The sequence below is a fragment of the Saimiri boliviensis genome, chromosome Y, assembly GCF_048565385.1.
Source record: "Saimiri boliviensis isolate mSaiBol1 chromosome Y, mSaiBol1.pri, whole genome shotgun sequence".
In the NCBI taxonomy this organism is placed as follows: Eukaryota; Metazoa; Chordata; class Mammalia; order Primates; family Cebidae; genus Saimiri; species Saimiri boliviensis.
The window spans coordinates 18764728-18908906 of NC_133471.1; the positions used below are offsets into that span (position 1 = coordinate 18764728).

Below are 144179 nucleotides of genomic sequence, written 5' to 3' on the forward strand. Positions count from 1 at the left end.
ATGGAGAATGAGTTTGATGAATTTACATAAGCAGGCTTCAGAAGGTGGATAATAATAAACTTCTCTGAGCTAAAGGAACATGTTCTAACCCAATGAAATGAAACAAGAACCTTGAATAAAGGTGAAAATGCTATTTAGAAAAACCAACTTAGAGAAGCACCCAAATGACTTGATTGAGCTGAAAAATACAGCATGAGAACTTCACAAAGCAAACACAAGTTTCAATAGCTGAATCGGATCACCAGAAGAAAGGATATCAAAGATTGAAAAGCAACTCAATGAAATAAAAGGAGAAGGCAAGATTAGAGAAAAAGGAGTAAAAAGAAATGAACAAAGTCTCCAAAAACTATGGGATTATGTGAAAAGATCTAATCTACATTTGATCAGTGTACTGAATGTGACAGAGAGAATAAATCCAAGTTGGAAAACACTTTTCAGCCTATTATCCAGGAGAATGTCCTGAACCTAGTAAGGCAGACCAACATTCAAATCCAGGAAATACAGAGAACACCAAAAAGATATTCCACAAGAAGATCAACTGAAAAGCACATAATCATCAGATACACCAGGGATGAAATGTAGGAAAAAATGCCCAATGCAGCCAGAGACAAAGGTCCAGTTACCCACAAAGGGAAGCCCATCAGACTTACAGCAGATCTTTAGGCAGAAACCCCACAAGTCAGAAAAGATTGGGGGCCAATACTTAACATCCTTAAAGAAAATAACTTTCAACCCAGAATTTCATAACCAGGCAAACTCAGGTTTATAAATGAAGGAGAAATAAAATCCTTTAAGGACAAGCAATTGCTAATTGATTTTGTCACCACCAGGCCTGCCCTACAAGAGCTTGTAAAGGAAGCACTAAACATGGAAAGGAACAACCAACAGCAGCCAGTGCAAAAGCAGACCAAACAGTAAAGACCATTGACACAATGGAGAACCTGCATCAACTAATGGCCGAAACCACCCACTAGTATCAAAATGGCAGGATCAAATTCACATATAACAGTATTAACCTAACAGGCTAAATGCCCAAATCAAAAGACACAAAGTGGCAATTTGACTAAAGAGTCAAGACCAATTGCTGGGCTGTATTCAGAAGACTTATCTCATGTGCAAAGACACACATAGACTCAAAATAAAGGGATGGAGGAAGATTTACCATGCAAAGAAGAGCAAAAGAAAAAAAAAAAAAAAGGATCCCGTTACCATTACATAATGCCCTTTGTCTCTTTTCATCTTTGTTGGTTTAAAGTCTGTTTTATCAGAGAGTAGTAAACATAAAAAATCAACACCCTCATGTCACAATTAAAAGAACTAGAGAAGAAATAGCAAACAAATTCAAAAGCTAGAATAAAACCAGAAATAACAAATCAATGAATCCAGGAGATGATTTTATAGAAAACAAAAACAAAAACAAAATAAGAGACAGCTAGCCAGACTAATAAAGAATAAAAGAGAGAAGAATCAAATACATTCGATACAAAATATCACCACTGATCACACAGAAATACGAACTACATCAGAGAATACTACAAACACCTTTACACACATAAACCAGTAAATATGGATGAAATGGATACATTTCTGGACACTTAAAGCCTCCTAAGAATAAACTAGGAAACACTCAGTCCCTGAATAGTCTAAGGAGAAGGTCTAAAATTCAGGCAGCAATAACCTACCGGACAAAAAAAGTCCAGCATCAGATGGATTCACAGCTGAATCTGTACCATAAGTACAAAGAAAAGCTGATATCATTTCTTCTACAACTATTGCAAACAATAGAAAAAAAGAAAAACCTCCCTAGCTGATTTTATGGGACCAACATCAACCTGATACTCAAACCTGGCAGAGACACAACAACAACAACAAAATTCAAGTCAATAGCCATGATAAACATTGATGCAACATGCTCAATAAAATACTGGCAAACAGAATCAAACAGCACATCAAAAAGCTTATCCATCATGGTCAAGTCGACTTAATCCCTAGGATGCAAGGCTGGTTCAACATACACAAATCTATAAACTTAATTTTTCCGTCACATAAACAACAAAAGACAAAAACCACAATTATCTCAATAGATGCAGAGAAAGCCTTCGACAAAATGCAACAGACTTTTTGCTAAAAACTTGCAATAAACTAAGTATTTATAGAATACATATCAAAATAGTAAAGAGCTATTTATGACAAACTCACAGACAGTATCATACAGAATGGACAAAAACTGGAAGCATTCCCTTTGAAATCTGCCACTAGACAAGAATGCCCTCTCTCACCACACCACTTCATCATAATATTTAAAGTCTGGCAAGGCAATCAGGAAAGAGAAAGAAATAAAGGGTATTAGGAAAAGAGTAAGTCAAATTGTCTCTATTTGCAGACGACATGATTATGTATTTAGAAGACTCCATCATCTCAGCCCACATTCTCCTTAAGATGATATGCAACTTTAGCAAAGTCTCAGGACACAAAATCAATGGGCAAAAATTACAAGCATTCCTATACACCAGTAATGTACAAACAGAATGTCAAATCATGAGTGAACTCCCATTCACAATTGCTAGAAAGAGTATTAAATATCTGCAAATGCAACTAACAAGGAATGTGAAGGATCTCTTCAGGGAGAACTACAAACTACTTCTGAAGAAAATAAGAGAGGACACAAATAGATAAACATTCCATTTTTCATGGTTAGGAAGAATCAATATCGTTGAGATCACCATAGTGCTCAAAGTAATTCATAGATTCAATGCCATCTCCATCAAGCTACCATTCACTTACTTCATAGAATTGATAAAACAAAACAAAACAAAACAAAACAAACAAAACAAAACAAAACAAAACAAAACAAACTTAAAACTTCACATGAAACCAAAAAGAGACCACAGAGCCAAGATAATCCTAAGCAAAAGCAACATGAAACAAAACAGAAAGAAAAAAGCAAAGCTGGAGGTATTGTGCTCCCTAACTTCAGATGATACTACAAGACTAGAGTAATCAAAACTGCATGGTATTGGTACCAAAACAGAGATATAGACTGATGGGGCAGAACAGAGTCTTCAGATATAATATCCCACATCTACAACCATCTGATATTTGACAAACCTGACAAAAACAAGCAGTGGGGAAAGGATTCCCTTTTTAATAAATGGTGATGAGAAAACCAGCTAGCCATATGCAGAAAGCTGAAATTGAACCCCGTCCTTACACCTTATCCAACATTAACTCCAGATGGATTGAAGATTTAAACATAAGACCAAACACCATAAAAACCCTAGAAGAAAAGCTAGGTAATACCATTCAGGAAATAGGCATGGGCAAGGACTTCATGACTAAAACACCAAAAGCAATGGCAACAAAAGCCAAAATGGACAAATGAGATCTAATTGTACTAAAGAGCTTCTGAACAGAAACTATCATTTGAGAGAACCAGCAACCAGAATTAAAAAAAAAAAAAAAAAAAAAAAAAAAAAAAAAAAAATTGGCAATCTACCCAACTAACAAAGGGCTAATATCCAGAATTTACAAAGAAGTTAAATAAATTTACAATAAACAATCTCATCACATGTGGGTGAAGGATATGAACAGACACTTCTCAAAAGAAGACATTTATGTAGCCAACAGACATGAAAAGAAGCTCATCATCAGTTGATATCAGAGAAATGCAAATCAAAACCACATTGAGATACCACCTTACACCAGTTACAATGACAATCACTAAAAAACCAGGAGACAAAAATGCTGGAGAGGATGTGAAGAAACTGGAATGCTTTTACACTGTTGGCAGGAGTGTAAATTAGTTCAACCAGTGTGGAAGACAGTGTGATGATTCCTCAAGGACCTAGAAACAGAAATATTATTTGACCCAACAATGCAATTTCTGGGTATATACCCAAAGGACTATAATGATTCTATTATAAAGACATATGCACAAGTATGTTTGCTGTGGTATTGTTTACAATATCAAAGACCTGGAACCAACCCAAATGGCCAGCAATAACAGACTGGATAAAGAAAATGTGGCACATATATACCATGGAATATTATGTAGCCATAAAAAAGGACGAATTCAGGTCCTTTGCAGGAACATGAATGAAGCTGAAACCCATCATTCTCAGCAAAATGACAGAAGAACAGGAAAAGAACACTGCATTCTCTCACTCATAAGAGGGTGTTGAACAGCAAGAACAACATGGACACAGGGAGTGGAACATCACACACCAGGGCCTGAAAGGGGGTAGGGGTTAGGGGAAAGATAGTAGGGTGTGGGGACATAGGGGAGGGATAGCATTAGGGGAAATACCTGATGTAGATGACAAGGTGATGGATGCAGCAAACCACCATGAGATGTGTATACCTATGCAAAAAACCTGAATATTTTGCACATGTACTCCAGAATTTAAAATAAAATATGAAAAAAATTAAAAATTAAAAAAGGAAAATGCGTCAGAAGTAAAAGTAAATAAATAGGATGTAATACAACTAAAAAACTTTGTAAAGCAAAAGAAATATTTATGAGGACAAGCAACCTACAGAATAGGAGAAAGTGTCTGCAAATCATACATCTGACAAAGAACAAATATCCAGAATCAACATGGAACTCGAGTCAGCCAGAAAGGAAAAATGATTTCATTAAGATCGTTAAAACATGAGTGAATGCATGAGTAGCTACTTCTGAAGGAAAGACACACAACAAACAACTACCAACAAACACATTTTAAAATGCACAGTATCATTCGTCATCAGGCAAATTAAAACAACAGTGGGATACCATCCTATCTCAGCCAGAATGAAAATTATTAAAAAATTTAAAAAAAAGGATAGAGTTATCATGGATATGGTAGAAAAGGAATATATATTATAGACTACTGGTGGGAATATAAGTACAAACTTTATAGAAAATTCTATGAAGATTTCTCAAATAATAAAAAGTACATCTTCCATTTGATTCAGCAAATGGCATGCTATATATCCAAGAGAGAAGTTGCTCTGTCAGAAAGACAGCAGTATTTACATGTTCATTACAGCACAATTCACAATTGCATAGACACAGAATCGCTAAAATGCCGAAAGAAAATGTGGTGTGTGCATGTGCATGTCTCTGTTTTTCTCTCTCTCTCTCTCTCTCTCTCTCTCTGTGTGTGTGTGTGTGACAAAAAACCATGTGTACCCTTATATTAGTCCATTTTCATGCTGCTGATAAAGACATTCTTGAGACTGGGTAATTTATAAAGAAAATAAGTTTATTTGACTCACAATTCCACATGGCTGGAGAGGGCTCACAATTATTGCAGAAGGCAAAAAGGAGTAAGTCACATCTTTCATGGTGTCAGAGAAAACAGTACTTGTGCAGAGGAACCCTGCTTTATAAAACCATCAGATTTTATGAGACTTATGCACTATTACAAAAACAGCATAAAAAGTCCTCCCATGATTCGACTACCTCCCACTGGGTGGATCTGTTCCCCACACACATGGAAATTATGGAAGCTATAATTCAAGATGAATTTAAGGTAGGTACACAGGCAAACCATATCAACCTACAACTATTGAAATAAAAAAAAAATAGATTAGTTTACAAACATAGAGAAAGATATGATTTCCCAGGTACATGAAGGTCAATGAACACAAACTATAATGAACACAAACTACTTCATACACTGAGGTATGTGAAGGTCAAAGACCACAAATTATTTAACTTCCATAAGACTACCTCCAAGTTTAATCAATTCTGAAAGGTAAAGAATGAAGGCAAGTTTTTAAAAATAGCAAAACAGAGTTGTGAGAAAAATGATGGATAGGAGACAAGACTAACATAAAAATTTTGCACAGATGGCGCAGCAACTGGAGACTCACTTTGTGAACTTTTTGTTCCAGAACCTCTTGCAGAAACATACTAGAAAAACTAAAAATATCACAGATCCTCTGAAAGAAATGGCTTGCCACTGCAAATGCCATTAAGGCAGTCAAAACAAAACAAACAAACAAACAAAAAACACCAAACCTATGAGTTGCTAAAGTGTGAGGGGGTAAAAGAAAGCTGGGGAAACCAAAAATGCAGAACTCAAAAGAATTTAACCTTACACAGGGCAAAAACAAATTTAGAGAGCCAAGAAAAATACATAAGGAGGTAGCCAGAAGAGCGGTGCAGGCACTACAGTTCCCATGTGAAGCCCAAAGAAGCTATTTCTAACTGAGATCCTCGGGGTAGGGAAGGCAGTAAAATTTGGGAGGGGGCACAGGATGAAGAAAGTTCTTAGCTGAGCATTGTAATAATTTTGACTCAGCATAAACTTTCTGAGCAGAATCTGCATGGGGGAAGAGGAGATAAGAAAGAAGTGTGGAGCCGGACGCGGTGGCTCAAGCCTGTAATCCCAGCACTTTGGGAGGCTGAGGCGGGTGGATCACGAGGTCAAGAGATGGAGACCATCCTGGTCAACATGGTGAAATCCCGTCTCTACTAAAAATACAAAAAATTAGCTGGGCATGGTGGCGCGTGCCTATAATCCCAGCTACTCAGGAGGCTGAGGCAGGAGAATTGCCTGAACTCTGGAGGCAGAGGTTGCAGTGAACCGAGGTCGCGCCATTGCACTCCAGCCTGGGTAACAAGGGCGAAACTCCGTCTCAAAAGAACAACAACAACAACAACAACAACAACAACAACAACAACAACAAAAGTGTAGAAACAAATGCAGAAGTCAGGCAATGATGGTGCTAGCAGGTGGGTGAGGCCAGACATCCCTGCTTGCTTTCTGAGTGGGGAAGCTTGTCGCCTGGAGCAGGATCGCAGCCCTGTTCATGGGTTGTCTAAATACAAACAATGTAGCTACGGGGCAATGGTGTAAGTGAGATTGACCTTGATGGCTGCATAAAAGCTAGGTGACGCCTATCACTGCTGGCTTTTTCACAGTTCCCTTGTGCCTGTATAATGCAGCATAGGCTGCCATAATACCCTTGGGAACAGAATTCTATTGACCTGAGAACCACTCTCCCATTCCCGCTTCCCACAGTAGCCATAGCAAAATCAGCCCAAGGAGAATCTGAGCTCAAACCTGCCTAACCCTGCTCTCCGTGATGATTTTCTCTCCCAGCCCTGGTAGCTGAAGACAAAAGACATAATCTCTTAGGAATCTACCCACCACCTTAGAAACCCCAGCACTCAACAGGGCAAATGTAGGGTAAGAAAATGCCCCTTCTCCTACTGCAGCTGATGCTGTCTTTGAAGTGTCCCAGGTGGAAACCAACCACCTGAAGCCATTACAGCAACTAAGAACAGAATAACCCTGTTTTTAAAAAGAGGAAAAGCACAGTTAATGCCACTGCCAGCAAAGCCCTGGCTAACAACCCAAGTCCTGAGTCTGTCCCTGTCACAGCTTCATTGCTATCATAATCGGAATTCAAAAAAAACAGTGCACTAAAAAATCTACTACGAAGGACTCCTCTCCCACCTTCACCAGAGCAGGTACTGCTAGCTATAGCTGGGAGACCTGAATACAAATCACATTTTAGGACTCTGCAGACATTCCCCAGCACCCGAGTAGAGTTGGAGACCATCATTCTAAGTGAAACAAATCAGGAATGAAAAACCAAACATCTTATGTTCTCATTTACAAGTGGAAGCTAAACTATAAAGACAGAAAAGCATAAGAATAATGCAATGGTCTCAGGGGATGGGGGGAAGTGCGGAGGAGTGAGGAATGAAAGACTACACAATGATTTGAGAAGACACTGTTCAGGTGACTAGTGCATCAGAATATCAGAAATTACCACTAAATAACTTATTCAAGTACCTAAACGTCAGCTGTTCCCCAAAAGTGACTGAATTGATTAAAAAAAAAATTCAACTACATGGAGTATTATCTTACTCCACATTAACGGGGAGTATACTGACATCTAATCAAATACAGTAGTGATATATTTAAATTTTATGAAATGGATGATGTTATATTCATGATAGTTTATCTTATAACATAGTACATCTCAGAATAAAGATTTAAAAGAAGTAGTTCTTAACTCAAGGTCAAAGTAGTAGAAGTATGTCCACAAATCATATTTCTCTCATTAATTTTTATCTGTGTCTTTCACATAAGTCTCATATATGTGAACACCAAGTAACTCAAATATTCTAATTAAACCAGATATTATACCCTAGAAGTAGAAGTATGTCCACAAATCATATTTCTCTCATTAATTTTTATCTGTGTCTTTCACATAAGTCTCATATATGTGAACACCAAGTAACTCAAATATTCTAATTAAACCAGATATTATACCCTAGAGATTTGCTATATTATGATATTATAAATACAAATTATCCTAACTCTGGAAAATGTAAAAGTAGAGACATGGTATGAGCCAAATTTATTTGTTTATTTATTTGAGATGGGGTCTCACCCTGCCTCCAGGCTGGAGTGCAGAGGCTCAATCTCAGGCCACCAGAACCTCTGATTCCCTGATTCAACCGATTTCCCCTAACTCAGCCTCCTGAGCAGCTAGGATTACAGGAAGGCACTACCACATCCACCTAATTTTTATATTTTTAGTAGAAACAGGGTTTCACCATGTCGGCCAGAATAGTTTCCATCTCCTGACCTTATGATCTGCCCGCCTTGGCCTCACAAAGTGCTGTGATGGGCATGAGCCACTGCGCCAGCCAATTTTTATTTTTATTTTTAAGAAAAACATAGCAAAACAAAACAAAAATTCAAATAACATAAAATAACTCTCATACATTTGACGAGAATTTGAAAACTTTAGCCAAAAAAGTGCAGGATGACACATTCAAAGTGGTAAAGAAACAAACGCTTCCAGCACAGAGCATTTTATCAAACGTTCTTTGAACATGAAAGAGAAATAAACTTTTCCTGGACAAACAAAAGCTAAAGAATGCCACAAACAGAACTAGCATAAAAGAAATTTTAAAGGGCGTTCTTAAATCTAAAAGCAAACAAAGCAAATATTACCAACAAATATTGCACATGAGGATGACAAGAGTCAAATTGGCTGATGAAAAGAAGCCAGAAAGACTTCCTTCACCGAGATCATCAAAAAGATTGGTACACTATGAACAGATTTTCATAATAAAGACATTGGGATTCACCTGAGGAAGAATGCAGATGCTGGGCTGAAGGAGAAGGAAGATGGAAACCCTGCACAGGATTACTGAGCACCACTTCCTGGTCCTTAGTGCCTTCAGGAAAAGAGAGTAAAATAGGTCTGTAATGCCTGCTCTTACCATAGACCTGGGGAATTCTAGCTTTAGCAGATATCATAAGCCTCATAAATATTTGGATTGGTAGGGAAAACTGGTAGTAGAGTTGATACAGTCATAACTCCAGCGAGTTTAGCAAGTTGATGGCTGAAGCCACAGTCAGGAAGTCCATCCTCCAACATTTGCCACTCTCCTACAAAGGACTTCAGCCTTCGTTGACTGAAAGAACTAAACTGAGCAGGGCTGTCCTTAGGAATGGAACAAGGCTGGTCTATTTTTGCCCTCAGATTCCACTACACTGCTGATTCATACTTGCCCACACCCTTTTCCACCACCACTGTGCTGGTGCATTTGCATATGAATCTCACGTATGTGGGTGCATCCTTACTTCACATTATGCTGCCACTGCCAGGGGGCATGTTTATATGGACCCAGATGTGCCACCACCAAGACACCACTGTCACACATGTGCAAGCAGAGATTCCATGGCCACTGCCCTGATGAAGGACTTTGGCAGCATACCCATTGGAGAGGTGTCGTCAGCAGATCGGGAACACATTGGCCCCTATGGTTCAGGAGGGGCTCAGCATCAAAGGATGGGTTATTTTAGACAAAACAGTAAATTTGAAGTAAATTTAAAGTTAAATGAACAACGATCAAAAAGACAAAGAAAACATTACATAAGGAAATGATGATTTTAACAGAAAGTTTAATTATCCTAAATATAAATGTACCTGAATAACTGGATTAATAAAACAAGTTCTTAGACACACATAAGTATACTTCAAAACCACATTATTAATAGTCAAAGACTTTGGCTGAGCATAGTGGTTTATGCCTGTAAAATGCCAGTACTTTGAGAGGCTGAGGCAGGTAGATCACCTGAGATCAGAAGTTTAAGACCAGCCTGGCCAACACGGCAAAACCCTGCCTTTATTAAAAATACAAAATTAGCTGGACGTTGTGACAGGTGCCTGTAATCCGAGCTACTCAGGAGGCTGAGATAGGAGAATCGCTTAAACCTGGGAGACAGAGGTTGTAGTGAACTGAGGTGGCACCACTGCACTCTAGCCTGGGCAACAAGAGCAAAACTCCATACCCTACCCCATAAAAAAAGTAAAAGACTTCAACATGCAGATGATTGTATTAGAATGAGGCAGAAAACAGAAATACAATCAGAATCAAAACCTGCCACTTGACCAAACTGGCCTAACAGATACTGACAGAATACGTTACCAATCAACATCAGAATATGCATTCCTCTGATTTACACATGGCACATATTTAAAATCAACTATAAACTGAGCCATAAAGCAATTCCTTGAAAATTCAAAAGAATCAAAATGGGCAGGGCACAGTGGCTTATGCCTATAATCCCAGCACTCTGGGAGGCCAAGCACTCCGATTACCTGAGGTTGGGAGTTCGAGACCATCCTGACCAACATGGAGAAATCTGATCTCTCCTAAAAAACAGAAAACTAGCCAGGCATGGTGACACATGCCTGTAATCCCTGTTACTCGGTAGACTTAGGCAAGAGAATCACTTTAACCTGGAAGGCAGAGGTTGTGGTGAAGCTGAGATAGCACCATTGCACTCCAGAGTATGCAACAAGAGCGAAATTCCACCTCAAAAAAAATAAAAAAATAAATAAAATAAATAAAAAAAATTCAAAATGTAAACAGCCACATCTACAAAATGCAGTGCAATAAAAATAAAAATCATATGAAGAATATCTCCAAATTACACAGTTATATGAAAATTAAACAATTTGCTGCTGCTAAACTTTGGCTAAATAATAAAATTAAGGCAGAAATTTAAAAAGTTTATTACTAATTATGCACAGTCTGAATCATAAGGAATAGGCAAAACCTGGAAGCCTTCTCTTTGAGGATATTGGAATCAAAACCAAGCTGACCACTCTCATCACTCCTATTCAACACAGTGATGGAAGTCCTAGTCAGAGCAATCACTAAAGAAAATTAAACTGTATCCACATAGTAATGTGAAAAGGACCCAATGGGACTATAGACTATTCTTTTTTATACATAAAAATTGACCTTCTGGTCTTACAGCTTATTTGAGTCCATTCCTCAGGAAATGAGGTTCAGGTTGCTCAAGCAAGTATCAAATAACTGAAACTCAACAAATTACTAGAGCCCTCATTTACCATGATTTATTCCTTGTCTCTTCCTGGTTCTGGTTCTCTTACACATTGTTACATTTTCTCCCTCATTTTAGTAAGTCAGGCAGACGAACTTAAAACTGGGTTTCCTTCTCCTCACCTGCAGCATCTAATTAAAGCGCCTTCTTCCTTGGCAATACTTACTGTCTCTATGATTGGCTTTCTGTGCAGCAAGCAGTAGGACCTAGACCAAACCTCTTGTGCTTTGTTAAGAAATAAAGAAGGTTAAACTATCTCTCTTCACGGATTATATTTATTTTGTACTTAGAAAACCCCACAGGTGTCTCTGCCCACAGGTGACTAAAACTGATTTTTAAAACACAACTTCAGCAAAGTTTCAGGATGCAAAATCTATGTACAATGTCAATAGCATTTCTATTCCTAAGTAACATCCAATCTTAGAGCCAAATCAAGAACACAATTCCATTAAGTGGAAAACACTGCTAAAAAATCAGATATGACACAAATTAATAGAAAAAAACTCAATAATCTTGGATTAAAAAAATCAACACTATTAAAATAATTATACATCTAAAGCAATTTACACATTCAATGTTATTCCTATCAAATTGCCAATGATATTTTCATAGAATTAGAAACTAGAATTTTAAAATTTACTTGGAACAACAACAAAACCCCGACTAACCCAAACAATCCTAAGTAAAAACTTGAATCCAATGGTATACTACCTGATGTCAAACTCTACTAGAAGGCTACAACCACCGAAAAAGTATAGTTTGTACAAAAGAGACACATAAATAAACTGAATAAATTAGAAAATCCCAAAATAAAGCCACATGCTTTTAACCATCTGATCTTTGACAAAGTCAACAAGAACAAGTAATGAGGAAAAATCCCTATATTCAATACATAGTGCTAGGATAACTGGGTACTTACATGCAGAAGACTGAATTGAACCCCTTGCTTTTATCACATAGAAAAATTATCTAAAGATAAAGACTCAATGATAAGCCTGAAACGTTAAAAACCCTAGCAGAAAACCTAGAAAGTGTCATTCTGTACACAGGCCCTGGCAAATATTTCATGACAAACATTCCCCCTACAAATTGCAACAAACAGCAAACATTGACAAGTCAGACATAATTTAAGTGAAAACATTCTGTAGGGCAAAAACAAAAAGCAAAAAACTGAAAACAAAAAACTGCAAGCAGAGTAAAAGGACAACCCAGTCTAGGTGAAAATATATTTGCAAACTATGCAACTGACAAAGGTTTAATATCAAGCATCTATAAATTCAATTAACCTATAGAAAACAACAATCTGCTTAAAAATAAACAGAAGACATAAACACACAGTTCTAAAAAGAATATATACATGTAACCAATAAGCATATAAAGATGCTCAGTATCACTACTTATTAGAAAAATGCAAACCAAAACCACAAAGAGAGGCTATCTCACACAAGTGCTATAACTAAAATGCCAAAAAATATAGATATTGACAACGTATAGTGGGGAAAAAGGAATATTTATATACCATTATTGATTATGTAAATTAGTTCAGTCATTCCAGAAATTAGTTTGGCAATTTTCCAAATCACTTAAAACGTAACTATCTTTTGATCCAGCAATTCCACTGCTCAGTATATACTCGGTGGCTCATGCCTGTAATCCTAGTATTTTGGAAGGCTGAGGTGGCCAGATCACAAGGTCAAAAGCGTGACCATCCTGGCCAACATGGTGAAAACCCATCTCTAGCAAAAATACCAAAGTTAGCTGAGCATGGTGGCTCATGGCTCTAATCCAAGCTACTCAGGAGGCAGAGGCAAGACAATCACTTGAATCTGGGAGATGGAGATGGCAGTGAGCCGAGGTCACACCACTGCACTCCAGCCAGGCAACAGAGTGAGACTCGATCTATAAATAAATAAATAAATAAATAAATAAATAAATAAATAACATATAAAAACTGTAAAGTTTATTCTCTGTAGGTTTACTGCCCAGTTAAAAACAAGAAAACTGAGGCCAGCACAAGAAAATTAGATGCCAATTTATTCACCCCCCGGTGAAGTTCTGTGGTCCCGGGGAGAGGAGCCAAGGAAGTCGCGCCTGACTCCTCTGAGGAGTGGGGTTTTACAGGGAGTGAGGGCGTTCTATTGGATTTGGAGAAACAGGATGTGGATGGGGTGAGCTGCTACTGGGAGGTAGGTGGGATTTCCGGTGAGCGAGCTAAGTGCTGAGTGCAGAGGGTATTTTCAAGGGTGAGGTTAGGTGTCCAGTGCAGAGGGGATTTCCAAGGTGGGGCTAGATGATGGGCATATTCTGATAACGTAATTTTCAAGCAGGGAGGGGGATGGGTGTGTTGGAACTCCGGGCGAGGCAACCAGCCTTACAAAAACTACATATAAACCATGGAATATCGGCATAAAAAGAATAAAATTATGTCCCATGCAGCAACATAGATGCAGCTGGAAGCCATTATCTTAAATAAATTAATGCAGGAAGAGAGAACCAAATATTGCACATTCCTACTTTTACAGTGAGAGCTTAAAATTTAGTGCACATAGAAACAAAGAAGACAATAATGGACACCAGGCTCTACTTCAGGGTTGAGTGCCAGAAGAAACTGAGCAAAGAAAACTACCTATAAAATACTGTGGTCATTATCTGAGTAACAAAATAATCTGTGAATGAAACCTACACAACTTGCAGTTTATCCATGTAACAAACTTGCATATGCAGCCCCAGAACCTAAACCAAATGTTGGAAATTTAAAAAGTAAAAAATAGAAATGAACAAGTCCTCTGAAGTTATAAAATTCAATGTCAGTAGTAAATACACAAGTGAAAAATACTCTGTTGCAGTACCAGTCACATCTTTAGTAGAAAGACTAAGGAACCAATATGTTAAAAATGATGATTACATCATTTAAGAGACAAGTAATATATAAAAACAGAAGGCAATAAAAATACATAAAGTAGAGAAGACTACAATGTGGAGATTTTTAGTTTACTATGTTTTAAAATTTTGTGATTATCATTTTTGTTTATTTAAAACAATTGTTTATTACATGTTATTTGTAAGCCAAATAACCATATACCAAAAACCCATAATTGACACACAATACATTAAAAGAAAGAAATTAAACTCTAGAAGCAGGAAAAAAATCCCTTATATAAAAAGACAAGAAGACAAGTAAAAAAATGACTAATAAAAAAAACAAAACAAATAAATGTCAGTATTAAGTCCCTGCTCATCTATAATAATGAATGTAGGCTACGTGCAGAGGCTCACACCTGTAATACCAGCACTCTGCTGGTAGGGGAAGGAGGGGAAATCACAAGATCAGGAGATCAAGACAATCCTGGCCAATATGGTGAAACACTGTCTCTCCTAAAAATACAACAATTAGCTTGGTGTGGTGGAGGACACCTGTAGTCTCACCTGCTCGGGAGGCTAACGCAGGAGAATCCCTTGAACCAGGGAGTTGGAGCTTGCCGTGAGCTGAGATGGTGCCACTACACTCCAGCTTGACAACAGAGCCAGACTTTATCTCTAAATAAATAAATAAATAAATAAATAAATAAGAAAATGTAAATAAACTAAAATTTTTTTAACCAAAAATATAAAGTAGCTGAATAAATGAAAAAGGATGACAGCACAAATGTATGCCAACGGAAACCAAAACAGAGGCAGTAACTATACTTTTATCAGATAAAATAGATTTCATGACAAAAATGTGGCCATGAAATGATGATAAGGGTATCAATTCAGGCAAAAGATGTAACAATTTTAAATTTACCTGCACCCAATTCTATAGTATTAATATTTATAAAGCAAATATCACTAAGCTAATGAGAAAGACAGATGCGAATACAATAATAATTGTGGACTTCAAAACTCCATTTTTGGCACTGAATGGATCATTTAAACAAATAATTAAAAAACAACAATACAATCAACAGGAGGCCAAGTGATCATCCCCCAACACAGGGAAGTAGTGAGTGAATGTGCATCCTGGGGAATAATGCTTGATACTTGTCCTAAGGATCTGTGTATCATTCCAGTCAGGTAATCCCCTGATGATCCCACTTCACCAAGGCCTTGGGTTTCACACACAGAGCTGTGTGAAATCTTGGCAGAGTACCTGCTCAGGCATACATAAAATATCAGGAGATATTTTTCCACACGTTGGGCCAGGATCTCCCGCAAAGGTGAGTGCCCCTCAGGCAAGGTGAGAAATGAGATCTTTGTAAATAACCCTAGGAAGAGAGCTGAATCCAGGAAGCTGAGCAGCATCCTTCTATGGGCCCACTTTCATGGTACCTGACAGGATAAGACCCACCAGCTTAGCATTGCAGCCAGCACTTGGCAACAATGTTGTCCAAGCTTGGGTGGAACAGAGTTCTCACAGAAAGGAGCAGGTTGCCGTCTTGGTGTTTGGATGGCTCAGTTGTTCCAGACTATGAGTTTAGGAGAATCCAAACTAAAACTGACTGGGAGATGATGGGGACTCCTTGGCACACCACAGCTGCCCTACCAAAATTTGGCGAGACTGCTTCTTTAAGTGGGACCTTGATCTGCTTCTTTTCTCTTCAGAGGGGCCTCCTAACTTGGGTTTTGGCCACCCCCCACCTATATTCTCCAAGGTTTGATTTCTCCCTGGAATAAAATGACCAGGGGAAAGGGTGGCCACCATCTTTGCTATCTGGAAAACAGCCACTCCAGTGTGTAGGTTTAGGAGAGTTCAAACTATTAAGGATCAGACAGTATCCCAGCACAGCACCGTTGCTCTATGAAAGGATAACAAGAACTGTTTAAGGAAGTTCCTTGTTGTTCCTCCTTACTTGGTGGGAAGGCCCTCCAGTCACTCCCACTGATGTTCTCTTGCCAAGAAAGGTTTCAACACTTCCTGGGACAGACACCCCAGACAGAGGAGATATTGCCCATCTTTTTTTATTTTATTTTATTTTATTTTAATATCAACTTAGCAGTTCCAGCCCACAGGATACAAATAGCCCAAACTGACTGGTGGGAAGTTAAGGGGTAGAAATAGTAACTCAGCATAGCAGGGCTGCTCTGCAAAAGCAGAGCTATACTACTTCTTTAAGTGTGTCACTGGTCCCATTTCTACTTGCTGAATGACATCGGCCAACCAGTGTCCCCATACACCTTCTACAGGTGCATGCAGGCTAACAACAGGTCTGTACACCCCTGGGATGAAGCTCCTAGAAAAAGGAATAGGATGCAATCCTTGTTGTGTCATAGCCTTCACTGCTGACAGTTCCAGGTACTGGAAAATCTGAGATAACTAGGAACTGAAGCAAAAGCTCAGAAAACCTAGCAACTGTATGAAAAAGCAGTCAGACTGTTAAAAGCAAACCAACTATTCCAGTCAAAGATTAGCAACCTCAAAGATTGAAGGTGTAGATAAGTCCACAAAGATGAGAAAGAATCAACACAAGAATGGTGAGAATTTAAAAAGCCACAGTGCCATTATTATTCAGGAAATGAATAAAATCTCTTAGAAATACAAGATTATGTAGACATGGAATCTATGACTGATTGGTGTAACTGAAAGAGCCAAAATGAATTCGCAAAATGTAGAGATGGAATCTATGACTGATTGATGTAACTTCAAGAGCCAAAATGAATCTGCAAAATATATTTCAGGATATCATCCAGAACTTCCCCAACCTTACCAGATGTGCCAACATTCAAATTTTGGAAATGCAGAGAAGAAGAGTAAGATATTCCACAAGATTATCTCCAAGGTACATAATAATCAGATTCTCTCTTAAATGGGAAAAATGTCGCAATTGGAAGATACGGAGAAGCAAGCTAGATATAAACCCAAGAATCATTGTTATGTTGTCTTTGATAGACAGATCTCATATGCAAAGACACACATAGGCTCAACATAAAGATTTGGAGGACAATCTATCAAGCAAATAACAAGAAGAAAAAATGCGGTCCAAATTCTAGTTTCTGAATAAATGGATTTTACACCAACAAATATCAAATAAGACAAAGAAGGACAATACAATGATAAATGGTTCAATTAACCAAGAAGAGTTAATAATTCAAAGCACATGTGCACCCAACACAGAGTCACCCAGATTAATAAGACAAGTTTTTATAGACCTGCAAAGACACTTAGACCCCCCACACAATAAAACTGAGAGACTAAAACACCCCACTTACAATATTAGAAAGATTAATACAGAAAATTAACTATTGAAACAGAAAACTAATTACTGACACAGAATATTCTAATGACCTGAACTCAGTTCTTGATCAAATGGACCTGACAGACAACTAGAGAACTCTCCACCAAAACAAAACAGAATATACATTCTTATTGTCATATGGCACTTCATCTAAAAATGATAATGTAACTTGACATAAAACTCCTTAGAAAATTCAAAACAAAACAAATGAAAGCATAAAAAACAGTCTCTTAGACTACAGCACAATCAAATTAGAACTCGGCCAGGCGCGGTGGCTCAAGCCTGTAATCCCAGCACTTTGGGAGGCCGAGGCGGGTGGATCACAAGGTCGAGAGATCGAGACCAACCTGGTCAACATGGTGAAACCCCGTCTCTACTAAAAATACAAAAAATTAGCTGGGCATGGTGGTGTATGCCTGTAATCCCAGATACTCAGGAGGCTGAGGCAGGAGAATTGCCTGAACCCAGGAGGCGGAGGTTGCGGTGAGCCGAGATCACGCCATTGCACTCCAGCCTGGGTAACAAGAGCGAAACTCCATCTAAAAAAAAAAAAAAAACTCAAAACTAAAAGTTTTACTCAAACCCATACAAGTGGATAGACATCGAATAACTTGCTTCTACATGACTTTTGGGTAAATAATGAAATTAAGGCAGAAATTGGCCAGGTGCAGTGGCTCATGCCTGTAATCCCAGCACTTTGGGAGGTGGGGGGGATCACGAGGTCAGGAGTTTGAGACCAGCCAGACCAACATGGTAGAAATTCTGTCTGTATTAAAAATACAAAAATTAGCCGGGCATGGTGGTGCACACCTATAATCTCAGCTACTCAGGAGGTTGAGGCAGGAGAATCTCTTGCACCCAGGATGCAGAGGTTCAGTGAGCTTAGGTTGTGCCACTGCACCCTATCCTGGGCAACAGAGAAAGATTCAGCCTGAAAATAATAATAATGATAATAATGAAATTAAGGCATCAACAAAGAAGTAATTTGAAACTCATTAGAACAAAGATATCATATGACAGAATCTTCTTTGAGACACAGCAAAGGTAGTGTTAAGAGGAAAATTTATAGCAATAAACATCCGCATAAAAAAATAGAAGGATCTCAAGTTAACAACCTAACTTCATAACTAAAAGAACTAGATAACCAAGAGTCAACAAATCCCAAATCTAGTAGAAGACAAGAAATAACCAAAATTGAGCTAGACTAAAGGAAATACACATAAAAAAAACATTCAAAAGATCAATAAATAAAGAAGCTTTTTTAAAAATGATTACTGCTAGCTAGACTAATGAAGAAAAAAGAGAAGAATCAAATAAACATAGAAATAATAATGAACATATTATCATTGAACATACAGAAATATAAACAGGAGAGAATATTACAAACACGCCTATGAACATACACTAGAAAATCTAAAAGAAATAGACACATTCCTGGTCATACAAACCCTTCCACGACTGAACCAGAAGGAAACTGCAAACCTGAACACATCAATAATGAACTTTGAAACTGAGGCAGCAATACACAGGCTATCATCCCCTGCAAAAGTTCTCAGGATCACATTACTTCATATCTGAATTGTATCACAGATACAAAGAAGAGCTGGTGCCATTTCTACTGAAACTATTTTTTAAAATTGAAAAACGTATTTCCCTAACTCATTCTATGAGGCCAGCATCATCCAGATAATAAAATCAGGCAGAGACACAAAAACAACAACAACAAATTCCAGGCCAGTATCTTTGATGAACATTGAAGAAAAATCTTCAAGAAATGGAAAAACATTTCATGCTCATGGTTAGGAGGAATCAGTATCGTGAAAATAGCCATAATGCCCAAAGTAATTTACAGATTCAAGGTTATCCACATCAAGCTATCAATGACCTTCTTCACAGACCTTGAAAAATCCACCTTAAACTTCATATAGAACCAAAAGAGAGCACATATAGTCAAGACAATCCTAAGCAAAAAGAACAAAGCCAGAGGCATCATGCTACCTAATGCTAGAGTACAAGCTAGAGTAATCAAAACAGCATGATTCTGGTACCAAAACAGAGATACAAGACCAATAAAACAGAATAGAGGCCTTGGAAGAAATGCCACACATCTACAACCATCTGAGATCTTCGACAAACCTGACAAAAACAAGCAACAGGGAAAGAATTCCCTGTTTAATAAATGGTGTTGGGAAAACTAGCTAGCCATGTGCAGAAAGCAGAAACTGGACCCCTTCCTAACACCTTACACTAAAATAAACTCCAGATGGATTAAAGACTTAAACATAAGATCAAATACCATAAAAACCCTAGAAGAAAACCTGAGCAAAACCATTCAGGACATAGGCACAGGCAGACTTCATGACTATAACACCAGAAGTATTGGCAACAAAAGCCAAAATAGACAAATCGGACCTAATTAAATTCCAGAGCTTCTGTACAGCAAAAGAAACACTTACTAGGGTGTCGTGGACCGTCCGGGACGGGTAGGCACGTCTGCCCGGGGGTCTCTCGACCTGCAAGAGGGTCCCAATACTTGGAAGAGGGAGTGCGCCTGGGAAATTAATAAAGACAGAGAGAGAGAAAGTGAGGCGTCTGGAGGGCTGACAGGCTGTGCCTAAACAGCAAATTTTATTTTTCAAAGGCCAGGAATAAATGCACTTTCTTGGCTTTGGTTTATGTCATAGTAAGAGGAATGCAAATGTATGCCTAACATGGCCTATACAATAGAGAAGTCAGATATGCGATCAATGGTTGTAAAAAGTAACAAAATTGTCTACAATCACAAAGTTTGTTTGCATCCAAACATTATTCACAAAGCTTGCTTACATCCAAACATTATTCCTCCTGGCTGCAGGTATCTCTGGTTTGACCTTGTTTTAGAACTGAGATGTGAAAAGGTTTTTTGGTTTTGCTCATCAGAATATCTTTTAATCGGATTCTCCTTTGTCTACTCCTGACTCAACTTAACTCAACTTCCCCATTCAGGAATCTCTGAGTCAGGAATCAAAGCCATCCCTTATGGTGGCATTTTGCTTTGCAAATATCGACAGTTAAACCATTATCTAGGGTACAAGGCAGTTAGGTAAGTAAAGGTTAAAACTTATTCTTAAAGTCATAAAAAAGTTAAAAGCAGGAACTGGTTGCTGGTAGGGGGTTACCTGGTCTAGCAGCAACGCATAATTTTAGGACCAAAACGATATTGTGGTTGATATTAGAAACTGATCATTCATGTTTCAGTTCCTATATTTCTGGATAGCTCGACTGCCTCCAGTAGGAAACTGTGTTTGGGATCAAACTCACCGTATAGTGAGACTCACGCCTTTTAGGGGTCTCACACGGGAGTGTTCCCCACAATTCCCTCTTTTTTTGTTTTTAAATGCAGCTCAAAAAGTTTGAGCTGAAGGCGCTGGAGGGAGGAGAACACAAGGCGGAAGAGGAACGGCAAGAGAATGATGAGTACAAGGAGAAAACCTCCAATGCTAATTAAGGTAGAAAGGGAAGGTAAATGAAAACTACGAGTCCAAGAGGACGTGTCCAAAATGTCACAGGCAATAGTGGCATCCTGCGGCAGCTGTCTGCGAGAAAAGTCAATAGCATGGATTTGACGCTGTAAGCGAAAAATGTCCAAAGACAGATTGTTGTGACTCCAAATGCCTTGTAGATGGGCACGGACCAGAGGCCAGTCCCATTCTGAGTCATTATAAGGAGCACTAGTAACACAAATGGAATTATAATCAGCATGACAACGGAAACGGAGACGAGACTGAAGATTATGAACCTTGTCACCCAAAACAGTAACACTTTGTTCTAAAGCATTAAGTTTAGCCTCCAATTTAGAATCAATACCAATTTGAGTACCCAAAGAAACAGAAACATTGTGGGCTAGATGGTTAACAAATGTGGCAGCTTGAACACTGTGAGCTAAACTTACAGCTGTGTAGCAGACGTGGCCACAATACTAACAATAGTCAAAATACTAGCAATCAGAATACACAGAAAACGTTTGGGGTGGACAATTAGATCGTGGATGTCATGTAAGATTTGCAGGCTATATTCATCATACCAGGGGCCAGAAACATTAACAGGAAGCATAACATAAGGGGGTTGATGAACGACGAGAACAGTATGGGCAGGAAAAATAGAGGAATCAATGCAGTTGGTAAGGGGCAGGAAAAATAGAGGAATCAATGCAGTTGGTAAGAGTGCAAGAAGGGCAAGAAATACGGTAGTGACCAGAAGAGACAGAAATGTTAACATGACCATAAAGTAAGGCGTAAGGAGAAACAACAGGCTTGAACATAATGTTGGGAACGAGAGGGGCAAGAAACACTGCGGGTACTGGCCTTCCAATAACTAGGGGTAAGAGCAGTAAAAAGACGCCAGAGAGACGTATAGGTGTGGCCAGAGGAGGTAGAAAAAATAGGAGTGGCCCAGCCGCCAGGGGACTGGTACGGATCAAAGGAGGTGGAGAGCGGCGCAGGGAGAGACCAATCATAAAGAGTGAAACCAGTAGAAAGGGTATAGGTAGGGCAGTGCGGTGTTTAGGGTAGCAGAGTTTCCAGGGGGGAGAGGGGTCAAGAGAGGCATTAACAACATGGCAGCGGGAACAGAGAACAAGGAACAGACGGGAAATCAGGAGAGGAAGAATTCCATGATTCTTTGATACCAAGATAGGTGAGAAGCCAGTCCCTAGCATAGAAAGAGGTTTCGCCGTTAAGGAGGGCAGAAGAGCCTTCAAATGTGGTGAGATGCTTCATTCCTAATTCAAAGCAAAAGGGACCATTGGTAGAGGGGAGAATAGGTAAGAAGGGAATGCGATTACTGAGAGCAAGTTGGTCCCATATTTTCGACGCATAAAAACACATAGGGGGAGAAGCAGCTTGGGCAAAATAAGAGTAATTGGCAGTTTGAGGGGTAATATGAGTGGAGGAAGGGAAGCCAAAAAGAGAAGTATCATTCAAATAAACAGGAAAAGCAGGGTCAGTCCAGGTAACAGGACGGAGGATAGGAGGGTCAGGGACATAAGCCCAAAGGATTTGAGAAGAATCAGCAGAGTGAGCATGGGAGGGGGAAACCTGGCAGGACAATATGGCCATCATGGCGATAAACATGACTGCAGGGGAACAGGAGTGTCCTTGTTCAAGAACAAGCTGGGTCGCTTCGGCAGTCAGACGGCGAAGTTGGGACCAGGTCGGCAGGGCATTGCTGTGGAACGGTGTGCAGACTCGTTGTGTCCATCGCAGGTGGCGGCGTCTCCGGTGGGGTGGCGGTGTCAGTGTCAGGCGACGAAATCGAGGAATTAGGGTGTTTCTCTGCCATCGAACTGGTCCATGCTTGACAAGACGTTCAGGTACCCAAATTGGCGAGGCAGCAGACCTGGGAAAAACACAAACATGTCCTCGTCCCCAGATGAAGACTGGATCTGGTCCATGCCATTGGTTGGCTAAAGGATCTTTCCACAAGACCTCAGCCGTAGCCTTATCCTGAGGGTGCCAGAAATGGTCGGCTGTGGAGAAGCCACTGGCATCCAGAGTTAAGAAATTTAGGACATATAAGGCATGACGCAACCAGTTGTGGGGTGTCTTATGAATAAAGTGAAGGGTACTACCCTGTTCGAGTTTGTGTAGTAAAGTTTTGAGGACAGCGTGGGAGCGTTCCACAATGCCCTGACTCTGAGGATTAAAGGGAATGCCAGTGCGATGACAAATCTGAAACTGAGAACAAAAGTTAGCAAAACCTTTGCTGGTATAGGCGGGACCGTTATCAGTCTTTAAAATCTTGGGGGGTCCTATAATAGAGAAAACTTGTAAACAGTGAGAAATAACATCCTTCACAGCTTCACCTGTATGAGCAGAGGCCACAACAAAAAGAACAGGTGTCAATGGTAACATGCACATATTATAATTTACCAAAGGATGCAGAATGAGTGACATCCATTTGATAAATATGGCCTGCTTGCAAGCCCCGAGGATTAACCCCGTGATGTTGGGTAACAGGCAGGTGAGGCAAACAAGCTGTACAGGTTTTAACAATTTGTGGAGCCTGCTCTCTGGTTATCTTAAATTGCAAACGAAGGCTGCTCGCACTTTGGTGATGCAGGGCATGAGAAGCCTCGGCCTGTTGGATAGGAGATAAAACAGGGAAAACATGTTGAGTAAGTTGATCAGCAAACGAATTACCTTCAGTCAGGGGGCCAGGCAGGGTAGAGTGAGCCCTGATATGTCCTATAAAGAAAGGGTGAAAACATTTTCTCACCGCTTGCTGCAAGGGAAGGAGGAGATGAATTATTGGAGAGGAATCTGAAAAGGAAAGAGGAGCAGTTTCTAAATTTTGTATCAAATTAACCACATACTGACTGTCAGAATAGATATTTAAGGGCGTATCCCAATTTTCTAAAACATGTTGGACTGCCAGTAACTCCACACGCTGTGCCGAATGTTCATTTGTCTGGAAGGAAAACGGCTGTTTGTTGACCGTTCCAGATGCAATCCCAGAATAGGAACCATCAGTAAAGGCTAAAGAAGCAGAAGGCAAGGGCGATTTAACACAGGTTTGTGGAAAGATAAGAGAGCACTGTGAATAAAATTGTAGTAGTTTATCAGCAGGATAATGACACAAAATTTGTCCTGAAAAACCTGCAAAAGCAATTTGCCAAGAGTCAGAAAACTGCCACAGCCACTGCTGTTGGGCATTAGTATATGGGACAACAATTTTCAAAGGGTCAGTGCCAAACAAAGTTAAGGCACGTTGCCTGCCCTTGGCAACCAATGTAGCAACCAGGTCAAAGTAAGGGGAAAGAACTTTACCACGACTTGCTGGAAGATGGATCCATTCCAAAATCCCTTGTTGCCAAAAAACTCCAGTAGGGGTGTAAGCAGTGCGAAGAATGCAGTAACACCATGGCATATTGTCTTTAATTCTGGTCAATTTTTGTTGATGGAGGGCATCATGCACAAGTTGCAGAGCCTGTTTAGCAGGATCCGATAACGATCTAGGAGAGGTTGGTTTGGAAGGGCCCTTTAGCATATCAAAGAGGGGCTTAAGTTGACCCATGGTAAGTTTCAAACTAGGGCGAATCCAGTTAATATCACCCAAAAACTTTTGGAAATCATGTAAAGTCTTAAGATTACCTGTGAACAAAACTGGAGTTTTAAAGGAGACCTGGTTAGACTCAATGAGTCTTCCAAGATAATGGTAAGGAGTAACAGTTTGAACCTTGTCTGGAGCAATGATAAGATTAGCTCTATTAAGACAATATTTTAGGAGTTCATATGCCTGAAATAAAAGAGACTGCGAAGGGGCAGCCAGCAACAAATCATCCATATAATGCAATAGCAGAGCATCAGGAAAGTCCTGACGTGCTGGGTAAATGGCCTTGGCAACATAGGATTGACATAAAGTAGGACTATTTGCCATTCCCTGTGGGAGAATGACCCATTCATATCTATCATAAGGCCTCTCAAAATTGGTAGATGGAACGCTAAAGGCAAAACGTTTGCAATCAGCCGGAGCCAGAGGGATGGTGAAAAAGCAGTCTTTTAAATCAATAACTGGAAGATGCCACTCCTGCGGCCCAACAACAGGAGAGGGCAAGCCTGGTTGTAGCTGCCCCATGATTTCCATGGTTTCATTAACTTTCCTTAAGTCCTGTAATAGTCTCCATTTACCAGAACGTTTATTTATTTATTTTTTTAATGAGACGGAGTTTCGCTCTTGTTACCCAGGCTGGAGTGCAATGGCGCGATCTCGGCTCACTGCAACCTCTGCCTCCTGGGTTCAGGCAATTCTCCTGCCTCAGGCTCCTGAGTAGCTGGGATTACAGGCACGCGCCACCATGCCCAGCTAATTCTTTTAGTATTTTTAGTAGAGACGGAGTTTCACCATGTTGACCAGGATGGTCTCGATCTCTCGACCTCGTGATCCACCCGCCTCGGCCTCCCAAAGTGCTGGGATTACAGGCTTGAGCCACCGCTCCCGGCTTACCAGAACGTTTTTTAATGAAAAAATAGGAGAATTCCAGGGACTGTCGGTAAGCCGAACATGACCCACATCAAGCTGTTCCTGAACCAACTTGCGGGCGGCGGTAATTTTTTCACAAGACAGGGGCCATTGTTCTACCCATACTGGGGAATCAGATTTCCAGCAAATAGAATCAGCATAGGCATGGGGAGAATCAGTGGCCCTTAGGAAAAATACCCTAAACCTCGTTTGTCATGTTTTGGAGAAGGAGAAATAGGCTCCGGTACTCCCTGTAAATTTTTACCTAAGCCTTTTCCTTCTTGGTAATCTTGTCTTTTCATAATTTGCCAAGCAAAATTTCCAGTAGTAAGTTTTGCTTCCATTGCTTCTAAAACATCTCAACCCCACAAATTAAACAGGAGTCCTGGAAGGATATAAGGATGAAAATATCCCTCATGTCCCTCAGCATTAGTCCACTTTAATAAATTAGTAGATTGTTCAGGATTATTACTCATTCCAATTCCTTGTAAAGAAGTCATAGAAGGGGAGGAAGGCCACTGTAAAGGCCATTGATTAGATGAAATAACAGAAATATCAACTCTAGTATCTAGCAGACCCTTAAAAGTCTTGCTAGCAATCCATATAGTCAATTCAGGGCGAGAAGCAGTAATAGACTGCACCCAATAAGCGTGATTTGAGGATCCAAAAGCAGAGCAACCTTGAGTCCCAGTGGAAAGGGGTTTGCCTATAGAGGTATTCACAGGTATGACAAGAAGCTGCGCTATAGGCTTATCAGGAGTTAGCGTAAATATTCCACGAGGTGCCCAAACAATAACTTTAATTTTTTCTAAAAGACTAGATTTACTGAGGACTTGAACCAACAACCTTGCAGTTGCAGGCCTCACACTTTAATGAGCTAACAAGTCACTTGCTTTACAAAGAGTTAGAAAGCTTTTCTTAAATTGTATTTTGGATGCAAATTTGGCCACCTGAGGTGGTGTAGCTTGCCTGAGAGCTGAGCGGGTGGGGCTTGTAGTCAGCAGAGAAAGAAAAAAAAAAAAAAGTCAGTTTAAAACTGAGCTAGCAGTTTCTGGGCCTTTGGCCCCACTGCGAGTACCCCCGCCCCAATCATGCGGAGGCAAAGCTTCTGTGGTCAAATTTTCTAAGAGAGAAACAGAAGGACAAACACATTCGCGTAGTTTAGGCCAAACAGAAAGCAAAACTTCACATTGAGGCAAAGACTTATTGAGAAAACGAAATTGATCGATTTTCTCTCCTATGACGTTCCATGTGGCTTCATCAAGAAAGCCACCTTCAGGGACCCATGGACACATTTCCCTAACAATGTGCACAAATTCTTCAATAGTTTTTATCTTAATATCATAACCATGAGACTTAATCATTGACTGTAAAAGCTGTATGAACATATTACATTCCTTAGACTCTAAATGCCCCATGTTTTACTCCAGACTGAAAACTTGAAAATCAACACTTGTGTATACACAATTAAGAAAACAACTCAAAAACTTACTGCTGCAGCCTCACTCCTTAATTGATGTGCGTCACTGTAATCCCTCGTGTCCAGGCCCCGTGTCGTGGTCGCCAGATGTCGTGGACCGTCCAGGACGGGTAGGCACGTCTGCCCGGGGGTCTCTCGACCTGCAAGAGGGTCCCAATACATGGAAGAGGGAGTGCGCCTGGGAAATTAATAAAGACAGAGAGAGAGAAAGCGAGGTGTCTGGAGGGCTGATAGGCTGTGCCTAAACAGCAAATTTTATTTTTCAAAGGCCAGGAATAAATACACTTTCTTGGCTTTGGTTTACGTCATAGTAAGAGGAATGCAAATGTATGCCTCACATGGCCTATACAATAGAGAAGTCAGATATGCGATCAATGGTTGTAAAAAGTAACAAAATTGTCTACAATCACAAAGTTTGTTTGCATCCAAACATTATTCACAAAGCTTGCTTACATTCAAACATTATTCCTCCTGGCTGCAGGTATCTCTGGTTTGACCTTGTTTTAGAACTGAGATGTGAAAAGGCTTTTTGGTTTTGCTCATCAGAATATCTTTTAATCGGATTCTCCTTTGTCTACTCCTGACTCAACTTAACTCAACTTCCCCATTCAGGAATCTCTGAGTCAGGAATCAAAGCCATCCCTTATGGTGGCATTTTGCTTTGCAAATATCGACAGTTAAACCATTATCTAGGGTACAAGGCAGTTAGGTAAGTAAAGGTTAAAACTTATTCTTAAAGTCATAAAAAGGTTAAAAGCAGGAACCGGTTGCTGGTAGGGGGTTACTCAGTCTAGCAGCAACGCATAATTTTAGGCCCAAAACGATATTGTGGTTGATATTAGAAACTGATCATTCATCTTTCAGTTCCTATACTTCCGGATAGCTCGACTGCCTCCAGTAGGAAACTGTGTTTGGCATCAAACTCACCGTATAGTGAGACTCACACCTTTTAGGGGTCTCACACGGGAGTGTTCCCCACAATTGTGTGGAACACTCCCGTGTGAGACCCCTACTAGGGTGAACCGGCAACCAACAAAATGAGAAAAAAACATTTGCAACCTACCCATCTGACACAGGGCTAATATCCAGAATCTACAAGAACTAAAACAGATTTACAAGAAAACAAACAAACAAACAAACCTATCCAAAATTGGGCGAACAATATGAACAGTCACTTTTCAAAAGAAGGCATACATGAGGTCAAAAAACATGAAGAAATGCTCGTCATCACTGATTATTGGAGAAATGCAAATCAAAACCATATTGAGATACCATGCTAGTTAGAATGGTGATCATTAAAAGATCCAGAGACAGCAGATGCTAGACAGGATGTGAAGAAATAGGAATGCTTTTACACTGTTGGTGGGAGTGTAAACTAGTTCAACCATTGTAGAAGACAGTATGGCACTTCTTTAGGGACCTAGAAATAGAAATTCCATTTGACCTGGCTATCCCATTACTGGGTATATACCAAAAGGATTATAAATCATTCTATTATAAAGACACATGCACATATATGTTCATTGTGGCACTGTTTACAATAGCAAAGACCTGGAACCAACCCAAATGCCTATCGATGATAGACTGGACAAGGAAAATGTGGCACATATACATCCTGGAATACTATGCAGCCATAAAAAATGATGAGTTCCTGTCTTTTGTAGGGACATGTATGAATCTGGAAACCATTATTGTCAGCAAAATGACATAAGAACAAAAAATTGAACACCACATGTTCTCACTCATAGGCCAGTGCTGAACAATGAGAACACATGGGCCCAAGGAGGGGAGCTTCACACACTGGGGTCTACTGGTGGGGGACCAAGTTGTGGACAGCAGCGTGTGGGGAGGTCAGGTAGAGATAACATGGGGAGAAATGCCAGATGTAGGTTGACAGGGCAATAGAGGCAGCTAACTACATTGCCATGTGTGTACCTATGCTACAATCCTGCATGATCCATACATGTACCCGAGAACCTATAGTACAATTAAAAAAAAAAAGAAAGAAAAATCTTCAATAAAATACTGGCAAATCAAATTCATTAACATGTCAAAAAACTTATCCACCATGATTAAGCAGACTTCATGCCGAGGATGCAAGGCTGGTTCAATACACAGAAATCAATAAATGTGTTTCATTGCATAAACAGAACCAAAGATGAAAACATGACTATCTCAATATATTCAGAAAAGGCTTTTGATTAATTTCAGTCTCACTTCATGTTAAAAACTCGTAATAAACTAAGTATGGAAGGTATATTGTAGGAGTTATTAAGAAATTACTGCCAGGTGCTGTGGCTCATGCCAGAACTTTGGGAGTAATAGGCGGGTGGACCATCTGAGTTCAGGAGTTCAAGACCAGCCTTGCCAACATGGAGTAATATCATATACACTAAAAATACAAAAATTAACTGGTATAATGGCATCTGCCTGTAACCCCAGCTACTCAAGAGGCTGAGGCAGGGAAATCACTTGAACCTGAGTGGTGGAAGTTGCTGTGAGCTAATATCCACAACACACACTTCAACCTGGGTGGCAGAGCGAGACTCCATCTCAACAACAACAACAAAAAAAAAAAAAAAAAAAAAAAGAGAAAGAAATTAGGCAGGTAAGAAAAGGGGTCCTTCCGAGTTCTTCTTCTTCTTCTTCTTCCCTTCTTCTTTCCTCCTCCTCCTCTGAATTTTTTTTTCTTCCTCTTCTTCTTCCCTTCTTCCCCCTCCCCCTCCCCCTCCCTCTTCCTTTTTCCTTCTTCCTTCTTCTTCCTCTTCTTCTTTTTTTTTGAGATAAGTTTTGCTTTTCTTACCTACACTGGAGGCCAATGGCATGAGAAGTTTTTCTTTTTTTCTTTCTTTTTTTTTTTTTTTTGAGACACAGTTTTGCTCCTTTCACCTAGGAGTGCAATGGCATGATCTTGGCTCACCGTAACCACCATCTCCTGGATTCAAGTGATTCTCCTGCCTCCAACTCCCGAGTAGCTGGGACTATAGGCACCCACCACCATTCTTGGGTAATAACTGTATTTTTGATAGAGACAGGGTTTCACCATGTTGGTCATGCTGATACCGAACTCCTGACCTCAGGTGATCCAGCATCAGCCTCCAAAAGCGTTGGGATTACAGGCATGAGCCACCATACACAGCTGTTTTTGCTTCTTTCATAGCAACTCCAGAAATGTATCTTGTCTAACTGGAAAGCCCCTGGTGACAATCTTGATATGCAAAAGCTGAGCATTAGAAACTGGGTCCACACAAACATAACGATTCCTTCCCTCTTCTCCCTTGCCCCCACATGTGGCTGGCAACATGGCCACCCCTACCTAACCTACAAGTGTAGAATATGGCACTTGCATTTGCATATTAAAAAAACTAGGGCCGAAGGGCCAGTTTTTTTTCCAGGCTATATGAATGACATGCCTGGTCAAATCAATACAGACACTACTTCCTTCAGCCTCACCATAAAAGCAGCTACTTTTTTTTTTTTTTTTTTTGCCACACACAGGGTTTTCTCTGTGTTGGAATCCCTCTCTCTATCTCTGTATAGGGGAGCTACTTTCTTCTTCTAAGACTTTCTTGCATATTAAGCTCTCTGCTCCTTAAAACCACCCCAGGTGTCTGCATGTCATTTTATCCAATTAGGCACAAGACTAAAGATCCTAGTGCTACTTCACTCACCTAAGACATGTCAGGAACATCCCCCAGAATAATAAAAGTCATATATGACAAACCTACTGCCAATGTCATTTTTTTTAACTCTTCTTTTTTTAAAAAAAAAATATTTTATTTTATTGCATTTTAGGTTTTGGGGTACATGTGAAGAACATCCAAGATTGCTGCCTAGGTACACATGTGGCAATGTGATTTGCTGCCTTCCTCCCCATCACCTATATCTGGCATTTCTCCCCATTCTACCTCCCCCACCAACTCCCCACCCCCACTGTTTGTCCCCTATTTCCTCCCAACAGACCACAGTGTGTAGTGCTTCTCTCCTTGTGTCTATGTGTTCTCATTGTTCAACACCTGCTTATGAGTGAGAACATGCGGTGTTTGATTTTCTGTTCTTGTGTCAGCTTGCAGAGAATGATGGTTTCCAGGTTCCTTCATGTCCCTACAAAAAACACGAACTCATCCTCTTTGATGGCTGCATAATATTCGATGGTGTGTATGTGCCACATTTTCCTTGTCCAGTCTATCATCAATGGGCATTTGGGTTGGTTCCAGGTCTTTGCTATTGTAAACAGTGCTGCAATAAACATTTGTGTGCACGTGTCCTTATAGTAGAACTATTTATAATCCTTTGGATATATACCCAGTAATGGGATTGCTGGGTCAACTGGAATTTCTATTTCTAGGTCCTTGAGGAATTGCGACACTGTCTTTCACAATGGTTGAACTAATTTACACTCCCACTAATAGTGTGAAAGTGTTCCTATTTCTCCATATCTTCTCCAGCATCTGTTGTCTCCAGATTTTTTAATGATTGCCATTCTATCTGGCATGAGATGCTATCTCAGTGTAGTTTTGATTTGCATTTCTCTGAAGACCAGTGATGATGAGCATTTTTTCATATGTTTGCTGGCCTCATGTATGTCTTCTTTTGTAAAGTATCTGTTCATATCCTTTGCTCACTTTTGAATGGGCTTGTTTGATTTTTTCTTTTAGATCTGTTTTACTTCTTTGTAAATTCTGGATATCAGCCCTTTGTCAGATGAGTAAACTGCAAAAATTTTTTCCCATTCTGTTGGTTGCTGATTCACTCTAATGACTGTTTCTTTTGCCATGCAGAAGCTGTGGAGTTTGATTAAGTCCCATTTGTCTATTTTGGTTTTTGTTCCTAATGCTTTTGGTGTTTTGGTCATGAAGTCCCTGCCTACACCTAGGTCCTGAATGGTTTTGCCTAGATTTTATTCTAGTGTTTTCATGGTTAGGTCTTACATTTAAGTCTTTAATCCATCTGGAGTTAATGTTAGTATAATGTGTGAGGAAGGGGTCCAGTTTCTGCTTTCTGCACATGGTTAGCCAGTTTTCCCAACACAATTTATTAAACAGAGAATCTTTTTCCCATTGATTGTTTTTGTCAGGTTTGTCAAAGATCAGATGGTTGTAGATATGTTGTGTTGCCTCCAAGGCCTCTTTTCTATTCCATTGGTCTATATGTCTGTTTTGGTACCAGTACCATGCTGTTTAGATTACTGTAGCCTTGTAGTATAGTTTGAAGTCTGGTAGTGTGATGCCTCCCGCTTTGTTCTTTTTGCTTAGAATTGACTCGGCTATGCGGGCCCTCTTTTGGTTCCATATGAAGTTTAAGGTGTTTTTTCCAGTTCTGTGAAGAAGGTCATTGGTAGTTTGATGGGATAGCGTTGAATATGTAAATTACTTTGGGCAGTATGGTCATTTTCATGATATTGATTCTTCCTAAATGCGAACATGGAATGTTTCTCCATCTGTTTGTGTCCTCACTTATTTCGTTGAGCAGTGGTTTGTAGTTCTCCTTGAAGAGGTCCTTTACGTTCCTTGTTAGTTGGGTTCCTAGGTTTTTTATTCTCTTTTTGGCAATTGTGAATGACAGCTCATTCTTGATTTGGCTCTCTTTAAGTCTGTTATAGGTTTATAGGAATGCTTGTGATTTTTGCACATTGATTTTGTATCCTGAGACTTTGCTGAAGTTGTTTATCAGTTTCAGAAGATTTTGGGCTGAGATGATGGAGTCTTCTAGATATACAACCATGTCGTCTGCAAATAGAGCCAATTTGACTTCCTCCTTTCCTATATCAATACCCTTTATTTCTTTTTCTTGCCTAATTGTTCTGGGTAGAACTTCCAGTACTATACTGCATAGGAGTGGTGAGAGAGGGCATTCTTGTCTAGTGCCAGATTTCAAAGGGAATGCTTCCAGCTTTTGCCCATTCAGTTTAATATTGGCTGTTGGTTTGTTGTAAATAGCTTTTATTATTTTGAGATATGTTCTGTCAGTACCTAGTTTATTGAGGATTTTTAAAATAAAGAGCTGTTGAATTTTGTCAAAGGCCTACTCTGCATCAATGGAGGTAATCATGTGGTTTTTATCTTTGGTTCTGTTTATGCGGTGAATTACATTTATAGACTTGCGTATGTTGAACCAGCCTTGCATTCCGGGATGAAGCCTACTTCATCATGGTGGATAAGTTTTTGATGTGCTGTTGCAATCAGCTTGCAAGTATTTTATTGAAAATTTTTGCATCTTTGTTCATCATGGATATTGGCCTGAAGTTTTCTTTTCTTGTTGAGTCTCTGTCGGGTTTTGGTATCAGGATGATGTTTGTCTTATAAAATGATTTTGGAAGGATTCCCTCTTTTTGTATTATTTGGAATAGTTTCAGAAGGAATGGTACCAGCTCCTCTTTGTATGCCTGGTAGAATTCGGCTGTGAACCCATCTGGACCTGGGTTTTTTTGGGGTGGTAGGCTCTTAATTGCTGCCACAACTTCAGACCTTGTTATGGGTCTGTTTGAGGTTTTGGTTTCTTCCTTGTTTAGGCTTGGGAGGAGGGCCAATGTCATAATGAATAGGCAAAAGCTGGAATCATTTCCCTTGAAAACTGGCACAAGACAAAGATGTCCCCTGTCACCACTTGTATCCAATATAGTATTGAATGTTCTGGGCAATCAAGGAAGAGAAAGAACTAAAGGACATTGAAATAAAGGAAGACAAACTATCCCTATTTGCAAATAACATTATCCTATATGTAGAAAAATCCATCATCTGAGCTCCAAAGGCTTTTAAGCTGATAAGTTAAGCGAAGTCTCAGGATACACAATCAATGTGCAAAAGTCACTAGCACTCTTATTCACCATCAATAATAAAATCAAGAGCCAAGTCATAAACAAACTCTCATTCAAAATTATCACAAAAAGAATAAAACACCTAGAAGTACAGCTAACCAGGGAAGTGAAAGATCTGTATAGGAAGAACTATTAATACAAATCACTACTGAATAAATCAGAAATGATATAAACAAACAGAAAAAATTCCATGCTTATAGATGTGGAGAATAAATATCATAAAATGGCTACTCTGCCCAAACCAATTTATAGATCCACTGCTACTAAACCCATGAAACTACCACTGACACTCTTCACAGAACTACAAAAATCTATTTTATAATTCATGTGAAATGAAAACAGAGCCTGAATAGCCAAATTAATTCTAAGCCAAATAATCAAAACTAAATGCATCATGCGACCCACCTTCAAACTATATGACAGGGCTGCAATAACTGCAACACCATGTTCCCGGTAAAAACAGATATATAGACCAATGGAACAGAATAGAGAACTTAGAAATAAGACTGCATACTTATAATTATCTGATTTTCAACAAACCTAACAAAAGAAAGCAATGGTGAAAGGACTCCCTATTTAATAAATGGTAATGTGATAACTGGTTAGCCATTTGGGAAAAATGGAAACTGGACCTTTTTAATTACACAACGTAAAAAAAACTAACTGAAGATAGATTAAAGATGCAAATGTAAAACCCAAAACTATAAAAACCCTAGAAGGAAATCTAGGCAATACCATTCTGGACATAGGCAGAAGTAAAGATTTCATGACAAGATATGATAAGCAATTGTAACAAAAGAAAATGTTAACAAATGACATCTAATTAAGCTAAAGAGCTTCTTCAATAACAAAGTAAACTATCAAGCAATTTAAGAAACAACCAATAGAATGGGAAAAAAAACCCTGAAAACTATGCATCTCACAAAGGTCTAATATCAAGCACCTATAAGGAGCTTAAATAAATTTACAAGGAGAAATCAAAGAACCCCATTAAAAAGTGGAAAAAGAAGAAAAACACACAATTCACAAAAGAAGATATATATATATAATTTATACACACACATATGGGCAACAAACATTTAAAAAAAGCTCAACATCACCGATTATTGGAGAAACGTGCATCAAAACCACAATAAGATACTATCTCAAACCAGCCAGAATATTATTATTAAAAAGTGAAAATCAAAGAAATTCTGGTGAGGTTTTGAAAAAATAGGAATGTTTTATGCTGCTGGTAGCAGTGTAAATTAGTTCAACTATTATGGAAGACAATGTGGCAATTCCTCAGTGCCTAAAGACAGAATTATCATTCAACCCACCAATCTCATTACTGGACATACACCCAAAGGATTATAAATCACTCTGTTATAAAGATGCATGCACATGTATGTTCACTGCAGCTATTCACAATAACACATGTACATTCACCGCAGTTATTCCCAAGAGCAAATACATGGAATCAACTCAAATTTTCAACAATGATAGGGCGGATAAAGAAAATGTGGTAAATATACACCACAGAATACTAGGCGGCCAAAAAAAAGACAAGATCATGTCTTTGCAGGGACATAACTGGAGGCCATTACCCTTAGCAAACAAATGCCAGAACAGAAAAACAAATACTGCATGTTTTCATTTATAAGTGGGAGATAAATTGTGACAATACACAGACACAGAGTGGGCAATAATACATAGTTGGCTCTAATGGTGGGCAGAGCATAGAAAGAGGGAGAGAAGCAGGAAATATAATTAATGTATACAAAGTTTAATACCTGGGTGATGAAATAATCTATACAATCAACCCTATGACACAAGTTTACCAATATAACAAACCTTCACATCCTGTATCTCTGAACGTAAAAAGTTAAAAAAAAAAAAAACAAAAAAAAAACTACACATGTGTACCTCTGAATTTAAAAGTTAAAAAAATATTAAAATAAATGAGGTTAGCAAGGTGGTATGACACAAGTTCAGCACATAAAAATCAATCATATATCTGTGTATCACTAACAAACACTTCATAAGGGAAATTTCTTAAAAATACGATTCATAGTAGCAGAAAAAGAATAAAATAATCTCAAAGGAATTAAATTCAAATACAGAATACAACCTATACATACTAAATACTAACATATATATTAAAAACTATGAAAGTGTGTTGAAGAAAATCGAAGCAGACCTAAATAAATTAAAATACATGCTTTGTCCATGTACTCTGTAGGAAAATTAGATGGAAATATTTCCTAAATTTCCTAGATGGAAATATTTCCTAAGTTTGTCTGTGAATTCCATATTTCTGTCTCAATCCCAGCTTGCTTCTCTGTAGAAATCCCAGCTTTTTTTCTCTACAGAAATAGGAAAACTAATAAAAATACAAGAAACAAATAATAGCCAAAGCAGCTCTGAAAAAAAAAAAAAAAAAAAAAAAAAAAAAAAAAAAAACAAACAAGAACAAAGTTGGATTACTCAGTATTTCCAATTCAAAACCTTTCACAAGTTCTACAAATTACAGCAATAAAAACAATATGACATTAGAATGCACACATGCAGATATATTGAATGGAATTGAGAGTCCAAGAATAAACCCATATATCAATGGCAAACGGAATGCTATCAAGCCTGCCAAGAACAATTAATGAAGCAATAATAATGTTTCTAACAAATGTTGTGACAACTAGAAGACAACATGCAAAAATACTGACTTGTATTATTACTTCACAGTGTTTACAAAAGTTAACACAAAATGTATCTAAGTCTTTAACATAAAAGCTAACATTATAAAGTTCCTAGAGTAGAGTACATCTTTGCGACTCGGGTTAGACAAAATCCCTTGAGGCAACACTGAAAGTATCAGAGACAATAGAAAAAAATAAAATGTCTAGAGATCAAATTAAAAACTTTTCAATTTAAAGGTCACTATTAGGAGAGACAGAAGCCAGGACACAGAATTATTATCATTATTTTTTCAAATCAAACATCTGATAAGACAATCAGGTAAGAATAAATACAATTAAACCAAAAAAAGACAATGCAATGTGAAAATAGCCAAAAATCTTGAACAGACACTTCTCCAAAGAAGGCATATTAAGCACATTAGCAAGCCAACAAGCAAACCAAAAGATTCTAAACATTGTATCATTAGTCATTCTGGAAGTCGAAGTCAAAACTCAACGAGATCTCATACATTGTGATAGTAAAATCAGTTCAATGACGTAATTACAGTTTTAGTGAGGACATGCAGAAACTAGAACCGTCTTCCACTTTTGACGGAAATTAAATGATACAGATGGTTTAGAGAACAATCTGTCAGTTACTCGACAGTTTAAACCTAATGTTTCCGTGTAACTCACCAGTTCTACCTGTAAGTGTATACACACGAGAAATAAAACTAAGCCTGCACCCAAAAACCAGCACACAAATGTTTATAGCAACATTATTTATAATAGCTAAAAGTAGAAACTGAAATATCTATTTACTGATGAATTAATGAAACATAAAGCTGTTTCATAATAATTTTGAATCGTGAAAATGTTAGAAAAATTTGATAACCTGAAATAATAATACACACTAAACTATAACTGATTTTTATAGAGAAATGTAGACAAACACTGGTAAAATGAAAGCAGAAGATTAAGTAACATAACTTTTGACCCAGAAATATATATATATTGTAGCATAATAAACTAATGAAGCCGATAATCGACATGGAATGGATAAATTGTTCCAAAGGGGAAAAAAAAAAAGAAGAAACAATCATAGAATATAAAGCAATAATCAAAGCAAGCTTAAAGGATTTCTGGCAGTTGTTTTCAAAATGAGATCCACCAGTTAATTTTTAAAATTTACCTTTCGCATATTTTTTCAAAAATATATAGAGAATAAGATGCCAAATTAAATTGATTCTACAAAAATAGGATAGCAAAATAAGGTGATTTTTGCTTATCAACAGGGTGTAAAAATTATAAATAAAACTATAGGCAACAAAGTGTGACGTCTTGTTTTGTTTTGCAATTAAAAATAGCAATAAACTATCACTTCCCTTAAAAAGAGTTCAGATAATTCTACATTAAAAAATAGATTAGCAGCGTGTTTCTTTTAGTTAATTCATGGAACGTCTGTTCAGCAACGTTGAAGTTACCGCCGTTATCTGTGCAATATTTGTGATCAGTTTCAAATTTAGGGTACTACCAGGTAATTTTTAGGGATGTGCATCATGTGGTTTTTCCCTGTCATAAAGTCCAATGTAGAGTTGGTAAAAAGTGTAGCGACAAATGTGCCCACGTGGAGGGCACTGTTAATGCAAGAGGTTTACAAGAAAATAAACGTATCTTACCACAGGTCCTGGCTCCTAAACCAGTTGTGACAGGAAAGGTCTCGAGCTGAGAACCGAAGTGAGTCCTCAGAGAATGTTAGTAAAAACTTCCGTGAACACATATCGCGGGCGATTTGCACCAGCACGAAAGGAAAAAAAAAAAAAAAAAAAAAAACAGGCGGGGGGTGGGGTGCGCTTTTTGGCCAGTATTTCCGCAAGCCGCGAAGCTGAAATTTTCTCGGAGATACCCAGGCGTTCCATCACGTCAGATCCTTTTACGGTCCTTTCTCGTAACACGCAGGCGTAACTTGCGCATTGGTCTCATTTTAAAACAAGTTCCGGCCATACTATTTTTAGCTTGCTTTTTAGTACCGTCAGAGTGCCTTTGAGTATCAGTCCAGCCACTCTTTGTGGCTATTTTCTTCCGGTATAATTTCTCTTTGTTCTCAGCTTTTATCTGAGGTGTAGAGGGTCTCGCAGGTTTGGAAATAACGCCCCCCAAAAAAAATCGATCCGCGGAGTGAGACGGTAGGTACTACACCACAGATACTACACAGCAGAGCTCAGTGATCAAGATGGTCGTTGTAAGATTGGAAGCCCTGGTGATTGGTAAGTCGCTACGGGATTAAAGTAACTCTGGAATTTGCTGAGAAAATGAAATGTCGCTAGGCTTTTCAGTAGGAGAAATCCGCTTGCCATTAAAGAAAGTGTGATTCTTATTTTAAAGCTTACCATTAAGGACCGGCATGGAACCCGGATCTGACGAGTTCCTTCCCCCGCCGGAGTGCCCGGTGTTTGAGCCTAGCTGGGCTGAATTTCAGGACCCGCTAGGCTACATTGCGAAAATCAGGCCCATAGCAGAGAAGTCTGGCATCTGCAAAATCCGACCACCCGCAGTAAGTCTTTGAAAGAAAATTTGGAGTGGGTCGCCTTCTGTTGGAACATTGTGGCAGTTTACCACTTGAAGAGGCTTTATGTTTATGAACAGAAATATTTAGCCCGCTGTTCGTCACTTAACTTAGTTACTAGAACAAACTGGCATCAGAACATTTGTATTTGATCGCCACATTCTACGTGACTCTAAACATCTGACCTCTTTAGGAAGAAAAATATACGCTACAAACATTTTTACGTTGTGCCGTTATTAAACTTAAGTGTACTTCAGGCCTACACAAACTTACTCTTAACTGCAAAAAAATTACCCAGAATTACTTGATTTAACGCGTAACCAAGTTAAATAAACTTGTGTTCACCACGTGGACTGGTGTTTTCATTCCGTATTATAACTTGGTATGTATGTAACAAATAGCAAACAATGGGAGTGATGTGGCATCCTTTGCCACCAATTAAGTTTGTGTTATTAAACGTAGACCATCTTGGTTTGCTATACTCAAAACTACTAAATGGACCTCGTAGAAGTTTGACTGAATTAAGGATGCACACTTAAATGTTGTGCATCCTTAATTGTCGTTGTAAACAACTGACAGAATATTTATATAAATCAAAAAGTTTACGCAGAGCATGCAGCTTTTTTTTTTCTCATATATTGAACCAGGCTGCAACATTATTTTTATTTGGATCTTCACACTTGTCAGCATTCGCAGTTAAACTTTTGTTTCTTGTGCTATTTCCATACCTCCAGCACATTAGTAAAGGAATAGATAATGGCTTAGGTTCGAAAAAAATGAAACAATTTTTTACCTGTTTTACGTTTATCTTTAGTGAGGGCTCGTAACACAAGTAGCATAGTGTTTGTTCAGATGTGCATTGCACTTTTGAAGTTGCTTTCTAGGCTTGAGTTTGTGGTGGCTTTTATTTTGTTTCATTTTTTAGCCTGTTACGAATGAGACATATCAAGGTGAGTTTTGAATTTGCAGCATTTTGTCTTTTCTTCTTTTTTGTTCAGTTAATCTTGATTTTCAAAAAGGAATCTTTTGAGGCCCTTGTGTACAAAAATGGTCACCAGAAGGCTTTAGAAGGATGGAAACAAATGATTGTGGTTTTCACCATCTTTTTCTTTTAATTACCATTGATTTCCAGGTTCTTGTACTTTCTTCTAGGACTGGCAGCCTCCCTTTGCAGTAGAAGTTGACAATTTCAGATTTACTCCTCGCATCCAAAGGCTAAATGAACTGGAGGTAAGATTGGGAGCCATGCTTTTATTAAAGGTATCTGACGTCTAATCATGGTATTGTAGTTTCTTAACAATATGGAACCTAGATTTTGTAATTGAATGTATTAAATTTAAATTCACCATTTTCCAGAATGCTGGTCTTGGAGTTAAGTCTTCTATAAAGTATATAATTATTATTCACAGAAATGTCGGAACATAAAGACAGGTTTAAATTTCTGAGGATGAATGGTGCATTCTTTTGCTATACAACAGATTCAAGTTAAAACTATCAAAATGACGGTACCTTTCCTATTTGGTTTTCTCATATCCACATATTTGATCACCGATTTTTTTTTTTTTTTTTTTTTTTTTAAAGTCATCTCATCCTGTCTCCCAGGCTGGAGTGCAATGGGGTAATTCACCTCACTGCCACCTCTGCTGCTGGGTTCAAGGGATTCTCCTGCCACAGCCTCCCAAGTAGCTGGTATTACAGGTGCACACTACCAGGCCCAGCTGATTTTTTTGTATTTTTAGTAGAGATGAAGTTTCACCATATCGATCAGGCTAGTTTTCAACTCCTGACCTTAGGTTATCTGCCTGCATTGGCCTCCTAAAGTGCTGAGATTAGAGGTGTGAATCACTGTACTGGCTTGTTGAATTTTTTCTGGTTGGTTAACAGAAGCAGAGTTCAGAAAAAAAAAATGGGAACTTTTGAATATCTAGCAAAAGGCTGATGGCCTTACATACGTTCTGCTTTAATATAATATCAGAGGCAAAGCTGGCTTTTTAAAACAGTTCAGTCTTTACAACATAGGAAGTCTATGCATGATTTGTCATTTTCTTTCACTGTTGGGATTTTGACTATGATCAGTAACTAGGAGCTGCATATGAGTTAGGATAAGAAAGCAATGATTCAGAAACTGGTTTCATTTCTAAATTTTTGACATGGACTAGAAAAATATTTTAGTTCTTTAAAGTGTATCTCAGTACATTCTGAGTAGGTGATACTGAGTCTCAGTACTCTTGGAGTCTAAATAGTTTCGGTTAAGGCACTTTTTAAGTCAAAGAATTCTTTAAATTTAGATATGATTTTGATTTTAAGACAGCACATTCTTAGCCCCTCTTAAAGACTCAGCTTATTTGAGCTTTTTCTGGATACCACTGCTGAAATAGACAGTGAAGCTGGCACTCCAGCACATTAGTATAGAAGTGTAGATAGCATAGTGTAGATAGCATACTTGTTTATTTACTTCACGCTGGATGAAGTCAGTTTAAGGAGTATGCCAGTCTTATAAGGCTTTCTCTTTCCTAGGCTCAGACTAGAGTGAAACTGAACTATTTGGATCAGATTGCAAAATTCTGGGAAATTCAAGGTTCTTCCTTAAAGATTCCCAATGTGGAACGGAGGATCTTGGACCTCTACAGCCTTAGTAAGGTAAGATAGTCTACTTTCTAATGGAAAAATAAAAAGCCTTGGCTCAAGAGTCTCCTGTGGTAGAAAATAATGTTTCCAGGCAGGAAAGGAAAGAACACTAAGCCTAGCAGCATTTCTTTACCTAATCTTTGAATCTTGAAATGGTTGATGTTGGCCCCCCAGATTTAAGCCTCATTGCTGTTTTTAGTCCTTTCCAGTGTGTTCACAGTTCTTCCACAGCTTTTCTCTTTTTCTTTCTTTTTTTTACCATTATATATTCTTCCTTTATTTATTTATTTTATTACCATAGGATATAACTTTGTTAATTGTACTTTAGGTTCTGGGTACATGTGCAGATCATGCAGGATTGTTGCATAGGTACATATATGGGAATGTGGTTTGCTGCCTCCATCTTCCTGTCACCTATATCTGGCACTTCTCCCTATGTTATCCCTCCCAAGCCTCCCCACCCACTGTTATCTCTCCACTAGGTCCCCCAGAAGATCCCATTGTATGATGCTCCCCTCCCTGTGTCCATGTGTTCTCATTATTCAATAGCCACCTATGAATGAGAACATGCAGTGTTTGATTTTCAGTTCTTGTGTCAGTTTGCTGACAATGATGGTTTCCAGATTCATCCATGTCTCTGCAAAGAACACGAACGGACTCATCGTTTTTTATGGCTTCATAGTATTCCATGATGTATATGTGCCATGTTTTTCTTGTTCAGTCTATCATCAATGGGCATTTGGTTTTTGGTTCCAGGTCTTTGCTATTGTGAGCAGTGCAACAATGAGCATATGTGTGCATGTGTCTTTAGAATAGAACAATTTACAATCCTTTGTGTATATACCGAGCAATGGGATTGCTGAGTCAAATGGAATTACTATTTCTAGGTCTTTGAGGAATCGCCACACTGTCTTCTACAATGGTTGAACTAATTTACAATCCTACCAACAGTGTAAAAGTGTTCCTATTTCTCCACATCCCCTCCAGCATTTGTTGTCTCCAGACCTTTTAATGATCACCATTCTAACTGGCGTGAGATGACATCTCAATGTGGTTTTAATTTTCATTTCTCTAATGAGTAGTGATGATGAGCATTTTTTCATGTTTGTTGGCCTCATGTATGTCTTCCTTTTCTTCCTTTTGTAAAGTGTTTGTATCCTTTGCCAACTTTTGAATGGATTTTTTTTTTTTAATTTTCTTAAATCTGTTTTAGTTCTTTTTAGATTCTGGATATTAGCCCTTGGCAGATGGTAGATTGCAAAAAATTTTTCCCATTCTGTTGGTTGCTGGTTTGCTCTTATGATTGTTTCTTTTGCTCTACAGGAGCTCTACAGTTTAATAGATCCCACTTGTCTATTTTGTCTTTCGTTGCCATTGTTTTTTGTGTTTTAGTCATGAAGTCCTTACCTGTGCCTATGTCCTGAATGGTTTTCCCTAGGTTTCCTTTTAGGGTTTTTATGGTGTTAAGGTCTTAATATTTAAGTCTTTAATCCATCTGGAATTAATTTTGGTGTAAGGTCTCAGGAAAGAGTCCAGTTTATGCTTTCTGCACATGGCTAGCCAGTTTTCCCAACACCATTTATTAAACAGGAAATACTTTCCCCATTGTTTGTTTTTGTAAGGTTTGTCAGAGATCAGATTGTAGATATCTGGCAAATCCTCCAAGACCTCTGTTCTGTTCCATTGGTCTACATCTGTTTTAGTACCAGTACCATGCTGCTTTGATTACCCGTAGTATATTTTGAAGTCAGGTAGCATGATGCCTCTGGCCTTGTTCTTTTTGCTTAGAATTGTCATGCCTATGTGGGCTGTCTTATGGTTCTCTATGAAGTTTAAGGTGTTTTTTTCCAGTTCTGTCAAGAAGCTCATTGGTAGCATGATGGCGGTATCATTGAATCTGTAAATTACTTTAGGCAGTATAGCCATTTTCACAATATTAATTCTTTCTAACCATAAGCATGTAATGATTTTCCATCTGTTTGTGGCCTCTTTTATTTCGTTGAGCAGTGGTTTGTAGTTATCCTTGAAGAGGTCCTTTACATCCTTTGCTAGTTGTATTTCTAGATATTTTATTCTCTTTGTAGCAATTGTGAATGGGAGTTCCCTCTTGATTTGGCTCTCTGTTAGTCTGTTATATCTGAATAGGAATGCTTGTGATTTCTGCACATTTATTTTTGTATCCTGACACTTTGCTAAAGTTGCTTATTAGTTTAAGGAGATTTTGGGCTGAGACAGTGGGCTCTTCTAAATACGCAATAATGTCATCTGCAAATAGAGACAATTTGACTTCCTCTTTTCCTAACTGAATACCCTTTTTTCTTTTTCTTCCCTGATTGCTCTGGCTCGAACTTCCAATACTATATTGAATAGGAGTGGTGAGAGAAGGTATCCTTGTATAGCGCCAAATTTAAAAGGGAATGATTCCAGTGTTGCCCATTCAGTATGATATTGGCTGTGGGTTTGTCATACGTAGCTTTTATTATTTTAAGATACGTTTCATCGATACCTAGTTTACAAGAGTTTTTAGTGTAAATGGCTGTTGAATTTTGTCGAAGGCCTTCTCTGCATCTATTGAGATAAATGTGTTTTTTGTCTTTGGTTCTTGTTGTGTGGTGGGTTACATTTATAGACTTGCATATGTTAAAGCAGACTTGCATCCCCAGGATGAAGCCTGCTTGATCATGATGGATATGTTTTTTTTTTTTTTTTTTTTGGTGAGACGGAGTTTCACTCTTATTACCCAGGCTGGAGTGCAATGGCGCAATCTCAGCTCACTGCAACCTCCGCCTCCTGGGCTCAGGCAATTCTCCTGCCTCAGCCTCCTGAGTAGCTGGGATTACAGGCACGCGCCACCACGCCCAGCTAGTTTTTTTGCCTTTTTTAGTAGTGACGGGGTTTCACCATGTTGACCAGGATGGTCTCGATCTCTTGACCTCGTGATCCACCCGCCTCGGCCTCCCAAAGTGCTGGGATTACAGGCTTGAGCCACCACGCCTGGCAGATATGCTTTTTGATGTGCTGTTGCAATCGGTTTGCCAGTATTTTATTGAGGATTTTTTTCATCTACGTTCATCATGTTATTGACCTGAAGTTGTCTTTTTTTGTTGAGTCTCTGCTGGGTTTTGATACCAGGATGATGATGGTCTCAAAAAATGATCTGGGAAGGATTCCATCTTCATATTGTTTGAAATAGTTTCAGAAGGTGTGGTACACATCCTCTGTGTACATCTGGTACAATTTAGCTGTGAACACATCTGGACCTGGAATTTTTTTAGTTGGTAGGCTATTAATTGCTGCCTCAACTTCAGACCTTGTTATTGGTCTATTTAGGGTTTTTACTTCTTCCTGGTTTAGGCTTAGGAGGGTGCAAGTGTCCAGGAATTTATTCATTTCTTACAGGTTTACTGGTTTATGTGCATAGAGTTGTTTGTAGTAATCTCTGATGGTAGTTTGTATTTCTGTGGGATCGTTGGTAATATACTGTTTTATCATTTTTTATTGCATCTATTTGATTCTTCTCTTTTCTTTTTTGTTAATCTGGGTATCCATCAGTTTTGTTGATCTTTTCAATAAACCAGCTCCTGGATTTATTGATTTTTTTGAAAAGGTTGTTTTTGTCTCTGTCTCCTTTGTTTCTGCTTTGATATTAGTTACTTCTTGTCACCTGCTACCTTTTGAGTTTTTTTGGTCTTGCTCCTCTAGCTCTTTCAATTTTGATGATAGGTTGTTGATTTTAGATCTTTCTTGCTTTTCATCTGGGCATTTATTGCTACAAATTTTCCTCTAGGTGCTACTTTAAATATTTCCCAGAGATGCTGGTATGTTGTGTCTTCATTCTCATTGGTTTCAAATAACATCTTATTTTCTGCCTTCATTTCATTGTTTATCCAGTCGACATTCAGGAGGCAGTTTTTCTGTTTTCATAAAGTTGTGTGGTTCTGAGTTAGTTTCTTAATCCTGAGTTCTAATTTGATTGCACTGTCGTCTAAGAGACTGTTATGATTTCCATTCTTTTGCATATGCTGAAGAGTGATTTATTTCCAATTATGTGGTCAATTTTAGTTTAAATGCTGTGTGGCGCTGAGAAGAATGTATAATCTTTGGATTTTGTGTGGAGAGTTCTGTATATGTCTATTAGGTTTGCTTGGTCCAGATCTGAGTTCAAGTCTTGAATATCCTTGTTAATTTTTTGTCTCATTTATCTGTCTAATATTGGCAGTGGAGTGTTAAAGTCTCTCAGTTTGCCAGTCCTGTATCTTTTGATTGGGGCATTTAGCCCATTTACATTTAAAGTTAATATTGTTATGTGTGAATTTGATCCTGCTATTTTGATGTTAGATGATTGTTTTGCCCATTAACTGATGCAGTTTCTTCATTGTGTCAGTGGTCTTTACCATGAGGTACATTTTTGGAGTGGCTGGTACTGGTTGTTCTTTCCAAGTTTAATGCTTTTTTCAGGAGCTCTTGTAAAGCACTCTGGGTGTTGACAAAATCACTTAGTGATTGCTTTCCTGTAAAGGATTTTATTTCTCCTTCGCTTATGAAGCTTAGTTTGGCTGGATATGCAACTAGGTTGAAAGTTGTTTTCTTGAAGGACGTTGAATGTTGAATTCCAGTCTCTTCTGGCTTGTAGGATTTCTGCTGAGAGATCCACTGTGAGTCTTATGAGTTTCCTTTGTGGGTAACCCTACCATTCTCTCTGGCTGCTCTTAGCATCATTTCAACCCTAATGAATCTGATGATTATATGCCTTGGAGTTGCTCCTCCTACGGAGTATCTTTTTGGTGGTCTCTGAATTTCCTGGACTTGAATGCTGGCCTGCCTTGCTAGGTTTGGGAAATTCTCCTGGATAATATTCTGACAAGTGTTTTGCAGCTTGGATTCATTCTTTTAGTCACATTTAGGTACACCAGTCAAGTATAGATTAGGTCTTTTTACATAATCTCATATTTCTTGGAGGATTTGTTCATTCTTTTTCACTTTGTTTTCTTTATTCTTACCTTCTCCTTTTATTTGATTGAGTTGATCTTCCATCTCTGATGTGCTTTCTTCTGCTTGGTTGATTCGGCTATTGAAACTTATGTATGCTTTGCAAAGTTCTTGTGCTGTGTTGTTTTTCATCTCCATGAAGTTATGTTCTTTTCTAAGTTGGTTATTCTAGTTAGCATTTCATCTAATGTTTATTTCAATGTTCTTAATTTCTTTGCATTGGGTTAGAACATATTCTTTTAGCTCAGAGAAATTTCTTATTACCCACCTTCTGAAGTATGCTTCTGTGATTCATCAGACTCATTCTCCATCCAACTTCATTCTCTTGCTGGTGAGAAGTTGTGATACCTTGAAGGAGGAGAGGCCTTCTGGTTTTTGGTATTTTCCTCATTTTTGTGCTGTTTTTTTCCCATCTTTATGTATTTATCTACCTGTGGTCTTTGTAGTTACTGGCTTTCAGATGGGGTCTGTGAGTGGACATCCTTTACGTTGATGTTGAAGCTATTCCTTTCTGTGTTTTAGTTTTCCTTCTAAGTCAGTCTTCTCTGCTGCAGGATGGCTAGAGGTTCACTCCAGATCTTGCATACCTGCAGATCACCTGCGGCGGCTATAGAACAGTAAGGGTTGCTGTCGGTTTCTTCTTCTGTTACCTTCATCCCAAATGGGTACCTGCCAGATGTCAGCCTGAGCTCTCCTTTATGAAGTGTCTCTTTGGATAAGGGAATGGGGAGCTTTTTGAGGAGATGGGCTTTCCCTTACAGTAGCTCAAGTGCTGTGCTGTTTACTCCATTGTTCTGTTCAGAGCTGTTGGGCAGGTACATTTACGTTCGCTGCAGCAGAACTCATAATTGCCTCTTTTCCCCAGGTGCTCTGTCCTCGGAAGGTGGAGATTTTTAATTTCCTGATGTGCTGTTGCCTTTTCTTAGAGATGCCCTGGCCACCAAGGAGGTAGTGTGGTCACAGTCTGCCAGCAGAGGCATTGCTGAGGTGTTGCGGGCTCTGCCCACCATCTGTGTAGACTTCCTTGCAGTTTTGTTTATAGAGATACTCTTAGAATTGCCTCTGGTAAGGTGGTCTAACTCAGTAATGGTGGATTGCCTCAGTAATGTTGGCATGCCTCGGTAATGGCGTATTGCCTGAGTAATGGTGGATGCCCTTCCTCCGCCAACCTGGGCTGTCCCAGGTCTAGCTGTACTTTCTGCTAAAGTTTCAGGGCAGAGTACTTTCAGACCAGATTGCTGGTCTTTATATGGGTAGGATCTGCTGAACCAGATTACCTGGCTCCCTGTTTCAGACACCTCTTTTTCACTTGAATGGGTAGCTCTGTCTCCCAGGTGTTCCAGGCGCTAGTCGAAACGATGGCTCAGATTTTTGTGAATTTTTGTGCAGAAACCCATGGCGGTGGCTGAAACAGCTGTTCTGGAAACTTCTGGTGATTTTAAGCCAGGAGTCCTCTGGTCTGTGGGCAGTAAAAACTCTTTTGGAAATGTGGTGGTCACCCATCCTCTGTGTTGTTCTCACTGAGAACTGCACTCCAGAGGTGTTCCTATTCAGCTCTCTTGAATGTCTCTCTCATTCTCCCTCCTATGTGAAGAAATTTTAATCCCTGTGCTCTGCTGGTGGGAATGTAAAATGGTACAGCCACTGTGGAAAACAATACAGAGGTTTCCACCGCTCTCCTGGGAAGCCCAGACCCAGCTGTTTCAAAATCAGAAGTGGGGCAGGCTAGTTCACTCTCAAGGGCAAGAATCCAATATCTTTTCTTATACTTTCAGATTGTGATGGAGGAAGGTGGCTATGAAGCCATCTGCAAGGAACGTCGGTGGGCTCGAGTTGCCCAGCGTCTCCACTACCCACCAGGCAAAAACATTGGCTCCCTGCTACGATTGCATTATGAACGAATCATTTACCCTTATGAAATGTTTCAGTCTGGTGCCAACCATGTGGTGAGGGTATTTAAACTGGTTTGTGGCCTGACATGATTGTGTTTTCTTTTGTATTTTCTCTTTGGGTTGGACTTTTCTCCTAAGTAGTTGGGTTCTAGAGATTACAATCTAGAGATTATAAATTTCTAGAGTGAAGATACTCCAGGAATTGATACTGTTATACAGCCTTCGTATGGCAAGGTTTTATACCTGTTATAGTTAAAAGAAAAACTAGCGTGATCTGTCTATCTTAGCAGGTTGATGTTTACTAAGATTTTATTATGGAGAAGATCTTAAATTAGAAGTTACGGGAAAACATTTCCTATTTTAAATATCTTATGTGAAAAAGCTAATTATCTTAATGAAGTTACTAAACTTTACTGAGGCTGCTTCACTTAAAGATAGTGTAGGGAAAAAAAGCTTGGTATTACTTGGGTTTAACTCAAGGACTGGTAACAGTGTATTTTTAAATAATAAGTTAGTAGGTTTTTTTTTGTTTGTTTGTTTGTTTTTCTGGAAACAGGTGCTCACTCTGTCACCAGGCTGGAGTGTGATCTCAGCTCACTGTAACCTCTGCTTTCCAGGTTCAAGTGATTCTCCTGCCTCAGCCTCCCGAGTGGCTGGGATTACAGGCACATGCAATTATACCGAGCTAAATTTTGTATTTTTAGTTGTGGCGTTTCACTATGTTGGCCAGGATGGTCTCGATCTCGTGACCTCGTGATCTGCCCACTTTGACCTTTCAGAGTGCCGGGATTAAAGGCAAGAGCCACCATGCCTGGCCAATTTTAGATTTTATTATTCATAAAACTTTTAAATATTTTATAAAAACTGTGTGCATATGTTTAAAAACACATCACTTAGTGTACATAATTGCTAAATTTCTTATTTTCATTACTTATCAGCCAAGAAATTGAAGCATAAAGAGAGAGGTTCTGTATATTTACTGAAAACACACAAAGAATAAGAGTAAAAACCCAAATTGCTATCAAGACAGTTTGAAGACAGTATTCTTTCATATTCCCTGCTGCTCATTTATACAAGCAGAGGCACAGCGGTGTTTTTAGGATATGTGTTCTATCATTCAAGAAGAGAAGTGGACCTGTGTAATTTAGAAAGAACTACAGCTTTATTTGGTAGAGTTTTACTTGAAGGAATCACAAATCACAAATATGACTCAATTTCTGATTCTACATTTTTTTTCCTCTGTAGCAGTGTAACACACACCCATTTGACACTGAGGTAAAAGATAAGGAATATAAGCCCCACAGCATCCCCTTCAGACAGTCTGTGCAACCTTCTAAGTTCAGCAGCTGCAGTCGACGAGCAAAAAGGCTACAGCCTGATGTGAGTGATTTTTACTTCTATAAATGAGAAGGTTTGTCTGGACTTTGATATGGGGGAAAATTCATTACTAAAAGCATTATTTGACATATGGTGGTTCAAGATAAGATTAATTATAATGAGTTATGTTTTCATAGATATGGTTTATAGTACTTTGTGTTTGTAGTTTTGTTTGCATACATTTTGAAAGCAAATGTATTAATGTTCTTTTTATGTTATGGGGTCTTGCTATGTTGCCAGGCTTTCTCCATCTCCTAGGCTTAAGGGCTTAAGTGATTCTCCCTCCTTAGCCTTTGGACTAGGGGTTATAGGCATGAGCTTCTATGCCTGATTATAAGGTTTGTTAATTCTTGTGTATCTTGGAATGATTTTTGCAAAGCACATTGTATAAGTTGGATTCAGTAACTGTTGGTTTTCTTCTCTGGTGTTCCATGGGATGGTTAGTCACGTGTGACCACAGAGAGACTCAGGAATGCAAAGTTTATTATTGTCACAGATCTTAAGTAGTCAGTATATACTACATAGTGCTACAGGGGAAATCCCATCTTGGACATGGAGAGGGAGCAAGAACAAGGAAAGAACCTGGCAATAGCCTTTATTGGGGTTCCCAAGGTAAAGGCAGGGCAGAGCAGGATAAGCAGTTTAGGGTTAGCTAGTTTGAATAATTTTGGCAAGCTTCAGCCTAAAGCAGTATTCCCTAGTTGCCTGACTTTCAATTAAGGCAGAGGAACATTGCCTCCTGAATTGTATGCATTGAATAGAGGAGGATTAGGTTTGGATTTGTCTGTGAAGATATTAAAGTCATATTAAAGGCATGCTCCTGGGTGAGCCATTTGGTATTTCTAGGAGTAGCTAGCCTTGGGAGGTCAATCTTAGCCAGAAAGATTTAAAATACTAAAATATCATAATATATAGAAAATGAAAAATGTTAACATGTTTTTAGTAACTTGTTCTAAATAAGCCTGTTTTCAGTGCTCCACATACAACATTTTCATAACATTCAGATGTTTTATTGCTGAAATATGTTAATACAGTGTTGTGTATCATCAAGTGTTTTCTGGATAATTCTAACAATATTTAAATTTTGACATATTGTAACATTAGAAAGTACACCAAAATTAGAAATTTTATCTAGTTAAGATTATTGAAATACAGATGCATTCTGTATTAGTACTTTAGTTTTTTATGGTAAGAACTATGTCTGGAAAGAACTGAATAAGAAAAATGAGCATGTAGGCCGGGCGCGGTGGCTCAAGCCTGTAATCCCAGCACTTTGGGAGGCCGAGGTGGGTGGATCACAAGGTCAAGAGATCGAGACCATCCTGGTCAACATGGTGAAACCCTGTCTCTACTAAAAATACAAAAAATTAGCTGGGCATGGTGGTGCGTGCCTGTAATCCCAGCTACTCAGGAGGCTGAGGTAGGAGAATTGCTTGAACCCAGGAGGCAGAGGTTGCGGTGAGCTGAGATCGCGCCATTGCACTCCAGCCTGGGTAACGAGCGAAACTCCGTCTCAAAAAAAAAAAAAAAAAAAGAGCATGTAATAACTGTGAAACTAGTAAAATTTGTCTGAGGTTGTAAATACTAGCAAAGGGTCTAAAACATTTTCTAGATAAAATGGATTCTTAGACACTTTTTTGGCAGGGGAAGTTAATTGTCTGCTCTGCAGGAACGATTTTAAGAATTCTTGGGCCAGGCATAGTTGCTCATGCCCATAGTCCCAGAATTCTGGGAGACTGAAGCTGGGTGATCACCTGAGGTTTGGTGTTTGAGACCAGCTTGGCCAATGTGGTGAAACCCCATCTCTACTAAAAAAGCCTGTAATCCCAGCTATTCAGAAGGCTGAGATACGAGAGTCACCATAGCCTGGAAGACAGAGGTTGCAGTGAGCCAAAATTATGCCATTGCATTCCAGCCTGAGTGACTGAGGGAGACTGCATCTCAGAAAAAACAAAGAAGACAAAAACTTGAAAACTGTATGGTTTACAAAAACTGATAGTACTTCCAAAATATAAATAAGAAAAAAATTATAAATTCTGCATAAAGCAAGAAAGAAGACATGAGAACTAACATGTCTTTTCTGTTTTGTCTAAATGTTTGTAATTCAAGAATAGGTAGTAAGTAGACTGTCCAAAATATAAAGTAGCTCAGTATTACTTTCTTTATTTTATTTTTTATTTTATGGAGACAGTCTCACTATGTTCCCCAGGGTGGAATGCAATGACTCAATCTGTCGCAGCTCACTGCAACTGCTACCTCCTGGCCTTAAGCAATTCTCCTGCCTCAGCCTCTCAAGTAGCCAGGACTACAGGCACCCATCAGCATGCCGGGCTAATTTTTTGTATTTTAGTAGCGTTGAGGTTTCATCATGTTTCCCTGGCTGGTCTTGAATCTTGACTTCAGGCAATCCACCTTCCTCGGCCTCCCACAGTGCTAGGATTACAGGTGTGAGCCACCACATCCACTTAGTATTACTTTATTTTAAAACAAACAAATATTAACTCTTTTAAAAAGTGCTTAACTGCTAGGAATTATTATATAACATTAATGTAAAAATCAAAAGTAATTTAGTAAACTTATAATTAGGTTAATTGATTTTAAGTTTAGTTTTCAGCTATTACAAATACTAAGAAATGTAAATGTAAAATTAATGTTATATGACATAACATTAATGTACATATTTCATATTATGTAACATGCATAACAATACTATGTACCTCATAGTTATGTGATATTCTGTTTAACTTTTATTATTGAGAACAATAATGCAGCGAGTAGATGGGTATTAATGATTTATGCCCAGTTTTAATTATAGAGATGAGTCAGTAATGATGAGATAGAGAGGTCAGTGCTAAAAATTTCCATTGCTGTTTTCTTCCAAATGGATATACAATGTACCACACAGGAGCACAGTCAGTCATGAACTAAAATGTAAGGTGAAAGGCACAGATCACAGCCTTTCTTGGTATTTCTGTAAGACAAGCAAGGCAGGATGATGTAAATATTTTAGAATTGGCTAGTTTGTTGGAATAATTTCAGTGTACTGTGGAACATAGTGGATGCTGTTAGGTTTCTGGTACATGGCTCTGAGTTGGTTTAGAGCAGGGAAAATACTGGCTCTATATGATCGTTAAATAAAATGAATAGTTAGAGATTTTGACTTGGGATTGATTGGTTTTTGTGGTAAAGATAGGCTTTAGTTTAGCTAACTCTGAAAGGGCTGGTCTTCCTAGCCAATAAGTTACCCCAGAAATGTCAAAACAATATACAGTATATGAAATAAAAATTAGATTAATAGTTACTTTACTCTTCAGAGTGTCAAAAAGTTGGAAACAGCCTCAATGCTGTCTAAAAAGCAGATTTAATGATTTCTGGAAAAATGTTGTGATAAGCTGTGGGAGTAAAAGAAAACCTTAAAAATACATTATTTTGTCTCTCAGTGTATATGTTTATGTGTATAGAAGAAAATCTGTAAGAATAAAGCTTTAAAACAAATGGAAAAGAAAAATGTAATAGAGCTTAATTTCAAGGTAGAACAAATTATTTCAAACATTGATAAAATATATTTACAATGTTCTCTAAGAAGAGATAAGTGCTAAAAATGGTATATAATATATATGATGTATGCTATGTATTTTGATATTTAATGGGTTTCCATTTTCCCAGGTATGTGATTACATTGTGGTCAGAAAGCAATTATGGTTCTAATAATAATGAGTTCAAATGGAATAGATTTTTTTCTGCCTTACTCTTTCCATTCTGAATTCAATTGGAGAGAGAGGCTTATTTATAATTATAAAATTATAAAATACTAGGAGGTACAGATTTTAATACTTAATGGTTTGCAAGCCTTGCAAACCCAGGAGTATTTTATGATTTTATTCATTGCATGGAAGAAATTGAGAAAATTTATTACTTTCCAAATTTATTTATTCATTTACTCCTACCTGCTCATACCATACTAACAAGTGAAGATGTGATTAATCAACATTCAAAAATGAGTAAAGGCTGTTAGTTGATTTTAGCTCATGTGACATCTAGATCTTGCCTATAAATTATTTATGTCTGCATATGTAAAGTTTACTTCATTGTTTGAATCTTCTTTAAACAGCCAGAGCCTACAGAGGAGGACATTGAGAAAAATCCAGAGCTAAAGAAACTACAGATCTATGGGCCAGGTCCCAAAATGATGGGCTTAGGCCTCATGGCTAAGGATAAGGATAAGACTGTGCGTAAGAAAGGTGAGGAATGTAACTTGGTAATGTAGAGTGAGGCGTAAAATAGTAAAGTATCACGGGAGAAATAGTTTATTAGTTCTGATGCAGGAGAGGATTGTTCTCAGAGTTGTTTTTCACTTCTCTTGTTACGTGCCCCACAACAGTTACGGTAAAGGACGAACAAAGTGGAGATGGGAAAGTGTCATCAACACTGCCGAGGCCGCACTTCAACCTAGACCCCTGCATTAAGATGACCATGCAGCTACGAAAGAATCACAGCAGTGCCCAGTTTGTAAGGACTCATGATTTTGTATTACTGTGCCGTGAACTGCCAAGATGAGATTGAACCTAAAATTATTTCATTATAGTTTACTTTTTCTTTTTCTTCCCTTCCTTCTGCTTATTTATGAGCCTTTTTATTTAAAGAGATTGGTGGCTAGAGGAAAGAAACTTATTCAAGATACTAAACTTAAGAGCAAAATTTGTCTTTTTAGATCAGAACTTTTCACCAAACTACACTGGTTTTCAACTCTTAGCATTTTGTTGAACTTTTACAGCTTAATATAGGAGATAATGTGATCTGGTATAAATTATGTAAAAGAGCTATTTGTTTCTGACAAATTCCTTCAGACCCTCAAAGCATCACATTTCATATAGTAGTGACTTACCTATTTTTTGTTTTACTTTTGTCCTTTGTGTACATACATCCTGTTTTACCCTTCTTTCTACTTCTCACCTGGAAGATTTTCATAATGTCTTAATTCAAGTCTGCCCAACAAGAAAAAGAAAGAAAAAAATCTTACCTTTCTCCTTACTCTTTAGCTCATTTCAAGGTGTTTTGATACCTTGTTTGCCCTTCTCATTCTGTAAATGTTGATCTTTTCAGAAATTTTGTTCTCAGACTTTTGCTTTGAGCTGCAAATTCATGTGTTTCTCTGAGTTGTTTCTACTTGATGATTGAAAGATCATCTTTACCACCACAATCCCGTTCCCACTTGTCTCACTGTTTTTCGTTTTATGGACATAAGTTGGACCAGTCATCAAGCTTGAAGTCTGGGAGTCATTGACAACTACTTTCTCAACCTTACAGCTGGTTGTTTACCTGCTTTTATTGCTTTTGTTTATATTCAGTATATAATGAATACACAAAAATATGTGGATTAGTTTACCTGTTTTTATACTTTTAGTTAAGTAATCAGCCGTTTTGTATTGGCTTCTTTGCCCAGTGCTTTGTTAAAAAAATTTATTTATATGGGTGTGTTAATACTCACTGTTGTATTGTGTGCTATTAAGTGTAATTTTGTTAGGCACAACATTTTTTTTCTATATGTTTTACCATTCTGTTTTTGGTAGTTAACAATTTTTAGCTATTACAAATAATTCTACAATGAAGATTAAGGTGTATGTTTCTAGGTAACATATGTATACGTTTCTGTTACATAGACAGGATTGGATTGCTGTGACTCAGACTATGTATATTTTCAGTATTGGATTATTGTCATACTATTTTTAAAAATGATTGACCAATTTATCAACGAATATTGGATACCAGTTCTGGTTACCACTTGTTCTCACTAACATTTAGGATTGACAGCTTTGTTTTCGTTTTAGCTATTCTGGAAGATGTATAGTTGTATTTCATTGTAATTTTTATTTGCATTTCCCTGGTTTATAATTTTTTATACTGAGCATCTTTCATAATTTTAAAGTTTTTTATTTTATGAAGGATGTTTTTCTTATAATTCTATTGAATTTTCTTATATTTATAAATATTCTGTTTTGTATGATGGTGCATGTGTGTATATGCATCCATATGCACATGTATATATGCATGCACATACGTATTTATACACACACATAATCTGTGTGTGTATGTTTATGTGTGTGTATATATGCAGAAGTATAGCTTCACTTGTTTTCTTCTGCTCTTGAGTTATCTTTATTTTCTCTTTACTGATCAGTTTACTTCTGGATTCTTGTAGAAAAGCTCATCCTACTGTGCTAAAAATTTTTTCACTGCATTTTCCGTTTAAACTGGTAATTATTACTAGATTTTTTTCAGTATTATCAGAGAATCAAGTTATTTAGTCTTTGCTTCATGTTTCTGTTCTGTGACATATTACTTGAGTGACTATTTAATTCATCACACAAACTGAAGCTACTGTTTAGAATGAAGTAGACATCTACCAGACCTTTCGCTAGAGAAATGTAACTGGCTATTTGTTAACTTGGCCTTTTTATTTTCAGCTTGCCCTCTGTGCCAGTTAAATTTTTAACTGATTTTATGATTTTTTTTTTTTATGTCACTGATCCTCTGTAAAACGTCTTAATTTATTGCCCTGATGGTTTCTTCATTAATTTGTTGTGTTATACTATAATTATTTCCTGTCATAGTTTGTACTGCACAGTAAACTCATAAACTCATAAATAAAATACTGTGTAGTTACTGACTAATGGTAGGTGTTCATGAATGTTCTAAAAACCTTATATAAGGTATCAAATATAAGGCTTTTTTTTTTTTAACTTTTTTTTTTGTAGGTTGACTGTTATGTTTGCCAAATATGCTCTCGTGGGGATGAAGATGATAAGTTGCTTTTCTGTGATGGCTGTGATGACTATTACCACATCTTCTGCTTGTTGCCCCCGCTTCCTGAAATCCCCAGAGGCATCTGGAGGTGCCCAAAGTGTATCTTAGCAGTAAGACCTGTCTGTCACAGATGTTTATTTTCGGTTCTTGGTGATTTTCTGTAATCTCTCCTTCTGGATTTTATGGAAGTATTTTCTATCCTTTTATAAGTTAATCCTTTTGTTAGATTTTGATTAAGCTGTCAGTGAGCATAACTGATACTAGGCATGAATAATTAAAAACACTAACTAGTGACTTGAATGAGCCAGAGGCAAGGGACCATAATCCAAATGGCATGGACTATAGAGTAAAGATTGGGAAATAAGTTTAATACATACTAAAGAAACACTCCTAACTGGAAGCATATGAAAATGCAGAATTATAGCTTGAAATACTGACTGTAACCTGAAAAATTTCTCTCTTCGGCTTTCCTGTTTTTGGATTTCTTCTATTCCTTTGTCTTGCTGAAATGTATTTTATTTCAGGAGTGTAAACGGCCTCCTGAAGCTTTTGGATTTGAACAGGCTACCCAGGAGTACACTTTACAGAGTTTTGGTGAAATGGCTGATTCCTTCAAGGCTGACTACTTCAGTATGCCTGTACATGTATGTGATCTGAGGGTTGGACTCATAGGGATTAAGTTGTGTTTGTCTTAGTTCTCATGGAGATATGGGTCTAAAGTATAGCGTGCTTTAATGATTTTTTGCACTTGTTTTCACAGATGGTGCCTACAGAACTCGTGGAGAAGGAATTCTGGAGATTGGTGAGCAGCATCGAGGAAGATGTAACAGTTGAATATGGAGCTGACATTCATTCTAAAGAATTTGGCAGTGGCTTTCCTGTCAGCAATAGCAAACAGAACTTATCTCCTGAGGAGAAGGTAGTATAGTTTATGTTAACATTGTGTCTAGGGATACTCATTTTAGCATGTAAAATTATCTGTGCTCATACATTCTCCCACACAGTGTTGTCTTCAGATGAGGTTTGATGGCACTGGATGATCTGGCAGTAAACCAGAATTTGTCCAGTCATACCATATTTATTATCTTGAAATTCTGATGAGGATAGACAAAAGAAACAATATATATCTTGACATTTCAGTGAGGAACTGTAGTGTTCCTTCACCTTTCCTCAAATCTAAATATTGGAAGATTGCTACCTTTTTATAGTAAAGAAAATAAGTACTCCAACCAGCATATTTTGAAATACATAGCAGTGTGGAAGGAAGTGCCTTTGTTAAGTTTACCAATCTGTGTACATGTCAAACACATGGAGTCATAGAGAAACCACTAATTCTATTCTTTTTTACAAGGTGATTTCTTATATTAGTCAAAAATGTCCTAGAATCTGATTCATTACATTTGAATTTGTCCTAAGGTTGAGAGACAAAAAAAAAGTAATACCAGAAGTAACTTAATTTGGAAAGAAAGCTAAAATGTGACTGGCCTTAAGCATTATTTGGACGTTTGAGAAATCAATCCTTTTATAATTGCTGTTTTACCATGTTGGCCAGAACCAAAAGAATTAGTATTTGGCGTTATTGTACTGAATATTGTAGATAAGTCTAATAAGAGAGTTGATCCCAACAGAAAAAAATAGTGGTTTGAATGGTAAACTCCGCTAACAGCTGTGACTAAGTTTCTGAGAAAGCTCACTCTGATTTTTACGTCTATATACTATTTATGGAAATACCTATATCTGTGTAAGTGGTATTATGTAGTGAGTCATATGCTGCATAACAGTTTCAGTTCAACAGAGTACCAATACTGTTCTTTCAGTGTGTCTGTGTTTATATGCACAGATACTTAACCTTGTGTTATGTGACCTACAATATTCAGTATAATAATGTCTCACTAATTTGTAGTCTAGGAACAATAGCTATATGCTATATAGCATAGGAGTATAGTAGATTGTTCCTTCGTTTATGTAATACTCTATCATGTTCACATTAGGCAAAATTGCCTAAGGACATATTTCTCAGAACATATCCTTTTGTTAAGAGATATACAGCTAAATATGATAGTATTTAAAAGTCTTTCTTACAGTATTTCACTTATAGCTCTTAAAATACAAGCATGTTAATTACTGAAGATTGAAACTATAAATGAAGTAATTGGAAGGGAATCGCCTATACCATCAACTGGTAACATTGGTCTGGTTCTAATTCCCTTTTTGAAACAACAACAAAAAAAATTGTGGTATTTTTGAAACCATACATAACTCCGTTTGTCATTATAAAGCATGGTATTAAGGAGTATTCATGAACTAACTTTTGAACATAAGACCTGAAATTCTGTAATAATATTTCTCCACAGGCTTTTCTACAAGTCATAGCTCCCTCTTTCTCTCCATTAATCCCTAAATGTCCTACTGTCATGGGTTTGTCATAATTAAATTTAAAAAGGTATAGTGTTTAATTACCTATGTATGCAGTTTTAAAAAGGATGTTGATTTTCAAGCTTTGCTAATGTTATTTGTGTGTTCTCACTTTTTTTGGGTCAGTATTATGAAAATTTATTTGTATTGTTGCTCATAGCTTAAATTTTCTGTTTTTCCACTATTATGTAATATTGCATGCTGCGTTTGCATCTCATTATTATTCTTTCTGTTGGATTGCTTCTGGTGTTTAGGTGTTACTGACAGTGTGTGAACACTGTTTTATAGGTCTCCAGAAGCGATAATTTTTAAGTTCTATGTTAAGAAATGGAATTGAAAGATACTGTGAATTGTTTTACAAATAAATTCTGTCAAGTTACACTGAAACTAATGAGAGAACTATATGTTTACCAAAGCACATCGTATCGTTACCTAATTTTGTAGGTATATGTTCTCGTGCAGCATTACTTTGTATTTCATTGCTGATTAAGGCCAAACACTTTTCATTAGACTATGTCACTTGTAGACCTTTAAGAGAATCAGTTTATACTGTCTGCTAAATTATTAGATGCATCATTTATACACATCTAATGCATATATATGTATAGAGATACATGAGTTTATGCAGAATATTTGTGTTTACCTCTTTCATGATGCATTTATACTGCTATTAATTTTGTTACTTATAAAACAAATAAATATGTCTGTCTCTATCCTGCCCCTTAGTCCCATTCCTACGAGTTTCCTTTGGATCCTAGATCTAGTTTATCTTTCTGTATACATAGGCTCTAAATCAGGCATCCCCAAACTACGGCCCGTGGGCCACATGTGACCCCTGAGGCCATTTATCCAGACCCTGCCACACTTTAGGAATGGGCATCTCTTTCATTGGTGGTCAGTGAGAAGAGCACAGTATGTGGTGGCCCTCCAATGGCCTGAGGGACAGTGAACTGGCCCCCTATGTAAGAAGTTTGGGGACACCTGCTCTAAATGCTTAATTTGTAACTAATGCAACATGGATTGTTTTTTTAATCCAGTGCCATTTGAGTTTTTAAATAGTTTTCATTTATTGTGATGGGGGATTGCATCCATTTTTGCTCTCTTACATTGAACTTAGTTTCTGGTGCCTTTTCTATTCTATTTTATTTTTTTTTTCACCTTTCTTTCATTTTAATCAATTCTTAGTTTAGCAACCTGTTTATGCTAGTTTTAATACTTTGTTTTAAATTTTCAGCATTTCGTTTTTTTTTCTCCCAGGTAATGTTAAACTATTAAATTGTTACTATTCTTTTCTGTTCCCTTCTAAGTTGTAAAAATTTTATGCACACTTTCTGCTCAACAAAATGGATGTTATTTTTGTTTTCAGTTTGAGTATAGATTTATCCACACAGTGTTTTTTGTTTTACATTTTTTACCATTTTTGAAACCATTTTCCTGTTTTCTCTCATAAATTCTTTAGAAATTTCCTAAACAGAGACATTTGTGAATTATTTTTGACTTGTTAAATATGTGTTTTACTTTTATTCTTATAAAGATATTTGTTTCTATATATACAAGTGTGGTTTGAGAATTATTTTTTCTTGACACATTAAAAATCTGTTTTGGCTTTTAAGAAGTCAATTCTGAATCTACATTAATTTGTAAGTGTATTCTGTTTTTTGTGTTTGACCGCTATAATATCTCTTTGTTTTGGTGTATTGCAAGTTTTCTGGATTAGCGGAAGGTAACCCTTTTATTTAATGCACTGGGAGTACATAGGAATTCCCAGACTTGAGAATTCAACGTTTGCCAGTTCTGAAAAATTCATAGTCATAAACTTTTCCAATCTATCATTTTTTGTACTGTTAGCTGGAACTGTCTTATTCTAGTCTCTTCTATCTATTTCTTAACCAGTCTTCCATGTCTTTTACTCTTTTTTTTTTTTTTTTTGTCTTTTAAGTAACTTATTTAAAACGATTTAAAAATGCACCAGTTTTTAAAAAATACCTAATCTATTAAACCACTCAGTTTATGATTTTTAATGTACATTCTAATCTTTAGAATTTCTCATTATTTTTCAGGCTTTCCTAGTTAATACTGAAAACCATTCTATTCTTCCTACATTTTATCCTCTTTTTTAAACTGATTTTATCTATGATATCTAGTTATTATAGTATATTCTTCGATCTATAGCTTAATGTTTTAACAACAAAGTTTTACTTGTTTTAAAACCCCTTCCATATTTTACAGCTTTGACTTTATTAGTGTTTTTAATTTTTGTTTTCGATGAGTGTTTTTTTGAACCTATATATGGTACTTTTTTCAGAAGCCTAGATTTTAATGTCCTGTTGCAGAATAGTAAGACTGTTTGTGATAAATGTCAAGGATTCTCCTAAGATTATAAAAAATTTTAGCTTAGCATTTTCAATAAATACGAATTCTTGTGTTGATAGGATATGAATGGTGGATAGACAAGAACTCTTAGGAATATCTTTCCTTTTCTTCCTGTGGAAGCAGTACCAAGATATGGAGAGTTTTAAATAACCTGTTTCTTTAACCTCCTTCAGTTTTACAGACAAAATGATAATGTTGGTCAGAACTGTCACAGTTGTATATCGCAGTCCTTACTATGAATTTCTCTGGAAGCTCCAAATTTTGTCTTTTCAAGTTTGATTCAAATTGTCATCAGTTTTAGAACTTATATACATGTTATTATTTAGTTTTGTCCTCTAAGGATTTTCCTAATTTTGTAAACAGCTGAGCCAAAACTTTTAAAAAAGTGCATTTTCTTTTCTAGTGTGTTGAGGGACTTTGTGATTCCCCTAACATTTAACCACAATATAGTTGAAAATTGAACTTGTATGTATTAAATTTATAATTCAGAAATATTTGAAACTTTATTGTTTTATAGTACTGCAGATAAGTATAATCATATGATTTTCTTAGTTTATGTATTTAACAGTTTTTGTTTTCTCATCCTTTTCATAGCTTCAAAGGAAACCATAGCCTGGCAAACAATTACAGTGGTGAAAACAAATTGTGTTAAGGATTCTTTCTGTCTGGGAAAAGAGACCCCAGTGTCTAACTGGCCTCTATTCCAATTGCAGTAGAGACAAGTGGAACTTTATAGCCAAGGAGTGGAGAATTAGTGCAGTGGTCCCCAACCTTTCTGGCAGCAGGGAACAGTTTCATGGAAGTCACTTTTTCCATGGTTGTTGGGCTGCTGGTAGTGGTTTTGGCATGAGATTGTTCTACCTCAGATTGTCAGGCAATAGGTTCTCATAAGGATCATGCAGCTTAGATCCCTTGCATGTACAGTTCATGTTAGGGTTCATGCCCCTATGAGAATCTAGTGCTGCTGTTGACGTGACAGAAGATGGAGCTTAGTCAGTAATACTCGCTTGCTGCTCATTTCCTACTTGATAGCCAGGAAATAGCCTGTTCATTACAGGCCACAAACCAGTTTGTTCACGGCTTAATGGCCAGCAACCCCTTGATGAGCAGACAGAAAATCACTGAAACAACAAATCAACTTTGGGCGTAATTATTTCAAAAGGCAGATTAGGGTGATTAGATTCTAAGGATGATAAGAATTTTAAGCAGGTAAAGATAATGAAGTGTTAAGGATGAGGGATTCTTGCTAAACTGACTCAGCAGAATTACTTACTGAAATGAGATTTTACCATTTTGGGTGAAGTGGCCCTAGGAGAAAACTTAGAAAACCTACTAAAATTTGGCCAAATAAACGTTGACAATATTGCTTTCAGAACAGTTGCAGGTAATTAAAACTGTTATTTATCTCCATAAAGCATCAAATATTAAAGATTCATTCATCTGAAATATCAAGTATTTAAGAACAATTCATCTAAGTTACTTTTATTCTATTTATTAATTTTATTTACATATTTAATTTTGTTTTATTTTTTTATTTTCATGGATTATTAAGGGAACGGGTAGTGTTTGGTTACATGAGGAAGTTCCTTAGTTGTGACTTGTAAGATTTTGCTGCTGCACTCATCACCTGAGCAGTAGCAGTATACACTGCATCCAATATGTAGTTTTTTATCCCTCACGCCCTTCTACCTTTTTCCCCTGTGTCCCCAAATCCCATTGTTTCATTCTTATGTCTTTGCGTCGTCATAATAACCTAGCCCCCACTTATGAGTGAGAACACTGATCTTTAGTTTTCTGTTCTTGAGTTACATCACTAAGACTAATAGTTTCCAGCGTCATCTACATTGCTGTGAATGCCATTAATACATTTCTTTTTTATGGCCAAGTAGAATTCCATTATCTCCATATATGAGTATTTGTAATGTATCTATCCACTCTGTTGATGGACATTGGGGTTGGGTCCACATTTTTGCAATTATGAATTGTACTGCTGTAAATACGGATGTGCAACTATCTTTTTCATATAACAACTTTTCTTTTGGGTAAATACAAAGTAGTCAGATTTCTGGGTCAAATGGTAGTTCTACTTTTAGTTCTTGAAGGAATCTCCACAGTGGTTTCCATAGTGTTTGTATTATTTTACATTCCCACCAACAGTGTAGAAGTGTTCCCTATTAACCACATCCATGACAATTTGTGTTATTTTTTGATTTTTTGATTATGGCCATTGTTAACATAAAGTGGTTATCTGTCAAATTGTGGTTTTAATGATGATTTCCCTTGATCATTAGTGATGTCCAGCATTTTTTCGTATGTTGGTTGGATATTTGTATATTTTCTTTTGTAAATTGTCCATTTATGTCCTTAACCCACACTTTAATTTTTTTTTTTTTTTTTGGAACTTTTATTTTCTTGCTAATTTGAGTTTATTGTAGACTCCGGGTATTAGTTCTTTGTCATATGAATAGATTGTGACAATTTTCTGCTACTCTGGATTGTCTATTTACTGTTCCTTTTGCCACTCAAAAGCTCTTTAGTTTAATTAAAGTAACTGCTTAACTTTGTTTTTATTGCATTTGATTTTGGGTTCTTGTTCATGAAATTCTTGCCTATGCCAATGTCTAGAAGGTTTTTCCAATGTTATCTTCTAGAATGTTTATAGTTTTACATCTTAAGATTTAAGTCCTTGATCCATCTTGAGTTAATTTTTGTATCAGGTGGAAGAAGAGAATCCAGTTTTCATTCTCCTACGTATGGCTAGCCAATTATCCCAGCGCCATTTGCTGATTTTGATTTTCTTTAACCAATTCATGTTTTTGTTTGCTTTGTTGATGATCAATTGGCTATAAAAATTTGGATTTGTGGTTTTTGTTCTCTATTCTGTTCCATTGGTCTGTGTGTCTATTGTTTGTACCAGGACCATGGTCTTTGGGTGACTCTGTCCTTAAAGTACAGTTTGAAATCAGGTAATGTGATGCCTTCAGAACTGTTATTTTTGCTTAGTCTTGCTTCTGCTATGCAGACACTTTTTTGGTTCCAGATTAATTTCAGGATTGTTTCTCCTGATTCTGTGAAGAATTATGTTGGTATTTTGATGGGAATTGTACTGACTTTTTGATTGCTTTTGGCCGCACGGTCATTTTCATAATATTGATTCTACCCATCCATGAGCATGGAATGTATTTTCATTGATTGCTGTTGGTTTATAGGATACCTACTGATTAATGGATATTAATTTTCTATCCAGAAACTTTTGCTGAATTATTGCTTTCTGTTCTAGGAGCTTTTTGGAAGAGTCTGTAGGATTTTCTAGATAAACAGTCACATTATCAACAAACAGCAGTAGTTTAACTTCCTCTTTATTGATTTGGAGGGTGTTTATTTTTTGGTTTGATTGTTCTGTCTAGGACTTCCAGTACTGTGATGAAGAGGAGTGGTGGGGATGGTCATCCTTGACTTACTCCAGTTCTCAGAGGGAACTACTTTCAATTTTTCCTGATTCAGTGTTACATTGGCTGTGGGTTTGTCATAGATGGTTTCTATTACACCGAAATATATTCCTTGCATGCCTGTTTTGCTGAGAGCTTTAATTATAAAGTGATGCTGTATTTAGTTAAATGCTTTTTCTGCATCTGTTGAGATGATCAGTGTGATTTTTGTATTTAATTCTGTTTATGTGGTGTATTTATTAATTAATTTGCTTACCTGAAACCATCCCTGCATTCCTAGTGTGAAACCTGCTTGAGCGTGTTGATTATTATTATTAGTTTTGATTATGTTGTTGGATTCAATTAGCTAGTATTTTGTTAAGGATTTTTACATCTGTTTTGATCAGATATATTTTGTCTGTATTTTTTTGTTGTTGTTATGTTATTTCTTGGTTTTGGTATTAGATTGATACTGGCTTCATAGAATGATTAAGGAAGAATTCATTCTTTATCTTGTGGAATAGCATCTATAGAATTGGTACCAATTCTTTTTTAAATGTCTGGTAGAATTCTGCTATGAGTCCATCTGGTCCTGGACTTCTTTGTTGATAATTTTTTTCTTAACTACCATTTCAGTCTTGCTGCTTGTTATTTATTGAGGGTATTGTATTCTTACTCATTTAAGCTAGGAGGAGAATTGTATCTTTCTGGGAATTTATTCATCTTCTCTAGGTTGTCTGTTCCTTTTGGACTATATATGCTTGCTTTTTGTGTCAGTTTGTCTTTTTCCACCCATTTACCTTAAGTTTCTGTGAGTCTTTATGGGTTAGGTGAGTCTCTTGAAGACTGAGATGGTTGGTGAATTCTTACTCGATCTGCGACTTCCAGATAGGACCCAGAAAACACGAAGAACTCTAAACTGAACCACAGTAAAGAACCCAATGTTTATAAACAGGCAAACACTTGAATAGACATAAAGAGAATATAAGTATATGAAAAATGGCTATGCTTCTATTAGTAATTTGAGAACTGCAAAATAAAACCATGATGAAATAGCACTCGATATTTAGGAATGAGTAAAATAGTCAATACTATGTGCTGGTGGATACAGAAGAACTAGAACTATACTGTAAAGGGAATGTAAAGTGGTACACCTATCCATCAAAGTAGTTGGACAATTTCTTATAAACTTAAATGTGCACAGAAGAGTGTCACCTAGCATTTAATAAATGAAAATGATACCTTACATTGACATAAAAAGCAGTAATGAATATGTGCGGTAGCTCTATTTAAATTTGTCAAAAACTGGAAATCTGATTTTAATCTGCATATTTTAGTATCTATTTAATATGCATATTTTAGTATCTTTAGAAGTTGTCTGAGAAGCCTCAGACAACTTCTTGTCCTGCATTTTTAAAACTCCTTTTTTTAGTTTGCTGAGTAGAATTAATTTGTCTAATTTTTCTAGCTGTATTCAGTCCTTGGTGATCATTTGTAGCTTACTTTCTTTAACCTCGTGGATGCTGATGACTTCCAAATTTACATCTTTAGCATGATGACTTCCTTTGAAAACTGGTTTATCTAACTTACTTCTTGAAATACATACCTGCATGTCAAAAAGGTATATTAAAGTTATTCAAAAGGAGTCTCAAAAACAGTAGTGTCCCCTTTTAATTTTATATCCCACAAAACGTATCTTCAGATGTTCCTGTGATACTGTTTATTATCTGTCTATCACATGTTTTTATGCATCAGGCAACTTACATATATTCACAAGTGCCTCTAGTTAGGGGTCAGTGTTAGTTTGAAATTATAATTCTGGGGCCAAATAGATTATATCTGTCCCTTCTTCATCATCAAATTAGAATACAAAAAAATAACCACCAGGCTTAGTGGCTCACCCAGTAGTCCCAGTATGTTGGGAGGCTGAAGTTGGTGGATCACCTGAGGTCAGGAGTTAGAGACCAGCCTGGCCAACATGGTGAAACCCCATCTAAAAAATACAAAAAGTTAGCCAAGCATGATGGCAGATTGATAGATGTCCACTAATCCTAGCATCGTTTGTTGAAGACTATTCTTTCTCCATTGAAAATTTTGATGAAAATTATTTGGGTATACATATGTGGATTTGTTTTTGGACAGTCATTTATATACTTTGGATCTGTATTTCTCTTCTAATGCCATTATTTGCCTATTTGGGTTCTTGTAGCTTCATAGTAAGCCTCAGAATTTGGAGTGAGTTTTCCAATATTTTTCTTCATTTTTAAGATTGGCGTTGCAGTGTCTTTTGTAGTTCTCCAAGAGTTGTAGAATTCACTTCTCATTTCTACTAAAAATATCATTGGGATTTGACTGCAGGATTCTGTTGAACCTATATAGATTGCTTTGGATTGTGTCGTAACCGTAATACTAAGCTTTCTCGTCCACAAATATCAATGCCTGTTTATTTTTCTGTCTAATTTTATTCATGAGCATTCTGATTTTCTTTGTACTAAGAGTTTCATTTCCTGGTTTAAGCTGTTTCTGGAAGTTGTGCATTGTACGATGCTGCTGTTAATGGACTTGTTCTATAATTTCCCTCATAGAATGCTGCTTATTGCTGATATTTCTACACACTGAATTTTGTGTGTGATTGTATGTTCTGACCCTCTGCTGAATTCATGAATGAGCTCATTTATTTAGTTTTAGCTTATTCATTCAGTAACTTGTGTAGTGTGTGTGTGTGTGTGTGTGTTTAGGATTTTTAGGATATGAAACCATGTGGTCTGCAAATAGAGACTATTGTCTTTTCAAATAAAAAACATTCTCCCTAATTATTCCAGCTAGAACTTGCAGTATAATGTTGAATAGAAACAGTGAAAGTAGGCCTTTTCCTCCTGCTCCTGGTCATAGAGGGAAAGCTTTTACTCTTTCACCATTGAGTTAGATCTTAGCTGAGGCTCTTTCATAAGAGTGCTTTAACAGCTTGAGAAGGTTTATTTCTTGCTTAGTCAGCTTGGTCTGTTATAACAAAATACCACAGGCTGAGTGGCTCAAATAAGATATTTATCTCAATTTTGGAGGCCAGGCAATCCAGTATCGAAGTACTACTATGATGGGGTTCTTGGTGAAGGCCCACTACATACAGCCATCTTCTCAGAACCTCACATGGCTTAAGAGAAGAAAGGGAACAATTAAGCCCAGTATCTCTTCTTATAGGGGTACTTACACCTTTATGACATTGTTCACCCTGTGCCCTAATTAGCTCAAAAAGGACCTGTTTTCTATGATTTCAACAGATGAGTGGGGGTGGGGAGTGGACACAACATTTAGGCTATAATACCTTGTAATCCTGATTGGTTGAGGGTGTTTATCATTAAAGCATCTTGATTTGATTACAGGTAAATACTTTTTCTACATTTAACTATTTCTTAAAAGAAATTGGAGTGATTTTTTTTACCCTTTCATTCTATTAATGTGGTTTATTACATTCATTTATTTATCATATATGGAACATCCTGCATTCTCCATGATGTATAGTTCTGTTAATAAGTGTTTATGTTAGTTTTTTCTAGTTTTTGTTGAGATATTCTGCATCTTGATTTATAATATATAATGATCTGCAGTTTTCTCATGATGTCTTTGTCTTTGGTATCAAGGCTCATCTCTGAGAATTAGGAAGTATTCATACTTCTTATTTCTTGAAGTTTCAGATAGATTTGTATGGATTCTTCTTGAAATGCCTGATAGATTTAATCATTGAAGCCATGTTTTTTCTGAAGTGTGAGATTCCTGCCTTATATGTTACACATTGCTATGTTTTTTTATTCCTTGTGGAAGTTTTGAGAGTTTTTATTTTGCTAATAATTTGTCCATTTTATCTACCATACATAATTTCTTAGCATAGAATTATTTTTAATGTTTTGCGGTCCTTTTTATTGTGTGAGGTCCGTAATAATGAACCAGTTTTCATTTCTGAGTTTAGTAAATTAATATTCTAAGTGTAGCATGGCTTATGTGAATCATTATGAAATATTTTGTAATTTTCTTAGTGTGTTTTTTTATTTATAAGAATGTAGGTTAATACTCAAATATTTGTTTTTTTTTTTCTTTAATACTGATTTGAATGTATTGTGGTGAAAGAAGATTTTACCATTTGAATTTAAAAAAAAATGATTCATACTTGTTTTGTGGCCTAACAATATGTCCTATCTGAGGAGTGTTCTGTTTATACTTGAGTACAATGTGAGTTCTGCTGTTATTGCATGTAGTAGTCTGTTTATGTCTCCTGGATCTAGTTTCTTTATTCTTTTCAAGTTTCTGATTTTCTTACACATTTCTGCTCTGATGGATTTAGTAAAGTGAGCTGTAGTGATGTTATTGAAGTACTATATTGACAGTACTATTACTGTAGTACTACATCTAATTCTGCTTTCATTTCTGTCATGATTTTTGCTTCATTTATTGGGGCTAGTTTTTTGGTGTATATGTGTAATTGTTATAACTTCTTAATGGATTGACAACTTTTGTTAATAAACAATGTCATCTTGGACTTTTATAATTTTTTCTTAAGGTCTATTTTGTCTGATACTATTAAATAGATATAGTGAATATGGATAGATTAGATAGATAGATCACCATATATAGAGTATATATGTACATAGTGTGTAAATATATGGGTGTGTGTGTATACATATATATTTGTATACACACATATATGTATATAGTGTGTATATATATATACGGGTGTGTGTATACATATGTATATATATTCATATCTACATATATGCATATATACATATCTACATATCTACATATATGTATATACATATTATATATATACACATATATGTATTTGTGTATACACACACACACACACACACACACTATATACATATATACTCTATATATGGTGATCTATACTGATCTCATACAGATCAGCCATTTTAGGTACCATGTCTGAGTGACATCATATTTTATTGGAATTTCTGTGCCTGGTTTATTTCTGTTAATGTCTTCTGTGTTTATTTATGTTGTTGAAAACAACAAGATTTTGTTAATTTTATGGCAGAACAATGGCGTTCCATTTTGTTTACATGTCACGTTTTCCTTGTTTGTTCATCTGTGAGTGAACATTCTCATTAGAGTAAGTTGGTTTCTTATTGGTTTGCATTTCCCTGATCATTGAGCACGTTTTTCATGTGTCTGTTTGCAGACAATTCTATAATACCAAATATTATTGTACGTTTTCTGGAAAAATGTCTTTTCAGATAGTCTGCCATGTGTTAGGCCATTTTTGCATTGCTACATAAAGATGACTGGGTAATTTATTAGAAAAGGAGGTTTAGTTGGCTCTTGGTTGTACAAGCTATGCAGAATGCACAGTGCTGAAACCTGCTTCTGGGGGCATATCAGAAAGCTACTCATAGTGGAAAGTGAAGGGGGAGCAGATGTCTTATATGAAAAGCATGGGAGTGAGAGAGAGAGAGCGAGTAAGTTCAGGGAACAGTTGACACACTGTACAACAACCAGCTCTCACTAGAACTCAGTCACTATCAAAAGGACAGCAATATGTCATTAGGGATCAGCCCATGTGATAAAAACACCTCCTGATAGGCTTCATGTTCAGTGTTGGGGCTTAAAATTTAACCTGCAATCTGGCCTGGGACAAATATGGAAACTTACTATGCACTGAAAAAAACCCAGTTTTTATGTTAGCTATAAGGAGAATAATATGCAGGCTTGTTATGTGAGGATATTGTTTGAAGTCGAGGTTCAGGGTATAGATTCTTTACTTAGGTGGATAGCATAGTACACAATAGGTACATTTTCAGTCCACAGTCCCCTTGTTGCCTCCACTATAAACTAACTCCCATTGTGTATGTTGTTTACATGTTTGTTTCTGGGTGTCTACAATGTTTAGCCCACATTTAGAAGTAGCAGAACATGTGGTGTTTGATTTTCTCTTCTTGCCTCAATTTTCTTAGGATTATGACCGTCAGCTGCATTTGTATTGCTGCAAAGAGTATGATTTTGTTTTGTATTTTTTATGGCTACATGATATTGCATGGTGTGTATGTGGCAGTCTGCCACTGATGAGCAGCTGGATTGATTTCCTATCTTTGTAAATAGTGCAGCAGTGAACCTAGAAGTAAGGGCATGTATGTATCTTTTTAGAAAAATGATTTAATTTTTCTTTTGATGTACGTACCCACTAATGGGATTGCTGGATCAAATGGAATTCTGTTCTGAATTCTTTGACAAATCTCCAAACTGCTTTCTGCAGTGGATGAAAATATTTTTATTCCCCTTTCTCTGCAGATTGACCATCATCTGTTGTCTTTGGACTTTTTAATATTAGCCACATGGTATCTCATCATGATTTTATTGCATTTCCCTAATGATTAGTGATGAGGAGTGTGTGTCTCTATGTGTATATGTGTGTGTGTGTGTGTGTGTGTGTGTGTGTGTGTGTGTTATGATTAACTTCTAAGTTCAAAGGTAAAAGTGTAGGATTTTACATAGGCAAACTTTTGTCACAGGGATTTGTTGTACAGATTATGTTATTATCCATTTATTAAGCCTAGTAGCCATTAGTTATTTTTTCCTGATCCTCTCCCTCTTCCTACCCTCCACCCTCTGAAAATCCCCAGTGAATATTGTTACCCTCTGTGTGTCCATATGTTCTCTAATCATTTAGCTTCTACTTACAAGAGAGAAAATACAGGATTTGGTTTTCTGTTCCTGTGTTACTTTGCTAAGGATAATGGCCTCCAGCTCCATCCATGTCCTTGTAAATGACATGATTTTTTAATGTGAGTGTGGGCCTTGTTGGACACTTGGATATCTTTAGAGAAGTCTCTATTGACATCCTTTGCCCTTTGTTTTTTTTTTTTTTCTTCTTAAGATGGAGTTTCGCTCTTGTTACTCAGGCTGGAGTGCAATGGCGCAATCTCGGCTCACCGCTACCTCCGCTACCGTGCCCAGATAATTTTTTGTATTTTTGGTAGGGATGGGGTTTCACCATGTTGACTAGGATGGTCTCAATCTCTTGACCTTGTGATCCACCCGCCTCGGTCTCCCTAAGTGCTGGGATTACAGGCGTGAGCCACCGCGCCTGGCCCCTTTGCCCATTTTTAATGGGTGTTGTGTTTTTTCTTGTTGATTTGTGTAAGTTTTCTGTAGATTGTGCATATTAGACCTTTATCACATATATAGCAATATCGTTTCCATTCTATAGGTTGTTTGCCGTGTTGACGGTTTCTTTTGCTATGCAGCAGTTCTCTTGCTTAATTAGGTTCTGCTAAACTATTTCTGTTGCATTTGCTTTTAGGGACTTAGCCAAAAATTATTTGTGAAGGCCACTGTTAAGAAGTCTCTTTCCCCAGAATTACTGTAGTCTGAGGATTTACATTTAAATCTTAGGTCCATCCCAAGTTAATTTCTTTTGCGACACCGTTTGTCTATGTCACACGTGTATTGGCATGCAGTCATGTGATCATGACTCACCTCACTGCAGCCTAGAACTTTGTGGCTCAAACAACCGTCACATTTTCATCGCGCTAGTAACTGGGAGCTACCACAAAAATTTTATACAATAAGAAAATTTTTTTTTTTTTTTTTTTTTTGCCACAACCCTTCAATTTATGTCCATATATGTGTGTGTGTGTGTGTGTGTATATATATATGAAAGTATCTGCGAAGCACAATAAAGCAGTTTACAATAAAACAATGTATGATTAAGGCCGGGCGCGGTGGCTCAAGCCTGTAATCCCAGCACTTTGGGAGGCCGAGGTGGGTGGATCACAAGGTCAAGAGATCGAGACCATCCTCGTCAACATAGTGAAACCCCGTCTCTACTAAAAATACAAAAAACTAGCTAGGCATGGTGGCTCGTGCCTGTAATCCCAGCTACTCAGGAGGCTGAGGCAGGAGAATTGCCTGAACCCAGGAGGTGGAGGTTGCGGTGAGCCGAGATCGTGCCATTGCACTCCAGCCTGGGTAACAAGAGCGAAACTCCTCCTCAAAAAAAAAAAACAAAAACAAAAAAAACAATGTATGATTAAATAAACTTTTACTCCCTCAGGTTTTACAGTTAATTAAACCACTTGGGAAAGGCACTTACTCGGCCTGGAAACCTGCATTTTGTTTAGAAAACTAAAAAATACGCTATTCCCTCATTTTTATTATTTTTATGCGTAATAGTGTTAAACTCTTAATTCATATTCACTAATCAAATATAATTTACCTGACTTACACTAAACTTTCTTTTTTTTTTTCTTTTCTTTTTTTTTTTTTTTTCTGAGATGGAGTTTCGCCCTTGTTACCCAGGCTGGAGTGCAATGGCGCGATCTCGGCTCACCGCAACCTCCACCTCCTGGGTTCAGGCAATTCTCCTGCCTCAGCCTCCTGAGTAGCTGGGATTACAGGCACGCGCCACCACGCCCAGCTAATTTTTTGTATTTTTAATAGAGACGGGGTTTCACCATGTTGACCAGAATGGTCTCGATCTCTCGACCTTGTGATCCACCCACCTCAGCCTCCCAAAGTGCTGGGATTACAGGCTTGAGCCACCATGCCCGGCTCTTTTCTTTTTTTAATGCATTTTAGGTTTTGGGGTATATGTGAAGAACATGCAAGATTGTTGCATAGGTATACACATGGCAGTGTAATTTACTGCCTTCCTCCCCTTCACCTATATCTGGCATTTCTTCCCATGCTGTCTCTCCACGCCTCTCCACCCCGCCGTCCCTCCATTTGCTCCTAACAGACCCCAGTGTGTGGTGCTCCCCTCCCTGTGTCCATGTGTTTTCTTTGTTCAACACTCGCCTATGAGTGAGAACATGCAGTGTTTGATTTTCTGTTCTTCATGACCGAAACACCAAAAGCATTGGCAACAGAAGCTAAAATAGACATTTTTAGTGCTCCCTTCCCTGTGTCCTTGTGTTCTCATTGTTCATCACCCGCCTATGGGTGAGAACTTGCGGTGTTTGATTTTCTGTTCTTCTTTCAGTTTGCTGAGAATGATGGTTTCCAGGTTCATCCATGTCCCTACAAAGGACACAAACTCATCATTTTTGATGGCTGCATAGTATTACATGATGTATATGTACTACATTTTCCCTGTCCAGTCTATCATCATTGGGCATTTGGGTTGGTTTCAGCTCTTTGCTATTGTAAACACTGCTGCAATGAACATTCATGTGCATGTGTCCTTATAGTAGAATGATTTATAATCCTTTGGATATATACCCAGTAATGGGATTGCTGGGTCAAATGGAATTTCTATTTCTAGGTCCTTAAGGAATTGCTGCACTGTCTTCACCAATGGTTGAACTAATTTACACTCCCACCAACATGTGAAAGTGTTCCTATTTCTCCACATCCTCTCTGGCATCTGTTGTCTCCAGATTTTTTAATGATTGCCATTCAAACTGGTGTGAGATGCTTTCTCAATGTACTTTTGATTTGCGTTTCTCTAATGACCAGTGATGATGAGCATTTTTTCATATTTCTTGACCTCATGTATGTCTTCTTCTGTAAAGTATTTGTTCATATTTGTTGCCCACTTTGAATGAGCTTGTTCGTTTTTTTCTTGTAGATCTGTTTTACTTCTTTGTAAATTCTGGATATCAGCCCTTTGTCAGATGGGTAGACTGCAAAAATTTTTTCCCATTCTGTTGGTTCTGATTCACTTGAATGACTGTTTCTTTTGCCGTGCAGAAGCTGTGGAGTTTGGTTAGGTCTCATATGTCTATTTTAGCTTTTGCTGCCAATGCTTTTGGTGTTTTGGTCATGAAGTCCCTTTCTACGCCTATGTCCTGAATGGTTTTGCCTAGATTTTTTTCTAGGGTTTTTATGGTGTTAGGTCTTATGTTTAAGTTTTTAATGCATCTAGAGTTAATTTTAGTGTAAGGTGTCAGGAAGGGGTCCAGTTTCTGCTTTCTGCACATGGCTAGCCAGTTTTTCCAACACCATTTATTAAACAGGGAGTCCTTTCCCCATTGCTTGTTTTTGTCAGGTTTGTCGAAGATCGGATGGTTGTAGATATGTTGCGTTGCCTCCAAGGCCTCTTTTCTGTTCCATTGGTCTATATGTCTGTTTTGGTACCATTACCACGCTGTTTTGATTACTGTAGCCTTGTGGTATACTTTGAATTCAGTAGTGTGATGTCTCCTGCTTTGTTGTTTTTGCTTAGAATTGACTTGGCTATGTGGGCTCTCTTTTGGTTCCATATGAAGTTTAAGGTGTTTTTTTCCAGTTCTGTGAGGAAGGTTATTGGTAGCTTGATGGGAATAGCATTGAATCTGTAAATTACTTTGGACAGTATGGCCATTTTTACGATATTGATCCTTCCTAACCATGGACGTGGAATGTTTCTCCGTCTGTTTGTGTCCTCTCTTATTTTGTTGAGCAGTGGCTTGTAGTTCTCCTTGAAGATGTCCTTTGTGTTCCTTGTTAACTGTATTCCTAGGTATTTTATTCTCTTTGTAGCAGTTGTGAATGGCAGTTTGTTCTTGATTTGGCACTCTTTAAGTTTGTTATTGGCGTATAGGAATGCTTGTGATTTTTGCACATTAATTTTGTATCTTGAGATTTATCTGAAGTTGCTTATCAGTTTCAGAAGATTTTGGGTGGAGATGATGGAGTCTTCTAGATATAGAATCATGTCGTCTGCAAATAGAGCCAATTTGACTTTCTCCTTTCCTATTTGAATACCCTTTATTTCTTTTTCTTGCCTGATTGCTCTGGCTAGAACTTCCAGTACTCTATTGAATAGGAGTGGTGAGAGAGGGCATCCTTGTCTAGTGCCAGATTTCGAAGGGAATGCTTCCAGATTTTGCCCATTCAGCATGATATTGGCTATTGCTTTGTCATAAATAGCTTTTGTTATTTTGATATATGTTTCATCAATACCTAGTTTATTGAGGATTTTTAGCATAAAGGTTGAATTTTGTCAAAGGCCTTCTGTGCATCAATTGAGATAATCATGTGGTTTTTGTCTTTGTTTTTGTTTATGTGGTGAATTATGTTTATGGACTTGCGTATGTTGAACCAGCCTTGCATCCCTGGGATGAATCCTACTTGATCATGGTGGATAAGCTTTTTGATGTGCTGTTGCAACCAGCTTTCCAGTATTTCATTAAAGATTTTTGCATCTATGTTCATCATGGATATTGGCCTGAAGTTTTCTTTTCTTGTTGAGTCTCTGCTGGGTTTTGTTATGAGGATGATATTTGTCTCATAAAATGATTTGAGAAGGATTCCCTCTTTTTGTATTACAGGGAATAGTTTCAGAAGGAATGGCACCAGCTCCTCTTTGTATGTCTGGTAGAAATCGGCTGTGAACCCATCTGGACCTGGGCTTTTTTTGGGTGATCGGCTCTTAATTGCTGCCTCAACTACAGACCTTGTTATTGGTCTATTCAGGGTTTCAACTTCTTCCTGGTTTAGGCTTGGGAGGAGGCAAGTGTACCGGAATTTATCTATTTCTTCCAGGTTTACTAGTTTATGTGCATAGAGTTGTTTGTAATAATCTCTGATGATGGTTTGAATTTCTGTGGCATCTGTGGTGATATCCTCTTTGTCATTTTTTATTGCATCAGTTTGGTTATTCTCTCTTTTCTTTTTTATTAATCTGGCTAGTTGTCTGTCTATTTCGTTGATCTTTTCGAAAAACCAGCTCCTGGATTTATTGATTTTTTTGAAGGTTTTTTTTTGTGTCTCTGTCTGCTTCAGTTCTGCTCTGATCTTAGTTATTTCTGGTCTTCTGATAGGTTTTGAGTTTTTTTGATCTTGCTCCTCTCGTTCCTTCAATTTTGGTGCTAGGGTGTCAATTTTAGATATCTCCTTGCTTCTCATGTTGGTACTCATTGCAATATATTTTCCTCTAGAGACTGCTTTAAATGTGTCCCAGAGATTCTGTACTGTTGTGTCTTCATTCTTGTTGGTTTCCAAGAGCATCTTTATTTCTGCCTTCATTTCATTGTTTATCCAGTCAACATTCATGAGCCAATGGTTCAGTTTCCATGAAACTCTGTGGTTCTGAGTTAGTTTCTGCATTCTAAGTTCTAACTGGATTGTACTGTGGTCTGAGAGACTGTTGGTTATGATTTCCATTATTTTGCATTTTCTGAGGAGTGATTTATTTCCAGTTATGTGGTCAATTTTAGAGTAGGTGTGATGTGGTGCTGAGAAGAAGGTATATTCTGTGGGTTCAAGGTGGAGAGTTCTGTAAATGTCTATTAGGTTTTTTTGTTACAGGTCTGAGTTTAGGTCCTGGATATCCTTGTTAATTTTCTGTCTGGTTGATCTGTCTAATATTGGCAATGGGGTGTTAAAGTCTCCCAGTATTATTGTGTGTGAGTAAATGTCTTTGTAAGTCATTAAGAACTTGCCTTATGTATCTGGGTGCTCCTGTATTGGGTGCGTGTGTATATATATATATATCTCTATATATCTATCTATATATATATATAAAATGATCGATAGTTCTTGTTGCACTGATCCTTTTACCGTTATGTAATGTCCTTCTTTGTCTCTTTTGATCTTGTTGCTTTAAGGTCTATTTTATCAGAGATGAGAATTACAACTCCTGATTTTTTTTTTTTTTTCCTCTCCATTTGCTTGGTAAATCTTCCTCCATCCCTTTATTTTGAGCCTTTGTGTATCCTTGCATGTGTGATGGGTTTCCTGGATACAGCACACTGATGGGTTTTGACTTTATCCATTTTGCCTGTCTGTGTCTTTTGATTGTGGCATTTAGTCCATTTACATTTAGGGATGATGTTATGTGTGAATTTTATCCTGCCATTTTGATGCTAGCTAGCTGTTTTGTTCATTAGTTGATGCAGATTCTTGATTGTGTTGATGCTCTGTACCATTTGGTATGTTTTTGGAGTGGCTGGTACTGGTTTTTCCTTTATATGTATAGACCCTCTTTCAGGAGCTCTTGTAAAGCAGGTCTGGTGGTGATGTAATCTCTGAGTACTTGCTTGTTCGCTAAGGATTTTATTTTTCCTTCACTTATGAAGCTTAGTTTGGCTAGATAGTAGATTCTGGGTTGAAAGTTCTTTTCTTTAAGAATGCTGAATATTGGCCCCCTCTCTCTTCTGGCTTGTAGGGTTTCTGCACAATAAGAAAGTTTTACAAAGCTACTCTTTTGTTTTGTTTTGTTTTGTTTTTTATGTTAGTAGCTATGACACTTGGCTAACATTTCTTAATATTTTTTTGTAGAGACAAAGCTCACTGTGTTGCCCAGGCTGGTCTCAAATTTCGGGCTTAAGCAATCATCTTACCTTCGCCTCCCAAAGTGTTGGGGTTAAAGGTGTAAACCAACATACCTGGACCTGGAGTTAATTTTTGCACCTGGTGAAATGCACAGGTGTCCAGATTCAGTCTTCAGCATATGGGGGGCTCGTTACTCCAGCATCATTTATTGAATAGGAAGCCCATTCCTGTTGCTTATTTATGTGGACCTTGTCAAATCACAGGAGGTAGTAAGTGACTGACCTAGTTTCAGAGTTTTCTGTTCTGTTCAATGGTCTTTTTGTCTGACTTACTATAGTAGCATGCTGTTTTGGTCACTGTCTCTTCTGTTATAGTTTGAAATTGGGTGTTGTTATATTTTCATGTTTGTCTTTTAGCTTATGTTGGCTTTGGTAAGTTGTGGTTTTTTTTTAAACTTCTGTGTAAACTTTAGAAATTGTTTGTTTCAGGTTCTGTGAAGAACAATGTTGGTAGTTTGGTGGAAATAGCATTGAATCCGTAAGTTGCTTTGAGTGGTATGGCTATTTTTATGATACTTCTTCCAATTGATGAGGCTGGGTTGGTTTTCCTGTGTTAGCTTTGATCTTTTTTAGCAATGTTTTCTGGATTTTCTTGTAGAGATATTTCACCTCCTTGGTTAGCTATATTTCAAGGTATTTCATTTTCTTTATGTTCTTTTTTTTTTTCTATCATGTTTGTTCAGTTTCTTAATGTTTTGAATTCTAACCCCTTAACAGATGCATAGTTCGCAAATATGGTTTTCCATCCTGTAGGTGGTTTCCTTATTCTGTTGATGCTTCCTTCATTGTGCAGAAGCTTTGTAGCTTAATGTGATTCCATCTGTCCGTTTTTGCATTTGTGGCTTGCACTTTTGAGGTCTTACCCAGAAATTTCTTGCCTAGATGAATGTCATGGAGCTTTCCCCCATATCTTCTTTTAGTAATGTCATATTTTTGGATGTTCATTTGGGGTTGGTTTTTGTACATGATGAAAGACACGGGTGAAGTTTCATTCTTCTGCATATAGATAGCAAGTTTTCCCAACGTTATATATTGAAAAGACTTTCCTTTCCTCTGTGTGTTTCCTTGGTATCTTTGTGGAAAGTCTGTCAGCTGAAAAATGCAGACATTTATTTCTGGGCTATTATTTTTAATTGGTCTATGGTTTTTTTTTTTTTTTTTTTAAATGCTACTACTAAGCTGTTTTGGTTATTACAGCTTTGTGGTATAGTATGAAATTAGTGTGAATACTTTCCACTTTTTCTTTGATTTTTGTTTGTTTCACATGTTGCTTTGGACATTTTGAGTCTTTGGGGTTTCATAGTAATTAAAGGGGTGGTTATCCTAAAGTTTTTGTGAAGATGCCATTGTTATTTTTACAAGACATTAAATTGAATATCTAGATGAGTTTGGATGTTATGGACATTTTAGCAATATTAATTCTTCTAGTTTGTGAACACAAGGTATCTTAAAATTTATTTGCCTCTTCAGTTTCTTTCGTCATGACTTTGTAGTTTTTAGTATAGTGATTTTTTTTTAACCTTCTTAGTCATTACTAGGGTCTTTTTCCAGCTGTTATAAGTAGTTTTTATTTTTAGTTTTTAGATGAATTTCTACTAATATGGAAATACTACTGATTTTTATGTTGATTTTGTATCCTGCAAATTTACTGACTTTATTTGCTCTGATCGCCTTTTTATGGAGGCCATAGCATCTTCTTATAAAAGATGTGTTTTCTTTAGGACTTTCTTCAAACAGGGATAATTTAACCTCTTTTTCAATTTGAACGCTTTTAAATTTCCTTTTCTGCCTCACTGCTCTGGCTAGGACTTCAGAACTATATTGATTGACAATAGTAAAACAGGGCATCATTTTTGAGTTTACAATGTTGGCCTTTTGAATGACCAGGAATACTACTAAGCAGCATACTCCATGCTCTAAGACACAGCTGTCTTTTTATGCATATGTTGTTCAGTTTGCCTTTCTTCACGGAATCTTACTCCCTACTTACTCCGGCAAATCTCTGATCCAACAGGAGTATGCAACCAGTGGTTGGAACCTGAATGTGATGCCGGTGCTAGATCAGTCTGTTCTCTGTCACATCAATGCAGACATCTCAGGCATGAAGGTGCCCTGGCTCTATGTGGGCATGGTTTTCTCAGCATTTTGTTGGCATATTGAGGATCACTGGAGTTACTCTATTAACTATCTGCACTGGTGAGCAGGGCCCCAATGGCTGGGATGGATGTCGAGACTGCCTCATATGCAAGGATGTATATAGACTCAATGTGTCTTCTCTCTACCTGAGCAGGGGTGAGCCGAAAACCTGGTATGGCGTACCCTCACTGGCAGCTGAGCATTTGGAGGAGGTGATGAAGAGGCTGACCCCTGAGCTGTTTGATAGCCAGCCTGACCTCCTACACCAGCTTGTCACTCTCATGAATCCCAACACTCTGATGTCCCATGGTGTGCCAGTGAGTACCAAGGATCAAGGATCAGTGAGGACCAAGGATCAAAACAATTTTAATTTTCTTCCCTGGGGTCAAAAGAAATGAGGACAAACTTAGTTTTGCAGGAAATAAACCGTATGCCTTTTTCTGTGAAGATTAGGCTTAACATCACACCTTTCTTTGTCTTTCATTGCTGACATCAAGTTGCAGACCGGTACAGTTTGCTGGGACACCTAAGAGAAGGTGTGAAAGAGAAATTATATATTTATTTAACGGAAAAAAAAAATTAAACTGAGATCCTGGCCTTTTTATCTGCTTTCTAGTCTAGAATTGGTTTTCTCTTAATATTACTGAATGTAATTCTTAAATTTGCAAAACCCACATGGGGATGGGGGACTGGTTTCAAAGTTTTGGATATTTCTAGGATTGAATTTTATCAGCTCATTTTGCTAAAGAATAAGCCGGTAATGTGTACATGGTACATGGACTGGGTCACTCTCTACATGCTGTGCTTTTTCGCATTTGAAATTCTGTAAACTTTGTGTTGACTGCTTTATAAGCTTTCATAATTCTCATGACAAAAATCTTTCTCAGTTTTTTCTTCTGAACAAATTGCACTTGGTGTCTTCAAGGCTCTCTCCCTTTACTGACATTTTATTCTTTATATAAATTCTAACTCTTACCTTTTCTTTTTCCTTTTCTATTGTTTCTCTTGTCTCATGAGAAAAAAAATATTGATGATAATGAGCACTGAAGCAATCTGTTATACCACTTGTGTTGCTTTCTGATTCTAGTTCTGGTTCTGACTTAACTATATTTTTTTGTCTCTCATGTGCTGTATGTGTTTTCATTTTTCATTTTCTTGTGTTATTATTTTCATTTTTCTTTTCATTTCCTTTTCCTTTTCATTTTCTTGTATTATTATTATTATACTTTAAGTTCTGGCGTACATGTGCAGATTATGCAGGTTTGCTACATAGGTATACCGTGCCATGGTGGTTTGTTAACATCCTTCACCCCCTCATCTAAATTAGATATTTCTCCTAATGCTTTCCCTCCCATAGTCCCCCATCCCACAACAGGCCCCAGTGTATGTTGTTCTCCTCCCTGTGTCATTGTTGCTCTCATAGTTCAGCTCTCAAGTATGAGTGAGAACACGTGGTAGTTGCTTTTCTGTTCTTGCGTTAGTTTGCTGAGAATGATGGTTTCCAGCTTCATCCATGTCCCTGCAAAGGACATGGACTCATCCCTTCTTATGGCTGCATAGTATTCCATGGTGTATATGTGCCACATTTTCTTTATCCAGACTATCATTGATGGGCATTTGGGTTAGTTTCAAGTCTTTGCTATTGTTAATAGTAAGTGCCACAACAAACATACATGTGCATGTGTCTTTATAATAGAATGATATATAATCCTTTTGGTGTATGTATACTTAGTAAAGGGATTGCTGGGTCAAATGGCATGGTTCTAGATCCTTGAGAAATTGCCACACTGTCTTTCACAATAGTTGAACTAATTTACACTCCTGCTCAAAGTGTAAAAGTGTTCCTGTTTCTCTATATCCCCTGCAGCACCTGTTGTCTCCTGACTTTTTGATGGTTGCAGTACTAACTGGCATAAGATGGTATTACAATGTGCTTTTCATTTGCATTTCTCTAATGACCAGTGAAACTAAGCTTTTTTTCATATGTTTGTGGGCTGCATACATGTACCCTTTCAGTAGTGTCTTTTCATATGCTTTGCCCACTTTTTGATGAGGTCGTTTATTTGTTTTTGTTTTGTTTTGTTTTTCTTGTAAATTGGTTTAAGTTCTTTGTAGGTTCTGGATATTAGCTCTTTTTCAGATGGATAGACTGCAAAATTTTTTTTCCCGTTCAGTTGGTTGGTTGCCTGTTCACTCTGATGAGTTTCATTCACTGCACAGAAGCTCTTTAGTTTAATTAGATTCCATTTGTCTATTTTGGCTTGTGTTGCTTTTAGTGTTTTAGTCACGAAGTCCTTGCCCATGCCTGTGTTCTGAATGGTATTGCTTAAGTTTTCTTTTAGGGTTTTTATGGTTTTAGGTTGTACAGTTAAATCTTTACTCCATCTGGAGTTAATTTTTGTATAATGTGTAAGGAAGGAATCCAGTTTCAGCTTTCTGCATATGGGTAGCCAGTTTTCCCAACACCATTTATTGAATAGGGAGTCCTTTCCCTGTTGCTTGTTTTGGTCAGGTTGATCAAAGAGCAGATGGTCGCAGATGTGTGGTGTTGCTTCCTGAGGCCTCTGTTCTGTCCTGTCAGTCTATATCTATATTTTGGTACCAATATCATGCTGTTTTGGTTGCTGTATCCTTGTAGATGGTTTGAAGTCTGGAAGTGTGACACCTCCAGGGCTCTTTTTTGGTTCCATATGAAATTTAATGCTTGTTTTTGTTGTTGTTTTCTCAGTTCTGTGAAGAAAGCCCATGGTAGCTTGATGGGTATAGCGCAGCTTGATGGGGATAGCGTTGAATCTGTCAATGACTTTGGGCCATGTGGTGGTTTTGACAATGTGGATTCTTTCTAATCATGAGCATGGAATGTTTTTTTGTTTGTGTCCTTTCTTATTTCTTTGAGCAGTGGTTTGTAGTTTTCTTTGAAGAGGTCCTCCACATTCCTTGTAAGTTGTATTCCCAGGTATTTTATTCTATTTGTAGCAATTGTCAACAGGAGTTTTCTCATGATTTGGCTCTCTGTATGTGTGTTATTGGCATATGGGAATGCTTGTAATTTTTGCATATTGATTTTGTGTCCTGAGACTTTGCTGAAGTTGCTTATCAGCTCAAGGAAATTTTGGGCCGGGACGATGGGGTCTTTTAAACACACAGCCATGTTGTTTGTGAATAGAGACATTTTGACTTCCTCTTTTCCTAATGGAATATACTTTATTGCTTTCTCTTGCCAGATTACCCAGGCCCTAACTTCCAGCACTATGTTGAATAGGAGTGGTGAGAGAGGGCACCCTTGTCTTGTGCCAGTTTTCAGTGGGAATGCTTCCAGCCTTTGCCCACTCAGGATGATACTGGCTGTGGGGTTTGTCATAAATAGCTCTTATTATTTTGTGATACCTTCCATCAGTACCTAGTGTATTGAGAGTTTTTAGCATGAGAGGCTGTTGAATTTTGTTGAAGGCCCTCTCTGCATCTGTTGGGTTAATCATGTGTTTTCTGCCTTTGGTTCTGTTTATGTGATGGAATAATTATGTTTATAGATTTGTTTGTGTATGTTGAGCCAGCCTTGTATCCCAGGGATGAAGCCAACTTGTCCATGATCAATATGCTTATTGATGTGCTGTTGGATTCAGTTTGACAGTAATTTACTGAGGATTTTTGCATCAATGTTCATCAGGAAATCTGGCCTGAAATTTTTTTTTTTTTTTTTTTTTTTTTTTTTGTCGCTGTGTCTTTGCCAGGTTTTGGTATCACGCTGATGCTGGCCTTATAAAATGATTAGGGAGGATTCCCTCTTTTTGCATTGTTTGGAATAGTTTCAGAATGGATGGTACCGGCTCCTCTTAATACCTCTGGTAGTATTTGACTGTGAACTCCTCTGGCCTTGTGTTTTTTTTGGTTGGTAGGCTGTTAATTGCTGCCTCAACTTCAGAACTCGTTACTGGTCTATTCAGGGATTCTGTTTCTTCCTCGTTTAGTCTTTGTAGGCTTTAAGTATCCAGGAATTTATCCATTTCTTCTAGATTTCCTGATTTATTTGGATAGAGATGTTTATAGTATTCTCTAATGGTAGTTTGTATTTCTGTGAGGTCAGTGATGATATCCTCTTTATCATTTTTTAATTGCATCTGTTTTCATCTTCTCCATTTTCTTCTTTATTAGTCTGGCTAGTGGTCTGTCTGTTTTGTTCATCTTTTCAAAAAGCCAGCTTCTGGATTCATTGATTTATTTTTTCTATTTAGGTCATTTTGTGTCTCTATCTCTTTCAGTTCTGTTCTGATCTTAGCTATTTATTGTCCTCTGCTAGCTTTTGAATTTGTTTGCTCTTGCTTTTCTCGTTCTTTTAATTATGACATTAGGGTGTCAATTTCAGATCTTTCCTGCTTTCTCTTGAGGGCATTTAGTACTACATATTTTCTTCTACACACTGCTTTAAATGTGTCCCAGAGATTCTGATACATTGAGTCTTCATTCTCATTGGTTTCAAAGAGCATCCTTATTTCTGCCTTCATTTCATTATTTATACAGTAGTCATTCAGTAACAGGTTGTTCAGTTTCCATGTAGTTGTGAGGTTTTGAGTGAGTGTCTTAATCCTGAGTTCTGATTTGATTGCAGTGTGGTCTGGGAGATGGTTTGTTATGATTTCTGTTCTTTTGCATTTGCTGAAGAGTGTCTTACTTCCATTTACGTGGTCACTGTTAGAATAAGAGTGATGTGTTGCTAAGAAGAATGTATATTCTGTGGATTTACGGTGTAGAGTTTTGTAGATGTCTATTAGGTCTGCTTGGACCAGATCTGAGTTCAAATCCTGGATATCCTTATTAATTTTCTATCTCATTGATGTGCTTGATATTGATAGTGGGGTGTTAAAGTCTGCCATTATTATTATTATTATGTGGGAGTCTAAGTCTCTTTGTAGGTCTCTAAGAATTTGCTTTATGAACCTGGGTACTCCTGTATTGGGTGCATATATATTGAGAATAGTTAGCTCTTCTTGTTGCATTGATCTTTTTACCATTATGTAATGTCTTTCTTTGTCTCTCTTGATCTTTGCTACTGTAAAGTCTGTTTTGTCAGAGACTAGGATTGCACCCTCTGCTATTTTTTGCTTTCCATTTGCTTGGATAATATTTCTCTATCTTTTTATTTTGAACCTATCTGTGTCTATGCATGCAAGATGGGTCTCCTGAATACAGCACACTGATGGGTCTTGACTATTTATCCAGTTTGCCAGTCTGTGTCTTTTAATTGTGGCATAGTCCGTTTACATTTAAGGTTAATATTCTTATGTGTACATTTGATCCTGCTATTATGAAGTGAGGTGTTTATTTTGTTTGTTAGTCGATGCAGTTTCTTCGAAGTGTTGATGGTCTTTATGATTCAGTGTGTTTTTGCTGGGGCTGGTACCTGTTGCTCCTTTCTGTGATTAGTGCTTCATTCAGGAGCTCTTTTCTTGTAAGGCAGGCCTGGTGGTGACATAATCTCTTGTCACCCTCAGGCCTGCCTTATGAGGTTTTGCTTGTCTGTTAAGGATTTTAATTCTCCTTTACTTATGAAGCTAAATTTGGCTGGATATGAAATTCTGGGTTGAAAATTCCTTTCTGTAAGAATGTTCAGTATTAGCCCCCACTCCCTTCTGGCTTGCAGGTTCTCTGCTGAGAGATCTGCTGTTACTCTGATGGGCTCCCCTTTGTGGGTAACCTGACCTTCTTCTCTGCTTCCCTTAATGCTTTTTCTTCATTTCAGCCATGGTGAATCTGATGATTATGTGCCTTGGAACCCGGTTGCTCTTGAGGAATATCTTTGTGTTGGTTTCTATATTTCCTGAATTTGAATGTTGACCTTATTGCCAGGTTGGAGAAGTTCTCCTGGATAATAATCCCGAATAGCGTTTTCCAACTTGTTTTCATTCTCCCCATCACTTCAGGTACACCGATCAAATGTGGATTTGGTCTTTCCACATAATCCCGTATTTCTTGGAGGCTTTGTTTGTTTCTTTTAACTCCTTTTCTCTAATGTTTCCTTCTTGCTTTCATGGAGTAGATCTTCAATCTCTGATAACCTATCTTATGCTTGATTGACTCAGCTATTGAAACTTCTGTATGTTTCATGAAGTTCTCGTGCTGTGTTTTTCAGCTCCCTCAGGTTGTTTTATGTTCTTCTCTAAACTAGTTATTCTAGTTAGCAGTTTGTCTAACCTTTTTTCAATGCTCTTAGTTTCCTTGCATTGCATTAGAACATGTTCCTTTAGCTCATAGCAGTTTTTTATTACCCACCTTCTAAAGCCCTCTTCTGCCAATTTGCCAAACTCATTCTTCACCCAGTTTTGTTCCCTTGCTGGCAAGGAATTGTGATTCCTTGGAGGATAAGAGGCATTCTGCTTTTTTGGAATTTTCTGCATTTTTGCACTGGTTTATTCCTGTCTTTGTGGGTTTATCTATCTTTGGTCTTTGAAGTCAGTGACCTTTGGATGGGGTCTCTGAGTGGCCATCCTTTTTGTTGATGTTGATACTATTACTTTCTGTTTGTTAGTTTTCCGTCTAACAGTCAGGCCGTCAGGCCCATCTGCTTTAGGTGTGCTGGAGTTTGCTGGAGGTCCACTCCAGGCCTTGCTTGCCTAGGGGGTATCACCAGCAGAGGCTCCAAAACAGCAGAGATTGTTGCCTGATCCTTCCTCTGGGATGGTAGCTTCATCCCAGAGGGCTACCTACCAGATGCCAGCCAGAGCTCTCATGTGTGAGGTGTCTCTGTCAGGCCCTAGTGGGAGGTGCCTCTGGGTCAGGATATATGGGGATCAGGGAGCCACTTGAGGAGGTAGTCTGTGCCTTATCAGTGTTCAGATGCTGTGCTGGGAGATCCTCTGCTCTTTTCAGAGCTGCCAGGCAGGGCATTTAAGTCTGCTGAAGCTGTGTTCACAACAGCCACTTTTCTCAGTCTCTGTACCAGGAAGGTGGGGGCTTTCTTTATTTATAAGTCCCTGACTGGGGCCACTGCCTTTTCTCAGAGATGCCCTGCCCAGAGAGGAGGGACTCAAGGTGAGACAGTCAGTCTGCTGCACACTTGCTGAGCTGTCACTCCACTCAATCCAAACTGTAATATTAAAGCCACCTACCTACCTGAGCCTCAGCAATGGCAGATGCTCCTCCCACACCTAGCTTGAGTATCCCAGGTCCAGTTTAGGCTGCCAGGGTGGCCGTGAGAATTTCAAGCCAGTGGGTCTTAGCTTGCTGGTGTCCACGGAGGTCAGATCCACTGAGCCAGACCACTTGGCTTTCTGGCCTCAGCCCGCTTTCCAGGGGAGTGAGTGGTTCTGTCTTGCTGGCATTCCAGGTGCCACTGAGGTATAAAAAAACAAAAACAAAACTGCTGCAGCCAGCCCAGTGTCTGCCCAAATGGCTGCCCAGTTTAGAGCTGGAAACCCAGAGCCCTGGCGGTGTAGGTACTGGAAGGAATCTCCTGGTCTGTGTGTTACAAAGACCATGGGAAAAGCACAGTGTCTGGGCTCGGGTGCAGGGCACTGTCCCTAATGGCTTCCCTTGGCTAAGAGAGGAAGTTCTCTGACCCCTTGCACTTCCTGGATGAGGTGATGCCTCACTCTGCTTCAACTCACTCTCTTTGGGCTACGCCCACTGTCTGACCAGTCCCAGTGAGAGGAACCTGGTACCTCAGTTGGAAATGCTTCTGCATCACCTGACTTTTTCATCGATCTCTCAGGGATGTGCACATTGGAGTTGTGGCTATTAGGCTATCTTGGACCTACCTCCTATATTTTTTTTGTATAGGTACCCTTCTCAGTGGACTAACTTTCTTTACATGGCTCTGAATTACTCACGTCAGCCTGAAGGAGTCCTTCTATATTCCCTTTAGGGAGAAATTTGGGAGACATACTTCCAGAATGTTCACTTCCCTACTAATTTATTTATTCTTTTTCCATTGCAGGACTTTAAACATGTCATCCTACTGGCTTCTGGCCTTTATTATTTCTAAGGAGAAATCTGTTGATAATTCTGTTAATAATCCATGACGTGTGAAGGATCATGTCTGTCATGCTGCTATGAACTTCTTGGTGTCTTATCTTTTGATGGTTCAGATATACGGTGTCTCCTAGAGTTAACTAGTTGGAGTGTACTGAACTTCATGGTTGTAGGTAGACTTGGAGGGCATTCCACAAATTTGGAAACTGTTTAATGATTTTTGCTTCAACTGTTCTTTCTCATCCTCTTTTCTCCTCTTCTTATGAAACTCTCATTCTGCGTATATTGGTGGACTTGATGGTGCTGCACAGGTCTCCTAGGATCTGTTTAATATTCTCTTTTTGCCCCCTGCTGACTTGATTATTTCAACTGACCTGTCTTAGAGTTTGCCAGTTCTTTCTTCTCCCTGCCCAAAGTTCCTTTTGAAACCATCTTGTAAGTTTCTCACTTTTGCTATGGCACTGAGAACTTCAGAATTTTGATTTGTTTCATTTTTATAATTTTTGTGCCAAAGTCTTAGAACTCTTGTTGGAGGGACATTATTCTCCTGATGTCCTTTAATTCTTTGTGCATTGCTTATTTAGCTATTTAAGCCTGTTTAAGAGAGTTGGCAGCCTTTTTTAAGGCCAGTGCCTGGGCTGTCTCAGAGCTTTTTTTCTTTTAACCGAAGGGCTATACTTTCTGGGTTCTTTGCATGCTTCCTGATTTTCCAGACTGAACATTTTCGGTGCTGCATCCTGAAAATCATGTTATCCTCCTTGTCTGCTCTCAGAAATTTGTTTTTGTTGCTTTTATTTATAGTAGTAGTTGTTTGATGAGTAAATTTTCTGAACTAGTGTTTTTTGGAGATAGTTTTAAATTCATATAACACAGATGAACCATTCTAAACTGAACAGTTTGGTGGCATTTAGTACATTCACAGTGTTGTGCAGCCACCATGTCTCTTTAATTCTAAAACATTTTTATTACTCCAGAAAAGATCTCAGAGCAATGAAGTAACTTCTCATTCACCTCTCCTTCTAGCCTTGGACCACAGATTTGCTTTCTGTCTCTATGAATGTGTCTAGTCTGCATAGTTCCTATAAATTGAATTATATAATATGTGGCCTTTTGTATCTGATTTCCATTACTTAGTAGTGTAATTTCCTCAAAGTTCATCTGTGCTATGGCATGTGTCATTCTTTTTCTATGGCTGAATAATATTACATTGCAGGGATAAACCACATTTTACTTATCCATGCATTTGTTGAGGCACGTTTGTGTTGTTTCCATCAGTTGGCTATTGTGAATATTTCTGCTGTGAACATAATGTGTGCAAATATTTGTTTGAGTTCTTTCTTTCAGTTTTTTGGGGTATATACCCAGAAGTGGTATTGGACAGTCATACGGTAATTCTGTCTTTTAGCTTTCTGGGAAACTTCCACACTGTTTTCCCTAGCGTTTTCTCACAGCTGTTTTGCATTCTTTTTGCTGGCCACCCACAAGGGTTCTAACATGTCTGGATTCCTGCCAATACTGTTATTTTCTGCCTCCATCACAGTGACCGGAAATAGCATCTTGTGGTTTTGATTTTCATTTTCCTAATGACTTAGGATAGTTAGCAACTCTTTATATTCATGAGTAATCTTGTGGTTTTGATTTTTATTTTCCTAATGACAGGATGGTTAGCAACTCTTTATATTCATGAGTAATCTTTGGATATTCTTTTTCTGCTTGCCATTAGCCTGGTGATCATCTAGCAATCTAACAAGCTCTTTCTTAAGCCAAAATAATAACGATAATAATTAATAATATCAGCCACACTGTACTTGCTGATTGTATTTGATTGGTAACACTTTTACAGGGCTGATTTGAAAGTTAACTGTTTTAGACTCCACCTCCCACTTAGAAAGAGTGTAAAAGTCAGACAGAGGTGAGCTTAGAGAGTCTTAGATCTTTTCTGAGCGTGTGTCTTGCCCTGGACAGTAGTGTGGCTTTCTCAGTTCTTAAAAACTACATGGAAGCTTTTTAAGAGTCCCTTTTGCCCCAACTTTCTCTTTCTCTGTGATCTTCCTCCCAGGCACTTAAAAATATCTGGTTTTTGCCTAGTCTCTGTCTCTCTCTCTCTCTCTCTCTCTCTCTCTCTCTCTCTCTCTCTCTCTCTCTCTCTCTCTTTTTCTCTTTGTTTTTCCCCCCTCCCCCCTCTCCTTCTCTCTTCTCCCCACCACTACCTCATTTTAAAAGCAGATGTTGCTGTGGCTAATACCTTTTCTTTTTCATACTTTCCAAAAGCACAGCTTGGGAAGTCTCCTCTCTTCTGAGGGAACTGTCAGGATGGAGAAGGAAAGTCAGGCCCTCAAGGCAATCCTCCAGGAAATCACCAGACAGGTCAAAACATGTCACCTTAATTCTTTGGGAAAAAGGTTCTCATTGTGATTCCTGGCACCAGCCAGCTGCACCAGCATCTCAGGTTGCTTTCCCAAGATTGCTGCTGAGATAGAAGTAGGTGCAAGTGTGTATGCAGGGAACTTAATACATTATAGCACTCTTTAGAGTGCAAAAATTAAGAAACTTATGAAAATTCATTAAGTGTTCCTTGGTATCTGTGAAGGTTTTTGTTTAGTTGGTTTTTGTTTTTGTTTTTGAGACAAGGTCTCACTCTGTTGCTCAGACTAAAGTGCAGTGGTGCTTTTTCAGCTCACTGCAACCTCCGCCTCCCAAGCTCCAGCAGTCCTCTTGCCACAGCCTCCAAAGTAGCTGAGATTGCAGGTCCCACACCACCATGCCCGACTGATTTTTGGAAATTTTTAGTAGAGATATGGTTTCACCGTGTTGGCCAGGCTGTTCTTGAATTCCTGACCTCAAATGATCCACCCGTCTCAACCCCACAAAGTACTGGTATTACAGGCATGAGCCTCCTGCTCTGTATTTGTTTCTTTAATTACACATTTTCTCTGAAGACCACTTGTAAACTTCACAATCTCATTTTTGTTAAGGTACATACTTGGAGATAGAGCGTTTTGTCTCTTCCTACATCTGTTCTAGCGTCTAGAGACCTTTTGAGTTCACATCTGACCCATTAGTTTTCACCCACACCTCTTTCTGTTTTTCTTTGTCCTTTTCAGGTTGTCCGCACAAACCAGTGTGCAGGGGAATTTGTCATCACTTTTCCTCGTGCTTACCACAGTGGCTTTAACCAAGGCTATAATTTTGCTGAAGCTGTCAACTTTTGCACTGCTGACTGGGTGAGTTGGAATGTGGTGGTCCTGCAGGTAGAAAGTGTAAAGAATATGGGTAAGGATTATTGTGGAGACACTAAGCATGATCTCCAGAGAGCCACACACAGTCTTGAACACACTTGCAGCTACCTACTGGACGCCAGTGCATTGAACACTACCGCCGGCTTCGGCGCTATTGTGTCTTCTCCCATGAGGAGCTTATCTGCAAGATGGCTGCTTTCCCGGAGAAGTTGGATCTCAATCTAGCAGTGGCTGTACACAAGGAGATGTTCATCATGGTTCAGGAGGAGCGACGTCTACGAAAGGCCCTTTTGGAGAAGGTGGGTGGTCAAGAGCAGGGCTTAGAGATTTAGTCACATATACTATGTTACAGGGACACAGACCAACATTGAATAACCATTGTGTGTCTGATCTTTAAATCATGCATTTTGAAATGGAAAGACAGAGGCTGTATGTGTTTATATTTTTTCTTCCAATTTCTCTACAGCTATTCTTACAAGGTTGAGTCCAGAGCGGGGCTCAGTGTTGGCTGAGGTGGGGTGTCCACAACCTGCTCCTAGTCTTTACAGTGTATGTGGGTTGAACACCCCCAGGGCATCACGGAGGCTGAGCGAGAGGCTTTTGAGCTGCTCCCAGATGATGAACGCCAGTGCATCAAGTGCAAGACCACATGCTTCTTGTCCGCCCTGGCCTGCTACGACTGCGCAGATGGCCTTGTATGCCTTTCCCACATCAATGACCTGTGCAAGTGTTCTAGTAGCCGACAGTACCTACGGTGAGCATGGGAACACTAAAGGGATGGGGAGGAGGTTACAGAGCTGGGCCAGACGTGTACCCTTCTCCGCTTTCTTCCTCTAGGTATCGGTACACCTTGGATGAGCTCCCCACCATGCTGCATAAACTGAAGATTCGGGCTGAGTCTTTTGACACCTGGGCCAACAAAGTGAGAGTGGCCTTGGAGGTGGAGGATGGCCGTAAGCGCAGTGAGTGATGGGAAATGGAAGGACCCCCTGAAAAAGCCCTGTTTCTTTTGGGTATTTACAGCTTTCTTTTTCTACTAACACTGCCTACCTGTTGCAACTTGTACTCCCTCTAGGCTTTGAAGAACTACGGGCACTGGAATCAGAGGCTCGTGAGAGGAGGTTTCCTAACAGTGAGCTGCTTCAGCGACTGAAGAACTGCCTGAGTGAGGTGGAGGCTTGTGTTTCTCAAGTCCTGGGACTGGTCAGTGGTCAGGTGGCCAGGTATGTGAGAGGGGAGAAGGCAAACAAGGCTGGCAGTGTGTGAAAATAAGTAACAAAAGTGGACAGACTATAAACAAACAATCCCGTTTGAGGCTGAGGCACGAAAATCGCTTGAACCCTGGAGGCGGAGGGTACAGTAGCCGAGATCGTGCCATTGCACTCCAGCCTGGGCAACAAGAGTGAAACTCCATCTCGGAACAACAAAAGAAGAAGCACAGACTCAGCATTTGGCAAGTTTTACTGAGAAAGGGTAGATAATACATGGACAAGAAACAAAACAAAACAAAGAAACAAAAAAACAGCATAATATGAACTAGAAATTACTGAAGTAAACAGTTACATACTGGCAAAACTGCAGTCTTATTCTGCTTCTTAGGAAATCTCATAAAATTAGGCAGACATCAGAATTTCCACAAAATTTACTTTTGGCTCTGTATTGAGGTAAAACTTTACATGTTGAAATAATCCTCGAAATTTATTTAACTCTTAGTTTCCAAATGTATATGACAATAGATACATAAACTTTTCAGATTGAAAAATCAACTGTATGGTTATGTACGGTCAGGCAATGGAGATGTGTTTCGAGAAAAGCATGACAAGACAATTTCGTCATTATTGCATACATGCCGTCTACCTACATAAACCTGGACGCTGTGACCTCCTACACACCAAGGTTGTGTGGTAGAGCCTATTGCTCCTAGGCTGCAAACCTGCACAGCGTGATACTGTACTGAATATTGTTGGCAGTTGTAACACAAATGCATTGTGCAGATGAACAAAAGTATTTTCTTTCTCCATATTGTCATTCTGTAAGCTTTCTCTTTTTTAAAAAATTTAAATGTTTCTTTTTTTTTTTTTTTTTTTTTGGTTTGTTTTCCATTTCGAACACTTGTGTCAAAATATCCAAATGTAGAGTTAGAACAATAAAAGTATTGTAAAAGACATTAAATACGGTACACTTACCAGGCACAAAACTTGCAGGACAGGAAGTTTCTCTGGGTGAGGAACTGCCTGGTTAGAGAATGTGAAGACTGTGGACATGGTTGTACACTCTTATAGACCTAGAAAATGTGTTACACTTTGGCTACGTTAAGTTTATATAAATGTATCTTTCTTAAATGGTAAATTAGCCTCAGTTACTGTAATTTCCTTTTTAAGAGTATGTCTGCAGATTTGTTATGTAGGTGCACTTGTGTCGTGGGGAATTGTTACACAATTTATTTCATTACCCAGGTATTAAGCATATTATCCCCTAGTTATTTCTCCTGATCCTCTCTCTCCTTCCATCCTTCACCCCCTGATAGTCCCCAGTATGTGTTGTATGCATGCATCCATGTGTTCTCATCATTTAGGTCCCGCTTATCAGTGAGAACATTGTGCTATTTGATTTTCTCTTCCTGTGTTAGTTTTGCTAAGGATAATGGCCTCTGGCTCCATCCATGTTTCTGCAAAGGGCATGATCTCGTTCTTGTAGTGGCTGCCTTGTATTCCATGGTGTGTATGTACCACTTTTTCTTTACCCAAGCTATCACTAATGGGCATTTAGGTTGATTTTGTGTCTTTGCTATTGTGAGTGGTGCTGCAGTGAGTATAGCATGGGCATGTGTCTTCATGGTAGGAAAATTTATTTAACTTTGGGTATATATCCAGAAATGGGATACCTGGGTCAAACAAATGGTATTTCTGCCCATAGATCTTTGAAGAATTGCCACAGTCTTAACTAATTTACATTCCCACCAACAGCGTTTATGAGTTCCTTTTTCTCTGCAACCTTGCCAGAAGCTGCTATTTCCTGACTTTCCCTTAATTGCCATTCTGACTGGTATGGTTGGGTGGTATCTCACTGTGATTTTGTTTTGCATTTCTCTAATGATCACAGGGGCTGAGCTTTTTTTCATGTTTGTGGGTTGTATGTATGTCTCTGAAAAGTGTCTGTTTATGTCCTTTGCCCACTTCATAATGGGATGGTTTTCTTTCTGTAAATTTGTTTAGGTTCTTTTATAGATGCTGGATATTATTGGATCGTGGTCAGATGCATAGTTTGTAAAAACTCTCCCATTCTGTAGGTTTTCTGTTTACTCCGTGTGTCAACAGTTTCTTTGTGCAGAAACTCTTTAATTAGTACTCCTGTCAATTTTTGTTTTTGTTGCAGTTTGTTTTGATGTCTTCATCATGAAAGATGAAGAAGGCATTTTGTCTATGCCTGTGTCCAGAATGGCATTACCCAAGTTGTCTTCCAGGGCATTTATGGTTTCAGGTTTACATTTAAGTCTTTAATCCATCTTGAACTGATTTTTGTGCAAGGTATAAGGAAGGGGTCCTGTTTCAATATTCTGCATGTGGATCAGCCAGTTAGCTCATCAACATTTATTGAACAGGGAGTTGTTTCCCCATTGCTGCTTTTTGTCAGCTTTGTCAAAGATCAGATGGTTGTAGGTGTGCAGCCTCATTTCTGGGCTCTATATTCTGTTTCATTGGTCTATGAGTCTGTGTTTGTTGTCTATTTCATAAACATTTAATTCCTATTTGAATGTTTTACTCTTTTCTAGTAACAGCTTGAAACACAAATGCATTGTGCAGTTGAACAAAAGTATTTTCTTTATTGTCATTCTGTAAGCTTTCTTTTTTTAAAAAAATTTAATTTTTTTGTTTGTTTGTTTGTTTTCTTTCCATTTCAAACATTTGTGTTAAAATATAAGACATAAAGACACAAATTGGCCTAGGCCTACACAGAGTCAGGATCCTGAATATCACCATCTTCCCCCATCCACATCTTATTCTAGTGGAAGGTCTTTAGGGCACTAAAACATGTATAAATGTATCTGGTATGATAACAGTGCCTCCTGGAATACTTCCTGAAATTCCTTTTGAGGCTGCCTGACAGTTAACTTTTGTTTATAGTAGGAGTATATTCTAAAATAGTGGTTTTAAAAAAAGTAGTGTGGTGTCAAGACATTAACCGGTTCATAGCTGTTTGTTATCATTAGCAAGTATTACATACTTAACGTGATGGATGTGCTAGATAGACTCTTACATGACAGGTGGCAAGGTGGGTTGTTTACACCAGCATCACCACAGACACATGAGGAATGTGTTGCAATTTTACAACTGCTGCGCTGTCAGCAGGTGATAGGAATGTTTCACTACTATTATAATTTTACAGGCCCACTATCAAATATGAGGTTTGTCATTCACTGAAATGTCATGTGGTACGTGAGGGTACGTAAACTGAAAATTTTAGGTAAAAGCAGAAATAATAGTGTCATGTCTTTTTAAGAACTCTATTAAAAAAAAAGAAAAAGCTTCGTTAGTAGTAAGGGATTTTAGATGAAGTAGGGAATTTTTTGTCATTGTGAGAGTAAAGGTATCAAGACTGTAAAGCAAGGGTGTACTTTTGAACCAGTTTCTACCTGAGAAAATAAGTAATTTTTTCAATGAACTTTAAGGAAACATAGAAAGATTTTGAAGTGGAGAAGAACACCGCAAAATACATCTTATACAATTTATTATTCTGGACCTGTTTGGAGACTAGGCCTGGCAGGATGTGACATGGTCTGGTTTAAAATGAATAAACTGATGAGGAAGATTTTTAAAACAGTCCATCACGTAATTATTAGCCTGAGTTATAATTGAGATTGTAAATAGCCTTTTTGCCTTTTCTGTTCCACCTAGATTTTCAATGGCCCATATTTCCTCAGCTTAGTTTCTTGTGTTTTGTCTTCATTCTCAGGTCTGCCACATTTTAGAAACACATTATTTCAAATACTCTTAAATAGTCCTACTTGTTCTTAACATCTTTTCTCATTGCTGTCTTTCTTTATAACACGGAAACGTAAAATTTTATAATGAATTTCACTTTTATGGATAACTCTTTTCCTGACTCTAGTTCAACCTATAATAAATAAGGCTTTTCCAGCTTGAACTGACGATACTCAACGTATCATGACCTTGGGTTTTCATTTCAATCTGTCTTCAGTTTTCCTCACATATTTAACTTTCAGGCCTCTTCAGTTGTTCTTTCTCTTTTATGCAGTTAGAACCAAAGAGTAAATCTTGAAATGTGCCATCACTCGGTACTGTTTCACTTCTGGCATAATGAACTCTTACTTCATTCTGGCCTAGAGTAGATTCATTATTTTGACCATTCTTATCATCACGTAGCCCTCCTTGCTACTGTGTTCTTTTAAAATTTATTAAGTTCCGTGGTGCACGTGCAGATCATGGAGGTTTGTTATATAGGTATATATTTGCCGTGCTGGTCGTTTGCTGCATCCATTGCCCCGTCATCTACATGAGGTATTTGTATATCCTAATGATCCCCAAACCCCAACCACCTGCTATTCCTCCCCAGCTGCCAACCACCCAGGCCCTGGTGTGTGATGTTCCGCTCCTGGTGTCCATGTGTTCTCATTGTTCAACACCCACTTATGAGTGAGAACATGTGGTGTTTCGTTAAATGTTCTCTTGCCTGTTTTGCTGAGAATGATGGTTTCCAGATTCATCCATGTCCCTGCAAAGGGCATGAACTCATCCTTTTTTTCTGGCTGCACTGTATTCCACAGAGTATATATGCCACATTTTCTTTATCTGGTCTATCATTGATAGGCAATAGGGCTGGTTTCAAGTCTTTGCTATTGTTAACAGTGCTGCAATAAACATACATGTGCATGTGTCTTTATGGCAGAATGATTCATAATGCTTGGATATATCCTCAGTAATGGGATTTCTGGGTCAAATGGTATTTCTACTTCTGGGTCCTTGAGGAATCACCACACTGTCTTCCACAGTGGTTGAATTAATTTACACTCCCACCAACAGTGTAAAAGCATTCCTATTTCTCCACATGCTCTCCAGCATCTGTTGTCTCCAGATTTATATAGTGATAGCCATTCTAACTGACATGAGACGGTATCTCAATGTGGTTTTGACTTGCATTTCTCTAATGACCGCTGATGATGAGCATTTTTTCATATGTTTGTTGGTGGCATAAATGTCTTCTTTTGTAAAGTGTCTGTTCATACCCTTTGCCCATTTTTTGATGGTGGTTTTGTTTTTTTTCTTGTAAATCTGTTTATGTACTCTTATAAATTTGTTTAAGATTTTGGATATTAGCCCTTCGTCAGATGAGTAGATTGCAAAAAAATTTTTCCATTCTGTTGATTACTGGTTGACTCAGTTGACAGTTTCTTGGGCTGTGCAGAAGCTCTGAAGTTTAATTAGATTCCATTTGTCTATTTTGGCTTTTGTTGCCATTGCTTTCAGTGTTCTGGTCATGAGTCCTTGTCTATGCCTATGTCCTGGATGGTATTACTTAGTTTTCTTCTAGAGTTTTTATGGTGTTAAGTCTCATGTTTAAATCTTCAATCCAGCTAGAGTCCATTTTTGTGTCTGGTGTAAAGAAGGGGTCCAGTTTCAGCTTTCTGCATATGGTTGGTGAGTTTTCCCAACACCATTTATTAGATAGGAAATCCATTCCCCATTGCTTGTTTTTGTCAGATTTGTCACAGATCAGATGGTTGTAGTTGTGTAGCATTCTTTCTGAGGCCTCTGTTCTGTTCCACTGGTCTGTATCACTGTTTTGGTACCAGAGCCACACTGTTTTGATTGCTGTAGACATGTGACATAGTTTGAAGTCAGGTAGCAGGGTGCCTCCAGCTTTTCCCCCCTCCCCTTGCTCAGGATTGTCTTGTCTGTGCAGGCTCTTTTTCTGTTCAATATGAATTTTAAGGAGCTTTTTTCCATTTCTGTAAAGAAAGTCATTGATAGCTTGATGAGAATAGCACTGAATCTATAAATTACTTTGGGCAGTATGGCCATTTTCATGATACCAATTTCTCCTAACCATGAGCACGGAACATTTCTCCATCTGTTTGTGTCATCTCTCATTTCCTTGAACATTGGTTTGTACTTTTCCTTAAAGAGGTCCTACACATCCCTTGTTAGTTGTATTTCTAGGTATTTTTTCCTCTTTGTAGCAATTGTGAATGGGAGTTCACTCATGATTTTGCTCTCTGTTTGTCTGTTATTGGTGAATAGGAATGCTTGTAGTTTTTGCACATTGATTTTGTATCCTGAGACCTTGCTGAAGGTATGCTTGTCAGCTCAAGGAGGTTTGGGGCTTAGAAAATGGGGTTTTCTAAATCTGCAATCATGTCATCTGCAAACAGGGACCATTTGATGTCCCTCTCTTCATATTCACATAGGCTTTATTTCCGTCTCTTGCCTGATACCTATAGCCAGAACTTCCACTTCTTTGTTGAATAAGAGGGATGAGAGAGGGCATCCTTGTCCTTTACCAGTTTTCAGAGGGAATGCTTCCAGTTTTTTTCTTATTTGATATGATAGTGGCTGTGGGTTTTTCATAGGTAGCTTTTGTTATTTTGAGATACATTCCATCAACACCAAGTTTATTGAGAGTTTTTGGGATAAAAGGCTGTTGAATTTTATTGAAGGCCTTCTCCGTATCTGTTGAGATAATCATGTGGTTTTTGACTCTGGTTCTGTATGTGATGGATTACATTTTTAGATTTGTGGTTGATGAACCAGCCTTGCATCCCTGGGGTGAAGCCAACTTGATCGTGATAGATAAGCTTTTTGATGTGCTGGTTCATTTGGTTTGCCAGTATTTTATTCAGGACTTTTGCATCAATGTTCATCATGGGCCCTGGTGTGAAATTTTGTTTATTAGTTGTGTCTCTGCCAGGTTTTGTTTTCAGGATGATGTTGGTCTCATAAAACGAGTTAGAGAGGATTCCCTCTTTCTGAGTTGTTCGAAGTAGTTTTGGAAGGAATGGTACCAGCTTCTCTTTGTGCATGTGGTGGAATTCGACTGTGAACCTGCCTGGTGCTGGACTTTTTTTGGTTGGTAGACTATTAATTGCTGCCTCAACTTCAGACCACCTTATTGGTCTATTCAGGAATTCAACTGTTTCCTGGTTTAGCCTTGGGGAAGGTGTAGCTGTTCAGGAATTTGTCTGTTTCTTCTAGATTTTCTGTTTTGTTTGCATAGAGATGTTTGTAGTAATCTCTGATGGTAGTTTGTGTTTCTGTGGGATTGGTGGAAGTAAGCTCCTTTGTCATTTTTTTATTGCATCTATTTGATTCTTCTCTCTTTTCTTTTTTGTTAGTCTTGCTAGGGTTCTATTTTGTTGATCTGTTCAAAAAATCAGCTTCTGAATTTATTGATTTCTTAAAGGATTTTTTATGTCTCTGTCTCTTTCAGTTCTGCTTTAGTCTTAGTTATTTCTTGCCTTCTGGTAGCTTTTGAGTTTGTTTGATCTTTCTCCTCTAGTTCTTTTAATTGTGACATTGGGGTGTCGATTTTGTATCTTCCCTTGCTTCTTTGGTGGGCATTTAGTACTATAAATTTTCCTCTAGACACAGCTTTAAATGTGTCCCAGAGATTCTTGTACATTGTGCCTTTGTTCTCATTGGTCTTGAAGAACATCTTTATTTGGGCCTTGATTTCATTATTTATCCAGTAGTCATTCCGGAGCAGGTTTTTCAGTTGCCGTGTAGTGGTGCAGTTTCAAATGAGTTTCTTAATCCTGAGTTCTAATTTGATTGCACTGTGGTCTGAGAGACTGTTGGTTGTGATTTCCATTCTTTTACATTTGCTGAGGAGTGTTTTACTTCTAATTATGTGGTCACTTTTAGAATAAGAGTGATGTGGAGCTGTGAAGAATGTATATTCTGTGGTTTTCAGGTGTAGAGTTTTGTAGATGTCTGTTAGGTCTTCTTGGTCCAGATCTGAGTTCAACTGCTGAATAACCTTATTAATTTTCTGTCTCATTGATCTGTCTAGTACTCACAAGGGGGTGTTAAAGTCTACCACTATTATTATGTGGGAGTCTGAGTCTCTTTGTAGGTCATTAAAAACTTGCTTTATGTATCTGGGTGCTCCTATATTGGGTGCGTATATAGTTAGGATAGTTAGCTCTTCCTGTTGCATTAATCCCTTTATCATTACATAATGCCCTTCTTTGTCTCTCTTGATCTTTGTTGGCTTAAAGTGGGTTTCATCAGAGACTAGGATTGTAATCCCCTGCCCTTTTTTTTTCTCCTCTCCATTTCCTTGATAAATCTACCTCCATCTCTTTATTTTGAGCCTGCGTGTGTCTTTGCATGCGAGATGGGTCTCCTGAATACAGCACAGCGATGGGTCTGACCCGCTACCCAATTTGCCAGTCTGCATCTTTTAATTGGGGCAATTAGCCCATTTATGTTTAAGGTTAATATTGTTATGTGCGAATTTGATCCAGCCGTTTTGATGCTAGCTGGTTGTTTTTTGCTTGTTAGTTGATGCAGTTTCTTCATAATGCTCATAGTTTTTACAGTTGGTATGTTTTTGTAGTGGCTGATACTGGTTGTTCCTTTCCATGTTTAGTGCTCTCTCTTCAGGAGCTCTTGTAAGGCAGGCCTGGTGGTGACAGAATCTCTCAGCAGTTGCTTGTCTGTAAAGGATTTTCTTTCTCCTTTGCTTATGAAGCTTTTGGCTGGATATAAAATTCTAGGTTGAAAGTTCTTTTCTTTAAGGATGTTGAATATCGGCCCCCACTCTCTTCTGGCTGGTAAGGTTTCTGCCAAAAGATCCAATCTGAGTCTGATGGGCTTCCCTTTGTGGGTAACCCGACCTTTCTCTCTGGCTGCCCTTAGCATTTTTTTTTTTTTTTTTTTTTTCTCATTTCAGCCCTGGTGAATCTGACAATTACGTGCCTAAGGGTTGCTCTTCTCAAGGAATACCTTTGTGGTGTTCTCTGTATGTCCTGTATTTGAACACTGACCTGCCTTGCTAGGTTGGGGAGGTTCACCAGGATAGCACACTGAAGAGCGTTTTCCAACTTCGTTTCATTCTCCTTGTCACTTTCAGGTACACCGATCAAATGTAGATTTGGTCTTTTTACATAATCCCTTAGTTCTTGGAGGCTTTGTTTGTATATTTTCGTTCGTTTTTCTCTAGTCTTGCCTTCTCACTTTATTTCATTGAGTTGATCTTCAGTCTCTGATAGTTTTTCTTTTGCCTGGTCAGTTTGGCTATTGAAACTTATGTATGCTTCACGAAGTTCTTGTGCTGTGCTTTCAGCTCCATCAAGTCGTTTCTGTCCTGTACACTGGCTATTCTAGTTAGTATGTCATGTAACCTTTTTTCAAAGTTCTCAGTTTCCTTGCATTGGGTTAGAACATGCTCCTTTAGCTCAGAGAAGTATGTTATTACCCACCTTCTGAAGCCTGCCTCTGTCAATTCATCAAACTCCTCCATCCAGTTTTGTTCCCTTCATGGTGGTGGGTTGTCATGCCTTGAAGGAGAAGAGGCATTCTTGATTTTGGCGATCTCAGCCCTTTTGTGCTGGTTCCATCCCATCTTTGTGAATTTATCTACCTTTTGTCTTTGAAGTTGGTGACTTTTGGATGGGGTTTCTGAATGGACCTCCTTTCTGTTGATTTGAGACTATTTCTTTCTGTTTGTTAATTTTCCTTCTAACAGTCAGGCCCCTCTGCAGCAGGTCTGCTGGTGTTTGCTGGAGGTCCACTCCAGACCCTGCTTGCCTGGGAATCACCTGCAGGGGGCTGCAGATGAGCAAAGATTGCCACCTGTTTCTTCCTCTGGTAGCTTCATCCCAAAAGAGTATCTGTCGGATGTTAGCCAGAGCTCTCCTGTATGACGTGTCTCCCAGTTAGGGTACACACGGAGCGGGGTTAAGAGGGTAGAGTGGTCAGGGAGCCACTTGAGCAAGCAGACTGTCCCTTCACAGAGTTCACGCTCTGTGCTGGGTGAACTGTTGCTTCCTTCAGGGCTGCTGGGCAGGGACGTTTACATCTGCTGAAGAGGAACTTCACAACTGCCCCCTTTCTCAGATGCTCTGTCCCAGGAAGATGGGGGCTTTGTAAGTCTCCGATGGGCTGCTATCCTTCCTTTTAGAGATGCCCTGCCCAGCACCCTCCTTGCTTCTTAATCCTCCCATTCCATTGTATTTAAAAATTCTTGTACTTCAGTTTCTGGCTTACTAGATGCATTGTGTTTTGTCTCACTGTGAAATCTCCTATTCCTGAATCCTATTGGCTATTTGTTTTTATGTCTCTTCCTCATTCTTTATGTTTTAACTGGATGACTGATGAAAATATAGCTTAACCTTTCTTGGGGCCATTTCTCATTTCTCTTGCAGCCTATTTATATTTATTCTTGTTCTTCTTTAGAGTATTTCTAGTCATCTGGTACCATGGCAGCATGTTAGTAGTAGCCATAGTGGTAGCAGATTAATATGGTTACCTTTCCTCAAGAAGCTGGACTGTCTCGCTTTGACATCTGTAGTTTCTACTAACTGCTTCTGTCAACTACCTGGAGGTGTTTTTGTCAAATCTTAGCTTATTGGTCGGTATCTCTGCACTTAGCAAAAAATCTTTCCATGTATTACGGAAATACAAAATGGAAAGAAGGACGTTAAAACTCACAAATTGTTTGAAATGCGGCATTAGAAGGTTCACTGACCAAGTTCTTTCTTCCTGGTTCCTGCAGGATGAACAGTCCACATCTGACCTTGACTGAGCTCCGGGTGCTTTTTGAGCAGATGGGCAGACTGCCCTGCGCCATGCATCAGATTGGGGATGTCAAGGTAAGCAGTGGCCCGGCAAGATGAAATTTTTGTTAACAACAAATACTCAGGAATTCTGAAACATCAGGAAAGCTTGAGAACCTAATTATTCTAAACAATCTTCTTACAATAAAAGGTTCTTTTCTAGAAGTGGTGGAGGTGAGGGTTCCCAGAGTGGCTCTGTCTTAACAGGGTATAAGGAAATATCTTTAAAGACTGAAATAATTAAACACTTTAAAAAGGGGCCTATATAAGATCTGGCTCTTGGGAATGGAATGGAGAGGTTTATTTGTTTGTTTGTTTGTTTGTTTGTTTGTATTTTTTTCCCTCCAGACATTAGAGTCCTAGAAAGCTTATTAGAGGGATAAGGTTGTATTAAAGTAGGTCTGGAAAAAGATATTTTAGGTAATTAAAGGATAAAAAAATGGCATTCTAGGTCAACAGAAGACCTTTGTTATTATCAAGTAGATGATGTTTTAGGATATTGTTGAGAATAAGTGTAAAGCAACAGACAATGCCTGTGAGAGAAGATGGGAAGTGGAGCAAATCTTGGTGGTTGAGGATGTATGTGGCTAAAGAATCTGCATTTTATTCTCTATCCTTGCAGGATGTCCTGGAACAGGTGGAGGCCTACCAAGTTGAGGCTCGTGAGGCTCTTGCCTCACTGCCCTCTAGTCCAGGTCTATTGCAGTCCCTGTTGGAGAAGGGCAAGCAGCTGGGTGTAGAGGTGCCTGAAGCCCATCAGCTACAGCAGCAGATGGAGCAGGCACAATGGCTAGATGAAGTGAAGCAGGCCCTGGCCCCTTCAGCCCACAGGGGCTCTCTGGTCATCATGCAGGGGCTTTTGGTTATGGGTGCCAAGGTAGCCTCCAGCCCTGCTGTGGACAAGACCCGGGCTGAGCTTCAAGAATTGCTGACCATTGCAGAGCGCTGGGAAGAAAAAGCTCATTTCTGCCTGGAGGCCAGGTGGGGCCTAGCATCCTAGCATCTCCCTGTCTGTATCTTGACTATAATCCTCAGAGTTTGGGGGCGACCCTAAGTATGATTTCTATGGATGCCCTTGAGTACCAGACTTTCAGTTGGGCATCTCTAAACTCCAAAGGATTGGCATGACATGCCATTGAGTCCCAACTATGTGATATGTCATGCTGATGTTTCAGTGTCATAGAGGCAACAGTTGGGGAGATATTCCTGGGAAGACTTAGCTTTCAGGTGAATGGATGCAGAATGTAACTTACAAGAGACCTGTATGCCCCTTGCAATGCTAGAAAGTTCTTCTGTGTGGCTCATTTACTCTGTCACACTTTTCATTGCTTATGCTTTTAGCAAGGAAACCTAGGACTAAAAAGGGGAGCATGTATACCTGTAATATGTAATGATAGGTTTCTCTTTTTCGAAAAAATTCTAGGCAAAAGCATCCACCAGCCACACTGGAAGCCATAATTCATGAGACAGAAAACATCCCTGTTCACCTGCCTAACATCCAGGCTCTCAAAGAGGTTCTGACTAAGGCGCAAGCGTGGATTGCTGATGTGGCTGAGATCCAAGTGAGGATCAGTTTTCCTGCCTTACTACTTCAGGCCAGCAATTAGAAAAGAGAGATATACCTTATATATTTTTTTTCTCTGTTGGGTTGCACCAGAAGGTGAAGGTGGGAAGTTGGAGGATTCCTTGAGAGAGCTGAGCACGTAGAAACAGAAGGAAGAGATGCGTGAACATGGGCATAGAGCTAAGCAGAGACTATCAATATAGACAAGTGGGTAGAGGAAGCAGGACACAACAGAGTAACTTGTCTCTGTAGAATTTTCAGTTCTGAGCCAATGAAAGTAGGAGTTCTGAGAGAAAAGTGGTTTCTATCCCATTTTTCCCTTTCAGAAAACATCTACAGATTTTCGTTCCTGTGATTATATAGTATAATACCCAGTATTATGAAGCACAAATTTAGACACACAATTATTGCCATACTTTAAATCAACTTTCTGTTTCATCTGTCCCAGAGTGGTGACCACTACCCCTGTCTGGATGACTTGGAGGGCCTGGTGGCTGTGGGCCGGGACCTGCCTGTGGGGCTTGAAGAGCTGAGACAACTAGAGCTGCAGGTATTAACAGCACATTCCTGGAGAGAGAAGGCCTCCAAGACCTTTCTCAAGAAGAATTCTTGCTACACGCTGCTGGAGGTGAGGTCTGGGATCCTCTTCTGCACCTGGACTGGCTGCTGTGAGATGGCATGTGTGATGAGAACATAAGTTTTTTTTGTTGTTTCTTTGTTTGTTTGTTTGTTTTTAGGGGGCACCTGGGTAGGAAGGAGAGGGTGTGGGAGGTGAGGCAAGCCTGGTCATTTCCCCTCTGTCTGCCTTCCTGCCTCAGGTGCTCTGCCCGTGTGCAGACGCTGGCTCAGACAGCACCAAGCGTAGCCGGTGGATGGAGAGGGAGCTGGGTTTGTATCAGTGTGACACAGAGCTGCTGGGGCTGTCTGCACAGGACCTCAGAGACCCAGGTTCTGTGGTAAGGAGCATGGCCCAGATGGGGAAAAGATGGGTTCTGGGTATGTCTCTGAAAAGAGGAGAGCCTGGTGATGATAGGGTGCCTAAGCCCTATGACCACAAATTTCAGTTCTCCTAGTTAAGGAACTGGGCTTTAGGGTGCCAGACAAGGGCAACGGTGGGCCACTGACCTACTTTCCTCCTCTCTTGAACATGGTAGATTGTGGCCTTCAAGGAGGGGGAACAGAAGGAGAAGGAGGGTATCCTGCAGCTGCGTCGTATCAACTCAGCCAAGCCCAGTCCACTGGCACCATACCCCATGGCCTGCTCTGCAACTTCTATCTGTGTGTGTGGGCAGGTTCCAGCTGGGGTGGGAGCTCTTCAGTGTGACCTGTGTCAGGATTGGTTCCATGGGCAATGTGTGTCGGTGCCCCGTCTCCTCAGCTCTCCAAGGCCCAATCTCACCTCATCTCCACTGCTGGCCTGGTGGGAATGGGACACAAAATTCCTGTGTCCACTGTGTATGCGCTCACGACGGCCACGCCTAGAGACAATCCTAGCCTTGCTGGTTGCCCTGCAGAGACTTCCTGTCCGGCTGCCTGAGGGTGAGGCTCTTCAGTGTCTCACAGAGAGGGCCATTGGCTGGCAAGACCGTGCCAGAAAGGCTCTGGCTTCTGAGGATGTGACCGCTCTGTTGCGACAGCTGGCTGAGCTTCGCCAACAGCTAGAGGCCAAACCCAGACCAGAGGAGGACCCCGCCCACACTTCAGCCATTGCCTCCAAACCCAGGCCAGAGGAGGCCCCCGCCTACACTCCAGCCATTGCCTGTGACCCTATCAGAGAAGGCAGTGGCAACACTATTTCTCAGGTGAGCTGTCCAGGCCACCCACTGTCCTCACATTTCTGACTTCGAGCTCCTGTCTTTCTTTTGGCTTGATCCAGCTTTGTCCCAGTTGTGCAATTTTCAGTCTCCTGTGACCTAGCCTCTTTGTCCCATTCTGCACCCGTCCAGATCCCTAGACTCTGCTCCCCACTGGAAGCCTGTGTCGACTCTCTTTCAGGAGATAGAGGCTCCCAAGTTTGGGGGTTGTGAAAGAAAAGATAGGACTTGGTTCATCTGCTCAGTTATTCTTCATTTCCCTGATAGGTCCAAGGGCTGCTGGAGAATGGAGATGGTGTGACCAGTCCTGGGAATAGAGCTCCAGCAAAGGGCTCTGATAACACAGGTATGGTTTCAGTAGTCTGTTGGCTACACATCGCCGAGTGACCCATGTTTTTGTCAGCTTTGTTTCGGCCATGGAGGATAAGACCAAGAGTGGCCTCTAACCCAGTCTATCCCTGCATCCCCACCACACCTTCCACCCAGACCTGGAGCTACTGTCCTCACTGTTGCCACAGTTGACTGGCCCTCTGTTGGAGCTGCCTGAGACAACCCGGGTGCCCCTGGAGGAGCTCATGATGGAAGGGGACCTGCTCGAGGTGACCTTGGATGAGAACCACAGCATCTGGCAGCTGCTGCAGGCTGGACAGCCTCCAGACCTGGAGAGGATTCGCACACTTCTGGAGGTAGGAAGGGATATCATGGACAGGGCAGGAGATCAGGTCCAGCAGGCAAGGATCCCAGTCCTGACCTTTTTCTGCTTGTGTGTGTGTGTGTGTGTGTGTGTGTGTGTGTGTGTGTGTATGTGTGTATGAATGCAGCTGGAAAAGCAAGGGAGTCGGACAAGGAGCCGGGCTCTGGAGAGGCGACGACGGCGACAGAAGGTGGATCAGGGTAGGAATGGTGAGGATCTTGTTCAAGAGGACCTGCAGTCAAAAAGGGCTCGGAGCTCCAGGATTAAGTCTGAGGAAGGCCAAGGAAGAAAACATTTACAAGAGAAAGCAGACCGTGAAAATATGTTCCTGACAGCTTCCACAGACCACAGCCCCTTCTCGAAAGGAAACCAAAATAGCTTATAACACAAGAATTCAGGCTCCTCAGCTTCTTGTCCTTCGTTAATGCCTTTGATGCAACGCTCCTTCTCTCATCAGCAAGAGTTGTGATAGTAGCACCAAAGGTTGTTTGTGGTTGTTTTTGTCTGTTTGTTTCTTAAATCCTACTGCCTCCACGCCTGTACCTCTGAAGGAGTTTATTTCCTACCTAGAGTGTTTTCACTGCCAATTTTTTATATCCTCCCTCCTAGAGTGATTGTTTAAAGCTTGGTTCTTAAAGTCTATGCACTGATGGCCAGAAGTGTCTTGCCAGCAGCATTCCTGCTAGCATACGAAAGTGGTTTCCTAAGCCAGTTTTATTCTAGTCTGAATAGGGGCAAACAAATCTCGAGAAAGGCCAAAGTGCATACCTTTATTTCTTACTGGCCCCTGACCCCACACCTCACCCTTTACCCCTCCCCTATCCTCTGATTCTGTCCGCCGCCTTTTCTTTTCTTTCCCTGTTTTTTTTTTTTTTTTTTTTTTTCGGTCCCTGTGTCTTTAAAATATTTTGGTGCTTCAAAACTTGTACCTTCATTCTACCTCCTTTTCTTTTCTCCCCTGGGTCTTATTGTTAAAGAAGAAAGTGTATGGTGTAATTACTTGTAAAGACCAAGAAGAATAGAGTAAAACAAGAATTTGATCACTCTACCTGTCGTCTATTTTTAAGTTCATTTCCTTTCTTAAAAATAGAACAATGAATGGATTTGGAGACTATGCATATGATTTGAATTTTTTTAATGTAGAAGAGTGAAGGATTGAGTTTGGAAAACACCACAACAGTAGCATGGGTCAACATAATTTTTAATAATCTTTTTGTGGGGAGTATGGAAGGGTAGCTTTTATTTACAAAATGTACATGAGACTTAGGCCAAGGTGATCGTTTTCTCAAAGGATGTCCAGTTGACCCAGCACCAGCTATAGAAGATTTATCTGTCCTTCACTTAACTGCCTTGTGCTTTTTATTGAAAATCTGGACTTACATGTGCCAAAATCTGGGTTATTTGTTGGCTTGACTTACATGTGCCAATATCTGGGTTATTTGTTTTGTTGCCTCATTGAACTATGAGTCGGTCCCCTTTGGTCACATCACAGTGTCTTAGTTACAGTCGCTTAATAGTGAGTCTTACAACAGAGTAGACAGATTAGTCTCTTCTTTATTCTTTTTCAAACTGTTTGAGCAAGTCAGGTCCCCAGCTCTGTTTTCAGTATCCAGTTGCTTTTTTATCCTTAATCTGATTAGGTTGAACTGAAACAAGTTTTCTCCCTCAATATTTTAGGTTCTCTCAAATGGTCAATAAAATAGCTAACCTAAATCATTTGTTGTAGAAATTCAGTGAGATTGATATGTAAATATTTCAGGTGAAACCAGTATGATACCATTAATCAATTTATGGTTCTTGTTTTGTGTCTTTCTGGGTGATCTACTCATATAGACTGTATTATACTTTTCTTAATCCCTTTTAGTGAACACATTGTGTCATCCTGGATTGAATCTCGTATAGTGTATGACCTAACGCCTGCTGACTTCAGTCAGTATAGATCACATGATTTCCCTTAGCAGTTTCTCATGCCTGTAATCATACTACTTTCACTGTTGTCTGTGCTTTTTACCTTTTTCTGTATTTGATACTGTCATAGGGCACTATAATTAGCTCTCACAGTAACAAAGCTATGCTTGGTGATGACCCCGGTAGAGTAGAAATTTCTTCACCTGTCAAAACACAATGTGCTTTACCTTACTACACCATAGGAACCAGGTAAAATAAATAGAAAAATCCCAAGATGCTTTATCTAAACACGAGAATTCTTTTCTAAACCTCTGTGTTTTTTTCTCCTCCTCCCTAAATATGAGGAATAGGTCATGATTTTCAAGCCATTACAAATTCTCTGATATTTGTAATGGAAAATTCTGATGAGGCATTGATGAGAACCTCTGCCTACAAAAATCTCACTAAGGTTCTGAGTCAAAAATTGTTCGTTCCCATACAGGCAATCCAAAGTCAGGACAGTTGTACATCTTTCTTAGGTTGCCTCCACTGATTGGGCCTATATTGATTTGACTTTAAGGGCCAGTTCTGAAACTGTTAAAACTATACACAAGATGCAGCACTAAGTTTTTGCACTAGGTGAGAATTTACCATGTGATTAGAGGTTAGTTACATGTTCATTAAGGAACATGGTCAAATCTGTTGCAAAAACCTAATGTCATAGGCCATGTAGTTTTCTCTGAGAAAATGCTAATTCAGAAAAAATAAAAAATAAATCTTGGTCTAAAAAAATTGTAGTAAAACTTTACCACTGGCAAGCCACCTGTCTTTTTCTCTTCTGCTGTGAGGACAAAAATATATATATATATATCAGACTGGGCAATTTACAATACATTAAACTTAAATGTATTACTCACAGTTGACATCGTAAATGTATACAGCATGAATTTCTGAAGACAAAACCTGCACCATACCCAGGCCTACTTCAGCCACAGCTGACAGAGCCAAGGAGTGCTGCTCCAGAATTCAGAAAATCAAGATTTGGTGTGGTACTGTGCAGTGAGCCCCAGTTTCCTGGGCCTCTCCTTTAAAACCATCTACTTTCAAAGCCCTAACTAACACTCTGGGCCTATGATAGGTGTGACATCACCAAGGAACTCCAAAATATCTTAAGGTAATTCTTTGGTTGTCCTGGTGAATAGCATCTGACTCCACTATGCCTGCTAGTCTTAAGAAATGTTCCCGTGGCCACACACCTATTCCCTCCTGAACATGCTTTTTCATTCTTAACATGGCCTGGCTGAGAATTTTCCAAATCTTTTATGTTCCACTTCTCTTTAAATTACAAATTTTATCTTAAATTTGTTTCTCTCTCTTCACATTTTACTGTAAGCAATCGAGGGAACCATGACACACCCTTAACCCTTTGCTTAGGTACCTCTTGTTCCATTCCACATGTCGTAGTTTCATCAGTACTCATTTCTGCCTTCCAGAAACACTAGGACACAAAACTCAACCAAGTTTCTTGCCACTTTATAACAATAATGGCCTTTCTCCAGTTTCCAGTAAGATACTCTTCACTCATCTAACATGCCATTAGATTTTTTTTCTTCACCCAGTTTTTTTTTTTTTTTTTTTTTTTGAGAAGTTTCAGGATTTCAAAATTTGGACAGGACAATGAACATCTCTATATCCTTCACATAGGTGTACCAGTTAATGTTTCGTGCCACATTTACTTACTCTCCTCTCTCACTCCTCTCTCTCTCTCTCTTTCTCTCTCTCTCTTCTCTCTCTCCTCTTTCTCTCTCTCTTTCCTGTTCAACTCTCTCACACACTCACCCACACCCCCCACACACACACATTTTTGATGAACCATTTGAAAAGAAGTTCCAAAACCCAAGAAATTCGATACATCCTCTTACCTGTTTTCATTCATCCTTAAGATAATGATGTACAGCTGGCAGAGCTATCATTCTCATAAGGCAGTAAGGAAAATGGTATGTGTTTTCCTTGTAACACAGATTCACTCAATGGAGTTAATAAATTCTACTCTGCCTACTTTACAAGGTGCATTGCTGGAGGCCTATTCTCTGAAAGCCTCTCAAAGAATAGGTAAATATTTCTGTCCTCCAAAAGCTTACGGTGCTCTGGAAAATGTGGACAAATCAGATGAAATAATACATATACAGGTACTTAAATATAAACTTCAAATGCCCTGATATACTTGAAAGATGCTATTTTTCTCAGTTTGTTAGTTCTTTTTCTCAAAGAAAACAGGATGGAAAAACGTTTTACAAGATGGAAAAATGTGAAAACACACCAAAGGGACAGTAGTAGCATTTGGAAAACAATGATAGTTTGTTAAATATGTTTGAAGGCCTAGTGACTACATCTTAAAATTATTATATTTTTTCTTATCAAAAGAATATATTGTGATTTGTATTGCCTTGTAATTTCAAGTATCGTGCACACTATTAACCGGTGTTCGTTCTTCTAAAATTTCTATTTCTCTGAATACAACCTTGTTTTTTTCCTTCAACTTTTAAGTTTTGGGGTGCTTGTTCAGGATGTGCACATTTGTTAACATAGGTAAATGTCTGCCATGGTGGTTTGCAGCACACATCATCCCATCACCTAGGTATTAAGCCCTGCATGCATTAGCTATTCTTCCTGATGCTCTCCCTCGCCGACGCCAGAACTCCCCTGCCACTGACAGGTCCCCGTGTGTGTTGTTACCCACCACCCTGCCGCCCATGTGTTCATGTGTTCTTAACATTCACCTCCCACTTGTGAGAATATGCGATTTTTGATTTTCTGTTCCTGCATTAGTTAGCTGAGGATGATGGCTTCCAGGTTCATCCACATCCCTGTAAAAGACATGATCTCATGCCTTTTTTATGGCTGTGTAGTATTCCATAGTATGTACGTACCACTTTTTATTTATCCAGTCTATCATTGCTGGGCATTTGGGTTGCTTCCATGTGTTTGCTCATGTGAATAGTGCTGCAGTGAACATAGGGGTGCATGTGTCTGTATAAAAGAATAATTTCTATTCCTTCGAGTGTATGCCCAGTAAGAATCATGATATTGATTCTTCCTATTCATGAGCAAGGAATTATTTTCCATTTGTTTGTGTCCCCTCTCATTTCCTTGAGCAGTGGTGTGTAGTTCTCTTTGAAGTGGTCCTTCACTTTCCTTGTTAGCCATGATCCTAAGTATTTTATTCTCTTTGTAGCAATCGTGAATGGAAGTTCATTGGTGATTTAGCTCTAGGCTTGCCTATTGTTGATGTATAAGAATGCATGTAAGCCGAGCATGGTGGCTCAAGCCTGTAATCCCAGCACTTTGGGAGGCCGAGGCAGGTGGATCACGAGGTCAAGAGATCGAGACCATCCTGGTCAACATGGTGAAACCCCGTCTCTACTAAAAGTACAAAAAATTAGCTGGGCATGGTGGCACGTGCCTGTAGTCCCAGCTACTCAGGAGGCTGAGGCAGGAGAATTGCTTGAACCCAGGAGGCGGAGGTTGCGGTAAGCCGAGATCGCACCATTGCACTCCAGCCTGGGTAACAAGAGCAAAACTCTGTCTCAAAAAAAAAAAAGAATGCTTGTAATTTTTGCAGTTGATTGATTTGATTTTGTATCCTGAGACTTTGCTGAAGTTGCTTATTCACTTCAGAAGCTTTTGGGCTGAGACTGAGACAATTTAATTTTCTGTCTTTCTGTTTGAACACCCGTCATCTCTTTCTCTTGCCTGATTGCCCTGGCCAGAACTCCCAACGCGGTGTTGAATAGGAGTGGTGAGAGAGGGCATTCTTGACTTGTGCAGATTTTCAAACGGTATGATACTGGCTGTGGGATTGTCTTAAGTGGCTCTTATTATTTTGAGGTATGTTTCTTAAATACCTAGTTTATTGAGAGTTTTTAACATGAAGGGATGTTGAATTTCATCCAAGGGCCTTTTCTATGTCTGTCGAGGTAATCATGTAGTTTTTGCCTTTGTTTGTGCTGTTGATGTGATGAATTACATTATTTGATTTGAGTATGTTGAATCAACCTTGCATCCTGAGAAAGAAGCTGACTTGATTGTAGTGGATAAGCTTTTTGATGCACTGCTGGATTTAGTTTGCCATATTTTATTGAAGGTTTTTGTGTCAATGTTCATGAGGGATTTTGGCCTGAAGTCTTCTTTTTTCATTGTATCTCTGACAGGTTTGGTATTAGGATGATGCTGGCACTGGCTATATTTCTAGCAGACTTCTGGTCACACCATTTAGATAATGTCTAAGAAAATTGAGTCTGTGTCTACAGCTCTCTTTTTCAGAGTCCTCATGAGAATCATCCTTATGGTCTATTGATGGCGATAACAGGGTTTCTCCAACGTGTTCCTTAATATTTTTCCAGACTCTTCCCCATAACAAATTCTAAAGATAGTTCTATGTTTTTAGGTATTTCCTATAGCAACACTCCTCTCTGCTTACCAATATCTGCCATAGTCTCTTCTTGCTGCTATAACAAATTGCCTTACATGGAGTCATTTGTAAACAGCATACATTCATTGGTGACAGCTGAGGCTGGAAAGTCCAAGATCAAGTCACAGTAGGTTGTTAGTCTGGTGAACGCTGCTCTCTCCTTTCACAATGGTGCATTGAATGCTGTGTCCTCACCTGGCAGATGGATGAGCAAGGGGACTCGGTAGGTTTTTCCCTTCAGCCCTAGTGTAAGGTGGCTAATCCTAAGGTGGCTAATCCTATTTATGAAGACTCCACCTTGATGATCTGGTCACCCACCACATAATTCTGTCATATTGAGGTTTAAGTCTGAAAATGAATTTTGGAGGGGACAAAAACATTCAAATGAAATACCATCAAACTTCTGTATGGTAGGGTAAGTAGGATATTCAACTGATATTTTGATGACAGTTTATGGAACTGATGATGTTTAAGTTCATAAAAGTAAGTAAAGTTCACAATTAATGGTAATGTTATAGAAGCAGATGTTAGGCACAAATATTTTCTGCATAGTGCCTGCAGATAACTAAAACACAGTGAAAAGCTGTTGGCTTTAAGCACCACATATTTTCAAGTGGCTTGTAAACTGTCAGTGTTGTGCATTCTTGCTCATCTTAGCATATTCCACTTTAGATTGTACTGAATTTGTGTTGTACAGCTTCTTTAAAGATATTCTCAGCTGCTATAGATGAAATATTTATGTCTCCCCAAAATTCCTATAATCCTTAATTTGATGATACCTCAAGGTGGGACCTTTGGGGGGGGTGCTGAAGTCATAAGACCAGAGCCCACATGAATGGAATTTGCACCCTTATGAAGACACCCCAGAGAGTTCCCATGTCTTTTCCACTGTGTGAGAACACAGCGAGATCCACTGTGAACCAGGAAGCTTACACTCTGCATATGCCAAGTTTATCACCTCCTTGGTCTTGCAATTGTCAGCGTTTGGAACTATGAAAAATAAATGCAGCAACTAGCACCGTGAGAAATAAGTGTCTGTTGTTTATGGGCTACCTAGTCTAGTAAGCTTTTATAGCAGCCCAAAAGGTCTAGTATGTTGCCTATCATTGTTTCATAGAAAGCATACAAGGCTAAGTCAGTAGTTACTCCACCTTCACGCTGGCTGCCCAAAATGCAAAAATGAACAATACTAGTAATGCCTATCAGCTTAAAGAGCCAAGGAAGTTCATTTGCCATTATTTACCTTGTTTTCATTGTGTTGCTCAATGTTTTCAACTCTTCAGTCAACTGTTTTTTCCAAAAGACGAATTGTCTCAACCTTATTTTCTCGGGTCAAAGTTCTTAAGCTGCTGCAATAAAACGTGTAATGGATTCAATATTGGTAAATTGCCTTGCCGCCTTGGTCACCAAATGGGCCATTTGGAAGCATACTTTGGTTCCATCTAAATACTCGTTTTTTGTTTTTGTGAATAAATTCTGCTGTGATGAGATATAAATTTTCTGCTTTTTCTGATCATGGCTTTCCATGAGTGTTTAGTTGGTGCCTTCTTTTTTTTTGTTTTGTTTTGTTTTGTTTCCTTTCCTTTTCTCTTTTCTTTGCCTTACCTACTATGATTGCATTTTCCCCCTTTTTGTTTTTTACAGCATCTTACTATTTATTACAATTCCCATTCTGCACAATAGGTTACTAAAGCTTATTGCACCTGTTTAAAACTTTGTCCTCCTTTACTCAGCGTACTTCTTTTCCCCTCCTTCCCCTCCATCCACCCTTTGGCCTTTGGTAACCATCAATCAGCTGTTTGCTTATATGAGTTGAACTTTTTTAGATTTCACTTACAAGCAACATATAATGTGCTATTTGTTTTTCTGTGTCTGGCTTATTTCACTTATGGTAATGTCCTCCTCCAGGTTCATTATTGTCCCACATGAGAGAATACACCTCTCCACCCTATTTTAAGGCTAGCTGATAATTTCATTGCAAATACTATTACATAATATTATTCCATTACTATTAGGAATACATAAGTGTCCACCATCAGATGAATGGTTTGTTGACTGTGGACGCTTATGGTGGCCTCCATATTTTAGCTATTGTGAACAGCGCAGGAATAAACATGGGAGCAGAGATTTGTCTCCAACATAACAGTTTTCATTTTTTGACATATGCCGAGGAATAGCATCGCTGGATTATATGGTAATCCTATTTTTAATTTTTTAGGAACTTTGATGCTGTTTTTTAAGTGACTGTATTAATTTCCAATCTCATGAACAGCACACAAGAGTTCCCTTTGCTGCACACCTTCACCAGCACTTCTTATCCTTTGACTTTTCTGTAACAGCCATTCTATCAGGTGTATGGTAACCTCTCATTGTAATTTTTACTTGCATTTTTGTAACGATTAGTTACGACAAGCATGTTATCATACATCTGTTGCCCATTTGTATGGCTTTCTTTGAGAAGTGTCTATGTGTGTCCTTTGTCCACATTTTGATTGGCTTATTTATTTTTTTGATATTAAGGTGTTTTAGTGTTTTTGTACACTTTAGATATTAGCCTCATATCAGGTGTATTGCTTAGAAATATCTCCCTTCAGTTGATAGGTGTTCTCTTTAGCCTATTGTTTTCTTTACTGTGCAGACACCATCTTGCTTGTTTATTTTTGCTTTTGTTCTCTGTGCTTTGGGGTCGTGTCCAAGAAATGCTTTCCGAGACCAATCGTCGTGGAGCATTTCTTCTCTGTTTTCCTTCAGTGCCTTTACGGTTTCATGTCTTAAGTTTAAAAGTCTTCAATCTGTGTTTCATTCGTTTTCTTATATGGCATGAGATGAGGTTCCAGTGCCAGTCATCTACTTGTGGGTATCAAATTCTCCCAACACAATTTCTTGAAGAGACGGTGCTTTTCTCGTTTTATGTTCTTGACATCTGTCAAAAATCAGTCAGTCAGAAATGCCTGGCTTTATTTCTGGGCTCAACATGTGCCTGTCTTATACCAATACCATGCAATTTAGTTAACTGTTAACAGTTTTCAAAATCAGGTGGTGTGTGATGCCTCCAGCTTTGTTGTTTTTGCTTATGATCACTTTTGCTATTTGAGGTCTTTTGTTGTTTCATACAAACTTGGGGGTCATTGTTTTCTATCTCTGCACATAAAGGTATTTGGAATTTTTATAGGGGTTGCATTGTGTCTGAAGACCTCTCAGAATAGCATGGATATTTTAACAGTACTTTTTCCTGTCCATAAAAGTGGTATGTAACGTATTTGTATTATCTGCCACCTCTTTTCAAAGCTTTATAGCTTTTAGTATACAGATCTTTCTCCTTCTTGGTTAAATTTACTGCTAGGTATTTTTTTAAGGTGATACTGTTATTGATGTTGTTTCTTAATTTTTTAAAAAATACTTCTCTATTACTGATTATTTCTGTATTACTTCATTACAGAAATGCTGCAAATTTCTGTGTGTGGATTTTGAACCCTGCAATTTTACCTTATTTTCTTATCAATTCTAATAGTTGTTTAGTGAAGGCCTTAGGGTTTTCTATTCACAAGATCATGTCATTGGCTGAGACCATTTTAATTCTTCCTTTTCTATCGGAATGCCTTCTATTTCTTACTTTTTTTGGTCTTGGTTATAGTGACTGCCTAGTTGCTCTGATTAAATCTTCCAATAAGGTGTACCACCACTTCTGTTCAACACGCTAGAATACAAGTGAGGAAGGTAGGCGTCTTTTTTGTTGTTGTTGTTCTTGATTTCCTGAAAAAGCTTGTTTCACTGTTGAGTATTGTGATGAGTAAGCTTTGGGCTCTTCTACATGGCATTTATTTAGTCGAGGTGTATTCTTTTTTTCCCTAATTTATTGAGAATTTTTATTTTGAAAGTATGAGGAATTTTTTGAAATGCTTTCTTTGCATCTAATGATATGATTCTATGGTGTGTGTGTGTGTGTGTGCGCGCACGTGCCTGTGTGCGTGTGTGTGTGTGTGTGTGTGTGTGTGTGTGTGCTTCATTGCATTAAAATGGCATATCAGGTTATCTCTGTTGCATATGTTTAACCCTGTTTGCATCCCAGGGATGAATCCCACTTGATCTTGGTGAATGTGCTGTTGAATTCAGTTTTCTAGTGTCTTTTGAGGATGTTCACCTCAAACTTTATCAGAGATAATTGGCCTGATATCTCTTTTCTAGTAGTTTCCTTCTTTGTCTTTCATATCATACTGGTATCTAGCCTCATCAAATCAGTGAGGAAGTCTTCCTTCTTCAGTGGTTTTTTTTTTTTTTTTTTTTTTTTTTTTTTTTTTTGGAAAATCTCGAAGAAAATTGGTCTTATATAAGGTCCTCATTAAATGTTTGGTAAAATTTATTCATGAAGTCATAAGGCTTTGCTTTAGTGAAAGATTTTTATTACTAATTCTGTCTCCTTATGTATATGATCTGTTCAGATTTTCTATTTTTTTTTTTTTTCTGATTCATTTGGAGATACTGCTTGTCTTTGCATTTACCTATTTCTTGAAGGTTTTCCAATTGTGGGGCATATTTCATGGTAGTCTCTTATGATTCTTTGTATTTTTGTGGTATCAGTTGTAGTGTCTTCTCTTTCAAATTGTATTTATTTGATCATCTTCTTTTTATGTGAGGCTGGCTAAAGGATGCCCATTTTAGCATCTTAATAGACCACTAGTTAGTTGCTTAAGTTGCATTGATCCTTTCTATTGTCTGTCTGCTCCCTATTTGTGTATTTCTGTGCTTTCTTACTTTCTTTCTTCTACTGATTTTTGGTTAAATTAGTTGTTCTTTATGTTCTTGAAATGTGACACTAAGTGGTTTGTTTGAGATTTTTTTGGATGTAGGTGTTTATTGCTGTAAACTTCTCTACTGGAACTGCTTTTTCTTCATTGTTTAAATTCTGATATGTTGTAGTTCCATTTTCATTTATTTCATGATAAATAATTTTTAAAAAAAATTTTTGACCCTTTGGTTTTTCAATAGCATGTTGTTTGACATTTAATCTTGTAAATTTTTCAAGATTTATTCTTTTTTGAAAAAAGTTATTAAGTACATAAAGTAAATTAGGTCATATTTTCATCTTCTCAAAAAAAAAATTAAACGTGGTTTATAATAAAATATGTAATTTATCTTGGGCAATGTTTTGTTTGTCCTTAGAACAACATGTATTCATTCTATTGTTGTTGGATGGAACGTTCTGTTTTGGCTTGGTGGGTATATTTCATCTAAAGAAGTAAGCAAATATACCATATTTTTGCTATTTGTCTATATTGATGATCTGTCCATTTTTGAAAGTGGAATATTAAGTCCCCTACTCTTACTATGTTGCATTCCATAGAATTATCTGGATCAATTATAATTTGCTTGTATGTTTAGATTATCTAATGTTGAATATACATATATTGAAAATTATTACAGCTTCTCGATCAACTGTTATCTTTATCAGGACATAGAGACCTTGTTTCTTTCAAGAGGATATTACTCACAGTCTTTTTTCTTTTTTTTAATATGAGCGTAGCAACCTCTGCTCTTTGTTGACCAACTTTTGCTTAGAATACCTTCTTTTTTAAATGCTTTTACTGTCTGTCTTGGTGTTCCTAAATGTAAGTAAATCTCTTAGGTAGCAGAATCTTGAATCTTCTTGTTTAAAAAATTTGTTTTGTCTCTCTGTGTCTTTTGATTGAAGAATTTCAATCTATATTAATTATTGGTAAGTAAGGACTTACTGGCATTTTGTTAATTTTTAACTGACTTACTGATGTTCTGTTATTGTACTTTTCTGCTTGTGCTTGCTGTCTTTCATTTTGATTAGTTGTATTGTCTTAGTGGCATGCTTTGATTTCTTTGTCTTTGTATTTTGTGTCTTGTGTTTTTTCCTTGTAGTTACCGTAAGGATTACCAGAAACATTTTACAGTTAGAATGTCTAATGTAAACTGATAGTATCATCATTTGTTTCATATAAAGACTTTTGGCTTTTCACTCCCTCCCACATTTTTGCTATTAATGTTATACTAAACATCTATTTATATTGGACATTCACTAACCGATTTTTTTTTGTATGTATATTTACTATTAAAACATTTGTGTTTTGTATACTTATACTAGTTTTAATAGTAATTCATGCATCATGTCTATAGCGTTAGAGTATACAAAAATGGTTATTTATTTACCTCTACTAGAGAGACATATGTTTTGTATTTGTTATTTATCATTGCTTTCTTTACATTAGAAAATCTCTTTAGGTAATTTTTACATGACCAGTCTCATGAGGATGAATTTTTCTTCTTTTTTTTGTCTTGGAATAATCTTTACCTCTTTTTTATTGCAGAAGGACAGCTTTGCAGGTTAGAGTATTGCTAGGGGGTATATTTTCTTCTTCTTTATTGTATTGTATTTTATTTTATTATTTTATTACTTTCCATTCTACTTGAAGTACTGGGGAACATGTGCAGAATGGGGAGGTTTGTTACATAGGTATACATTTTCCTTAGTGGTTTGCTGCATCCAGCTCCCCATCATCTACGTTAGGTGTTTCTCCTAATCTTATTCTTCCCCAGTACCCCCACCCCCTGCTCTCCCTCCCTAGCCCCCTCAACCCCCCACAGGCCCTGTATATGATGTTTACCCCCCGCCGTGTCCATGTGTTCTCATTGCTTAACACTCACTTATGAGTGAGAAAATGTGGTGTTTGGTTTTCTGTTCTTGTGTCAGTTTGTTGAGCATGGTGGTTTGCAGCTTCATCCATGTCCCTGCAAAGAACATTGATTTATTATTTTTATGGCTGCATAGTATTCCATGGTATATATGTGCCACATTTTCTTTATCCAGTCTATAATTGATGGGCATTTTGGTTGGTTCTAAGTCTTTGATATTGTAAACAATGCTGCAATAAACATATGTGTGCCTGTGTCTTTATAAGAATGATTTGTAATCCTTTGGGCATATACTCAGTAATGGGATTGCTGGGTCAAATGGTATTTGTATTTCTAGATCCTTGAGGAATTGCTGCACTGTCTACAACAATGGTTGCACTAATTTACACTCCCACCAACCTGTAAAAACATTCATATTTCTCCACATCCTCTCCAGCATCTGTTGTCTCTAGACTTTTTAATGATCATCATTCTAACTGGTGTGAGATGGTGTCTCAGTGTCGTTTTAATTTGCACTTCTCTAATGACCAATGATGATGAGCTCTTTTTTATGTTTCTCGGCTGCATACATGTCTTCTTTTGAGAAGTGTTTGTTCATATCCTTCTCCCCATGTTTTGATGGGGTCGTTTCTTTTTTTTCTTGGTAAAATTTTTTTAAGTTCTTTATAGATTCTGGCTTTTAACCCTTTGTTGGATGGGTAGATTGCAAAAAAATTTTTTTACCCATTCTGTTGGTTGCCAGTTCACTCTTCTTTTGCTCGGCAGAAGCTCTTTGGTTTGATTAGATCCCACTGTCTACCATGGCTTTTGTTGTTATTGCTTTTGGTGTTTTAGTCATGAAGTCCTTCCTCATACCTATGTCCTGAGTGGTATTGCCTAGGTTTTCTTCTATGGTTTTTATGATGTTAGGCCTTATGTTTAAATCTTTAATCCATCTGGAGTTAATTTTTATATAAGGTATAAGGAAGGGATCAAGTTTCAGCTTTCTGCATATGGCCAGCTGGTTTTCCCAAGGCCATTTATTTAGTAGGGAATTCTTTTCCCATTGCATGTTTTTGTCAGGTGTGTCAAAGATCAGATGGCTGTAGATGTGTGTCATTCTTTCCAAGACCTCTGTTGTGTTCCATTGGTCCATATCTCTGTTTTGGTACCAGTACCATGCTGTTTTGGTTACTGTAACTTTGTAATTCATAGTATAGTTTGAACTAAGGTAACTTTATGCCTCCAGCTTTGTTTTTTTGTTTTGTTTTGTTTTGTTTGTTCTTTGGTTAGGATTATCTTGGGTATGTGGGCTCTCTTTAGGCTCCATATGAAGTTTGAAGTGTATTTTTCAAATTCTGTGAAGAAAGTCAGTAGTAGGCTGTTGGGGATAGCCTTGAATCTACAAATTACTTTGGACAAGATGGCCATTTTCATGATATTGACTCTTCCTAACCATGAGCATGGAATTATTTTCCATCTCTTTGTGTCCTCTCTTATTTCCTTGGGTAGGGTTTTTTAGTTCTCCTTGGAAAGGTTCTTTACATCTCTCATTAGTTGTATTCCTGGGTATTTTATTTCCTTGTAGCCATTGTGAATAGGAGTTCACTCATGATTTGGCTCTTTGCCTGTTATATGTGTATAGGAATGCTTGTGAATTTTGCATATTCATTTTGTATCCTGAGACGTTGCTGAAGTTCTTAACAGCTTAAGGAGATTTTGGGCTGAGACGGCGGGGTCTTCTAAATATACAATCATGCCATCTGTATACAGGGACCATTTGACATCCTCTCTAGTTGAATACCCTTTGTTTCCTTCTCTTACCTGATGCCTGTAGCCAGAACTTCCAATACTATGTTGAATAGGGGTGGTGAGACAAGGCATCCTTGTCTTGTGCCAGTTTTCAAAGGGACTGCTTCCAGTTTTTGCTCATTCAATGTAATGTTGGCTCTGGGTTTGTCATAAATAGCTTGTATTATTTTGAAGTGCCTTCCATCGATATCTAGTGTATTGAGAGTTTTTAACATAAGGGGCTGTTGAATTTTGTTGAAGACCTTCTCTGCAGTTGTTCAGATAATCTTATGTCTTTTGCCTTTGGTTCTGTTAATGTGATGGATTATGTTTATAGATTTGTGGATGTGGAACCATCCTAGCATCACCAGGATGAAGCCAACTGGATGATGATGGCTAAGCTTTTGATGTGCGGTTGGATTCTGTTTGCCAGTAATTTCTTGAGGATTTTCACGTCACTGTTCATCATGGATCTCGTCCTGAAATTTTGTTTTTTTAATTGTGTCTCTGCCAGGCTTTGTTATCAGGAGGATGTTGGTTTCATAAAATGAGTTAGGGAGGGTTCCATCTTTTTGTATTGTTTGGAATAGTTTCAGAAGGAATTTGCACCAGATCCTCTCTGTACTTCTGATAGAATTCGGCTGTGAACCCGTCTGGTCCTGGACTTTTCTTTTTTGGTAGGCAACTCAGTGGTGCCTCAACTTCAGACCTTGTTATTGCTCTGTTTAGGGATTCAGCTTCTTCCTGGTTTAATCTTTGAAGGGTGTAAGTGTCCAGGAATTTGTCCATTTCTTCTATATTTACTGGTTTATGTGCTCAGAAGTTTTTGTAGTAATCTCTGGTGGTAGTTTATATTTTTTTGGAACCAGTGGTGATATTCCCTTTATCATTTCTTATTGCATCTATTCAATTATTCTCTTTCTTCTTTTTTATTAGTCTGGCTAGCCAGCTGTCTTTGTTGATCTTTACAAAAAACTGCCTCCTGGATTTGTTGATTGTTTCGAAGGGGTTTGTGTATGTGCGTGTGTGTGTGTGTGTGTGTGTGTGTGTCATTGTCATTCAGTTCTGCTCTGATCTTAGTTCTTGTCTTCTGCTGGCTTTTGAGTTTGTTTGATCTTGCTCCTCTCATTCTTTTAATCATGATGTTAGAGCGTCGATTTTATATCTTTCCTTGCTTCTCCTATGGGCATTTAGTGCTATAATTCTCCCTCTAGACACTGCTTTAAATGTATCCCAGAGATTCTGGTACCTTCTGTCTTCTTTCTCATTGGTTTTGAAGAACATCTTTACTTCTGCCTTAATTTCATTATTTGTCCAGTAGTCATGCTAGAGCAGGTTGTTCAGTTTCTATGTAGTTGTGTGGTTTTTGTGACTTTCTTAATCCTGAGTTAATTAGATTGCACTGTGGTCTGAGAGACTGGTTGTTACGATTACATTCTTTTGCATTTGCTCAGGTGTGATTTACTTCCAATTATGTGGCCTATTTTAGAAGAAGTGTGATGCGATGCCGAAAAGAATGTATATTCTGTGGATTTAAGGTGGAGAGTTCTGTATATGTCTATTAGGTCTGCTTAGTGATGCTGAGAAGAATGTATATTCTGTGGATTTGGGATGGAGAGTTCTGTAGATGTCTATTAGGTCTGCTTGGTCCAGATCTGAGTTCAAGTCCTGGATTTTCTTGTTAATTTTCTGTCTCTTTGATCTGTCTGTTACTGACAGTGGAATGTTAAATCTCCCACTATTATTGTGAGGGAATCTAAGTCTCTTTGTAGGTCATTAAGAACATGTTTTATATATCTGGGTGCTCCTATATTGGGTGCATGTATATTTAGGATAGTTAGCTCTTTTGTTGCATTAATCCCTTTAACATTATCTAATGTCCTTTTTTGTTTGTTTCTTTTGATCTCTGTTGGTTTAAAATCTGTTTTATCAGAGACTAGGGTTGCAACCCCTGTTTTCTCTCTCTCTTCTCTCTCTCTCTCTCTCTCTCTCTCCATCTAATTCCAACCAAGGTAAGAGGTGCATTTCAACTGATCTGTTCAGATGGTGAGCAAAGCCCAGACATGACATACTGAGGCAGGCAGGAGTGCCACTTCACTCAGAATGTGCAGCTGACTGGTAAGTCAGAGGCTCCCCCTCTGGTCTCCACTCCAGACATAGTGCTTCCCCCAAGCCTCAGCAATACACAGAACAGGGGATCTTTGTCAGTCTAGCTGCAAGAATTACAAGCACAGAGTTGAATAATAATCCAGGACAGTGTCCTGATTTGGCACACAAATTTAATCAAATGCATAAGCCCATAAGCCAGCCAGGAGAGCCTGCAGACAGAGCTATTTTCCCCTCCACCTGCCCAGAGAGAAGAGGTTGAAAGCAGAAAGACACATGGAGCAGCGTGGTAGGCCCCTCCCCCATGAACAGAGAGAGAGGGAGCTGAAAGCAGAGAGAGAGATAGTAAGGATAGGTGAGAACTTACCCCCCCCCCACAAACACCACAGGGCTGAAGCACTAACTCTAGTGGGTTGTGCAGCCAGTGCCTCTGTCTGAGCTGAACTTCAATGATCCAGTGCTATGGGGTAAAGACATAACCCACCATTAAAGACGTGGAACTAGGCTTCATGTTTTAGCAAAAAACACAGGAAACATATGTACTGGTGGGATGGTGTTCTTGACCACCCAGCGGCACCTCCAGGTCAGCATAGAAACCCAGAGGTGCCTCAACAAGCAGACAAGTGACATCATCAAGCAAGTTCATGAGATCACAGCCAGGTAAATCCATGAAGATGGGAAAAATGTCATAGCACAAAAAAGATGAAACCGTCAAAGACCAGAACACCTATTCACCTTCAAGGGATCACAATTCCTCAACAACATGAGAACACATGACTGAGAAAGGGTGCAATGAATTGACATAAACAGGCTTCAGAAGGGGGATAATAAACTTTTCTGAGCTAAAAGAACACATTCTAACTCAAAGAAATTGAAAACCTTGAAGAAAGTTTAGACAAAATGCTAACTAAAATAGTCAGTGTATAGAAGAATACAAATGACTTAATGGAGTTGAAAAACAGCACAAGAACTATGTGAATCAAACACGAGTTTTAATAGCCAAATTGATCAAACAGAAGGATATCAGAGATTGAAGATTAACTCAATGACATAAAAAAGAAGGCAATACAAGAGAAAAAAGAGTGAAAAGAAATGAGCAAAGCATCCAAGAAATATGGAATTATGTGAAAAGACCTAATCTATGTTTGATTGGTGTACCTGACTGTGTCAGGGAGAATAAATTCAAGCTGGGAAACATGCTACAGGATATTATCCAGGAGAACTTCCCAAGCCTAACAAAACAGTCCAGCATTGCAAATCCAAGAAATACAGAGAACACCACAAAGATATTTCTCAACAAGAGCAATCCCAGTGCACATAATCTTCAGATTCACCAGAGTAGATATGAGGGAAAAAATGCTGAGGGCAGCCAGAGAGAAAGATCAGGTTACCCACAGAGGGAAGCCAGTCAGACTCACAATGGATATCTTGGTAGAAACCCTACAAGCCAGAAAAGAGTGAGAGCAAACTAAGCTTCATAAGTGAGGGAGACATAAAATCCTTTATGCACAAGCAATTACACAGAGATTTCATCACCACCAGACCTGCCCTACAAGAGCTCCTGAAAGAAACACTAAGCACAGAAAGAAAAAAATTACCAACCACTGCAAAAGCACACCAAATGGCAAAGACTAAAAATACAATGAAGAAAATGAATTAACTAAAGGGCAAGAAAACCAGACAGTAACAAAATGGCAGGATGAAATTCAAACATAAGAATATTAACATTAAATGTAAATGGCCTAAACCCACCAATCAAAAGACACAAACTGGCACACTGGATGAAAAATGACTAATTCATGTGCTATATTCAGGAAATCCATCTCATGTACGAAGACACACATAGACTCAAAATAAAGGGTTGGAAGAAGATTTACAAAGTAAATGGAGAATTAAAGAAAAGCAGGGGTTGCAATCCTAGTCTCTGAGAAAACGGATTTTAAACCAGCAAAGATCAAAAGAGACAAAGAAGGGCATTCTATAATGCTAAGAGTATCAATCCAACAAGAAGAGCTAACTATCCTAAATATATATTCACCCAAATAGGAGCAGCTAGATACATAAAGCAAGTTCTTAACAAACTCAAACAAGATGTAGACCCCCACACAATAATAGTGGGAGACTTCAACATTGCACTGTCAATTTTAGACAGATCAACAATACAGAAAATTAACAAAGACATCCAAGACTTGAATGCAGAGCTGGGCCAAGCAGAACTCATAGGTATATACAGAACTCTCCACCTCAAATCTGCCGAGTATACATTTTTCTCAGCACCACATTGTACTTACTCTAAAATTGACCACATCATTGGAGGCAAATTACTCCTCAGCAAATGCAAAAGTATGGAAATAATTAAAAACCATCTGTCAGTCCACAGCACAATCAGAATAGAACTTGGGATTAAGAAATACACTCAAATCTGCACAAGCACTTGAAAACTAAACATTTGCTTCTGAATGTCGACTGGATAAACAATGAAATTAAGGCGGAAGTAAAGATGTTCTTCAAAACGAATCAGAATAAAGACACAACTTACCAGAATCTCTGGGACACCGTTAAAGCAGTGTCAAGAGGGAAATTTACAGGAATAAATGCTCACATGAGAAACAAGAAAAGATCTAAAATCGACACCCTATCATCAAAATAGAGAGCTAGAGGAGAAAGATAAAAAATCTCAAAAGCTGGAAGAAGACAAGAAACAACTAAGACCAGAGCAGAATTGAAGGAGATAGAAACATAGAAAATCCTTCAAAAAATCTTTTCTAAAAACCAGCTTTTGGATTTATCAAAGATCAACAAAATAAACCACTTATCAGACAAATAAAAAGAAAAGAGAGAAGAATCAAATGGATGCAACAAAAAAAAGATAAAGGGGATATTACCACTTGTCCTACAGAACTACAAACTACTATTCGAGATCACAGCAAACAACTCTATGCACATAAACCAGTAAACCAGGAAAAATGGATAAATTCCTGGATACTTACACTCTACCAACACTAAATCAGGAAGGAGCTGAAACCCTGAATAGACCAATAACAAGAACTGAAGTAAAGGCAGCAATCAGTAGCCTACTGACCAAAAAAAAACCCCAGGTTCAGACAGGTTTATAGCTGTCTATACATCTTTACATCTACGCAAAGATCTTCAATAAAATACTAGCAAACCAGGTGCAACAGTACATCAAAAAGCTTATACATCATGATCAAATCGGCTTCATCCCTGCACGCAAGGCTGGTTCAACACACAAGAGCCCATAAATGTAATCCGTCACATAAATGGAAACAAAGACAAAAACCACATGATTATTTCAATAGACACAGAGAACGTCTTCCACAAAATTTTAAAGTTTTCATGCTAAAAGCTCTCAATAACCTAGGTATTGATAAGAACAACTCAAAATAATAAAAGATGTTTATGACAAACTCACAGCCAGTACCATACTGAATGGGCAAAAAGTAGAAACATTTCCTTTGAAACCTGGAGCTAGACAAGGATGCCCATCTCACCACTCCTATTGAACACAGTATTGGAAAGTCTAGTCAGAAAAATTAGTCCAAAAAAAAAAAAAGAAAGAAAGAAAGGATATTCAGTTAAAAAAGAGGGAGTCAAACTGTATCTATTTGCAGATTACATGATTATGTAATTAGAAGACCCCATTATCTCAGCCCAAAATCTTCTCAAATTATTAACCAACTTCAGCAAAGTTTCAGGATACCAAATCAAAGTGCAGAAATCACAAGCATTTTTATATACCAACAATACACAGCCAAATCAAGAACAAACTCACATTCACAATTGCTACAAAGAGAATAAAATACCTAGGAATACAACTAATGAAGGATGTAAAGGTCCTCAAGGAGAACTACAAACCACTGCTCAATGAAATAAGAGAGGCCACAAACAGATTAGAAAGCATTCCATGCTCATGGTTAGCAAGAATCAATACCATGAAAATTGCCATACTGCCCAAAGTAATCTATAGATTCAATGCTATTGCCATCAAACTACCAAAGACCTTCTTCACAGAACTGGAAAGAAAACACTTTAAACTTCATATGGCATCACAAGAAAGCCAGCATAGCCAAGGCAATTCGAGGCAAAATGAAGAAAGTTGAGACATCACACTGCTGGACTTCAAACTATACTACAAAACTACAGTAATTAAAACAGCATGATAGTGGTACCAAAACAGAGAAATAGACAATGGAACCAAACAGAGCCTCAAAAGCAACACCACTCATCTACAGCCATCTGACGTTTGACAAACCTGACAAAAACAAGCAATGGAGGAAAGAACTCCATGTTTAATAAATGGTGTTGGGAAAACTGGCTAACAATGTACAGAAGGTAGAAACTGGACCATTTTCTGCCACCTTACACTAAAATTAACTCCAGATGGATTAAAGACTTAAACATAAAACCTAACACCATAAAAACACTAGCAGAAAACTTAGGCAAAACCATCCAGGATATAGGCATAGGTAAAGATTTCATGACTAAAACACCAAAAGTAATGGCAACAAAAGCCAAGCTACACACATGTGATCTAATTAAAATTCAGAGCTTCTGTACAGCAAAAGAAACAATCATTAGAGCTAACCAGCAACCAACAGAATGGGAAAAAATTTTTCATTCTACCCATCTGACATAGAGCTAATATCCAGAATCTATGAAGAATTAAAACATGTATAAAAGAAGAAAACAAACAAACCCATTTAAAAGTGGGCAAAAGATATGAAGAGACACTTTTCAAAAGGACATGTATGAAGCCAACAAACATGAAAAAATTCTCATCATCACTGGTCATTAGAGAAATGCAAATCAAAACCACATTGAGATACAATCCCACGCCAGTTAGAATAGGAATCATTAAAAAATCTGTCAACAACAGATGCAAGAGAGGATGTGGAGAAATAGGAAAACTCTCATACAGTGGGTAAGAATGTTAATTAGTTCAACCATTGTGGAAGACAGTGTGGCAATTTCTCAAGGATCTAGAAATAGAAATTCCATTTAACACAGCAGTTCTATTACTGAGTATATATTCAAAGAACTATAAATTGTTCTGATATAAAGACATACATGCACATGTATGTTCATTGCAGCTCTATGTACAGTAGCAAAGACCTGTAACCAACCCAAATGCCCATCAATAATAGACTGGACAGAAAAAAAAAAAAAAAAAAAAAAAAAAGTGGCACATATACACCATGGAATACTGCATAACAATAAAAAACTATGAGTTCATGTTTTTTGTGGACTTGAATGAATCTGGAAACCATCACTCAGCAAACTGACACAAGAACAGAAAACCAAACGTGTTATCACTCATAGGTGGGTGGTGAACAATGAGAACTCATGGACTCAGATAGAAGAGCTTCACACACTGGAGGCAGTTGGGGAAAGGCTAGGGGAGTTAGTAGCCAGTATGTTAGTAGGCAGTATGGAGGGTTAGTAGGCAGTATGGAGGGTGAGGAGGGACAAAATGGGGAGAAATGCCAGATACAGTCAAAGGGAAAATAGAGACAGCAAACCACCTGGTTGTGTATGCACCTATGCAACAATCCTGCATGCCCTGAACCTGTACCCCAGAACCTAAAGTAAAATTTAAAAAATGCATATATATGAATTCACACATTGCATAAAAAATTGTAAACCAACTATCTGTTGTCTTCAGGATACACACTTAACTTGTAAAAATTCTAATTTTTATCATCCTAAAGCAAAAATGTGGAAAAAGATACTTTATGCAAATGAAAACCAAAAATGTAAGATAATTTATTCTTAGATAAAACAGACATTTCAGAAACAGTACAAAAAGAAAAAGGAGGTTACTAAATAATGATAAAAGCATCAACTAAGTAAGAAAATATTACCTTTCTAAATATATATGCTCTGAAGTCTGAAACTCCCAAAATAACAAACAAATATGAAGAGACCAATGAAAATAGAAGACAGCAATATTATAATATGGTGACTTCAATGTTCCACTGACAGCACTAGGCAGATCATTGAGAAAACTAATAAACAGTCTTTGGGCTTAAATTGCATCATAAAACAAATGCATACAATAAACATTTACAAAACATTTAAAAACATTCTATCCAAGTAGAAAAAAAAATTCAACATGCTCAATTAGAAATTAAAATAGAGGCAATACAACCCATATTACAAAATACAAAGAACAAAAGATCATTAGAAACTACTGTGAACACATCTTTGCACACAGACTCAAAAATTCAGAAAAATAGATACATTTCTGGAAACATACAACGTTTCTATCTTAAATCTGAAAGATAAATATACATTGTTCTCATTAGTACAGAGAACATTGCCTGAGATCGAACATATGATAGACCATTAAAGATTCTCCATAAATTTAAAAAATTGAAGTCATACCAAATATCTTCAGACATTACAGTGGGTCAAAAAAAAATATATAAAACACATTCTATATAAAAAAAATCACTCAAAGCTGCACAAATACTTGAAAGCTAAACAGTGTACTCCAGAATGGTTTTCAAATAAAGAATAAAATAAAGAATAAAGAATAAATTCAAACAAAGATAAAATTTAATTTTTTTTTTTTTTTTCAAAATAAGGGATAGCAGTGACACATGTTATTAAAACCTGTGGATAACAGTAACACAAGTTATTAAAATGTGTGGATATGACAAAAGCAATTCTAAAGGAAAGATAAAATACTAAATGTATATCTCAAAAAGTCTGCAAGATCATAAATCGACAACATAATACCACATCTCATGAAAGCAAGCAAAGAATAACAAACCTAATTCAGAACTAACAGACAAAATGAAATGACAAAGATCAGAGCAGAACTAACATTGAAACAAACAAACAAAAATATAAAAATTAAATGAAACAAAAGTTGTTTTTTTTTTTTAAAGGAATTGATAGACCACTAGTTAGACTAAAAGAGAAAAGATTCCAATAAGCTCAAATAGCAATGAAAATGGAGACAATCCAACGAACATTACAAAATACAAAATATCAGTAGAGACTACTATGAACATATCTTTGCACACAGACTGAAAATCTAGAGAAAATTTTAGGAAACATAAAACCTTCTTATCTTAAATCAGGAATAGAAATTCTGGAAAAACAACAAGCAGTGAGTTTGAGTTAGTAATTAAAAAGTAAACCTCAAAAACAACAACAATAAATGCCAAAATTAATTTACCATCAAGTTGTGTTAATATGAGACTTTCAAAGAAACATTGGTACCAGTTCTATTGAAAAATCTGTACTAGTTCTATTGAAATTATACCAAAAGGCAGAGAAGTAGAAATTTTTTTCTTATCTGATTTTACAAAGCCAAAATCACTCTGATATGAAAGGCATGTAAGGAGACAACAACAAAAATACTATAGACCAATAATCCATATGAATATGGATGCAAAATTCTTAACAAAATATGAGAAAATTAAATCCAAAAGCACATTCAAAGAATAATTTTTCATGACGACACAGAATTCATTCAAGGAATGCAGAAATGATTTAATTACAAAAGTCAACAAATTTAATTTTTTTTACAGAAGCAGAATTAAAAACCATGGAATCATTTCAATACACACATACACACACACACACACACACACACACACAACATTTAATAAAACCCAACTTTGCTTTGAGACAAAAATCCTCAAACTGGGCACAGAAAGAAGATAATTCAGTTTAGTAAAAGTCATATATGATGAGCAATAGCCAACATTATATAAATACAGGAAAGTTTAAAGCATTTCCACTAAGTATGAGTTTGAGGCTTTTATTGCATTTAATTTTATTATGTTGAGGTATGTTCATTTCACATTGACTGTTTTAGGGATTTTATTATGAAGAAATACTGATTTTATCAAGTGCTTTCCCATCATTAACTGAAATGATCATTCAGCCTTTTTCTGTTAATATAATGTGTCATATTGACTGATTTTTTTTAGTTAAATTACTGCATTCCCAGTATAAATTCCACTTTGTCATGATGAATAGTCTTTTTAATGTAATGTTGAATTATTTGTTAGTATTTTAATGTGTATTTTCCCTCAATAATCATTACAGATATTGGCCTGCAGTGTTTTTGTTTTGTTTTGTTTGTTTTTTGGTGGGAAGGGAAGGGTGGTATGTATGTATCATGTTTTGGTATCAAGGTAATACTCCCTTTTAGTGTTAGCTTGAAACTAGTGCCACCTTCTCTATTTCTTGGAATAAATTGAATAGCATGAGTATTTATCTCTCTCTCTCTCTCTCTCTCTCTCTCTCTCTCTCTCTCTCTCTCTCTAAATATTTGATATAATTTAGCCCCAAAGCCATTGTGTCTGGGGCTTTTCTTTACCAGGAGACTTTTTTCATAATTTTTATTTTCTTATTTGTTATTATTCTGTTCAGTTTGGGATTTCTTCATAGTTCAATTTTGTAGGTTACACAAATCTAGCATTGCATCCAGTTTCTCTCAATTTTCCAATATATTGGCATACTGTTTCTCAGTAGCTCTAAATGGCTAAATTTCTGCAGTATCAGTTTTAATGTCCTATTTCTAAATGTATTTATTTGGGTCTTCTCGCTCTCTCTTTTTTTTTTTTTCTTACTCTGGTTAAATATTTAAAAACTTTGTGTTTTAACACAACTAAAATTTTCTTAAATTTATGTTTTGCTTTTTTAAATTTCAAATTTATATATTTCTACTTTGATCTGTTTTGGGTTCTATTTGCTCCTGTTTTTTCAATTTCTCAAGAAGTCATATTAGATTACTTATTTGAGGTTTGCTTATTTTTTTAGCTATAAACTTTTCTCTGTGTACTGTTTTTCTGTATATTTTTGCTGTTTTTATTGACCTACTGTTCATTGAGAAGAATATTGTTTATTTTCCTTAGGTTTATGTAGTTCCAAAAAAAATTTCTAACTTCTAGTTTTATTCTATGGTGACAGAGGAGATTTTTTGATTATTTTAATGTTTTGAGACTTTTCTTGTGACCTAACATATTCATCACTGAGAATAATCCATCCACCAAAGAAATGCATATGTTCCAGCTATTGAATAAAATGTCTTATAAATATCTATTAGCACCATTTGTTCTGATGTGCAGATTAAGTATTTTTTTTCTTGATTATTAGTCTGGGAAATGAATCCAAATAAATACAGGATGTAAAAGTTTCTAGCTATTGTACAAATTGAGATGTATCTTTCTTTCTCTGTACCTCTACTATACAAGTTAATGCAACTTCAGATCACTCTCTCTCCCTCCTTAGCTCTAATAATATTTGCTTTATATATCTGAGTGATCCAGGATTAGGTGCATATATATTTACATATGCATATATAATGTAGGCACAATCATTATATTCTCTTACTGAATTGACCCATTTATTATTATATAATGATCTACAATATATATAGGTCATTATATAATAATAATCTACATTATATAATAATTTACATATATATAATGATGTACAATATAGATCATACAATATATAATGATCTACACTGTGTCTTCTTACAGTTTATGTCTTACAATATATTTGGCCTAAGTATAGCTATTCTTGCTACATTTAATCAGTAAACCTGAATGTGATGGATAGAATGAATTCAAGCTGGAAAACACTCTTAGGGATATTATTCAGGAGAACTTCACCAACCTAGTAAGGCAGGCCAACAGACAAATCCAAGAAATACAGAGACACTGAAAAATATTTCTCAAGAAGGGCAACCCCAAGGCACATCATCATCAGATTCACCAGGGTTGAAATGAAGGAAAAAATGATGAGAGAGAAATGTCAGGTTACGCACAAAAGAAAGCCCATCAGACTCACAGTGGATTTCTTGACAGAGACCCTACAAGCCAGAAAAGAAGTGGGGCCAATAATTAACATCCTTAAAGGAAAGAACTTTCAATGCAGAATCTCATATCCAGCCAAACTAAGCTTCATAAGTGAAGGAGAAAGAAAATGGTTTATGGACAAGCAATTGCTGAGAGATTTCATCACCACTAGGCTTGCCTTACAAGAGCTCCTGAAGAAAGCACTAAACTGCATCAGCTAATGAACAAAACAACCAGCTAGCATCAGGATGGCAGAATCAAATTTCACATAATAATATTAACATTAATTGTAAACAGGCTAAATGTCCCACAGGAAACCTACGAGTAAAGACACACATATGCTTAAAATAAAGAGATGGAGGAAGATTTACCAAGCAAATTGGGAGCAAAAATAAAAAGAAGGGATAGCCATTCTAGCATTCTAGTCTCTGATAACACAGACTTTAAACCAGTAATGATAAAAAGAGATAAAGAGAGGCATTACGTAATGCTAAAGGGATCAATGCAACAAGAAGAGCTAATTATTCTAAATATATATGCACCCAGCACAGGAGTACCCAGATACATAAAGCAAGTTCTTAAAGACCTGCAAAGAGACTTAAACTCCCCCACAAGAATAGTCGGAGATTTTAACAGTCCACTGTCTATATTAGACAGATTGAGACATAAAATTTACAAGGATATCAAGGACTTGAACTCAGATCGGGATTAAGCAAACCTAATAAACATCTAAGAATTCTCAACTCCAAATCAACGCAATATACATCCTTCTCAGCACCACATGGCATTTAATCTAAAATCTACCACATAAGTGGAATTAAATCACTCATCAGCAAATGCAAAAGAGCAGAAATTATAACAACCATTCTCTCAGACTACAGTACAATCTAATTAGAACTTAGGACTAAGAAGCTCATGCCAAACAGCACAACTACATGGAAACCAAGCAACCTGCCCCTGAATGACAGACTACTGAATAAATAATTAAACGAAGTCATAAACAAAGATGTCCTTTGAAACACATAAAGATGATGACACATTGTACCAGAATCTCTGTGATACATTTAAAACAGTGTATTGAGGGAAATTAATAGCACTAAGTGCCCACATGAGAAGCAAGAAAAGTTCTAAAATTGACATCCTGTAGTCAAAATTAAAAGAAATAGAGGTGCAAGATCAAACAAATACAAAAACTAGCAGAAGAAAAGAAAAAACTAATATCAGAGCAGAACTGAAGGAGATAGAAAAACAAAAATCCTTTAAAAAAATCAATAAATCAAGTTGCTGTTTTTTCAAAACTATTAATAAAATAGACCACTAGCCAGAATAATAAAAAGAAAAGAGAGGAGAATCAAAAAATGCAATAAAAAAATATTAAATGGGGTATCATTACCAATTCTACAGAAATGCAAGCTAACATCAGAAATTACTACAAACACATCTATGCACATATTTCAGTAAATCTACAAGAAATGGATAAATTTCTGTACACTTACACCCTCATAATGCTAAACGAGAAAGACGTTGAATTCCTGAGTAGACTGAAAATCAGATCTGAAGTTGAGGCAGCAATTAATAGCCTACCAACCAAAAAAAAGTCTAAGTCCAGATTGGCTCAAAGTGAAATTCTACCATATCTACCAAGAGGAGCTGGTACCATTCCTTCTGAAACTATCCCAAACAATACAAAAGAGGGAATACCTCCTAATCATTTTATGAGACCAGTTTCATCCTGATACCAAAAACCTGGCAGAGACACAACTAATAAAAAAAAATTCAGGCCAATATCCATGATGAACACTGATGCAAAATTCTTCAATAAAATAATGACAAACAAATGCAACAGCACATGAAAAAGCATATCCATCATGATCAAGTAGGCTTCATCCTGGGGATGCAAGGCTGGTTTGACAGATGCAAATCTATAAAAGTAATCCATCAAATACACATAACCAAACAAAAACTACATGCTCTTCTCAATACATGCAGAAAAGGCCTTCAACAAAGTTCGGCAGCCCTTTATGCTAAAAACTCTCAGTAAACTAGGCATTGATGACATATATCTCAAAATAACAAATGCTATCTATGACAAACTGACAGCCAATATTATACTGAATGGGCAGAAACTGGAAGCATTCCCTTTGAAAACTGGCAAGATAATGGTGCCCTCTCTCATCATTCCCATTAAGCATAGTATTGGAAGTTCTAGCCAGAGGAATCAGGAAAGAAAAGGAAATGAAGGATATTCAATCAGAAAAAGAGGAAGTCAAATTCAATAAGGAAAAGAGATATTCAACAAGGAAAAGTTGAAGTCAAATTAGGAAAATAGGAAATGTCTATTTGCAGATGACATGATTGTATATTTAGAATACACCATCATCTCAGCCCAAAATCTTCCTAATGTGATAAGCTATTTCAGCAAGATCTCAGAATTCAAAATCAATGTGTAAAATTCACAAGCATTCCCATACACCAATCACAGACAGAAAGCCAAATCATGAGTGAACTCTCATTCACAATTCCTACAAAGAGAATAAAATTCCTAGGCATACAACTAACAATGGAGGGGAAGGACCTCTTTAAGGGGAACTATGCACCACTGATCAAGGAAATGAGAGGACACAAACAGATGGAAAAACATTGCATACTCATGGTTAGCAAGAATAAATATTGTGAAAATGGCCATACTGTCTAAAATAATTTATAGATTCAATGCTATCCTCATCAAGCTAACATTGACCTTCTTCACAGAACTGAAAAAAATAACTATTTTAACCTTAATATAAAACAAAAAAGAATACGCACTAGACAGGATAATTCTAAGCAAAAAAGAACAAAGCTAGATGCATCATGCTACCGGACTTCATAGTATGCTACAAGGCTACAGGGACCAAAACAGCTTGGTACTGATACCAAAACAGAGATATAGACCAATGGAACAGAACAGAGGCCTTAGAAATGATGCTACACATCTAAAACCATCTGATCTTTGACAAACCTGACAAAAGCAAACAATGGAGAAAGGATTCCCTATTTAATAAATGGTGTTGGAAAAACTGGATAGCCATGTGCAAAAATCTGAAACTGGATTTCTTCCTTACACCTTATACAAAAATTAACTCAAGATGATTTAAAGACTAAAACTTAAGTCCTAAAAACATAATATCCCTAGAAGAAAACCTAGGCAATACATTCAGGACATAGGCATGTTCAAGGACTTCATGACTAAAACACCGAAAGCAATGGCAACAAAACTAAAACACCAAAAACAATGGCAACAAAATCCAAAATGGACAAATGAAATCTAATTAACTAAAGAGTTTCTGCACACCAAAAGAAACTATTGTCGGAGTAAATAGGCAACCTACAGAATCTGCAGAAATTGTTGCAATCTATTCATCTCACAAAGGCTAATATCTAGAATATACAATGAACTTAAATTTACAAGAAAAAAGAAGCAATCCCATCAAAAAGTGGGTAAATAATGTGAACAGAGACTTCTCGAAAGAATACATGAAAAATGTTTACTATCACTTGTCATTAGAGAAACACAAATCAAAATTGTAATAAGATACAATCTCACACCAGTTAGAATGGCATTCATTAAAATATCAGGAAACAACCAGATGCCGGAGAGAATATGGAGAATAAAGAGCACTTTTTCACTGTTGGTGAAAGTGCAAATTAGTTCAGCCACTGTGGAAGACACTGTGGCAATTCCTCAAGGATCCAGAACTAGAAAGACCGCTTGATCCAGCAATCTCATTACTGAGTATATATCCAAAGGATTATAAATCACTCTACTGTAGAGACACATGCACATGTATGTTTGTTGTAGCATTATTCACAATAGCAGGCTAGGAACAAACCTAAATGCCTATCAGTGATAGATTAGATAAAGAAAATATGGCACACATACACCATGAAATACTCTGTGGTCATAAAAAAGATGAGTTCAGATTCTTTGCAGGGACATAGATGAAGCTGGAAACCATCATTCTCAGAAAAACTGACACAAGAACAGAAAACCAAACACTGCACGTTCTCACTCATAGGTGGGAGTTACACAATGAGAACACATGGACACAGTGAGGGGAACATGACACACAGGAGCCTGTTGTGAGGAACATAGTGCGGGGAGGGACAGCATTAGTAGAAATATCTCATGCAGATGATGAGTCAATGGGTGAAGCAAACCACCATGGTACAGGTGTACCTAAGTAAAAATCCTGCACATTCTACCCATGTACCCCAGAACTTAGAGTATAATTTTAAAAATGAAATAGATAAAATGTGTGCACAATTTCCAAAAAAGAACCTACGTTTTCCAACAAACAAGTGTCTTTCTACTTCATCCTGCTGACTTGTCTTTCCACCAAGATTCTCAAAGCTTTTACGTAATTATGAAAGCAAATTTCAGATAAAATGTAGGCATAACTTCCAAAAAAGAACCTACATTTTCCAACAAACAAGTGTCTTTCTACTTCATCCTGCTGACTTGTCTTTCTATCAAGATTCTCAAAGCTTTTATGTAATTATGAAAACAAATTTCTTAATTCTGATTTTATAAAAAGTTCTTGTGATGTGTTCTAGGGATTAAGCTGTCTGGCTATGGAATCATGCAGAGGTTTATAAGGAGCCTGGCTCTGTTATTCACCAGCTGAAGGGCTTTAGGGTGTCTCTCATCTTCTGACTTTGTTTTCCTATCAGTAAACTGGGAATTGTAATACTTACCTCATGGATTATTTCAATAATTTAATAAAATACAGTGCATCATTGACACAGGGAGGGGAGCATCACACACTAGAGTCTGTTTGTGGGGGCAAGAGAGGGATAGTGGGGATGGTGGGGAGGTTGGGGAGAGACAACATGAAGAGAAATGCCAGATGTAGATGATGCAGGGAGATGGAGGCAGCAAACCACATTGTCATGTGTGTATCTATGCAACAATCCTGCAGGATCTGTAAGGTTTCTACTCAAAGTCTGCTGTCAGACATATTAAAGTTTCATTGTGTGTTATTTGTTTTTATTTTTAGTCTTGATGCTTGTAAGATCTTTTGTCCTCTGTATTCACAACTATTGAGATTTTGACTTTTAAATATTTTGATGTAGTTTTATTTGAGTTAAGCCTTGGTGTTCTATAATCTTAGTTTACTTCAATATTGATATCTTTCTCAAGATTTGGAAAAGCCTCTATTATTTCTTTGAATAAGCTTTCTATTCCTCTTGCTTACAAAATAAAGAGGAGGCTCTTTAAGACAAATAATGCACCTATTTGCCCTTTTCATACTGTTTTCTAAATACTGTGGGCATGGTTTCTTCTTCTTCTTCTTCTTCTTCTTCTTCTTCTTCTTATTCTTATTCTTATTCTTATTCTTATTCTTTTATTCTTATTCTTATTCTTATTCTTATTCTTTCTATTCTCTCTCCTCTGACCGTGTATTTTTACATAGGCTGTTTTTAAGCTCACTAATTCTTTTTTCTACTTAATCAGTTCTGCTATAAGAGACTGAGGGATTCTTTAGTATGTCAATTGCATCTTTTAACTTTACTATTTTTGCTTTATTCTTTTTAATTATTTCAATCTCTTTCTTAAATTTATCCGATAGAATTCTGAAAATTTTCTTTGTGTTATATTGATTTTATTAGACTCTCCTCAAAAGAGCTATCTAATTCTGTCTGAAAGGTCATATATCTCTGTTTCTCTGGGGTTGTCCCTGGTAACTTTTAATTCCTTTGGTGATGCCATGTTTTTTCTACGTCTTGATGCTTGTATTAATTGGTCTCTTGACATTAAATAATTAGATATTTATTATGATCTTCACAATATGGACTTTTTTGTATGCCTACTTCTTGAGACGGACTTTCAGGTATTCAGAGGGGCTTAGGTTCCAAACTCAATAATGTGTATTTTGCGATTCATATGGTACTATCTTTTGGCTTTAAATAAAATTCAAAAGAATTATTTATATTAGCTGGTAGAGGTTGTTCCTTTCTCTTACTTTCTCCCAAACAAGCGATACTTCTCTCTCAATGCTGAGCTCCCTACAACTGGGGGTAAAATAATATAAGCACTCATTTTGCCACTATCTCTGTGACAGCACTGGGTCAGACCTGAAGCCAGCATAGCACTGACTCTCACCCAAGGCCTGCTGTAACTACTATCAGGCTACCACCCATGTTTACTCAAGGCCCTACGTCTCTATAATCAGCAGATTAATATCGCTTCTCGGCCTTTTGGCTAAGATCAAGTGTATTCTATAATCAGCAGATTATTAAGTTAGCCTGGTTTGTGTTCCTCCATTTAGGGTGATAAGTTCCCTCAGGTTGGTCCGGTAATGCTTTCTGTGATCCAGGGACTAGAGTATAAGATCCCAGAAATTCTGTTCTACTGAAACTCACATAACACAGAAATCACAATACAGAGTTCTCTCTGTTCTTTTATTTTCTTTCTGTGACACCACAAGCTCATAAGTGGCTTTGCCAGGCCACTGAAGATGCTTGTTTAAACTCCAAGAGATCTTCAGTCATGTTGTAGAGAATGCTTCCAGGCCTGGGAACTCATTCTACAGAGCACAGCGTTCCTCTCTGGCTGAAGGAAAGTCCAGAAATACTGTCTGGAAGCCTACATTTGCACTCAGGGACCTCAAGAGTCTACTGTTTTCTCTAGTCCACTGTGACCAACCAGTTACCAAAGATGAAAGACAATGTTCCCTTTACTTGTCTTTCTGGTTTTCTGAATAGTAGGAATCTTTTCTATAGCCATTAGAGCTGGGAATATGCTGAGTCACATCTGAAGCCAATGTATCTCAGAGCCCTAAGGTCTATGGTGTACTATTTGGGTATCACTGCTGGTTATTCAGGGCAATAGAGTTCTTTAGTACACAGGTGATGAATCCTGCCCCACCAATGGGTGATTGATTCATGACTCTGCCTTTTGCCCTATCCTACTGTGACTGAACTGGTATACAAGAAGCAAGACAAAGTCCTCTTTACTCTTTGTTCTCCTTTGCTTAGGCAAAAGAAAGAAATCACTGTTCTTACTGCAAGCTGCACTGCCTGAAGCTGGGAGAGGAGTGGCATAAGCACTCCCTTAGTTGCCACAGCTAGTGTCTGTCTAGCTTATGTAGCTAGTCTGCTAGCTCTGAGCTCCATTCAGAGCTTTAGACATTGCAGAAACATTGCAGTCTCTGTGCCCTAGACTGCCTTTCAAATTTACTCAGGACCTCAGAACCCTTTGCCCACTGGTAAGCCTTTCCCATAGACTCAAGTTCTAACTGCTAGAATGAAAAATACCCCTCTGGTTAGGTTTTGTTCAAATGCTCTTTCCTTTTATAAGTGCTAGTTGAGCCTAGCATAGTTTTGCTCTTCATTGCTACAGGGTAGCACTGAGCTCCATGTTAAGTCTCTAGAGAATTTAGTAAGGAATTTGGAAAGGTATTTGCGACAGCCAAAACTCAAGATTTTACCTACGGAACAAACTCTGACCTGGTAGCATTACCATTGCCTCCTGTAATCATAAAGGGAATTAGGAGGCACATACCTCAAGTAAGAGGGAATTTATGAGTATTTTAGACAGATTTGAGTATGTGGAAATTGAGAGAGGGAATGCAAGTATTGTAAAAGAAGAGCAGAGAGAGAAGAAGGAGTAAGACAGAATAAGGAGAAAAGGTAAAAACAAAAGAAGAAAGAGGAGTTAATACCACATCTTTTTTTGCATGTTCCATTCTCTCTCTCTCTCTCTCTCTCTCTCTCTCTCTCTCTCTCTCTCTCTCCATAAACTTCAAAAAGTTTATGAAGACTTTTTGTAGCTAACATCCACCATGGGCACTGAGGAAGGAGAACTGCCCAGACCCCAGGCACAACTAGTGCCTGAAGAATATCTTAGTTTATAGTGTTATTGCTCAGCTGTTTCTTCTATGTAATCCTTCATATATAATCATATATTAGTTTATAGAATTAGTACTTGAATTGTATGTTACTGCTTACATATATCTAGCATATTTATTTTTATATAATCTTTCTATATAATCATATAGGTGTTGTAGTCGGGGCTGTACAGACACATTTAGTGCTGATGTGTTTACTCCTTGTATATAATTATACAGTAGTTTGTAGTAAGAGGAATACCTAGAGCAGTAACAGATCAGAAGCAGTACATGGGGAAACAGGCATACCAGGACAAGAACCAAACACCCAGGTGGTGGCATCTCTGCCTGAAAGGGCCTGTGCTGTAGCAGACTTGAAGCAAGTGACTCTCCTCCTGATAAAGAAGTTGTAGAAACTTGCATCCAGTTTCTGTGGAAAGTGGACCTCAGGCCTCAAATCCTGGAAGTAACCAAGGGAGAAGAATCCCTTTGGTGTGACCAGTCATAGTAGCTGTACACCCTGTCAGTCTTTTCTCGTTTCTGTGCTAGCTCCAAGAATCCTCCCATAAATATCTTAAGAGAAGAGCACAAGTCTGTCAGGTATCACTGCCTTAAGCTTACAGTATCCTTTTATTATAAATCCTTTGAAGTCTCCAGCCCCCAGATAAAAAGTGTTGCACATGACACCTGTTGCACACAGCCACCTCCTTGCCGTGGTGACCTAATGGGGGTGAACCACTTTTCTGTACACGACCCTCTACTTCTGTGCATGGCACAGAACCCTGCTGACCACAGCCCACCTCTCTTCCCAGATGATATAATGGAGTGGTCCCTTCTCTTGTAACTCACATGATTTTGTATGCCCTATTACTAAGCCTATAGATGATGACCTCACTCACAATCCTGCCCCCTGTTTATACCTAATGCATACAGATGCTCTTGAGCATTTTGTGGCCGCCACTGATCTCTGCTCACAGATGGTGTGGCCCCCCAAGTCCAGATGCTCTTCATGAGTTCTTCAGTGTCCTGTCTTTTTACCTCTTGCATACTGCACCTCAACACAGCATAAGGGACACCCTTTGACCCTTTGAGGCCTCCAGAACCCTACAATTTTTGTTACATTTTTAGTTATTCTTTTTAAGAGAAGGTGTAAACAATTCTTTGTTTCTTTTAGAAAACTCAAAATACAAATTGTAAAATGACTCATTAAATTTGGAAAGTTCAATAGCTTCCATTCCATTTGAGCATGCAGATGAATTAGTCTAGTACCTCATAAAATCCCCATTATGGCCAGCAAAGTTTGGGGTCACTTTTGGTAACTTTATTTCAGAGCTTAAGCCATTTGATAATATCAGGACCATGAACTTTAGCCATATAATCAGCAGGAATAACAGAGAACATTTGAGTCCCTAAGTAGACCAATAAAAAATTCTGAAATTTAGTCACTAATAAATAGCCTACCAATGCAACAAAGCCCAGAACCAGATAGATTTACAGGTGAATTCTCCCAGAGGTACAAAGAAGAGCTGTAACTATTTCTTCTGAAATTATTTTAAACAATTAAAAAGGAAAGTCTTTTTTGTAACTCATTTTCTGAGGCAACTATTATTGATGATTCCAAAACCTGGTAGAAATATAACAAAGAAATAAAGAAAATTTCAGGACAATATCCCTGTTGATTATTGATACAAAAATTCTCAAATAAAATACTGGTGATCCAAATTCAGCAGCACATCCAAAACCTTATACATCACAATCAGTCAGCTTTGTCCCTAGGATGCAAGGCTAGTTCAACATACACAAATCGATAAATATAGTTCCTCACATAAACAAGTGAGTTTTTTGGGGTGCCCATTCTTCTGTGTAAAAGTGCTGAGGCTAGGAGGTAAACCCCAGCCTCTCAGGTCTCTTGACATAATTTTTCTGATATCCTTTTAAAACATGATTAGATTTTCTGTCTTACCTGAGAACTCAGAACTCCAGGAGGAGTGAAGGTGATAGGTAAAGCCTAAGGATGAAGAAAAGCTACTAGGTCACTTTAGGTGGAAAAAAGGTCCATTATGACTCTGCAGACATTTAGATAATCCAAA

At 38.0% G+C, this 144179-nt stretch overlaps 1 protein-coding gene across 1 annotated transcript; it reads left to right on the forward strand.

The window, feature by feature from the left end:
• Positions 1-38572: 38572 nt before the first annotated feature.
• LOC141582941 (lysine-specific demethylase 5D) lies at positions 38573-107894 on the forward strand. Its single transcript, XM_074392394.1, has 27 exons — positions 38573-38803; positions 38922-39090; positions 40255-40332; positions 41620-41742; positions 48495-48665; positions 49857-49991; positions 54100-54229; positions 54370-54497; positions 56744-56902; positions 57317-57436; positions 57553-57711; positions 80291-80472; positions 80567-80729; positions 91482-91601; positions 91721-91915; positions 92189-92370; positions 92454-92578; positions 92692-92839; positions 103353-103449; positions 104036-104394; positions 104837-104975; positions 105426-105605; positions 105796-105933; positions 106132-106779; positions 107059-107137; positions 107278-107477; positions 107613-107894. Exons 2-27 carry the CDS (start codon positions 38941-38943, stop codon positions 107868-107870), a joined length of 4566 nt encoding a protein of 1521 aa, XP_074248495.1. The 5' UTR covers positions 38573-38803; positions 38922-38940; the 3' UTR covers positions 107871-107894.
• Positions 107895-144179: the final 36285 nt, after the last annotated feature.

Coding starts and splice junctions, on each gene's coding strand:
- LOC141582941 (XM_074392394.1), top strand. CDS start 38,941: ATGGAACCCGGATCTGACGAGTTCCTTCCCCCGCCGGAGTGCCCGGTG. Junction 80,473..80,566: donor TCTATTAACTATCTGCACTG/GTGAGCAGGGCC, acceptor CTACCTGAGCAG/GGGTGAGCCGAAAACCTGGT. Junction 92,840..103,352: donor GTCAGTGGTCAGGTGGCCAG/GTATGTGAGAGG, acceptor TGGTTCCTGCAG/GATGAACAGTCCACATCTGA.